The 135,878-nt window shown below is 35.3% G+C and overlaps 4 protein-coding genes across 7 annotated transcripts; 1 reads left to right on the forward strand and 3 right to left on the reverse strand.

Annotated features, from left to right (window-relative positions):
• Nucleotides 1-28,734: 28,734 nt before the first annotated feature.
• On the forward strand, nucleotides 28,735-86,587 carry LOC127881458 (histone H4 transcription factor-like). The gene is made up of 10 exons (XM_052429349.1): nucleotides 28,735-28,842; nucleotides 32,426-32,648; nucleotides 34,650-34,870; nucleotides 36,860-36,965; nucleotides 39,725-39,880; nucleotides 78,683-78,760; nucleotides 79,975-80,095; nucleotides 80,669-80,807; nucleotides 82,026-82,147; nucleotides 84,448-86,587. The coding sequence occupies exons 2-10, from the start codon at nucleotides 32,468-32,470 to the stop codon at nucleotides 85,370-85,372; spliced, it is 2,049 nt and encodes a 682-aa protein (XP_052285309.1). The 5' UTR covers nucleotides 28,735-28,842; nucleotides 32,426-32,467; the 3' UTR covers nucleotides 85,373-86,587.
• Nucleotides 42,313-62,901, reverse strand: LOC127881459 (11-beta-hydroxysteroid dehydrogenase type 2-like). 3 transcript variants are annotated; one of them, XM_052429352.1, is made up of 6 exons: nucleotides 62,740-62,901; nucleotides 46,449-47,193; nucleotides 45,545-45,757; nucleotides 45,032-45,178; nucleotides 44,567-44,704; nucleotides 42,313-44,305 (listed from the first exon to the last, which is right to left on the reverse strand). In XM_052429352.1, the coding sequence occupies exons 2-6, from the start codon at nucleotides 46,765-46,767 to the stop codon at nucleotides 43,938-43,940; spliced, it is 1,185 nt and encodes a 394-aa protein (XP_052285312.1). In that variant the 5' UTR covers nucleotides 46,768-47,193; nucleotides 62,740-62,901; the 3' UTR covers nucleotides 42,313-43,937. The 3 variants fall into 3 exon arrangements, with proteins under 3 accessions (XP_052285312.1, XP_052285310.1, XP_052285311.1); XM_052429350.1 differs by having other exon boundaries at nucleotides 44,996-45,178; XM_052429351.1 differs by lacking the exon at nucleotides 62,740-62,901 and adding an exon at nucleotides 62,497-62,638 and having other exon boundaries at nucleotides 44,996-45,178.
• An 8,307-nt stretch (nucleotides 86,588-94,894) lies between the features above and the next one.
• On the reverse strand, nucleotides 94,895-116,656 carry LOC127881006 (protein adenylyltransferase SelO, mitochondrial-like). Its single transcript, XM_052428581.1, has 14 exons — nucleotides 116,348-116,656; nucleotides 114,594-114,832; nucleotides 113,729-113,867; nucleotides 111,357-111,502; nucleotides 110,598-110,721; nucleotides 107,363-107,478; nucleotides 106,605-106,708; nucleotides 104,309-104,481; nucleotides 103,082-103,113; nucleotides 100,757-100,957; nucleotides 100,235-100,355; nucleotides 99,843-100,000; nucleotides 97,888-98,066; nucleotides 94,895-96,980 (listed from the first exon to the last, which is right to left on the reverse strand). Exons 1-14 carry the CDS (start codon nucleotides 116,483-116,485, stop codon nucleotides 96,883-96,885), a joined length of 1,968 nt encoding a protein of 655 aa, XP_052284541.1. The 5' UTR covers nucleotides 116,486-116,656; the 3' UTR covers nucleotides 94,895-96,882.
• LOC127881007 (uncharacterized) lies at nucleotides 104,488-106,483 on the reverse strand. 2 transcript variants are annotated; one of them, XM_052428582.1, is made up of 3 exons: nucleotides 106,377-106,483; nucleotides 106,092-106,205; nucleotides 104,488-105,863 (listed from the first exon to the last, which is right to left on the reverse strand). In XM_052428582.1, exons 1-3 carry the CDS (start codon nucleotides 106,440-106,442, stop codon nucleotides 105,759-105,761), a joined length of 285 nt encoding a protein of 94 aa, XP_052284542.1. In that variant the 5' UTR covers nucleotides 106,443-106,483; the 3' UTR covers nucleotides 104,488-105,758. The 2 variants fall into 2 exon arrangements, 1 of the variants encoding a protein (XP_052284542.1); XR_008049857.1 differs by lacking the exon at nucleotides 106,377-106,483 and having other exon boundaries at nucleotides 105,978-106,106.
• Nucleotides 116,657-135,878: the final 19,222 nt, after the last annotated feature.

A 135,878-nucleotide genomic window follows, 5' to 3' on the forward strand; every position in this document is an offset into this window, starting at 1 on the left:
GTAACATATATTCTCCATGTGTTCTTTGCTACATAGATGCAATTACACAAATTAACATATCAGTCCATTGGTCAACGGTTGCATGCATTTAAATAAAACTTGCTTATAATCACTGGACATTTAACAATATCCTTAAATATAGATTTTCAAAATATAGAAACATTTAAAAGTTGCGTACATTTTAAAATATTGAAAAAAAACGACAGTAGATTCTTTTAAAATAATTTTGTTTTATGCACTTAATATTTTGTGAAATATTGTGAACCGTACTCGATTATTTTAATTGTACAATTCATCTATGTGTCCTTCAAATTGAACCTTATGTATTAATATTTATATTTTGGCAATAATATTTTGGCAATATCTCTGATCTTTTTATCTACTTAGATGCACGAAAGCTTAAAAAAATGAATATAGCTGCAATTTGTGGATATTTAATTGTAATGAACATTTTTAAACGTTTAGGTAGTATTGTTCTGGTGAGGGGGGGGGGGGGTCGGGGCGGAGTACCCGGAGGAAACCGCTCTCCTGGTATTATGACCTCTAACAAAACTCACATGCGCCAGGAGTGTGAATTGAAACCGGGTCGCCGGATATTTTGTTGACTTTACGAAGTAAGATTGACTTAAACAGGCGAAATAACGCTCTTGGCTAAGAAAAAAATATTTCTTCATTAATGGATACTCATCATTCGAAATCGGTAGAATAATAAATCTTTTGTAACGCTTTTCCTCGATAGTTTGCAAAATACGAGTTTTACTAACATAGCGTTTATAATCCGCCATATATAACAGCGTGCTTGGCTCAGTGATAACCATCCTGCTTTTGCTTTCAGAGGACCCGGGTTCGAATCCCGTGGAAATATTATAGATTTGTTTGAAAACATATTAAATGACATTTTTCTAACCTACGAAAATCTGTAAATAATTCCATTAAAATGATTTCAAAGATTTACGACACATGAAAATGACGTGCAAATCTTAGAAATTATTTAACTGCGTAAAGTCAACAAAATATCCAATGACGACTCCAAAGTGCGCAGCTGTGTAAATAATTAACGTTCTGTGTGACTGAAACGCAAAGGCGGATGTACGAAAGAACTGGCAATCAAACGTTTTAACCATACATCGATTTGCTTGGGCACACGCAGCTAGTCTGCTTCTGGCGTTTTACTGACTCGCAAAGACAGGGCTTTTTCGACAAAAATAGATCGTGGTTTTATAGTACAAAAAATAACTTGTTGAGTGATCCCGATATTTCTGGTTCTCCGCTTTATATGAATTTCATATTACAAATTGTCATTTCACATTTGATTAACTTCATGTTTCGTCATGCCTTGCTACATGCTTAGTGCATATTGCTTTCCTCTTGTTGAATTGCTAGTGTAATTACTAGTGTAATTGCTAGCGCAATTACTATTGTGAAGTCGGAATGTACAAACAGTATGTTGGTAAGGAATAGCACAATACAAAAAGCATTTTTCATATACCAAAATGAAATTGTTATATGTCATCATGGAGTTTTCGTTAAGGTTCATGTTACGTGCCAAAATGACCCCACATAGAAGAAAATGAAAAATATAAAAATGATCAGTAATACCCAAAATAAATAAATTAAATTTACATATGGTTTCAATAATTACATATTTATATTTCCATATATGTATACAGTTAAAGAAAACACTCACAAATCTTAGTAATAATGTCATTATTAGCAAAAATATTCCTATGTATGGAAAATTCTCAAATTCATAAAAAAAACACATAAAACCACCAACAGTATAGGCCAGTTATATTTAAGGTACTACTACCATTGAATTGCGTCAATAAAGCCTCACAACGACACTATGCGTATTTCAAATGAACATGTTTATCCCATGAGTCGCTATTTATAGTTTTGGGAAAAAGTCTAAGTTTCCACTTGCATAGCATGCGATCAAGAGGAGTTATGATGTTATAAAATATATTACATGAAAATATACCATTTTCAGATTATCTCAATAACAATGAAAGTCACACTTACGTGATATGCACTAATTCAATAGAATCTTGATACAGGTGAGTCTCCTCCCGATTTTATTTCATCAGTCGTCCATCTTGGTCAGCAATTTGTATATATCCGCATATACCAATTTTTTAAATATTGCTTACATACGATATTTATTCGATTACATACCTTTAAATTACCATGCAATACCTCATAAACAAATTATAAATATTGAAGAAAAAATGGATCGGTAATAATGCATAAATGATCGAATTTCAAAAGAAATATTTCCCGAATATACTTCCGGCAAATAACGCCTAACTGAACAAGTGAACATGACATGACAATAACAAATGCATTTTTGAACGATGACAAGGTTTTTATAGAAAGGTAAGTGTTCATTCGTTTGCCCAACATTTCAATTCATTGTTCCGATCCCACAAACATTATGCCTAGATCGTTCATTGAAATAGTGTTATGTCGACTTCCTTGAAACCGGATGTTTTTATGCCCCACAATTGTATCGAAAACATGGTGTATGGTGTTCGAGCAGTGACATACACATGGTCGTAATTTGTTTTAAGGTAGCCAATTAGTCGTCTTCCGAGTCCTATATATTTCAATTGAACATTCTAAGTGTTTGTCTAGCCTCGGGGTACCAATTCTAGAACGGAACCAAATCTCGAACGATTTTTATAAATTATAAAATTAACTCGTATGGAAGCATATTTGTGCCACTACTTACCAGATGTAATAACGTGAAAATAATGGCGGATTTCGCGAAAAAAAAATGTTTTTCTCGATAACAGATAAATGTTCACGAAAAGAAAATAAATTATGTTAACACGAATTTATCCCTGTTAGTGCTCTAAACTGCCACCACATAAAGATAAATTAAAGTTTTTACGAAAATAAATCACTTATCTCGAAAACATATAACTTTTCATGAAACCTTACTTTTCGTGAAAACTTTTCACGAAACCTTAAAAAATTCGCGAAAATTGCCAGGTCTAAAAATAGATGCACTTCAGAGCCTTTAACGTGAATACCTAACGTGGTGTTCTACGCGTGGTCTGTTAGTATGTTTTAATTAACTTATACAAAGTAGATATATTAATTGTATAAAATAGTGATATTAATTGTTACTAAAAATGTTTGAAATGTGTTTGTTCTACACTTCTTTTATAAATATAATTTGGGAAGGCACGTATTCATAAAAATCAATGTTTTCATTGGTAAACTTATTTATTTTTTGTTACAGCTGTCCCAGAGCTTTTTTTTTACTTTTTGCTGTGTCTGAGGCACTTTATAAAACCCTGTAAGACCTAAATTATTTAACATGAAGTGTTAAAAGTGTTAGTATGGTCTTTTGTGAGTGTTTTTGTTTTTTTCTTTTCAGAGTATTACCTATCCTAGAATTCCAACATGCCAGATTTTCAGAGATAGATATTGCGATACCTTTTTAGACTGTGAGCACATGCTGTGCTACGTTTGCAGCTGCAAAGAAAGGGGTTCGATATGCCCGATTTGTCAGTTCAACATGTCAAAAAACGGTTTTACTTAATAAAACTATATTTCTTGGACTGATTTATGGCGAGGGAGTAGTTGGGTACGATTGATTAACCAATGAAAACCCAGATTTTTTTTTATACAGCAGTAACCAAGCTCATACTATGTACTATGTAGTTTTAATCAATATTTAATGAAAAGTATTAAGAAATACCCAAGGAGGGTGACACTCATGATATTATGATGTTTTTTCATTATTTTGGAAATTAGGTTTTACACACTTGAGCACAAAGTATTTCTTCTTTTGATTTTCTTGCTGTCCTGTTGGTAAATAGTTTTACATAGACTTATTTAGCGCCATCTTGGCCTTGTATATTTGACTTGAGGGTTTTAAACATGAGATGCCAGCATATATGTTCATGTATACTTGTGTACTGTTGGATTGTGTTTTATAATTGCTATGTTTTTACAATTCTTATAGAGCACTTATTAAACCAGGGTATCTTAAGTGTGGATATTAATTTGTTCAAATTTGGATATTGATTTCAAATTTCTAAATGTCAGATTGACATTACATTGGTAAATATTTGGATATTTTTATATATAACATAGTTTGTTGAAATTTTTCCAGATTTCATTTTTTACACAATGAAAGTGTATATTTTAGCAATAGTGTCAAATGAACAAATTTATGACAATGGAAGTCATTTTTGATAAGGCTGAAAATAATGAATATTGTAAAATTAACTATAAAATACATTTTCAATTCATCCAAACATTGCTTGATAGCTGGTAGAAATATTCCTTCTAATGAAAAGGAAACTGTGTCCCTTTATGTAAAACGGTAATTTTTTTAGAATTTTATTCTTGAGAACAAAGTTAAAACTTAATTTTTCTGATAAAAAATGTATTCTTTTAGTAACATTTAATACAATGTTAATGTATACTTTAAGTAACATTTTAATAAAAAAAAAGCAAATACCAATGAACATAAATGTTATACATTGTCATCTTTGAGATTATTAAATAAAGCTTACTCAGTTTAAAAGGCCTGTCTGTGAAGAGTTTGAAATAGTTCTGTATTACACAAATTTTCAAGTATTTTTCGCATTTTATATCCTTCAGTTTAAGTTGTTATCCCCCCTGATAGGTCGGAGGGGGATATTGGAATCGCGATCGTCCGTCCCTCTGTGTGTCCGTCCCTTTTTTGTCCGGATCATAACTCTGCCATTTATCACTAATCAAATTTCACTCATCCTGCAACGAAGGCTCCCTACTATTAGACGATGTGTCTCGCCGTAAATTAAGATTGCTACCCCCAAGATCAATGTCACACTTATAGGTCAAATGTCCATATATGACAATATGATAGTGTTTCGCGTCCAGAGTATAATTTCGTCATTTATCAAGCAAATTTCTTTTAACTTGGCAAAAGTGATCCCCATCATAAGACGATATGTCGCGCTTTACAAACCAGGGTCCCTACCTCAAAGGTCAAGGTTACTCTTATAGGTCAAATATCTATTAATGACAATATGATACAGTTTTTGGTGTCCGAAGCATAACTTTGTCATTTATCAAGCAAATTTTAATTAACTTGGCTCAAATGTTCCCCATTATTTGATGATGAGTGGCACATAACAACCATGTCCCATTCTTCAAAGTCAAGGTCACACTAATAGGTCAAATATCTATATATGACTATATGATATAATGTTTTGTGTCCGAAACATAACATCTTCATTTATCAAGCAAATTTCATCTAACTTGGCACAAATGTTCCCCATCATTTGCCTATTTGTCGCGCTTAACACCCAGGTTCCTACCCCCAATTTCAAGGTCACACTTATAGGTCAACTGTCCATATATGACAATATGATAGTGTTTCGCGTCCAGAGCATAATTTCGTCATTTATCAAGCAAATTTCTTTTAACTTGGCAAAAGTGATCCCTTCATAAGACGATATGTCGCGCTTTACAAACCAGGGTCCCTACCTCCAAGGTCATGGTCACTCTTATAGGTCAAATATCTATTTATGACAATATGATACAGTTTTTGGTGTCCGAAGCATAACTTTGTCATTTATCAAGCAAATTTTAATTAACTTGGCTCAAATGTTCCCCATTATTTGATGATGAGTGGCACATAACAACCATGTCCCATTCTTCAAAGTCAAGGTCACACTAATAGGTCAAATGTCTATATATGACTATATGATATAATGTTTTGTGTCCGAAACAGAACATCTTCATTTATCAAGCAAATTTCATCTAACTTGGCACAAATGTTCCCCATCATTTGCCTATTTGTCGCGCTTAACACCAAGGTTCCTACCCCTAATTTCAAGGTCACACTTATAGGTCAACTGTCCATATATGACAATATGATATAGTGTTTCGTATCCGGGGCATAACTTCGTCATTTATCAAGCGAATTTCATTTAGCTTGGCACAAATGTCCCCCATAATTAAACGATGTGTCACGTTCAACACCCAGGTCATAACCTCCAAGACCAAGGTCACACTTATAGGTCAAATGCCTATATATGACAATATGATACAATTTTTTGTGTCCAAAGCATAACTTCGTCATTTATTAAGCGAATTTTAATTAACGTGGCACATATGTTACCCATCATTTGAAGATAAGTAACGCTTAACACCTAGGTCCGTACCTCCAAGGTCAAAGTCACACTTATAGGTCAAATGTCTATATATGACAATATGATACAAGCTTTTGTGTCCTGAGCCTAACTTCGTCATTTATCAAGCAAATTTCATTTAACTTGGCACAAATGTTTCCCATCATTAGATTATATGTTGCTTTTAACACCCAGGTCCCTACCTCCAAGATCAAGGTCACTCTTATAGGTCAAATGTCCATATATGATTATATGGTACAATGTTTCGTGTCTGGAGCATAACTTCGTCATTTATTAAGCGCATTTCATTTAACTTGGTTCTAATTTTTTTCCCCATCATTAGACTATGTGTCGCTCTTAAGACCCAGGTCCCTACCTCCAAGGTCAAGGTCACTCTTATAGGTCAAATGTCCATATATGATTATATGGTACAATGTTTCGTGTCCGGAGCATAACTTTGTAATTTATTAAGCGCATTTCATTTAACTTGGTACTATTGTTCCCCATCATTAGACAATGTGTCGCGTTAAACACCCAGGTACCTACCTTTAATGTCAAGGTCACACTTATAGGTCAAATCTCCATATATGATACAGTTTCATGTTTCATTCGTGTCTGGAGAATAACTTCGTCATCTTTCAAGTGAATTTTATTTAACTCGGCACAAGGTTCATCATGATTGTCCAGTGTGTCATGCTTAACAGCCAGGTCCCTACCCACAAGGTCAAGGTCACACTAAGACTTATAGGTAAAATCTCTATTTATGGTACAATGTTTCATGTCCTGCCTGCGTCCGTAGCACAATTTCGTCCGCGAAGTTCTTGTTTTTTTTCTTCTTATTTTCTTACCTTTTTGATAACATTGATTTCACATTGATTGCTATGCTGTGATATGACAAAAAGTCTGTCTTATTTTATATAAAAAAATTCTAAAATAAACAGTGTCATTATTAATTTTATTTGCCCTTGCTTAAATTAATCATGTTTATGTGTTTTAGCTCTACTTTTCGACGCATGTTGAGTTATTGTTGTCAGACCATTGTAGTTGAGGACATCAGTCTTGTTTAAGTCTGTGACTGGTGTCCATTTTTTAAAGGTTTTCACTTCTAACTTTGAACACTTGCAGCCAGTTGTGTAAACTTTGATAAAAGTTATCATTGGTTATCTTTTTCAATATCTCTGGTGTTTGGATAATTTAATTTGGATTCCAGTTGTATAAAAAGATTCACGAGACCATTACATGCTTTGGATATTGTTTTGTTGTTGTTAAAGTTAACCAAGGTCTTAACCAATTTGGACAAATTTAAGCAGTGCGCAAAGATAACCGGCGGATAAGATATCCAAGTTTTATACAATGGGCTGTTGTTAACTATCAAAAGGAGAACACCAACTTGCAAGACAGATAATCCAAGAAATATTTTGGCAGAATTATACCCCATTTTCAACGTATATTTGTTCACTTAGATTTTCATTTTATAATAATAATCTAGCACTGCCCTGAGAAAAGTCGAGTGTTTGGATGTCGAACGGTTCTTGTTTAAATATCAGCTTGATTACCATCAAACAAATTCAACTAATACAGCCACCTCTGACTTACCTTTGCACTTTCGCATACTCTGTGTAGTTGTACCTTAACAAATAGTTAGTTGTACATAACTATTGATGTATTTATCCATGTTTACTGGTGTGTTTGAGGTATGTTACTCAAAGGTCAAGGTCACATGTAGACTACTGCATAATAAAAATTAGTTTGGATATGAAACACTCTTATTGTATGGCATAAAACTGCTATTCTCACCCCACATTGGCGGAACAATGCAAGACGAGAAGTGCCTTATGACAACCCCTGCATTCAAGGGAACACGAGAAAATGACACCTGACAGCCCTCTGACACGACTGCAAGAAACAATGATATCAAATTTGACAGTCGTAATGAGTCAGTTTCTCTCGTTTATCTTTAGTCTTTACAGAACCGTCTCAAGGCTCACCTTGTGTTGCATTGTTCATACCGTATGCCCAAAAAATTTATAACTATTTGACAGTATAAGGGCGATTACCACACATGGGCAGAACAGAAGCATTCCATCGTTCATATGACATTTGAAAGTGTTACGCAACAGTGCAGTGATCCAGAAATTATATTTCCAGACACTCTACCCTTCGTGTAACAGTACTTCCCCCGTGACGGTATTGATTCCATATACACCGTAACCTGGTTTGTGTTTTATTTTTATTTCAGGGTGTTCATAACAAATAAAGCTAGCATTTTGGCCACATATTAAAATGATATTTTAAAGCGAAACTGACAAAACATGTATTGTTTTATTGACACACAATCATACATGGCAATGACAACGCATACAAAGCCAACAGCTTGTTTAAAACTAGTACTTGCTCTGCTTTCAGACACAACTATATATATTAATTGACATTTTGTCAACCAATGCACAAGTTAGCCAGCTTGTAAGGAAGTATCATTAAGTTCATTTTTGTTTCATTTCCGTGTTAAACGAGGCGTTCAATGTACATGATTATTGCAGCAAAAAGCTCTGTTCCTTCTTCTCTGTTTCTAGGTGGGTATTGAAGATTCAAATCTCCGACAGCTGCTCTTGCAATTGTCAGGAACTCTTGTGATACACCAAGTTCTGGAGGGCGTTCAGAATACTCCCGTTCCACATCATTTAATTCCCTTTGGTCAACCAGTGATATTTTACAATCTCTTGCGCCATGTACTTCTGGCTGAAAGAACAACACCTCAGGTTTTCCTGCAGGACATGAAATTCGGTTATTTCGACGAACACAATGAGTATTCCAAATATTGCAAACTTCATTGAGGTCTTTACTAATGACAAGAAGAAAACAATATCTAATGCATTCTAAGTGCACACTATCAGATGTGTCCAGTAATCCGAAATCACTCATATCTTTAAAATGGTTCATCCAGACATTTCCACACATTTCTCTAAGATTTCGCCAAAACCTCTCAATTCAGACATTTCTGTTAGATGAAACATAGACGAAGCTTTGCATCCCCTGGTACTGATCTGCGTCTGTCCATCGTAATGCCATTTGCACATCACGGACAATAGAATTTTCTATACCGCGTCACCGTAAACCCGAACTGGAATGCCATCAATTTCCCTAATGTAATCTAAATAAAAGCTAGATATGTACATCGGCAGCACCTTGTGAATCAATGAGTCCTAAAATAAGACGAACCATCTCAAATGTAGCTGCAAGTCCATGATTAATCAGGAATCTTTGACGCATTTGCCGGTAACCAGCATTTTCACCGGAAGCTGATAACTCAAGCAATATTTCTTGAATAATTTCGTCGAGACTGTGCTGACTTTGGCCTCTAGTCAGGCGGTAACGTCTCAAGACTCGGAAAATTGATCGTTCGCTTGTTATTGTTCCATGTCGTATGGCCATAACTCCAAGAATTTCACGTATAGAATAACCTCTCTGACGATACAAAACAATAAGCTGTGATGATGACATACCCCGAAGATCGGCGTCCTGAATATCGTATGCGGGCATGATCTGGAATTATCATAAAGAAAATTAGAGATCTATTATTCAAATAAAAAATCCAATGGTCTAACAGGTGGCTTTCCAAAGGGGGAAATTGGTACTGTACCGTTTTCGACCTTTGAACTCTAAATGTGACATTAAAGACTGTTGCATTAATGAATACAGAAAAATCGCACATCCATTTCTCACCCAGTAATTCCATTTTTGTGTCTGAAAATAAATATGTAAAAACAGCTTCATGTATTTTCGTCAACAAAGATGCATTTACATAAAAAATAAAACAATAAAAGGAAACTTACTACTTGCTATAGTATGCATGTACACTCCAGTTCTTGGTCTGTAGGATAAAGACAATGTTCACCAATTGAAGAGCATCTATTTTTATATAACTGGCATCTTTCGCGAATTAATATTCATAATTTCATGAAGTTATCTGATTTCGAGAAAAGTTATTTGTTTTGCGAAATCTTCCATTATTTTCATGAACATTTTATCTGTATGTGTTGGCAGTTTAGAGCACTAACATGCATAAATTCGTGTTAACAAAATATATTTATTTACGTGAAAATTTATCTGTTTTCGCGAAAAGAATTTCTTTTTCGCGAAATCCTCCATTATTTTCATGTTATTTTAAGTTGTTAAGTGGTGGCACAAATATGCTTCCATAAACTCGCGTTGGAATCGTTGAATTTAAAATCGGGTCCTATTTTAAGTAAGTCCAATATGAATTCATTTAATTGGCAAACTTCCAACTTGACAGCCTCTTTCTCGTAAACGTAACTGCAGACGAAGATTCATTGAACCAAGTAAAATGTTAATATTTGACCAGGTAAATGTGTGATTAATTCAGTTTGACCATTATAGGTCATCAAAATGTTTTGTTTTATAAGATTCTAACAATATCAGCGATGTTTTCATTCACCTTTAAGGCTTTTTACTACCTTTCACTTTGTTTACAACTGACAAAATAAGCGATAACATTCTTGACCTTGCCCTGTTTTGTTTTATTTTAATCGATTAGGTTGCAAACATCTAAGTTGTTTTATGGTCAATTCGTACTGAAGCCAACTCGTAATTCGGTAACATTAAACCACATTTATTGAGAATAATTTTATTCATAAATATAATACATCTATTTAGATTTTATTTTTCTTTCTTTTAGAAAAATGACACGAAAATAATCAAATAAATACTCAGTCTGTGCTCTACAAGCAGCAGCTAGAGAAGTCAAAAAAGGAAAATGTTTGTCCAAAGTATCAAAAATGTTTGGAAAACCAAAGTCCACACTGCACGATCACAGTCGAGGAAAGTTAGAAGGGGTAAAACAATCAGGGATTGATCCTTCATTAAATGTAGCCGAAGAGCAGGCCCTTACTAACTATATGAAGTACATGGCCTCTAGGGGAATGCCTATCACCCTATCATGAGATTTTTTGCTCGTGCCATAGTCAAACGTGCTGTGGTAGTATAGTTTATTTTTTGTCATTGTGTCATTTTGTGACTATACTGAGTACTGTATTAATTGCGAGTTACTCAGTAAATTTGAAAATGAAGGTTCACTGGAAAGTTAGTAAGCGTTTTGGGCTGGCTGCTGGAAGACATTGTAGGGAGAGGAAAATGCGGAATCGTTCTGTACATGTATGTCGCCAGATATCTACTTTGAAATTGAAATTATCAAGAAAACGTAAATATTCAAAATCCTTCAAAACGAAATTGCCTAGTTTATTACCAGTAATAAATACTCAGTATCGATGCAAGAAATTGGATACGTTGAAGCTTGTATTGCGTCGTATACGTCACATCAATATAAATGGATATAGACTAATGAATCTAGGATGTATAGAGACACACTTGAATGACGTAATGAAACATGTTGTATTGTGTGAGGTAGCTAAACAACTTGTTATTTAAGACTAACCAGTGGTACAAATTATTTCTGAACTAAGGACACAGGGTTTAGCGTCTGTCCTGTCTGTTTGTTGCTGTGGATGCAAAAATACTTTTAAATTGGAAACAAGCCCAAGGCTGAATAACATGGACACAAGTACAGCTAATTATGACATCAATGTATCAATGTTCGAGCTGTGTGGGGATCTTTTGTCACCCAAACAATAAAAAAACAATACTAAAATTAATACTGATATATATTACAAAGAAACTGATTCTAAATAATATCTTAATTATACCTCGTGTCATAATAAACACACAAAAATAAATATTCCTTTCACTTTAGCGAAACGGATTTGTACCATCGTTTCGAATGATACACTTAAACTCAAACGTTTAAAAGAACTTGAGCATTCACTTATACAAAGAAAATATCTCAAATCTATTATAAATACAGGTATTAAAAAAGCACTATCCATCCCTAAACATGAATGACTTTCGAAATCAACACAAAAGGACAAGAGTAATATAATTCCATTTATTTCAACACAAAATCCAAAATATAAAGAACTGTTTGGCGTATTAAAAAACAACATTGACATTTTAAAAACGGACCCGGTTATGAATAAAATAACTTCAAATCAGAAGATAATAAAATGTAAGCGACAGCCACCTAATTTAAAACGTCTGTTAACCAAATCTTACTTTTCATCTCAAGAACCAAGAGTATCAAAATGTAATGACCCTAGATGCGCCCTTTGTGGTTATATTATTGAAGGGAATTCTTTTGATTTTAATGGCAAAGTGTTCAAAATAATAACTAATATGTCATGTGATATACAAAATGTTATTTATGTATTAGTATGCAATGGGTGCCAAAAATATTATATAGGCCAAACTGGCGATAAACTTAGAAATAGACGATCTGTCCATGAACAACAAATGCGAGACCCCTCACCAACAAGACAGAAGCCTTTAAGTAAACATTTAGATGAATGTTCACATTATGAACCAATATATATATATATATATATATATGATTATAGAATACATACCATAAATTACTTTGCATCATAATTTATTTTAGCTCGATTGCTACGTTTCCTGGTCTCCTAGTTCTGAGCGTGGTGGGTATGGGTGCGATTCGAACATACGACCCGACACTGAGCTAGTAATCCTATGGTCGCTAGTCTGACGTCGTTAACATTGGGCCACACATGCCATAAATTATTCAGCTATAGTTTGACTTTCAATTGCTATTTAAATTGGAGAGGAATATGCAATACAAAACTTTACCATGTGAGGTACTTTAAGAGTTGAAATTATTTATGCAAGACATTTTGTGAACACAGAAAGTATTTTAATTCTTAATACATAAAAGTCTTAATAATTATCTGCTGCCATTCATATATATTACTGCAATACAACATAACTTACCGCATACACAGAGCATAAGCATTTAGGTTATCCTAGTACCATATTAATTTAATAATTGATTTAACATAAAATTAAATTTGATTCTTTGTTAAAAATCATATTGGCAACTACTGGGGGTTCTTGTTCTTGTCCATACCATTTAATCAGAAATTTAATGTGTAGAAAACTATTATAAATTACAGGCGCTTACCAAAGAAGGCTGGTCATAGAAAACAACTGTTTCCACCAAGGTGTTCCTGCTATAACAATGGTAGCAGATGGAGGTTGGAGCAAGAGAACACATACACACTCATATAATGGTTTAGGTAATACTATCTTTTTTGTATGTGTAATAACTTGATAGGTTGTTTTATTTCTAAATCCATTACAATGCGTTAATAGATAATTTATTCTCAATGCCAATTTAGTGTCAATTTTTATTTAAGTATATAAACAATTTTTAGCAATATCTGATCTTTCAAGTAATATATGTTAAAATCCATTCACTTATATGTTTCTGTGATTAAACCTTTGTGAGAATTAACAATCTAATGTCAAACAATACATTACCCCAAGGACCACCTGGAAATTACTTTTTTCCCTAACACTTTTTGTGCTTTATTTTCGATATATAATTTTGGTTGATTGGTTGGTTAGAAATGTTCATACAGCTGACCCGCTTAGCTCAGTCGGTAGAGCACAAGACTGGTGATCTCGAGGCTGGAGGTTTTATCCCCAGGGTCGGCCTCTAATATTTAAGAACAGTCTTTCAGATTAGACTTTAATATTTAGCAGGGATAAATGAAATAAAATAAGAATATATATTTCGAACATGTTGTTGAATAATGAATGTTTCATTTGTATAATAATTCCGGTTCATCTGAAACTTTCTAGTTAAATATATTTTATCTATTTTAGGTGGTGTTGCCATTATTATTGGGCAAAGAACTGGCAAAAGTTTGTTCATTGGTATAAGAAACAAGTACTGTTACATATGCTCACATGCTGAAAATAATCATCAACCAGTACCACATCACCAATGCTTCAAGAACTGGATCTACAATTATCAAGCCATGGAAGCTGATATCGTCCTTGAGGGATTCAGTGTGGCAGAGAAAATGCATGGATTACGGTATATGTGGTTAGTTGATGATGGTGATTCTTCAGTGTATGCCAAAATACATGAAGAAATTCCAGTTTGGGGAAGTCGTGTTCAGAAATTACAAGGTTCAAATCATGTTTGTAAATGTCTTCGTTCCAATTTGGAAAAAAACTAGTGGAGGCTAATCCTCATTGCCAAGGTAGGAACCATCTTACAAAAGAGGTTCGAATTCGATTAGTAAGTGCTGTCAGATGTGCTATTCGGATAAGGTCCAAAGAAGAAAATCTACATCATGCCTCCATCAAGTTAGAAAAAGACATCCGAAACTCAGTTCACCACATGTTTGGAAACCACAACAACAGATTTCTGTAAAGCAAAATCACCCCCACCTATTAACCAAACAATATCCTACCCTAATTATACCACTGAACTAGATGAACCTTCTGACTTATGTATTCAAACGAATTTACTCTTGAAAAAAGAACATCTTTAAAAGATCAGGAGCTTTCAGGATATTCTTCAATACTTTCGTATTCAGATCTTAAATCGGATATGTTGAGTGACATTTCAGTATTGCTTGACAGAGTTGCTAGTAAAAGTAAAAGACTCATCAATAATACAGTGTTGGATGCACATGCGCACCATATTTGACGGAGGCAAAGTATACAACTTGTGTAATAGTGGGTCATGGCATACTAGGTGTTCTGGTTGATGTTTGAGAATGAATGTCGGACCACAGTGGTCTCCCACTGTTTGGAAACAGGTGACAGACTCCTCATCATGATACCACTTTATCACACTGTACGAGGAAAGATAAAAGCAAGTGTCACTTTTTAATAAGTCTAAATCCCAGCCACAAGCACAAGCTTATATACGGAAAAGGAAAGTGTCTGCTGCTTACGAGAAATCTTACGGAAATGAGGCTATTCAGTGTGAAGATGATGTTGATGCATCTGTTTTGAACACCAAATGTGACCAGTACATGTCTCATCACATTAACATCTCAAGTGATAAAATTAATGCCATTACAACCCTAACTGAAGATAAATCAAATTCTCAAGTTTGGCATCAAGAAAGAAAAAAGGTTAACAACATCAAATGTTGGACTAATTTTGAAAAGTAAGCATCAATATATGTAGGAAAAATTGTGAAACAACTTCTATACAAACATTTTAAAGGGAATGCATTCACAGTTTTTGGATTACAAAAAGAAAGAAATACCATTCATGAATATATTTTTTTAAAGCTGAACAAGGAATTCATGTACTTTTTGTACTTTTTGGGTGGAAGTTCTGATGGAATCGTTGTAATCAACAACAACAGGGTAGGACTTATTGAAGTTAAAAATGTTTTAGAAAAAAAATGAACTTAGTTCAAGCTGCCAATACAAACAGAAATTTCTTTTTAGGTATAGAAAAGAACAATTGATATTAAAACTTTATCACAATTGTTAATCATCGTCGACACGTCCTTTGGAGTGTATTGTCCCCCTAGGTAGTTGTCTGGGTCCATGACTCTACCTGACGTACGCTGGGACACTGTTTGATGTCGATCCTCCATCCATCACAGTCTACGGTTTTGCAGACGACTACACCGCAAACATGCGATTCAAACCTACATCTTTTTCTGTCGAAAGATCTGCCATTTATGAAGTTGAACGTTGCGCACTCGTTATTAACAACTGAATGAACGAGAATAAACTGAGAAAATGCATGGATTACGGTATATGTGGTTAGTTGATGATGGTGATTCTTCAGTGTATGCCAAAATACATGAAGAAATTCCAGTTTGGGGAAGTCGTGTTCAGAAATTACAAGGTTCAAATCATGTTTGTAAATGTCTTCGTTCCAATTTGGAAAAACTAGTGGAGGCTAATCCTCATTGCCAAGGTAGGAACCATCTTACAAAAGAGGTTCGAATTCGATTAGTAAGTGCTGTCAGATGTGCTATCCGGATAAGGTCCAAAGAAGAAAATCTACATCATGCCTCCATCAAGTTAGAAAAAGACATCCGAAACTCAGTTCACCACATGTTTGGAAACCACAACAGATTTCTGTAAAGCAAAATCACCTCCACCTATTTTTGGGGTTTTTTGGGTGCATATTTAGATGAAACACTGAATTTTAAAGAACACATCACAATTAAGTGCCGTACAGCCATGTACAACTACCTTAAAATCAAAAACAGAAGGAAATACTTAACAAAAGAAGCAACAAAAATACTCGTTTTGTCTTTGGTAATATCCCATCTGGATAATTGTAACCTCATCTTGTATGGAACAGCTCAACGCGAAATAAACAAAATGCAACGTATCCAAACCATGTGTGCCAAATTGGTACTCGGCCGACAGAAATATGACAGTTCAAAAGATTCTCTGTTTGAACTACACTGGCTACCAGTAAAGGCCAGGATAACATTCAAATACTGACCTTCATGTATAATTGTTCTGTTGGTCACGCGCCAAAATACCTTATTAAACTTTTAAAGGGGCCTTTTCACGTTTCGGTAAATTGACAAAATTAAAAAAAGTTGTTTCAGATTCGTTTTAGTTATGATATTTGTGAGGAAATAGTAGTACTGAACATTTACCATGCTCTAAAATATCCATTATATGCATCTTTTGACGATTTGAAAACCTGAAAATTATAAAGCGTTGCAACGCGAAACGATTGAGTAATTTGAAAAGTTCTGTTGTTGTCGTTATATTTTGTGAAACTACGAGGAATGCTTATATAAAGTAAAAAATAATCTCTTGAAAGCATGAGCGCCGATAGCCGAGTGGTCTAAGTCGAAGACTTTATAATCCTGGACTCCAGGGGTCAGTGGTTCGAGCCCAGTTGACGGTTACTTTTTTTCTTTTCTTTTTTAAATTGTATTCTAGTTTTTTAAGTGGAGATTTTTTAGGTTCCATGTTTAAATTCATGCCAAAATCTGTGACTTCATTTGGGCAGGACCAAGCAAAATAAAAGCTAGTGTAATTGTTAAGAAATACAATTAAGGTGGGCTTGATATGATAGATAATTTTTCTTATGAAAAATACATGAAACTAACATGGCTTAAAAGATTATTGTCAGGCGAGGGTAATTGTTATCCACTAGTTAAATCGATAATATATTTCAAAACTATGTTTAATACTGGCAAAATGTATTTAGAGAATATATGTTTACACCTTAAAAATATATTTTGGCTTTATGTTCTTAAAAACTATGTCTTGTATATTGAAAAGCTGCCTATAATAAGTTGTAATGATATTCTGAACATGCCTCTATTTTACAATCATAATTTTAAAATTAACAACAGTCATATTTATATTAAAAGTTTATATGAAAGAGGTATTTGTTTTTTGAGAGATATTATGACAGAAAGAAATTGACAGAAAGAAATTGCTTTATTTCCAAGGAATCTTTGGACGAACATGTCGAAACAAACGTAAATTTCTTATTATACCAAGGATTTATTAACAATATAAGTAAATATATAGAACATTTTGAAGATATGTCGAATTTTGACAATAAAATTCAATACCTATATACCAACATATATAAAGAAAATAGTAAGCAGCCCAAAAGAAGATAAACATATTTATAAAATATTAATAAAAAACAATGACATTCCAGCATGTCAAACAAAATGGAATTCAGAATTTTTTTTATATAGACTGGAAAAACACACATGAACTCGTTTTCAACCTAACTAAAGATAACATATATTAGATGGTTCCAGTGCAGAATAGTCCACAGAATCTTAGGAACAAAATCGCTTAGGCCAAAACAAATTGATTAAATGTTCGATGGATTCGCCGCACCTAAAAATCTTAAAACTGAATAAAAATATTTTTATTTTTATTTTGCGCCCGCAGCAAAAAAATTTGCTGCGCACCTATTTATTAAATGATTTAGTTTTATTTAGCCTAAGTATTTTACGACATAGGCCTAGAGTGTTATAAAACTTTGCGTTATTAGATTGGTTTATGGTGAAAACAAATGGCAGCGTTCGTCTGTCTTGTCATGTCGGCAAAAGACACAAATGGAAATGTTAATTTTTCCCCGGGGAAATTGGTCATTGCATCAAAGATGATTTGAGTTATTTTATAATTTCAACCGGATCTACATCAGGATGTGAAATATCGCCGGTATGCGTTCGATTGGTACAAATCTGCAAATAAACTTGTTGGTATTGATTAAGTTAAAATATTAAAAAATAACATGCAAAGGAGTGTTGAACTGGACGAAAAAATGTCGAGTATAATATAAATTGTACGAGCCTATCTACTAGTTCAAACTGTTGATTGCTAAGTGCAAGGTGTACATTATGCCCCTAAAACATGAAACTAACATAAGTAAGAAAGTGAAGAAACTTTTTGGACATAAACAACTTTACTGGCATTCGATTGACTTATTTTATATTAAAATACAAAACTTTAACTACCCATTTCTTATTTTTCTTTCATTAGGAAGTTATTTTTTTTTTACTTTACACAACTTAAACTTCTCATTTCTAATTTCAACAGTGCTAAAATAACGAAAGTAATGCATTTAGTTTTGTATAATACCATAACCTATGATATTTAGAACTAATACAAATTCGAGATATTTCGTATCAGTGTTTTTGCCCCAAATTTCAGACTCGTATAGGCTGTGTCCAAATTGAAAATTGTAATAAAGCTGTTTCTCAAAAAGAAACTTTTTTCTTTTAAAAGTCTCGCCAAAATTTCCAAAAAATAAGTCAATTTTTTAAAATAAACTCAATTGGTTTATTGAGTTTATCATACAGCAGTTTAATGCCCTAGTACTTTATAATATACATTTTAGAAAGCAGTTAAACATGCACTTATTAACAATTGGAATACTGTTATCTATAAAAATAATAATAATGATTCAATATTCTCAATTTCATGGTTTATCGCAAGTTATCCCCAATCAAAAAGGCACATGCTGTAAAATATGACGCGAATAAAAATCACTGCTTATGCTTGATATTTATTGTATTATTTATTGTGTCATGTTTTTAAACCATCATTGACAGAAAACTGAGCTTCTTATATAACTTTGATAATGAAACCTACATGTACAATGTTAAATTTAAGTATTAACTACCTGGTGTGAGTAAGCAGAACAGCTATTAAAGACTGTTTTTATTTATTTTTACAAACATTTGATAAGGGCTTAAACTCAATTATTACTTCTAAATGATCCTGTACTGGTATTTTGCAGATATCATGCATTTGTTTGGCAAACTATATCAATTTTCATTGACAATACATAATGTGTTTTTTATTTTTCGCTTTTCGCTCGCCTGTGATTTAACAAAAAATAGAATAAAAATAAATTTATTTTTATTTCGCTCGCTCGCTCCGTTTTTGGGAATCAAAAATCCGTAGAACAAATCATCAATTTGTTGTGGCCTTATGTTAAAAATGAGAATTGCTGACAATAATCTATGTACTTTTTTAAATAATGAAGTAGAAAATATTGTACACTTGATCTGGTACTGTCCATATTCCCAAGAAATTTTTAAATATGTTGTTGAAACTATTAATAGAGGAATGCCAAGTGAATTAACACTTATGCGACAGCTTCTTGGACGAAGATAAGAGTCTATCCAGTTAAGTGCCGTACCACATGCACCGTATTGTTTTTGCAACACGTCTAGTAGAATGTCATGATCGACTGTATCGAAAGCAGCACTCAGACCAATGGCGATAAGTGCTGTAACCTCTTGTTCCTCCATACCATCGAGTATATCATTGACTAGTCTTAGTAAAGCAGATTGTAGGCTGACTGATATTTTTGGAACATGTATGTTGAGTCTAAAGAGAGCAGCCTTTTCGATCACTTTCGATAGAAATGATATGTTGCTCACTGGTCTATAGTTGGCATAACTCTGGTCTAGTCCAATTTTCTTAAAAAGTGGTCTAACTATTGCCTGTTTAAATTTTGAAGGAAAAACTCCGTGACTCAGAGAGAGGTTAACCAATTTTGTCACGACTGGTAGTAACTTGTTTAAAAATGATTTTAGTACTTTTGTTGGCAATGCATCTAGTTCGCATGATTTTGTTTGCAGATGATTGATGATCTTTTTCACTTCATCTTGGGTGAGCTTCTGGAACATACCGAAACACGGTTCTTCCTTGTGATCGGGTGTAAATTTTTAGAAACGTGCAAGGGCATCTCTAATTTTGTTAATTTTATTCAGGAAGTGATCAGCAAAATGTTCAGTTATCACGGTGTCGCTTTCACCTTCGGGCATATGGTTATCAGTATTCTTTCCTGTTAATTCTGAGACAAACTTGTAGAGTTTTTTTAGAATCTCCTTGAAAATCAATTACTTTTTGACTAAGAGATCGTTGCTTCTCTGAATTCAACTCGAAAGTGTATTTATTTCTGGTATTTTTTTAAAGTTCATACTGGTCTGGTTGTTTGTATTTTGTCCACATGCGTTCTAGTTTGCGTGTTTTGCGTTTAGTTCAAGAATGTTTATATTAAACCATGGTTTTGGTGCACGACACATTTTGTTTTTCTCAATGTATGGAGCGTGTTTATCAAGAATTCTACAGATTTCATCTTCAAATTGCTCTACAAAAATATCTTCTTTGTCTGCTGTAATTGACATTTTATTGAGGTCTTTAATAAATGCTGAGTGGTCTTTGTTTTTTTTTATTTCGAAATGTTACGGTTATACTCTTGATATTTTCTTGTTGTACTTTGGTAACGTATCGGACATAAATATGAAATTATACAACATATATTTTTATGCAATACATATATAGGATTTTACCATATATATATATATATATATATATATATATATATATGAATTTATACAACATATATATGCAATTATACCACACACAAATGGAAATATACAACATATATATGCAATTATACCACACAAAAATGGAAATATACAACATATATATGCAATTATACCACACACAAATAGAAATATACAACATATATGTACAAATATACCACATACATATGAAAACATTGAATTTTGCAACGTTTGACACGCCATAGAATTCAATGCGAGTTGTAATATGTCAAATTGGAGTTGTCAATAAACAATAACAATTGTAATTTAGAAATATACTGGCGGATAAACCCTTCCACAAATTTGCAATTACATAATTTTACTACAACGAAAAGTGCACTTGTTAAAAAGTTCATGCCTAATAAGGTCGACAGGTCATAAAATACATTAAATGAATTTAAATATTACTGAAAAGGGCTTAAATAATACATCAGCCACTCCACAAACCATATTGCAACACTTTTTTTGATACACATACCATGCTATAAAACTATAATGGTGAAGTTCACATATCAACTTTATTACAGATTGGTAGGTATTCCGTGTCAAGCTCTTTACCAAAGGATAGAGCTGTTTGTCATTTGAAGGTCAGGTCCGAAAATGTTCGTAGATGGAAATCAGTTCCAAAAATGGGGGGTTAACCTAATTATTTTGGCAATAAATCAGTTATCAGACAAGGAAACGGCGTCGGAAAAATGAAATAATAATGATTTTAGTTATATTTTACTGTTTACGTGCGTCAATAATGTGCTTTATAAGAGAAAGCTATACATGTATATACAATTCCTCGAACGTCATGTAAGTAGACTACAGATTTTTTGACGGGTTTCCTTCAATTACTTTTTATCCCGATGTCTACAATCTTGAAACAAAAAAACGATGGATGCACAATCACCGTAGAGCCGAAAGGGTGTAATATTTTAAAAGAACTATAAATATAAAGTGGCTAACTGGGTGAAAATATCCGCTACTCCTTCACCAAAAACACGAAAGCGACGCCATCTTGGAAGTAAGTTCCAACAAACCTCACTTAAACCCGGCAAGCTCCCTTATACGCATGCAAAGCCTCTGCTTTGGTTCATTTTAATTCATTTTAGTCAGGAAATTCAAGATCCTTATTCGTTTTGCATATGGAATTTTAAGCCAGTTAAATAAAATATACAGTAAACATGTGACAAAACACATCTATTTAAAATACCTGTATCAAGCTAAAATAAGAAAACAACAAATGTAAAATAAGAAAAGAAACCAATACCTGATTCGACGGCAGTAATTTTGGATACTTCAATTCGGATCATAAACATCCAGCATAGTGCAGCTTTATATTCGTTTTTATTGGCTCATGTTCAATGCACGATTTTTTTTTTTAAATCTAAGACAGTTATAGACGATTTTTTTCTGACCCTTACATTTAGCAACGACTATGGCTGAATACTAGACCTTTTTAAGATATCTCAGTCCGTCTCATACGTACACATGTACGAAGGGATATTATTAAAGGTCAACGCGTTTTCAATACGTCACCATTAAAGCAAGCCTGCACCACAAGCAGTTGTCCATGTGCCTCTATTTTCTATTATAATTAACACACCTGTGTGCATACTCGCTGTGATAGCTTGTATTATTAATATATTTTTAAAGTGCGGGTACACGCTTTCTGGCGCATATAGACCAACGGTACGTACAGCGACTTTTAATCTCGGCACACGATTATTTTCCTAAACTGAGATGACCCCGATGACCTACATGGTAGCGTTAATAAAGCTCATCGGGTCATTGTCGACCGGAAATGGCCCACAAGTCATCCGGGGGTGACTAGAAGCCACAGGGTGACATGAATCGGCTTCTTCTCACCCTCGGGTTACAAGAATCGGCTTCTAGTCACCCGTGTATTTTTTTATCAAACGGCACCGCATCCTGCAGGTATCTAATATAGGCTATTGTGGCTTTTGGATATATTATATACATACATGTATATGATAAAATTCGTTTTAATGATTCTCAAACACAAACCTTCATGACCAAATCATGTATTTTTTGTTGAAAAAATAAAATTGTTGCCGATGCTGACTTTATGCTGATTTCGAGGGTGATTAGAATCGGCTTGAAGTCACCCCCGGGTGACAAGAATCGGCTTCATGTCACCCCGGGTGACTATAACCGGCTTCATGTCACCAGGGGGGTGACTAGCGTCGGCTTGAAGTCACTCTAGGGTGACAAGAATCGGCTTCTAGTCATCCCCGGGTGACTTGTGGGCCATTTCCGGTCGACAATGACCAATTGAGCGTTAATAAAGCCTCCTATGTTCGAACCGAATGCAAATATATCGGACCTTATCATAAAGACGAGACTGCTTCGGAAACAGCGGCCCAGGACCTCTAGTAGACTGGAAAGTTTCGTCGAGATGCCCCTAGAATTTGTTTTTAATATCAAAAATAAACAAACAAAGCGTATACTAGCTGTTATTGAGTGGTTTTATTAAAGAAGATTTTATAATATATCTCCGAAAACGCGATTTCTCGCTTTTGGATGCTAACGGAACACTCGGCGACATTTAAAATTGGTACCACTGGGGGCTGACAAGGTCAAAGCGTAGTCCGTTTCGCTACGACGTCGGGTATATGTTTTACTACGAAAACATTGTGTAAATACACTACTTAATCAGGCGAGTTTCATCTTTTCTGGTGTTTATGGATTAGAGAACGGAACATCCAGTAATGTTAGGCACTTATTTTCAATAACAAACTATTTTCAACTACAAACTAATAACAAATGCGCGTAGTTGCAACCTTTAAGTTTATTTTGAGCTAAAATCGAAATATTTTGATTTGAAGCAATGCATAAGGTGGTTATTCTGTTAAAATTACCAATTACGGTAACTTAAATTAAATAAAACTACATGTTACTTTGATTCAGTGTACATTACACATTTTAAAGTACAAAACAGGTTACGAACATGTGTTTTAATTATTCAAATGCTTTGTTTCAAAAGTAATTACAAGTCGCTTTATGTATAGGTTTCGCACAGAGTATGTATTGGTTGCGCAACGAAGTACAAATATAATGTATAGGTTGCTCAACGAAGTCTCTGTATCCATTTCAGGACATATCACATGCAGTTTGCAGTTACTGCAGACTGCCATTGCCCAGTGCAAAAGATGCCGTGCTTCACTGTGCGCATGAACATCAAAACGAAAAGGTTGATCCCGGTGAAAGCCGGCAGAGCCCCGGTATACCGTCACTACGCCGGCACTCACCGGGGCTATACGGGCATCAGACCCCGACAGAGCTGCGGCAACGCCCCGGTTTAACCGGGGACAACCGGGGCTCCACCGGGAAAGTATTCAAATGTTCAATACCTCTGGAATGAACCAGGAGTGACCGGGAAGGACCGGCAATGACCGGCTTGGCACGGGAAACAACTGGGACTTCACCGGGAACAACCGGGACGGCACCGTCAGAGATCCGGTTTACTTATGCAACGTAGCTATAAAGGGACTCTGCCGGCATTCACCGGGGCTCTACCGGGGCGTTGCCGAAGCTCTGCCGGGCTGTGTTTGGGCCCCGGTGGAGCTCAGGTGCCGTCTCGGTTGTTCCCGGTACAGTCCCGGTTGTTCCCGGTGCCACGCCGGTCGTTACCGGTCCTACCCGGTGACTCTCGCTTCATCCCGGAGGTATTAAACATTTTAATACTTTCCCGGTGGAGCCCCGGTTGTCCCCGGTCGTCCACGGGTCATTCCTGTGGAGCACCGGTTAATCCTGGTAGGGCCCCGGTTCATCCCGGTAGATGCCTGATCACGCACTGGGACTCCGCCGGCATCATATTGAGACTGGGCCTTAACCGCATTGTAACACGAGGTAAATTTACCGGCCGTCATGTTCGCAGTAAACAATAACCTGTGACAGAAACCCACTGCCACACCTTTACAACGATATATTGATTATGCAATTTCGGATTTATGCCATTGGGGTCCTACTTTCCACACCTTACGGCTGTTACAGGTGTGGATTTTACAGGTAAAATCATGTATACGAACATGAAATTCATCTCAAAATTAGTTGACGATAACGGATTTTCAAGAAAATCGCTTTGATATATACAATGTAAAAAATCAAAATCCGTATGAGATAAATAATGATCAAAGTTGGGACATGGGATTTACTTTGACATAAGCAGAGTTTCGAGATAAGCGACTTGGGGATAACGAGAATCGAATGTTTTTTGATAAAAAGTACCGTATGCTGAAAACCTATCGTCGGTCTCTATCAAAATGAACGTATAAGGGATTGTCACAAGGTGAAGATGCGTCTTTTTTATTGAGACCGACGACATTAGGTTCTCGACTCTCAACTGTCATCTTATATATGGATTTTCGATTTTAATCGTTTCCTTTGGCCTAGTCGTGAATTTAATTATATCATAAAGTGCATTACCATGTCGACTGTGCGCTTCGGATCATGTTGTGCCGTTGTTAGTACCTCTTCCTCAAAGGAAACATCCAGCCACTCCATGACATCGTATTAAACAAGAAATATCTTTAAAAAAGATATACGGCGTTGATTGTGGTCGATGTTTATGAACGATCAAAAGTTATCTCTATGAGATAAAAAGTAGCGGATGCCTTTTTTCTGCGCAGTTCTTAGCTACATCACAAGCAAATCAATTACGGGGTGTTGCGCCAGATTTCGTGGCTTATGTTGCTTTATGTGATATAATTACTCAGATATCTATATTTACAGAATAGAAAAACACAAGAAACATGAAAATAAACGAGTGCATATAGGTCAGCCGGCAATACTCGAATCTTATTTAATTGCATAATTATAGTATAGTGAATTATTGTGCTCATGCTTAATAAACTGGTCTAAATGGATAAATATTTCTTATTAATTTTATCAAAATTGGTCCTTATCATGCAAATGTTGAAAACATATTAAAAATCGATGATTGACATACCACAATAATATCGCCGAATATCTTTAGTTAGTATCTTTCTGATCAAAACAGACTTCAAGTGCACAAAGTTTACGAGACGGCGTTTATATAAAGATATCTGCAACTGACCGCAAACTGACCTTGATACCTTGCGGATTGGAATGCAATGCATTAAAGTTAGGTAAAATTCTGCTGCTGAAACGACGGCTTGTTTACGCCAACTGTACACGACCAAGGCAACAGCTGTGCCTAAAATATTGATATATCGACAAAGCGACTAAACGAACTATTTACTCCACCAGACAAAAATAGCATAGATTCCAATTTTTACCTTCAATGAAAAGATCGCAACCCCTTCTGCGAACTCCGGTGATGAACTGTATATAAACTCTGACTTTCACACACTGGCCGCGAATTGACCCGAAACCTCGCGGGTTGAAATGCAATGCAAGTAAGTACTAAATATAAGAATATAGCCTTTAGTATAAACGCTTTTGCGCTGGTAATTCTCTGAAATAAAAGGTGAACGCACAAACTGTATTTATGTCGAAAATTGATTGTAAAACTGTTCTATCTATTTAGCCTTTTCATTAGAGATAAAATTGTTTCATGCAGTAAAACAGTGTTACAAAGACGCGGATATGTTTCCAATGTTCTGGTGTTATACTCAAATCAGCCAATGGAATAAATAAAGTGTATTCATTCGTACCTAGCCGCGGGAAATTGTCTTTGAATATTATTGGACACTTACAAAGGTCAAGTCAGGGTGAAAAGCTGGCTTAATACAGCTTACGCCGAAAAAAAACTTTTCTTTATTTTGCCTTTGAGAGATAACCAATACGTCTTCTGTGAGAAACGCAAACACGCTAAAGCGTTGTCGTAGCGAGGCATATACGTATACTGTCAGAGACATGATCATGCCTAATAATAATATTTAGCCTTTATTTCTGATAACTGGGTCACCCTACACATTTCTAAACACACCAGTGGCTTAACGATACATAGACCAATATGGAAATTGTAAAATTGTGTCACTTAAACACAGTTGTAAACCTTAATTGCATTTTTTTAAAGTGAAACTTTACGTCGGTTTTATAAATCAGCGGTATATTTCATGTTTAACCGCATAAACCAGACACATCTTGGATTATAATTTGATGTAACAGCCCTATGAAATGTCATTGTGCTTAAATTCAGAGTTTTGTTATTAGAAAAGCATAATCTTACATGTTTAAACACAATTTTCGACTAATCCGTTCTCGATGTCATGTGTATTTAAACAATGTTTTCGTAGTAAAACATATACCCGACGTCGTAGCGAAACGGACTACGCTTTGACCTCGTCAGCCCCCAGTGGGTACACGATTAAAGGTCGGGAAGATCAACAAAATAGCGCTGGTCTATTGGGTAGCTTGCCCTATTTTACCGAAATATGTACAATATCTTTGCCCTTGTTCAGTCGCGAAAAAAGGAACTAGGTTATGATTAAAAAATGAAACGAACAAAAATAAATATTGTGTAACCCGATCCTACATTTGATTAATTTTTAGTATGAAAATGACAGTCATTGTTCGATCTGAATAACGAATAAGGAAGAAGAACCTCTTTCTTTTTCAAACCGAATAAGAAACTGGCTTTTCATTAAATAACACTTAGTGGAAAGGTATCGCAATACATATTTTTAATATCAAACCTATACATGCAATAATGTTAATTTACATATGGCATACGTTGGTTCAAGTTTATGTAGTTTTGAGGAAGAAAATGTAAATGTGTTCATTTTTTCTTATTGAGCGACAAAAGGAACTGGGTAATCAGTAAAGAATACTTAGTAAAAGTGTATTTTAATTAATGTGTTTAATATCCGATCTTCTTATACAATGCCTTTATTTGATACAGAACACTCTGATTCATTCTGATCAATTTAGAAATGCAAGTTCCTCATTTGTTTTTAATAAGAAAAAGGAACCGGTTCCCTTTTTCCTTATTCAGCCACGAAAGAGGAACTTGGTTATCATTTTGTAAACAATGACGACAGTTATTGCAATAAAAGCCACTTTACAAATACAATGATTTGTTTTAATATGTGACACACGAACGTTGCTCCGTTTAAACTTATATTTAAAAGAAGAAAACGCTAGTTACTTATTTGGCTTGAAAAATGGTCCCGAAAAAAGAACTGGAGTATAAATATAAACAAATCTGTTGAAATGTAGTAGATTGCATTTGTATATCACCTTGATGTATTTTTTATATGTTTAGTTTTGGTTGATGACTTTGATGCGAAGTTTGTATTTGAAGTAGAAAATGTTGGTTTGGTTTAGAGCAGAAATCCTATAAAAGCGCGAAGAAGAAACATGAATATGTATCGTTATACATAAAGTTAATGTATTGTAGTTAATTTTTTTATTAACGTAAGAATCGAATGCATAATTTATAGAAAAGCTTTTATCAAATATGTTTAACATTAGTAAGAAATAAAGATCGAACTGCATCTGTTCTTTGTTTCCTTATTTGAATTGTAATTGTTCCTTAGTCCTACGGAAAAAAAGAACTTAGAAAGAAGAACGAACGTACTCTCCATGGAAATTGCAGCTATAATCAAAATCTTGTCCCAACTGTCGTGAGTCTGATTAGTTAATCCGGGTACTCATATAATGCAGCTCCAGGTGCGGAAAACTCTTCTTTAAAAAATTCTTTGAAAAAAACCGAGTTGTTTAGGCCTTTCATTCCAAGTTCCAGCCCTGCTTTGGACCCTTTCGAACTAGATTATTTTCTTTAAAATGGAGCTCTACATTCCGCGGTTAAATTATAACTCATTGAAGGATTCGACTCATGACAATTGATTGTCCCACTGTCACATTCTGTGATAATCATGCATGCAGACAAAGGTACGCAGGAGTACAGCATTTAGTTGCACTACTTTTTATGGTACGCTATAATACGGATCATGGGATTTCCAACAGGGCGCTAAAGCGACGAGTAAGGAACAGACCAGAATTTATATTTTATGGCAGGTATGATAATTTCATTTAACAATTTATAGATTTATCTTTACGTCTTTATCAAATTTGAGTTGAAAATTAGAATTTGCCACGCACAATTTCTCTCCGGTTTTGATCCGAAAGTGCGTTCGAAAACGTCCGCGCGCGAGGTAAAAACTAAGTTTGTTTAAAATTATTTTGGTCGTGAGTTTACTGACATGATTGCTCAATAGCGCAAATAATTTTTTTATTCATGCATTGATTGATTTAGTTTGATATCAGCATTAACATGAAATAAATCCAACAAGCGTTGTTAAATTGAGAGCTGTCTTTACCTGGATATATTGAGAACTTTTTTCTTCACGACACATGTCATGTGCAATAGCCTCTACGCCTACGGCTCTATTCCTTTATATTCCGCCATGTCAGAGTTACATTTACGTTTTAGAATTATTGAAAACAGTTTCAACACAAGTGTGACATTTCATTTAAATGTGTATGTATTTGCAACAAAATAAAAGCAACATTATTTACACATCCGATATTTCCCGAGTAACGGGCCAATTCTAACAAGGCACCTTAATTAGCCACCCTGATTTTATCTGTCTTATCAATTTTTTGTGTCGTTGATGTCTAATAAGATACATATAATAATTTCCAAATTATGGATGTTGTAAAATCTTTAGGAATTAATGAAACTTTAGGAAAGAAGGATACTTCAGCGCTCAAGATATGAGCGCTACTTGTTAAAGCGCAGAAAGGCATGTGAAGCATAATTAGCTTTTAATCAAAATACATACCTTGTATTGATATTCCATTTGCACTTAAGGTAACATAAATATTTTAATGATTGCATTTCCATATTTGGATGAATCAACAACTTAAACAAAAACATAATTATATGTGTGTATTATTTGCATGTTAGGCCAAAAAAAAAAATAGTCTTGGTTCAGGGAACCCGACCGACCCTATTTTTTGCCCCCGACCCTAACGATTTTTTGGTCCATGGAAAAAAATCTGATGGCGAAAATGCTAAAATCTCGTAAAATTTCATTGAAAACAGCCACCAATTAAACCTGGATTGGTTTTCTGTATTTTTCTCTTTGTTACAATGAAAGTGTTCGCAATTTGAACAGTGAACAATAACCGGTCTGCACGTGTATACGAGACATCGCTTGACCTTATTGTTATTGAAGTGCGCATGCTAGCTGGCCAATCAACATTGAGCTCGCTTACACATGAAATGACGTTGTTAAATGAAATGTAAAAATGGGTGGAGCTATGGAGTAATATTCGGTCATTCATGCGCAGACACTGTGCACTTTGAATACACAGTTAATATTGTCGTCTGCAAACAAAATAGCGGCCGGTCGCAAATGTCGTATTATTAAAGATTAAAAATGAAAAGAAGCGTGACAATATTTTAATTATTTCCAAGCTGTCTATTGATCTGAATTTAAAAGTGATAATTAAATAATTAGTTCTATGTCGATGATGTTACAACTTTCTGCCAATTTCCGATCGAAATGAAAAGATGATAATTAATTAATGTGTTTGTTTTACTCGCACACTATGCTAACTGACAGCAGCGTATTTTAATCAAATAAAATTGTGAAAAACACGCGCGGTTTAATTTTAATTAACATTTCAAATTTTTAACACATAGGAAGAGTCATTCATCTACACTACTATAAAAATGGAAGTAACCACTTTGTCTCTAAAGTCGCTAACATGGCGTCTTTAACCTTAAAGCGTTGTTGGACGAAAAAGAGTCATAACAAAAAAAAATAATTAAAACACAAAACACTAGAACATTCAAAGAGTCATGGAAACTTGACAACAATTGGCTTCGCTTTGATAATGAATCAAAATCAATGTACTGTGACGCCCTTAGCCTGTACAAACCAATAGCAACATTCAAATTTATGTACACTGCTCACTTCCTGTGCGATCTGCTCAAACCCATTGCCATTTTATCAAAAAATGTACCAGAAGAAAGACTTGTGCTATTCTGAGGTTACCCTCCTTTTGACAGCCACTAGGTATTCAGACTCTTGAGCACCTGTCGGAGACTAGGTCAGGTCTCATGATGAAAAAAATTCTGAAGGTCACACCCCAAACACCAGAGACTGATAAAGATGGCTTGTTCACTTTTGAATATGAAGGTCACACTATCACAGACAGACAAAGAAAAAATGGTTGGCTAAAAGAAATTTTGGGCCAGCGCTAGCCCTGAAGAAGTGCATAAAGAGCTAGGAATATTGAATAATATACAACGACTAAATACCACATGTGCAATATTAATCATTTGGTCAGTGTTTAAACAATCATGGGTGCATTAACTGACCCTTTTTCACCCTGAAATCAGTCGACTGGTAAAAAAAAAAAAAAAAAAAAAAAAAAGAAAAAACCTACCTACCCTCCTACATTTTTCTGGCCATGTTCCCTGAACCAAGACTATTTTTTTTTTTGGCCTTACGATTAACAATAGATTATTTGAACATTCGTCAAGAAAGAACTTACGACAAAATGCGTCATTGATCTTGGTCAGATTGGAATGATTCAATTTAATAATACACAAATTCATCACTAATTGTTTTATGCATTTAACCATAGGTGTAAACAAGAAATAAGGATAGCATGTACATAATTATTCTTTTTCAAAATCATAAAACATTAAATTTTACTATAATTTACAGTGTTTTTTATGGCAATTTCGGGCCGATATTTGGCCCCATTCCCCTCAAAAAATATATACATTTTTCCCCCATTTAAAAAAAAAATCCCCTCCAGAAATAAAAAAAAAAAAATAAATAAAAAATATAATTTTTTTTATAGAAAGAACAGTCTAATAATCATGATAAATATATCTCAAATTAATTTCATAATCAACTAACAAAGTATATAACTATAATTTATATTATTTTGAATTATTAGAATTATTATAAAGAGTTATATTAAATAGTTTTTCCCAAATCAGTGGACTTTTCACATTAATTGCATTTTTCTCCAAAAATGGCAAGGAAAATCGTTCCAATTTGGTCCATTTTATTGATAAAAAATGCTCAAATTTGCCATTTTATCGATTTAAAAGATCCCAATTAGACTCAAAATGGCTAAGAAAACTGAGACTGTGCATGAAGGCTGAACTGTCTGAAACTAATGTTGAAAAAATCATTGATATATATTTTAATTTTAAGAAAAAGGACAGACATTCAGCTGTGAATATTATATTCATACAAACATGTGTATTAATATAATAAATATCATTACATAAAAACAAGTGAATTTTTAATGTTCCCCTTTTCCAAAATAACGACGCATTTTCCCCCTTTGGACGGGCCCCGCCACCATTCCCCTATAAGTGAAAAAAAACACTGATTTAATCATGTGGTTTTCACCACATAGCAACAATGAAATGTTCCAGCTAATATTTATCACTTTGCTTTAATTTTCTCTTTAAATAGTCTAGTCAAAATGAAGCTAAAGGTATGGTAAGTAGCGCTAACTGATATGAGGTGGATGTGTAAGAGAGTTAAAGATCATGTACTTTGGAGTAATGCATTTCATGATTTCAAACTATCATACAATCACAAAAAAATTCTGTTTCTTGTAGCAAGGAATCAGCATGACATTAAAGCTTCTTACCTGAGCAACAATGTCACAAAAAGATCGCAATCTTGCCGTGAAGGTTACTGAAAAGGAATTGACACTTCAGTGTGAATGGGCCGATTGTGAAGATGTTTTCAACTCGATGACTGCCATCACAGAGCATCTAAACACTCATCTCACACAGTACTTCAATCAGATTGGTGATCAAAGTTTGACTGGACAAGAAGGTTTGCAAACACATAATATAGATCCACGGGCATGAGAATAAAACATTTAAGCTACAACTGAGAACCATGATAACTCCTACCTTATCAATATCTTTACACTTTATTTTTACTACAATCTGACTGATAACTTTCCAGAAAAATCTTTTTGGTGAAAAATTAGGAAAAGTGTAATATTCTCATGTCTTTGATGGAAATCAAACAGTCATAGACCAAGTAAGTTGATGATTGATTGATTGATTGATTGATTTTTATTCAGGTTTAAAACACACAATACATGTATACAAGTTATCATTCAAATGTACATAACAATTTTAACTAAAAGTATTTGTGAAATTAAAAGTATTTGTGAGATTGCTGCTGATCTAAACCTATGGTATAAAAGCTGTCATAATATAATATGATTTTAGATTATACAATTAAAATGAACGCAAAAGTGCAATAAGATAAAAAAAAGTCTTCAGAAAGCATATTACCTCAAATTAGATTTGAAGGGAACAGATCAGCAACTGCCTCACACTTAAAATATGATTTGATGATACTCTAATGGTATATAAAATATTGCTTGTTTATCACAGTTAAACATGTCACATATATTTGTTATCACAGATTTTCAGTACAGACTATTAATTTGATATATTATAGAAACAAATTCACAGCTTTAGGAGAACTTTGTATGCAAACTGAAAAAACTTATGCATTATAGTGTAAAAACCTAGGATTGCCCATGAAAGCTCGAAAGCTTACTAGTCCCCTACCGGTTTCACCGGAGGGGACTTATGGTTTGCGCTCTGTGTGTCCGTCAGTCCGTCAGTCTGTCACACTTTTCCAGATCCTGTGATAACTTTAAAAGTTCTTAATATTTTTTCATGAAACTTGGAACATGGATAGATGGCAATATGGAGATTATGCACGTCATTTCATTTTGTTCCTATGTCAAAAATTCTGGTTGCTATGGCAACAAATAGACTAGAAATACTGCTGAAAATGGTGTTTTTTCTGGATCCTGCCATAACTTTAAAAGTTCTTCATATTTTTTCATGAAACTTGAAACATGGATAGATGGCAATATAGATATTATGCACGTCATTTCATTTTGTTCCTACGTCAAAAATTCTGGTTGCTATGGCAACAATTAGGCTAGACATACTGCTGAAAATGGTGTTTTTTCTGGATCCTGCGATAACTTTAAAAGTTCTTCATAGTTTTTCATGAAACTTAAAACGTGGATAGATGGCAATATGGACATTATGCACGTCATTTCATTTTGTTCCTATGTCAAAAATTATGGTTGCTATGGTAACAAATAGACTAGAAATACTGCTGAAAATGGTGGTTTTCTGGATCCTGCGATAACTTGAAAAGTTCTTAATATTTTTTCATGAAACTTGGAATATGGATAGATGGCAATATGGACATTATGCACGTCATTTCATTTTGTTACTACGTCAAAAATATTCTGACAATGGTGGAATTTCTGACAATGGTGGAGCAGGTAGGGGACTTTTATTGCTTGGCAATAGTCTTGTTTACAATGGGGTCCAATTTAGGTTATACTTACTATAGTATAATACACACAATGAACAATAAGTCCTGTTAGATAAACTTGCGTTTATTCACAAACTGCCAAACTTTGTCTTATTACACCATTCTAGATTTTCATACTTGTCTTTCTTTGTGTTTTTGTAGGTCTATGATATCTTTTGCTTTTTAAATAAAGTAAAGTGAAGCCATAATATCAATTGTCCAGCATTCCATATATGTACAGCTATCACATTCAACTAATCAACTTCTAATTTTACTCTCTGATGAATGAGAATAAGTTAATATGAATTTAAGTTTAAATCAAGATTGTTAGCATTTATTTTGTGTTTAAAATATTGAAGAGATTTATTTCATTTTGAGTCAGATATCAATGTTTTTAGAAATATTATGATATATCAATAATGCACATTTTTTATATTTGATTCCCATTTGCATTATGTTTAATGAGTAGTTCTGTAGGTCACCAGTGTCAATGGCGGGAATGCAGTACCCAGGTGGAGGGAGAGCCTACCTGTTTTCTTCGCCACGTCTACTTCCACCTGTTCCACATAAAGATCAAGTGTGTGGGTAAACTGTTGCTGGAGAAGACTGGGAGGCAGCAGTGCTTGTTTGACACACAGAGTCGCAACATGCTGCCTGAACTGCCAGAAAGCTTCCTGTGTGGTTGGGAGGAGTGTCATGTAGGTGGCTTTTAACATGATCCATTAGTCAAAACAAGATATTGATGTACTTTCTTGTACACAAATTGTGAACCATCTTTTACACAAATTTTGTTGAACTAATGTAAGCAAATGTTGGTGTACTATATTGTACAAACATGTTGATGAACTATCTGATACACAAAACAAAAAGTAGCCCAGAAAAAGCTGAGCTTAATAAAATGTAGTAGTTCTTATGTTTATTGCACAATTATCTTTCATATATATATAAGAATACAAATTATTTTCAAATCATCTTTGTTTTTTTGTCTCATTAACCACTCTTAGCCATTCTGGAGCTGGGCTTTTCAATCACTCAAGTCTAATTCATCATTAATTCTTTGGTAGTGGTAATTTAATTTTGTCATACTGGTAATTTAATGCCTTTGTACTGATAGTTTAATTCCTTTAGTACTTGTAGTTTAATTCCTACTTACTGGGAGTTTAATTCCTTAAGTACTTATAGTTTAATTCCTTCGTACTTGTAGTTTAATTCCTTCATACTGATAATTTAATTTCTACTTACTGGGAGTTTAATTCCTCTAGTTCTGGTACTTTAATTCCTTTGTACTGGTAGTTTAATTCCTTTGTTGCTGTAATATTCATCAATGAACAATGATCATTTGACATTTATTTTTATGCCTCCTTTTGAAGAAAAAAGGGTATATAGTTTTCGCACTGTATGTCAGTCTGTCTGTCAGTCTGTCAGTCTGTCACACTTTTCGTGTCCACCTTCTAATTCAAATAGTTTTCATCCGATCTTTACCAAACTTGGTCAGAAGTTGTATCTAGACAATATCTAGGTCAAGTTCGAATATGGGTCATGCCGGGTCAAAAACTAGGTCATGGGGTCACTAAGTGCATTTCAAGGATTTAGCATGGTGTCCGCTCTCTAATTGAAGTAGTTATCATCTGATCTTTACCAAACTTGGTCAGAAGTTGTATCAAGACAATATCTATGTCAGGCTCGAATATGGGTCATGCCGGGTCGAAAACTAGGTCACGGGGTCGCTTAGTGCATTTCAAGGATTTAGTATGGTGTCCGCTCTCTAGTTAATATTAGAGATAGCAACTTGATATTTGGCATGCATGTGTATCTCATGTAGCTGCATGTTTTGTGTGGTGAAAGGCCAAGGTCATCCTTCAAGGTCAAAGGTCAAATTTATGGCTTCAAAGCGGCGCAATAGGGGGCATTACATCTCTTGTTTAAATAAACATTGAAGAACAATAATTTGTACAATTAAATTTTTCGCAATGTATTGATCTTGTTTTGAATACATCTGGACCCTGCCATTCTTAAACTTGCTTGAGTCAAAGTTCTGTTTAAGAAGATGTGAACCAGTGATTTTTTTTGCTTTAATTTGTTACAGCCTGTGCCTTTTGAATTGGGAAAATTAGCGCGATAAACCGTGAAATTGGGAAAAATAGCGCGATAAACAATAAAATTGGGAAAAATGAAGCATTATAAATAGGATTATAAGTTACAGAAGTGATATTGTTTTTAAGTGCATGTTCAGGGAGTTTTCTAGAAAAGGAGTCTGGTCAAATTGGTTTTTTTTTTAATCAATAAAAGTGGCAAGTTTGGGAATGATTTATGGACAAAAATGACTAAATTCAAGTTATATATTTTGTAAGATGTTTAAAAACTAAAAAATAAAGTTGAGACCTAGATTTAAGAAATCATAATTAAGTTATATAAGACTTCTTTCTAAAAAAAAAAAAAAAAAAAAATTTTTTTTTTTTTTTTTTTTTTTTTGGGAAGTTGGGCTTTTTTGGGGAAATTTTGGTCAGAATTTTGGGAAAAAACGTGTATTTTTGCGATTGGGAAGCAGCCGAAATTCGGCTGTAAATTTGAGCAAAAAAAATCACTGTGTGAACGAGTGACTTTTGTAAATGAATAGCTCTCCCCAATGCGCGAGTAGCTTCCACAAAGAACATACTTGTTTATATCAATATGATTTCTGTTTCTAGGTAAGATTTGAAAATGCAGATCTGTACTATAGACATGTTGAAAGTCACACAGACTGTTTTCCAAGTGGTAACTCTGTGAAAGGTGGCTGCAAATGTGCCTGGCAAGGTAAGGTTACTCTGGTTGAAGTCACACTATCTGACTAATTCCTACTTTAAGTGTTATGTAGTAAATATATCATACCAAATGTAAAAAAGTGACTGCAGATGCTGTTATCTTTTCACCACAATAATAACATAATTCTCCAAACAAAATATGAATTGACTGTAAACAAAAAAATCACAATGTAATTGTCTCTCCAAAAAAGTCTTGAAATAGGGCTAAATTAGATGACTCAATATGACTGTCCATCCATTCACCAAAGTAGATAACTATAATTGCCATGCTGTTTTTCTGATGGGGGCTGAACAATGGTGACGTATAATTTCCATGCTGTTTTTCTGATGGGGGCTGTACAATGGTGACATATAATTGCCATGCTGTTGTTGTGACGCAGGCTGTACAATGTTGACATATAATTGCCATGCTGTTTTTCTGACGCAGGCTTTACAATGGTGACATAAAATTGCCATGCTGTTTTTCTGACACAGGCTGTACAATGTTGACATATAATTGCAGTGCTGTTTTCTGACACAGGCTGTACAAAGGTGACATATAATTGTTGTGCTGTTTTTCTGACTCAGGCTGTACAACAGTGATATATAATTGCAGTGCTGTTTTTCTGACGCAGGCTGTACAACAGTGACATATAATTGCCGTGCTGTTTATCTGACGCAGGCTGTACAACAGTGACATATAATTGCCGTGCTGTTTTTCTGACGCAGGCTGTACAACAGTGACTTATAATTGCAGTGCTGTTTTTTTGATGCAGTCTGTACAGCGGTGACTTATAATTGCCTTGATGATTTTCTGACACAGGCTGTACAACGGTGATATATAACTGCCATGCTGTTTTTCTGACGCAGGCTGTACACACTGACATATAATTGCCATGCTGTTTTTCTGACGCAGGCTGTACAATGGTGACATATAATTGCCATGCTGTTTTTCTGATGCAGGCTGTACAACTATGACATATAATTGCCATGTTGTTTTTCTGATGCAGGCTGTACAACGGTGGCATATAATTGCCATGCTGTTTTTCTGACTCAGGCTGTACAACGGTGGCATATAATTGACATGCTGTTTTTTTTTTCACAGGTTGTATAATGGTGACATATAATTGCCATGCTGTTTTTTTGACACAGGCTGTACAATGGTGACATATAATTGCCCTGCTGTTTTTCTGACGCAGGCTGTACAACGGTGACATATAATTGCCATGCTGTTTTTCTGACACAGGCTGTACAACGGAGACATATAATTGCCGTGCTGTTATTCTGACACAGGCTGTACAACGGTGACATATAATTGCCATGTTGTTTTTCTGATGCAGGCTGTACAACAGTGACTTATAATTGCCGTGCTGTTTTTTTACGCAGGCTGTACAACGGTGATATATAATTGCCATGCTGTTTTTCTGACACAGGCTGTACAATGGTGACATATAATTGCCATGCTGTTTTTCTGACGCAGGCTGTACAATGTTGACATATAATTGGCATGCTGTTTTTCTGACGCAGGCTTTACAATAGTGACATAAAATTGCCATGCTGTTTTTCTGACACAGGCTGTACAATGTTGACATATAATTGCCGTGCTGTTTTCTGACATAGGCTGTACAATGGTGACATAAAATTGCCCTGCTGTTTTTCTGATGCAGGCTTTACAAAGGTGACATATAAATGCCCTGCTGTTTTTCTGACGTAGGCTGTACAATGGTGACATATAATTACCATGCTGTTTTTCTGATGGGGGCTGTTCAATGGTGACATATAATTGCTGTGCTGTTTTTCTGACTCAGGCTGTACAACAGTGATATATAATTGCCGTGCTGTTTTTCTGACGCAGGCTGTACAACAGTGACATATAATTGCCGTGCTGTTTTTCTGACGCAGGCTGTACAACAGTGACATATAATTGCCGTGCTGTTTTTCTGACGCAGGCTGTACAACAGTGACTTATAATTGCCGTGCTGTTTTTCTGATGCAGTCTGTACAGCGGTGACTTATAATTGCCTTGATGATTTTCTGACACAGGCTGTACAACGGTGATATATAACTGCCATGCTGTTTTTCTGACGCAGGCTGTACAACGGTGACATATAATTGCCATGCTGTTTTTCTGACGCAAGCTGTACAATGGTGACATATAATTGCCATGCTGTTTTTCTGACGCAGGCTGTACAATTGCAGGGTTCCCAGCCAACCTGGAAATCAGGGAAAACCTGGAAAAAGACTTTCACTTTTTTCAGTCAGGGAATTGGGGAAAAGTTCCTGAAATCAGGGAAAAATCAGGGAATTTTGTTTGGTCAGACTTTCCTGACTTGTGTCGCGAAGTCCATACAATTAAAGCAGCTAATCAATTCCTCTGCATGGCTATGGTGGCTTTGTAGTAAACATGTAGCTTAGTTGTGTCTGCAACTGCTATTTATTGGGGGTGTCTAAAACAAAAAATAGGTCGAAATTATGATCCTGGAATTTTAATTTTCCATCAGGGAAAAGTCAGGGAATTTTGTTCATACAAAAAGCTGGGAACCCTGAATGGTGACATATAATTGCCATGTTGTTTTTCTGACGCAGGCTGTTCAACGGTGACATATACTTGCCATGCTGTTTTTCTGACAAGGGCTGTACAACGGTGACGTATAATTGCCATGCTGTTTTTCTGACACAGGCTGTACAATGGTGACATAAATGCCATGCTGTTTTTCTGACACAGGCTGTACAATGGTGACATATAATTGCCATGCTGTTTTATTGACACAGGCTGTACAACTGTTACAAAGTCGCGACACAAGCTGAAGGATCACGTAAAAAGCCACACACAGGAGAAGGTGGTAGCATGTCACACATGTGGGGCCTTGTTTGCATCAAGAACCAAGTTTTTTGATCACCTGACCCGCCAGGCTGGATACACCACAGGTACACAAGTTTGTTTGGCTTAATGCATGTGCGTTTAGTGTTATCCCAGGCTTATCAGGGATGACACTTTCAGTTTTAACTTGATTTTTGCTAAAAAAGTGACCTCCGTTAAACAAAACATTTAATAAAAAGGGAAGGTATTGTCCCTGATAAGCCTGTGCATATTGTACTGGCTAATTTGGGACAACACTTTTGCATCCTCATAAAGCCTGGTTTCCCCAGAGCAAGGCCAATTGCTTTTGTTGCTTCTTCTATCTTTTGAGTTGAGCTCAACACATTTTTTTTATTCTACAGCTAAATGATTTTATAGAACAAATATGACTCATAAAGAAAAGATAAGGTTTTCTCCACAGTTTTTTTTTAGATCAGGTTTCATCCACACTTATTTTTAGAACATTACGTAGGGACTAGTTTTTTTTTGGCCTTCCACCCCTGATTGCGTCATTTAGGTCATTGGGTACGCAGTCGTTTAACGAGTTTACAAGTGTGTGTGTGTTTACAATGGATTACTATAATATTATGAATGTGAAAAACACAGTGATTGGATATAAAACTGGAATGAAACTGGTGAGACTGCATTTTCGATTTAGTTAAAATGTCGAATGTACTCGAATAACGCGATGTTTTGTTGAACAATTGATGGATTAAATTTAAGAAAAGTGTCAGTGAATTGTTCTTTAACTTTTCGAAGGAAATCGATGTCGAATTAAAATGGTAATTTCTTTGATGGTTTAGTCGTTACTTTGTCAGTCGATCAAAGAATGTCTATCCACAAAGAATTGCCTGCTTACATCCAGTGCTTTAAAATGGAAAAGATGGTTGGCGATGAAGAAATTTGTCTAGAATTTTAACTCGTCATGGAAGCAAATTAAAAATTACGAAAATAAACATGGACGTGGTTATTATACAACTTCGGTGAGTAGAACAATAATTTTATGTAAGTAAGAATAAAGTGTGTAAAATGAAGAGTTGTTTAAAGACTAAAATTAACAATATCGGCGGGAATAAATGCTGAATCATGCTTCACGTAGCCACGGTATGTGTCTACACATTTTGTAAATTTCAAAATGGCGGGAGCCATGTTTGTTTTTTGGTTTTTTACAGTGATGAAACAAGAATTGTAGTTTGAACACAACCGTCTGTGTTCTACTTGAGTGTGTTACATTTGGAACGCTGATTAAATTTGAATCGAGGCGTATAGCGATATTTTGTCTCGTTACTTTTCTTTTGCGTGGAATTCTTAAGGACTATTTTGATTTCCGTAAACAGGAAAGATCACAATAAATATTACTACGCGATTTAAATCAGGGAGCATTGAGCAATCTACTTCTATCCACAAATGGGTCCTTAGTCCTTACTAGAACATCCTATCATTTACCAGTATCTGTCAATTTTAAAATGATTTTTTGCAATTCGTCACCATGTGGAAACATAGTGCCACACACAACTGATGTGTTCAAAGCTCAGTCAGAGGTCAAATGTCATGTATAGACATACTTGTTTGTTATTGACTTTTTTATTTTCAAATTAAAATTTGCATGTACATTTTTTTATGCTCCCCCCAAAAAATTTAGGGGGAGCATATAGTTGCCGCTTCTTCTGTCTGTGCACAATTTTTGTCAGGGCTATTTTTCAGCAACTAATGACCGGAATTCAATGAAACTTTATGGGAAGCTTCACTACCAAGAGGAGATGTGCATATTATCAGCGCGTTCTGGTCGGATGATTTTTCACAGAGTTATGGCCCTTTGAAATTTTATATTAACTGTACATATAGTGCAATTCTTGTCCTGGCTATTTCTCAGCAACTAATGACCGGAATTCAATGAAACTTTATGGGAAGCTTCACTACCAAGAGGAGATGTGCATATCATCAGCGGGTTCTGGTCGGATGATTTTTCACAGAGTTATGGCCCTTTGAAATTTTTTATAAAAAAATTCTTGTCCCCCCCAACTACTGTGCCCTCAAGACGTTTCAGTTTATCTGAATATATAGTGCAATATTTTGACAAAAAAAACTTTGGAGAGCACCACCCGTCTCCGACAGTTTCTTGTTTAAATTTTGTGTTGGTGACATGCCTATTGTCTTTGTCTAAGCAAATTATGTGAATATATCCAGAGTTGTGTTTGGTTTGACAGATGAAATACTAAAGAAATACATTCAATTTGGCAACCAGAAGGTGAAAAACAACAAACAATATGTGCAAAAAACAATATTGTAGTGCCTTGAAAAGGAAAGTTTTCCCTGCACCCTTTGTACAATTAGACAAGAGGCATTTCTGATTTATATTTTCTATCTGTGTAATTCAAAATGATTCTTTTAGCTGTTTTGACTTGGAAAAAGGCAAGTGATAGTCAAACTATGAAAGATGTTTGTTGTTGATGTGCATCTCAGCTCAAGATCGCCTTCAGAATAAGTTGTCATACTCACAGCCTTCTTGATGTTTATTTCATAAATAATTTAAATATGTAAGTATTTTTAATAAATACAGCATCAAATAGCAACAACAATACATTTAAGACATATAAATGCCCAAATATTTAACACACATACTAAAATATTCAAAAAATACATTTTTTTAAACAAAAAAACTGATAGCAATACACACATAAAGCATGGGCTAGCATTGCCTGGTTCAGTATATACATATTGACAATATAGCACGGTGTAATTGAAAAACATAAGTGAACTAAACAACATAACTGCTGTTTTGAATTACATTGTCAGATTTAAAATAGTTATATAAACAATAAAATAAGTCAATCTAGCAAGTTGTTCTTAAAGCAGGCTTATTGTTGAGAAATAGTGGCATGAAGATTTCATTGGTCTGATCTACCCAAAATTCAATTGGTATTCTTTTGATTAGACTTTTCATGCAGACATTTTCTCTATTGTTTTCATATTAAGGTATTACTTAATTTTTTTATATGTATATAATTGTACATAATGTTAAAGACCTTGTTTGTTATGTCCTCTTTGTCATGAATCAAAATGCTTATAAAATAAACTTTCTTTAGAATATTGCCTTAATGTTATTGAGGAAATTTGTTGATTTGGGTTGATGAGTCTAATAAAACGCAATTTCATTATTTAGAATTGCCTTTGCGACTCAGTCACTGAATAAACTTAAGCAAAATTAAATCATACATATAACTCATAATAACGTTTTAATTGTGGTTCTTATATTAATATCAAGTGCTCTTAAACACAAATGTGTGCAGGAGTAAGTGGATGAATGAATATGAGCCATGCTCTGTGAGAAGGGGGTTTAATGCACGTGCGTAAAGTGTCGTCCCAGATTAGCCTGTGCAGTCCGCACAGGCTAATCAGGGACGCCATTTTCCATTCTTTTATTTTTGGCTTCAAAAAAGTCTCCCTTAGCAAAAATAAAAAAAGTTGAGGTGGAAAGTGTCGTCCCTGATTAGCCTGTGCATATTGCACAGGCTAATCTGGGACGACACTTTACTCACATTCATTAAACCCCCTTCTCCAAGAACACGGCCCATATGGAAGGATTTGGGGTTATACAAACATGGCAAGGCATCAGTGACAAAACAATCACTGCATACATGCAGCACTTTTTATCAAAATCACAGACAAATTGTATAGATAAATACTGAAACTTTTGTATAAGCAGTAGTATGAATTTGTGGCATTGATACATATCCTGTAATATAGGAGCTGTAGGCATATATGGCATCAATACTATATGTAAGAGAGATTTAATTTCTACAAAATGTTCCACTGTGGCACCATATACTGTTGAAAGTTATTTATAATTATTACTTATTGAGCTGTGTTGTAAAAATAAAACTTGGCTTAATGCATACATGTAAACTATCGTCCCATATTAGCTTGTGCCGTCTGCACAGGCTAATCAGGGAGGACACTTTCCCCTTTATTGGATTTTTCTTTTATATGAGGTCTCTTCTAAATGAAAATCCAGTTAAGGCGGAAAGTGTTGTCCCTGACTAGCCTGTGTTGACTGTACAGGCTAATCTGGGACGACATTTTAGGCACATGCATTAATCCAAGTTTTCCCAGAATGAGGCTCAGTTAATCTGACTCTTTCGCGATGAGACCATTAAGTCGCTCCTTAGGCTCCAGTGCCTTTGGTTTCAACACAAACCACCCGGCGAACACTTTCATGAGGGGCTCTCTCACTACCGGTGGTAGATATGTGTAGATAAAAGGCAGTGTCCTTGCCAGAAAGCCGCTGTAGTAAAACGCCTGAGGCTTGTCTTCTGACACGGCTCGGAGGATAGTGTTAACTATTGTGCTGAGGTCTGGGGTTGTCTTGGATTCGTGATTTGGCATCTTGAATGTTGGGGTGAAGCACTCCCGGCCGTAGTCTTGCTTCACTGTAGGGGAAGCCACTTTCCACCATCTCTCAGCTGTTGATTGCTTGTCGTAGGCCAGGATTCCTAGGAGATGAAATAACTATCATTATATATTGCTCTTTTTTAATAGGTTTTAATTATTTTAGAATGTGTGTTTGGGCTCAAACTTATTAGTATGCAAACCTTATCTATACATTTATTATGTGACTTGTTTGGATTATTTGAGAGTAAATGGATTTGAGTTTGAAGCTCCAACTTATGTCTTGTTCAAATGATGCCAGTGATTATTAAACCTGCTTAGTAGCCCCCTTGGTCAATAGCTACTGATGCCTGTGATATGTGTACCTGTTCTGTAGCCACTTGGTACTATAGTGGAGACATGGACGCCCCAGAGTTTCTGCTCATACCGCAGACTTTCTGTGAGAATGGCCAGGGCTGCCTTGGAGGCACAGTATACGCCCATGTGGGCTACCGGCACAAGTCCTGAAACAGATGGGCTCAATAAGGTCCACCAGCAAGTCTGCTTTGGTCAATTCAACCGAGGCTTCAAAATGAAAATGTCAAAAAGGCGCTTCATAGTAGTAACAAAGTTGTTCTAGAGAAATGTTTGTAGTATTTTTTTGGTGATGGACACATCTAAAAGAGAATTGAAACAAATAATTAATGGTTGATTTTGGATTATTTATAGACCGTCACTTAAGGCAACCTTGCATTAAAATAGTATCTCTTGGAGCCTAATATCCACCCTTTCATGTCTACCTTAAAGCAAGATACCTGCATTGCTGGCCACATTGACAATGCGACCCTGACTTCTGCGTACAAATGGCAGGAAGGTCTTGCACATGTTGAGTGGACCGAAGAAGTTAACCCTCATCTGTCTCTCTATATCCTCCAGGGACATGATCTCTATGTTGCCAATGAGACAGATACCCGCATTGTTGATCACTGCCCATAAATCTGGAAAGGTTGGGTCAACATATGAGCTTCAGTTGTATTTTGAATATTTTACCAACATGTATGTATAAACAAATAATAAATTAAAGAATGTTAACAGTATTGTTGTAAGCAGTCAAAACATTGTTTACTACAACAGTCAAATTAATTGCTTTTGCAGTTATTATCATAAGCAGTTGAAATATTTTTTAATACAATAGTTAAATGTATTGTAGTTATAATGGGTGTAAGTTTCAATAGTTTAAGATACAATGCTACCTCTGAAATCATAATTTCATACACTTTACAAACTATCAATGAAGAAAATAAAAAACTTTGTACCATTAATGTCCATTATACAACAAACGTTTGCAATATTAAACTATTTACTGTCATTTCCGAGGCAGTTCCTCACAGTTTCCGCAGCCTGAGCAATCTGTGCGCTGTCCTGTACATCTAACTGTAGGGTCCTGAGGTTTGGTGAGCAGCTGCCTACGAGCTCCCTTGGCCCTTGTCCGCTCACCTGAAGGCAACCTGCAAACACCCTGTAGCCCTCTCTGTCCATGCACTTGGCAAGCTCATGGCCTATACCCCGGTCACAGCCTGTGTTAGAAGAGGAGAGATCATAGCATATTGGTTTATTTTTGTGTAAGGTTTCCAATCTTATCAAAAGTCACATATTTTAATATACAGACAGTCTTGGCAAAGACTGCCGATGATGTTTTGATTGTGACTCTAAGAATCGGATTAGTCATTGTTATTGAAATGTTAGCTCAGGTGTCTGGTGTTAAAATTTCGTCTGAATCTTGAAATACATGCACACATAATCCATTTCTTGCATTTATTTTGCCCAAATAAAGGATTTCACCTTGTAATTTCCAAAAATGAGATAAAAGAGTCAAGCTGTGTTTTATCGTACTTTCAGGGTGCTTACATTTTAACAAGGGCAGGAAGCATGTTATCAGGGTCAGTGGCTTGACCCGTCAACAATGATAGTATGGACTTGTTCTCATAATTTAAATATTTCTTTCAAACATTCACAAAAAGAAATATATAGGCTGTGCTCTGTGCAAAAGGGGTTTAATGCATGTGCATAAAGTGTGATCCCAGATTAGCCTGTGCAGTCCACACAGGCTAATCAGGGACAAAACCTTCTGCCTAAGCATTATTTTGTTAAGAAGAGACTTTCTTTTAACGAAAAATATCATAAAAGTGGAAAGTGTCTTCCCTGATTAGCATGTGCGGACAAAAACAAAACAAAAACGCACACTTTTATATCAAAGCACACACTCACCAGTAATAAGGACATATTTCCCGTTGACGGGCAGCTGCTGTCTGTGCATGGAACTCCAGTGATACAGGGTACACACTACCATGAAGGCGGCCTGAACCAGGCGATAGTCGATGAAGGCAATCAGACGATGGCTTACCAGTATGGCTGCTAGAAGTGAGCAGGAATATGCACTCAGGATGATTTTCTTGCGTAAATAATATGAAAGAACCACGGTCAGGTAGCCCATCCCAACAATAAGGTTTGGGTCAAAGTCTAGCAATGACATGCTTGGGAAAGTGTTTTTGTCACCAAGCTGGTCAATATGGCTTCTGGTGGTCATACTTCTGCAGGATTCGGAATTGTCGTGTGTTCTTCGTAGGAGATTGTCATTCTAATTTCAATGTGAAAGAAACCGTGTGAAGATATAAGGTGAAAATGGATTATGAAGTAGCATCCATATGTATTGAAGTATCTTCTGCTGTTTTTTCAACTTTAGGATCCTTATCTCTTCTGGATTGCAACTAGACATTGATTTCTTTATAATATTCTTTGTGTTGATGTCTTTTCACAGTATCACTATTTTTCTTGCTGTTGATTTCTTTTTGGCTTGTGATGTTTGTGTATTCTGTTGATTTCTGAGAAGATAATGTTGAGTTGTTGTGATGGATGTAAGCTTGTTGTATTGTTGACCCTGAAAGTTGCGTGCTGTTTATTTCTGAGTGAGATCAGGTCAGTTTCATCACAGATGGTTGGCTGAGCAAGGACACTGAAAACAAACATGAGTATTGATTTTTTAAATTTTATCTTTATGGATTTTGGACTTGTCTGCCATGAAAAAAACAAAACACTTCCAACAAAGGGGATGGCCGAATAAATAATTTGTGCACATTTGTGTAAGAATGATAGTGATTTTAAATCTGAAACATTGTGTTTCATAAAGCTTCTAAATACTCATAACAGCAGCAAATGATAGAGAAATCTTAATATTTGTTTGACAAAGTGATAATGTCCCACTGGCTGCCATTCAGATTTGTTTAATTTTTGTTGAAAGGCATATTTTAATGAAATTTTAATAGAGTTGATGGACATGATGCAAATTGATATTGAACATAGGATTTTCTATGAGAACACTACAAAATAGCTGAAAGGTTGCTGTCTTTATTTTGGTTGACTAGCCATCATCTTTTCTTTCTAAATGATTTGATATGCATGGACTTATTTATCGTCAATGATAGCTCTTGTTTTTAGCTCACTTGAGCACAAATGAGCCGCGTTCTGAGAAAACTGGGCTTAATGCATGTGGGTAAAGTGTCATCCCAGATTAGACTGTGCAGTTCGCACAGGCTAATCAGGGACGACACTTTCCGCTTTTATGGTATTTTTAGTTTGAAGGAAGTTCCTCTTTACCGAAAATCAAGTTTAGGCCCTTGACATATTGCTTTTATATTTTGCATTCTTCTTTACCAACATGACCCCAATCTATAAACAAGAGCAGACAACTGTATCAAGCATTTTGTTAGAATTATGGCCCTTTTTCCACTTAGAATATGCATATTATTGATAAATCTATAATAAAGTTTGTGTACCACCTCAAATATTTTCTGTCCCTTGACATTTTGCTTTTATATTTTGCATACTTCTTTAACAACATGACCCCAATCTTTTAACAAGAGCAGACAACTGTATTAAGCATTTTGTAAGAATTATGGCCCTTTTTCCACTTAGAATATGCATGTTATTGATAAATCTATGTTTAAGATTTCATACCATCTCAAATATTTTCTATGTACCTTGTCATATTGAATTTATATTTTGCATACTTCTTTACCAACATGACCCAATCTATAAACAAGAGCAGACAACTGTATCAAGCATTTTGTAAGAATTATGTTCCCTTTTTATGTCCCCCATCACTATAGTGGGGGACATATTATTTTTGACCTGTCTGTTGGTTTGTTTGTGTTTGTTTGTTTGCGTCAAACTTTAACATTTGCCATAACTTTTGCAATATTAAAGAAAGCAACTTCATATTTGGCATGCATGTGTATCTCATGGAGCTGCACATTTTGAGTGGTGAAAGGTCAAGGTCAGCCTTCAAGGTCAAAGATCGAATATATGGGTCAAATCGCAACTTGATATTTGGCATGCATGTGTATCTCATGGAGCTGCACATTTTGAATGGTGAAAAGGTCAAGGTCATCCTTCAAGGTCAAAGGTAAAATATATGAGGACCAGGGATCATATTTTTTTCGGTTTTGTCGGTCCTAGACCGATTGGGGTCATGAAAGACCGATTGAAAATCCCAAAGAGTCTGTTTGCTAAAATTCCCATGTCATGAAATCGATTACGCAGTGCACATGCTAGCATACCCTAATTACATTCATATCTCGATTAGGTGTGATAAACCATTCACTGCAGTCTCTAAACCGGTGACCAATCTATTGCACGTCAGCCGACTAGTATCAGCGTATGACCCCAAACAACGAAGATTCGCGCGGTTGTGTATTGGTCAAGCGTGAATAACCCAGTGTCAATGTCAATCGATAATTTCACTGGCTTATACCTAGCACACTAATCGGTCCGTAATGTGTGCTCGTCAACGATAAAATCGTTGGCAGTTACTTCAGAGATTAAAACCTCGATGTTATCCACGTGGAAATTGTGCATTTCATGCATGATACAGTCAGTAAACTTTCATGTAAACAAAGAAGAAAATCGGAAATTCTGCAATAATTGTGGGCGGACCTTATACACTGAAAGCATGCGCTGTAACTAAACAAAACATGCCGATACATTTTCCACCAGCGTAATAATCTGGCAATAAATGAATGAAAGTTGCGGTTTGATAGACAGAACAGCCAAAAGTTATTTTTATGGGCGGAACTTCACATAAAATAGTACACAAGAAATATAATATACATTGTATAAATCTTTAATAAAAATCGCGTTAGAATCGAAATAATTCGTGTACTTTATTGTTTTTTGTTGAATAACCCACGACCGGAAGTTAATATGTGTGGTTTTTAATCATTCGTGCTTTGCACTTTTGATTTAATCCCTACGCATCTTAACTATCGGCCGTGGTTTATTCGACAACGAACTATAACATACACGAATTGTTTTTCAACTATTTGGTTTTGTTATTGCCAGTAGCCAACCTACGCACAGACATTTGTTAGATTCAATGCATGTGTGTAAACTATTATCGAGTCGACAATGATTTAAAACATCGGTATAGACTTGCACAGATTAATAATATTGACAACGATGAAAAGTCAGATAAATAAAACCAATTGAGAAAACTCGTATGTTCCGTTTAAAAATGCTTCAGACAATTTAACTTGTACATTATTATACCCTCTTCATGAATGGCAAAATCAATGGTATATATTTTAACGTAGTTTGTCATAATTTCGGATAAAAATTTTCGGACACTTTTTCCCCATTTAAATCCAGACCGATTGATGTTGCTGGAAAATATGATCCCTGATGAGGACATATTGTTTCACAAACACATCTTGTTATACTTAGAAAACTGAAAATTAGGTTAAGTTTTGTGTTTAGGTTCACTTTACTCCTAAAGTATTAAAGCTATTGCTTTCATACTTGCAACACTTACTTACTATCATAAGTGGACTGTGCAGGCAAAATTATGTAACTCTGACTGGCATTTTGACAGAATTATGGCCCCTTTTATTTTAACAGAATTATGGCCATTTTTTATGCCCCCTTTCGAAGAAAAGGGGGTATATAATTTTCGCACTGTCCGTCTGTAAGTCTGTCTGTCAGTCTGTCACACTTTTCTTGTCCGCTCTCTAATTCAAATAGTTTTCATCTTATCTTTACGAAACTTGGCCAGAAGTTGTATATAGACAATATCTATGTCAAGTTCGAATATGGGTCATGCCGGGTCAAAAACTAGGTCACAGGGTCGAAAAAAACAAATCCAAGGGAAGTAATCAGCTTTATATGGACATAATTATCTGACCTACCAAATTAATTATTTTTAACCAGGTTTTTCAAAGAAAAAAAAAAGGTTATTAGATTGGCGAATGTCGGTAGGCGGGCTGGCTGGCGGGCGGGCGGAACAAGCTTGTCCGAACCATAACTCTGTCTTTCATTGTCAGATTTTAAAATCATTTGGCACATTTGTTCACCATCATTAGAAGGTGTGTCGCGCGAAAGAATTACGTCAATTTCTCCAAGGTAAAGGTCACAATTTGAGTTTGAAGGTAAAAAATGGCCATAAATGAGCTTGTCCTGGCCATTTCTTTGTCGTTCATTGTCTGATTTTAAAATCATTTGGCACATTTGTTCAACATCATTAGACGGTGTGTCGCACAAAAGAATTACGTCGATGTCTCCAAGGTCAAGGTCACAATTTGAGTTTGAAGGTCAAAAATGGCCATAAATGAGCTTGTCTGGGCCATTACTTTGTGATTCATTGTTAGATTTTAAAATCATTTGGCACATTAGTTTACCATTATTAGACAGTGTGTCGCGCGAAAGAATCACGTCGATATCTCCAAGGTCAAGGTCACAATTTGAGTTTGAAGGTCAAAAATGGCCATAAATGAGCTTGTCTGGACCATTACTATTTCATTCATTGTGACATTTTAAAATCATTTGGCACATTTGTTCACCATTATTGGACAGTGTGTCGCTCGAAAGAATTACGTCAATATCTCCAAGGTCAAGGTCGCCACAACTAAAAATAGATTGATTTTGAAACAACTATGTAACTATGAACAATCAGTAACAATGCACATTTTGATTTTGAGTTGTCTCCATCAGACTTTTATTTATGCCCCCCTTCTAAGAAGAGGGGGTATATTGTTTTGCACATGTCGGTTGGTCCGTCGGTCGGTCCGTCCACCAGATGGTTTCCGGATGATAACTCAAGAAGGTTAAGGCCTAGGATCATGAAACTTCATAGGTACATTAATCATGACTGGCAGATGACCCCTATTGATTTTCAGGTCACTAGGTCAAAGGTCAAGGTCACAGTGACTTGAAATAGTAAAATGGTTTTCGGATGATAACTCAAGAACGCTTAGGCCTAGGATCATGAAACTTCATAGGTACATTTATCATGACTGGCAGATGACCCCTATTGATTTTCAGGTCACTGGGTCAAAGGTTAAGGTCACAGTGACTCTAAACAGTAAAATGGTTTCAGGATGATAACTCAAGAATGCTTACACCTTGGATCATGAAACTTCATAGGTTCATTGATAATGACTGGCAGATGACCCCTATTGATTTTCAGGTCACTAGGTCAAAGGTCAAGGTCACAGTGACTCGAAACAGTAAATGGTTTCCTGGTGATAACTCAAGAATGCTTACGCCTAGGATCATGAAACTTCATAGGTACATTGATCATGACTGGCAGATGACCCGTATCAATTTTCAGGTTACTAGGTCAAAGGTCAAGGTCACAGTGACTCGAAACAGTTAAATGGTTTTTGGACGATAACTAAAGAATAATTATGCCTAGGATCATGAAACGTTATAGGTACATTGATCATGACTGGCAGATGACCCCTATTGATTTTCAGGTCACAAGGTCAAAGGTCAAGGTCACAGTGACAAAAACGTATTCACACAATGGATTCCACTACAACTGACAGCCCATATGGTGGGCATGCATGTTTTACAAACAGCCCTTGTTTTCTAATTGAAAATGAGGTCAATTTTAAACAAGGGGATTAACAATACACATTTTGCATTGTCTCCCTTTATCAGATTTTTTTCAACTGAAAACCTGGTTTTGTGACAATTTTGTCCCTTGTTGTTAAATAAATCAAAGCGGCGAAGTAGGCGGCATTGTGTTTCTGACAAACACAACGTTGTAAAAGGTCAAGGTCATCCTTCAAGGTCTAAGGTCAAAAATACAAATCCAAGGGAAGGCATGCATGTTTTACAAACAGCCCTTGTTTTCTAATTGAAATCAAGGTCAATTTTACACAAGGGGGTTAACAATACACATTTTGAATTGTCTCCCTTTATCAGATTTTTTCAACTGAAAACCTGGTTTTGTGACAATTTTGTGCCTTGTTAAATAAATCAAAGCGGCGCAGTAGGCGGCATTGTGTTTCTAACAAACACATCGTTGTAAAAGGTCAAGGTAATCCTTCAAGGTCTAAGGTAAAAAATACAAATCCAAGGGAAGTAATAAACTTTAAAGGGATATAATTATTCCATATTGAACATAGCAACTTGATATTTGGCATGCATGTGTATCTCATGGAGCTGCACATTTTGAGTGGTGAATCTACAGTCACGGTAGTGGCTTTTAATTATTTGCTACTAAAAATAGAGATTTGTAAGGGACAATTATTTTCAAGGGAAGTAATTTATATAATTATAAATCTCAGATTATATGTTTTCTTTCTTTGTGAATTTAAAGCCACACACCTTGAAACGAAGTATATGGCGCAGTAAATTTTAGTATAAATCAGAAACATATTTTATCTATGCCAATTAGAATATATCTGGTGGTTAAAAGGTAGAAATCTGTCTTTTTTGCGCTTAAAAACTTAAAAATAATAGCGTATGTCGAAATGGACGTATACGTCTAGAAATCCTACTTTCTGTTTTAAAAGCCGTGCTGTTTGAAAAATTATAAATTACTTGCTAACTATGCTATAGATTTCATTATTTCTATACCAATTCAAATATATCTGATGGTTACAAGGTAGAAATCCTTCTTTTTTGCTCTTTAATACTTAAAAAATAATCCTACTTTCGGTTTTAGAATTTAAAAAAATAATAAATTACTTGCTAACTAGGCTATAGATTTAATGACAATTTTGCACACTTTCAAATTGCATCTACATGTTTTGATTAACATGTATTTCATTTTAAGGTGTGTGGCTTTAAAGGGGCCTTTTCACAGATTTTGGCATTTTTATACGCCCGTATAAAATACGGGACGTATTATGTGAAACCCCTTGGCGGCGGGCGGGCGGGCGGCGGGCGGGCGGGCGGCGGGCGGCGGGCGGAAGGCATCACTTTGTCCGGACTCTAATTCAAATTGTATTCATCCGATCTTCACCAAACTTGGTCAGCAGTTGCATCTAGTTGATATCTAGGCCAAGTTCGAATATGGGTCATGCCGGGTCAAAAACTAGGTCATAGGGTCAATAAGTGCATTTTCAAAGGGGCCACTTTGTCCGGACTCTATTTCAAATTGTATTCATCCGATCTTCACCAAACTTGGTCAGCAGTTGCATCTAGTTGATATATAGGCCAAGTTCGAATATGGGTCATGCCGGGTCAAAAACTAGGTCATAGGGTCAATTAGTGCATTTTCAACGGCGCCACTTTGTCCGGACTCTAATTCAAATTGTATTCATCCGATCTTCACCAAACTTGGTCAGTAGTTGCATCTAGTTGATATCTAGGTCAAGTCCGAATATGGGTCATGCTGGGTCAAAAACTAGGTCAAAGGGTCAATTAGTGCATTTTACTTTGTCCGGACTCTAATTCAAATTGTATAAATCTTATCTTCACCAAACTTGGTCAGTAGTTGCATCTAGTTGATATCTAGGCCAAGTTCGAATATGGGTCATGCCAGGTAAAAAACTAGGTCATAGGGTCAATTAGTCCATTTTCAACAGCGCCACTTTGTCCGGACTCTTATTCAAATTGTATTCATCCGATCTTTACCAAACTTGGTCAGTAGTTGCATCTAGTTGATATCTAGGTCAAGTTCGAATATGGGTCATGTCGGGTCAAGAACTAGGTCATAGGGTCAATTAGTGCATTTTCAACGGCACCACTTTGTCCGGACTCTAATTCAAATTGTATTCATCCGAAACTTTTAAACAACTTTTTATCCTGCGTCAAAGTGGTATGGGGGTATAAGTCACATTCAGTGACAAAGCTCTAGTTGGGATTGGGAACATAGCCGAATTTCGGCTATAAAATCGGGAAAAAAAACCCCTGATATAGCATGATGTCCGCTCTCTAATTGAAGTAGTTTTCGTCTGATCTTCACCGAATTTAGTCAGATGTTACGTCTAAATGATATCTAGGTCAAGTTCAAACATGGGTCATGCCGGGTCAATAACTAGGTCTCGAGGTCACTCAGTGCATTTCAAGCATTGAGCATGGTGTCCAAAACCTTCGAACGGGCGTATCTTGTGACAGTTTGACACTCTTGTTTAACTTATTCATTAAATGCTTTATATCGATAAATGTAAGCATTCTATCGTAACAGCTCCAGTAAAAAATCAAGAATAAAATTTAAAAAAGGAAATGAACATTGCCCGGTCAAGGTTTCGAACCAGTGACCCCTGGAGTCCTGCCAGAGTCCTGAAGTAAAAACGCCTTAACCTACTGAGCTATTCCGCCGAGTACACATACGTGACGTATTTTATACCTTATATAAGCAATCTTCGTAGTTTCACAAAATTTAACGACAAAAACAGAACTCTCCAAATTATTCAATCGTTTCGCGTTGCAACGCTTTATAATTTTTAGGTTTTAAAATCGTCAAAAGATGCATATAATGGCTATATTAGACCATGGTAAATGTTCAGTATTACTGTTTCCTCACAAATATCATAACTAAAACGAAAATTTGCGAATCTGAAACAACTTTTTTCAATTTTGTCAATTTACCAAAGCGTGAAAAGATCCCTTTAAGCTCTTTTCACAGTTACTGTACAGATTTTTTATTTTGATTATTTATAACTCAAATGATTGATTTGTCAAAGTTTTTTTTTAATGATATAATTATCATTTCTTTCCTGTACTAATTTGTGAATGGTAGGGTTCATTGCATACCTGTGGACTTATGTCCATAGATACATGATGAACTCTGGCTATGATCTCTTTGATAAACCACAGGCCTTGGTTGTCAGTGATGTCTGACTTGGTCATTTTTGACTCTACACACCCCCCCCTCCTCCCCGGTTGGATTGGACAAAATCCAAGGGAAGTAATAAGCTTTAAAGGGAGATGATTTATACACCTGCCAAATGATAAATAGAAATTTTATTTCAAAGCGGCGGCAGTAGGGGGCATTGTGTTTCTGACGAACACATCTCTTGTTGACTTTATGTCACTTTGAATATTTTGTTAAATTTTGTGTTTAGATCCACTTAACTTCTAAAGTATCAAGGCTATTGCTTTCAAACTTCAAATACTTTCTTATCATCATGAGGGTACTGTCCCTGGAAAGTTGAATTTGACCTTGACCTTTGAATGACATTTACTCGGAAGGTCAAATTTATAAATTTTGCTTAAATTGCCATAACTTCTTTATTTATGATTAGATGTGATTCATACTTTGACAAAACAACACGTACCTGACAAACCACAATGGACTCCACCCAAACAACCCCCAGAATCCCCCCCCCCCCCCAAAAAAAAATTAAAAAATATTGTGTTTCCTTTTTTTTCCTTATTTATGAAAGATAATCTAAGAAATGACCACCCCTCCACATTATACCCCCTCTCCCAAAAAGATTTTTTTTTTAAACATGGTTAAAAAAAACACAAATATTTATTATCCCCCGCCAGAGGCGGAGGGATATTGTTTTGGCGTTGTCCGTCCGTCCTTCCGTCCGTCTTTCCGTCCGACACTTTTGTGTCCGGTGCCATATCTTGGAAGTGCTTCAGCGGATTTCATTGAAACTTGGTATGAGTATATATATGGATAAGAGGATGATGCACGCCAAATGGCATTGTAAATCATCTGTTAATAACGGAGTTATGGCCCTTTGTATCTTGAAAAAAATGGGTTTTTTGTGTCCAGAGCCATATCTTGGAAGTGCTTTGGCGGATTTCATTGAAACTTGGTATGAGTATATATATGGATAAGAGGATGATGCACGCCAAATGACATTGTACGCCATCGGATAATAACGGAATTATGGCCCTTTCTATCTTGAAAAATGCTTTTTTGAGTGTCAAATTTAACACTTTTGTGTCCAGAAGCATATTGGCGGGGGATATCAATTCAAAGAATTTGCTTGTTTATTTCATTTTACTTCATGATTTATACTTGCCTGACTGAAATGTACATAAGGATATTATTCCCGTATTAATATCAACAATCCGCTAAAAATAGAACCCACGTGATCTAAACCATTATCACGTGGTTAAAAACCTCTTTTATATACCATGTGTAAACCCCATTCGTCAGTTTTATTTCCGGCGACAAACAAATCACATGTATCAACTTTCTGCATCGTTTTGGATATTTTTGTCCAGTTTATTGAGTTTATTGTGTTTAAGAATATTTTATTTGGATTTTTATCGTATTTTGGTGAGTGTTTGCGTGATTATGGCTAATGCAGCACTTTCTTTAAATAATGATTCACTTTCGAGTGAGGAAAATGACGACGTCATTTCAGTCAAGAGTGGCCGGTCAAATTCGACATCTTCAAAATCAAAAAGACATACACCACGGGGGAGTCAAGCAGATTTTGACAATTTACGACGTAATGTAAGTGAACTTGACAAACGGTTTTCGAATGTTGATTCGAAATTAGACCGTTTAATGAATCTTATGGACACTCTAGCTTGGCTAGGCAGAGACCACAGCCGACTGGCATGGACACGGCCGTATTTCACACAGTGACCGGGACGACCGGTGGTGACACTGTTGGAAATAGCAAATCTCTCGAGTGGGATGAGGATGACACGCTATCCATACAACCAGGTCAGCGAGAGAAGTCTCAGCTTTTGGGTGATGATGACTCTGACCATAGCAATTCACATTCATTGATTGGTGACCATTGTCAGGACAGTGACTCTGATGAACGGTTCATGAAATATTCTAGTAAAACACGAGATCTTTTGCGTGACATGTTTGGTCAAGATGCCGTCACTAGACCGGACAAGGGTGATACAGGCATAATTTTAGACAAAGCTCAGCGTGATGTACTCAGTGAGACATGGAGAGCTGAAAAACCTACAAAGGTTTCTGCATTCAAGGACAGTTATTGATCTGTGTTTCCAGTGTCAGCAGAAGCAGAAGAATTTCTGTGTGTACCTAGTTTGGACAATATTATCTTGAACCTGTTGATAAAACATTTCGGTTCAAAAGCTTCTGTTAAGTCGCAACAACTATACTCTCAACCTTTACGGGACTTGGAGAAACTAGCATTTCAAGGACAACATGCGGCAAGGATGGGAATTGTCATCAATGTAGACATGCAACAAGCATTGGGTAATTTGCTCAAAGTGTTGACTGACAAAGACGTAAAAATTGACAATGCAATACAATGTGTAAGAGACATATTTGCAATGAATACCAAGTCGCTCGACCAGTTAGGAAGAACAGGAGAAATACACCACTTGGTAAGAAGGAAAGCTGCAATGGCAGATTGTGGTTTGAATGATTCCAGAGAGGTGCGCAATCAAATATGGAATCTACCCTTGACTCATGAGGGTATTTGTGGTTCAGGACTCGAACAAAAACTGAAAGAACGTGTTGAAATGAATAAACAAATATCAGATCTCTTGCCAGAGGTAGACAGGAAACCTAAACGCAAAAACAGTGCTCCAGTCGATCAACCTTGGAAGCGTCCAAGGTTTACAGAGACTAGACAACAACCATACAGACCATATCATCAGCCATACAATGTGGGGACGGTGAGACCGCAGTTTCATGCGTCAGCTTCTGCAAAGTACCCCAGGTTTCCGAAGAGCAGCACTGCTAAGTCTGCCACGGTAAGTGATTCTTTTCAAAACAAATAAAAAAATTGACTGCCTAATGAAAAATCCGGAGATACCTGTTGGGGGTCGACTCAGATTTTTCATTCAAAATTGGACAAAAATAACACAAGATCAGTGGGTGTTATCTCTGATTCGAGAAGGTTACAAGTTAGAGTTTGAGACCATTCCTCTTTTCAACGGCATAAAAGAAACAAAATTGTCACAAGAAAATATGTCAATTCTGTTACAAGAGGTAGACACCTTATTACAAAAACAAGCTATAGAAAAGGTAAATCAGAATTTCAATCAAGGTTTCTACAGCTCATTTTTCTTGGTCCCAAAGAAAACTGGCGGAATGAGACCAGTTATAAATCTGAAACCCCTAAACATGTATCTTCGGACTCAACATTTCAAAATGGATTCAATGAAAACGGTTCTCAGTCTGGTACAAATAGGGGATTATGCTTTTTCTCTCGATCTGGCAGACACTTACCTTCACCTACCAATTTTTCCAAAGCATCGAAAGTTTCTGAGATTTTGTATAAACAAACAGGTATACCAATTTCGAGTAATGGCTTTTGGCCCCAAAGTTGCTCCTCGGACATTCACAAAATGCACAGCAGTGGTGGCAGCATACTTAAGACAACAAAGTCTGAGATTGTCGGTTTATCTAGACAATTGGTTGGGTTTGAATGCGACCAGAGAAGGTCTTCTTCAAGATCGAGAGAAACTGTTACATCTATTGATAGACCTAGGCTTCAATATCAATCTAAACAAGTCTCAATTAATACCTACTCAGATCATAACCTACATTGGGGGTCAGTTCCATTTAAAAGACGGGTTTGTGCGGCCAAATCAGGAGCGAATAGACAAAATTGCCTTAGCAGTAAAGAAAATTATGCTTCAGAAATGGGCAATGGCCAGCGAGTTTTTACATCTTTTAGGACTTCTAGCATCCTGTGTGGAGATAGTGCAGTTTGCTCGATTACACATGAGACCTATCCAATTATATCTGTTACATTTTTGGAAACCAAGTTCCAGGGATATGTCATACAAGATACCAATACATTCACATTTGCTCATACATCTAAAATGGTGGTTAGTTACAGCAAACATTTCACAGGGCAAACATTTTCAACAGCCATTAACCAATGTAACACTGCAGACAGATGCAAGCATGGTTGCATGGGGGGCATGTCTTGGGAACAAAATAGTTCAGGGAACCTGGTCTCTGCAAGACAGGAAATTACATATAAATTGTCTGGAAATGGAAGCAGTTTACAGAGCACTACTTCATTTTCTTCCTTTAATAAAGAATCAATCTGTTTAGTCCGGTCCGACAATACAACTGTTGTCCAGTACCTGAACAAACAAGGGGGGACACGCTCATCATACCTTTGCATGCAGACATGGAAAATTTGGCAATTGGCAATCAAAGAGAAAATTTGGTTAAAAGCTGCACATATTGCAGGTCGACTCAATGTTCTGCCCGATCAGTTGTCAAGGATTCGTATTCGTCCAACAGAGTGGACGCTGAACAGGTCAATAGTGGAAAGTATATTTCACAAGTGGGGATTTCCAATGATAGATTTATTTGCATCGTATCTGAACAAACAAGCTCTAATTTTTTGCACGTGGATTCCACACCCTGCCGCTCTAGCATTGGATGCATTGACAATTTCATGGGACAGAATGTTTGCATATGCATTTCCTCCGATTTGCCTGGTTTCCCGAGTCTTGCAGTACATGAAACAATTTCAATGCACAATCATGCTGATTGCCCCAATTTGGCCCAAACGCCACTGGTACCCGGAACTATTACAGTTGTCAATAGCAAATCCGATTGTATTACCATTAGTAGACAATCTGTTGAGCCAACCTCAGTCTCAGATTCTACACCCAAACACAAAAATGTTCCAATTAGCGGCATGGTTGCTATTGACAAACACTTATCAACAGAAGGTTTTTCAAAGAGAGCTAGATTTTTACTCAAATCAAGCTGGCGTTCAGGCAAACAGCAAGACTATAATTCAAAATTCAAAAAGTTCCGTAGCTGGTGTGTTACACGGGAAATTGATGTAATTTCAGCAACTATAGCTCAATGGGCTGATTTTTTAGCTGATTTATTCCATGAAGGTTTGCAATATCGAACTATTTCTGGTTATAGATCTATGTTGTCAGCGATCTTGCCGCCAATTAGTGACAAACCAGTAGGTCAACACCCACATATTGTAAGGATTCTGAAAGAGGTTTTTAATAAGAGACCACCAGTGACTAGACTGGTTCCTGAATGGGTTTTTACGGGTTGTACTTACCGCTTTACAGAAATACCCTTTTGAACCGTTATCTAAAACATCCTTAAAATATGTTACTCTTAAAACGTTTTTTCTTACAGCCATCACGACGTTCAGGAGAGTTGGAGACATACAAGCATTGAAGCTGGGGGAAAAATATGTATCAGTTCAGAGCCAAGGGGTCACCTTTTTGAGACAAGGTCTAAGTAAGACTGACCGGCCTAACCACATATCAGCGAAGATTTTTGTTCCATGTTATAAGGAGAACAAGTTACTAGATCCCAAACGAGCTATTACTTGGTATTAAAAAAAGACTGAACCTTTTAGAATTAAAGATGTTGATGAAAATGCTCTTTTCATAAGTTATATTAAACCACATAACAAAGTCTCAAAACAAACTATTAGTTCTTGGCTGGTAAAGGTGATTCAAACAGCTTATGATGATAAGACCAAGAAAGTGAAAGCACACTCTACTAGGTCGATTGGCCCATCATGGGCTTTATTTAATGGTGCATCTATGGAGTCCATTTTGCAGGCAGCAGATTGGTCACGCGAGGGCAATTTACAAAATGTTATTACAGAGATGTTGAAACTGTAGTATTGAAATGAGGTTGACTTTTTGTGAGATATCATTGATAATAATTTGAAAAAAAAAAATTTGTGTATAGAATGGACCAGTATTTTATATTTCATAGCATCTTATGCAATTCATTTCAGCATTTCAATGCTTGAACAAATATCTAAGAACAAACACTTGTTTCTCATGCCCCCCCCCCCCTGAACCCCCTACCAGGGCCATTACCTGGACCTACAACGGGGCCTAGGGGGCCCCCATGACCCCCGGCCGAATCGGTTGCTATTCCAAAATGATCCTTTGTTTACAATCATAATGACAACCCTGGTTGTCATACGGACATATGTTTAGTTTTATAAGGATTTGTTAGTATAAATATGGTTGTCCCTATATATATATATTTGTATGAATAACCACCAGGCGCAATAAACAATACACTGCTTAACCCTGCAGACATTTGTCTAGGTAGTATTTTCATCTTTATCTTCACTACAATATAATGAAAGAGATTAGAATATTGTTAAAATGCACATTTTAACGGTGATAAGATAATAGTGTACTGGTTTAATTACCCTTAGTGAACTTATTGCTTTATCATTGTCAAGGTTTTGTTATGTCTCTGAAACAAAATCAGTTAGTCTTCTATCATAAAATGATAATACACATGTATCATTTGTTTATTTTACAGCTATAATGTTTGTCAGGACCTTTCATAATTTAACTCTTCAGGTTAAAGATATTTTGTTTTAATAATTGATCAACTTTATTGCATAATACGTCTTGTGCATAAGTAAATGCTTTTGCTGCTCAATTATTCCTTTGATTCTACTTGCTTTTGCTACTATTTCAAGTAATACTTTAGCTGCTGCTGCTGTTAATGATCCTGATGATGATGACAATGTTGGTGATGATGTATCCTTCATTGCTATTGCCTCTAAAAAATATTATTCAAATTCTTATTATTTTTAAATGAAGGTGTTAATATCATTATACAATACAATATGTTTTGTGGCTTTATGCAAACCTCTTTTTATGTTGTGAGCAAAATAAATCCTTAGTTAATGCATGGGTTTTGTGTATAGAATGGACCAGTATTTTATATTTCATAGCATCTTATGCAATTCATTTCAGCATTTCAATGCTTGAACAAATATCTAAGAACAAACACTTGTTTCTCGTGGTATTCTATCAGCCTGTAACTGTTCTCCTTATTTAGTCAAAAGTTTATCATTATTTCACATGTAATATTTTATAATATATGTTAGCATTTCAGCATATTAATCTTGAAGAAAAACAAATACCTTAAAATGAAATGTATTAGCCCAATATTGCTCCTGTCCAAAAATGTATTTCAAATTCTTAGCTCTTATTAATGATTCCCAAAAAGGAGTACATTTATGCTTGTTAATGATAATTGAATTATATCAAGCTTAAACGGCTCACCAAATTTTATCCCTATGCTATATGTCATCACATTGTATCTTATGCACTTTATTTCAACTATAAAATAATTAAAAAAGATAAATACCTTATTGTGAGCATTGTATAATCCAAAATCGGTTCAACACTCGTAGTTAATCATGGACCAATATTTCATTTGTCAAATTATTATCAATATCAAAGATTCTAGCCTAGTAAAAAAAAAATTAAAAAACAAACTTATGGTATGATCATATCAGTTCAAAATCATTCACCACAAATGTAAACAAAATTGACCAATATACGATATTAAAAATAATTGCACAACAATGAAAAAAACAAAAACAAATACCTAATGGTGATAGTTGTATAAGCAGATAACCATGAACCTTTCTGTCCGAGTGTTGACCACATTGTGACAAGAGCTGTGCCTTTAAAGGGTGATAAGGCTCAGAAATGAGTAGACCAGCTGATAAAGTTAATCAATAGTAGCCTAGATATATCTTGACACATGCACTCGCTACTAATGAAGATTTAACAGGTCAGCCTAATTGAAAGGACATTTGACAAAATTAAGACTTTATAAATATGTCAATTGAAAGTTTAGACAGGCAGATAAGCAGGCCAGTCGAGGTCGTTTTTCACTACTTGCACCTATTGCTTGTTGAAGTACACAGTGCATTTGTACATTATATTTGGTGCAACAAATTTCAAACTATCAATCTCAAGTATAATTGTAATGTTTAAATATGGTCCAGGACCTTTCATGGATGAATGTCCATTAAGGGTATTTCAGTTGAGTATTTGAATAAATGTGTTTAAAATCTTGGCATACACAAGATCATAATATCATTGACTAATGATAATACTTTCCTTTCCACGGGATTTTAGCTTAGAAGAGACTTTTTTTTAATGAAATATACCATAAAGTGTCATCCCTGGTAGGCCTGTGTGGACTGCACAGGCTAATCTGGTATGACACATTGTACACATGCATTCAGCCCCTTTACAAACTGGTATTGATCTTGAGCAGTCAGTAATGTTTGTAGAGGTGATTCTTACTCCTTCCTTAATATATTTTGGCCGCGATCTTTGCAAAAGCGATTTAATGCATGTGCGTTAAGTGTCATCCCAGATTAGCCTTTGCAGTTTGCACAGGCTAATCACAAACGACGCTTTCCACTTTTACAAGATTTTTGCTAAGAAGAGACTATCTTTTTTAAACTAAAAATACCATAAAAGCGTAGTGTCATCCCTGATTAGCCTGTGCGCACTGTTCAGGCTAATCTGGGATGACACTTGACACACATGCAATGCATAAAACCCTCTTTTCACAGAGCAAGGCCCATTTCTATTTAAATGAAACAGTCTTGTTTCACTTGCATTTCCACTTACGGGATTGGATATAAAAACAAGAGGGCTTGAAAGGCCCAAAGTCGCTCACCTGAGATAACAAGATATTATTGGGACAAATCTTCTGACCAAGTTTCACGAAGATCGGAAAATAAATGTGGCCTCTTGAGTGTAAACAAGATTTTACTATAGCCGCATAAGAAAAAATGCCCCGCCCCCTGGCAGCCATGTTTTTCAACCAACCGGCATCATTTTTGAACTCATCCAAGATATTATTGGAATGAATCTTCTGACAAAGTTTTATGAAGATCGGACAGTAAATGTGGCCTCTAGAGTGTTAACAAGATTTTACTATAGCCATATTAGGAAAAATGCCCCGCCCCTTGGAAGCCATTTTTTTAAAGCAAACATAATTATTTTCGGACTCATCCAAGATATCATTGAGACCAATCTTCTGACCAAGCTTCATGAAGATTGGACTATAAATGTGGCCTCTAGAGTGTTAACAAGGTTTTACTATAGTCATATATAGCCATATAAGGAAAAATGCCCTGCCCCTGGTGGCCAAGTTTTTAAAGGGATCTTTTCACGGTTTGGTAAATTGACAAAATGAAAAAAAGTTGTTTCAGAATCGCAAATTTTCGGTTTAGTTATCATATTTGTGAGGAAACAGTATTACTGAACAATTGAGATGGTCTAATGTAGCCATTATATGCATCTTTTGACGATTTAAAAACCTAAAAATTATTAAGTGTTGCAACGCGAACCGATTGAATGATTTGGAGAGTTCTGTTGTTTTCGTTTAAATTTGTGAAACTACGAAGATTGCTTATATAACGTATAAAATACGCATCTCATGTATGCATGGCATGATAGCTCAGTCGGCTAATAAGTTTTTACTTCAGGATTCCGGGGGTCACTTGTTCGAGCCCTGCTGCAGGCTACTTTTTTTTTACTTTTTAAAATTTTATTATTGATTTTTTACTGGAGCCTTTAAAATTTAATGTTTACATTAATCAATATAAAGCATTTAATGACAAACTTCAAAACATGCCAAAATCTGTGAAAAGGCCCCTTTAAAGCAATTAAAACCATTTTCACACTCATCTAAGATATCATTGGGACAAATCTTCTGACCAAGTTTCATGATGATCGGACAATAAATGTGACCTCTAGAGTGTTAACAAGGTTTTACTATAGCCATATTAGGAAAATAGCCCCGCCCCTGTGGTGGCCATGTTTTTCAACCAACCGGCATCATTTTTTAAATCGTCCAAGATATTATTGGGATGAATCTTCTGACCGAGTTTCATGAAGATCAGACTATGAATGTGGCCTCTAAAGTGTTAACAAGATTTTACTATAGCCATATAAGGAAAATGCCCCGCCCCTTGGCGGCCATGTTATTCAAGCAAACGTAACCATTTTCATACTCATCCAAGATATCATTAAGACAAATCTTCTGACCAAATTTCATCAAGATTGGACAATAAATGTGGTCTCTAGAGTGTTAACAAGGTTTTACTATAGCCATATAAGGAAAAATGCCCCGCCCCCTGGCGGCCATGTTTTTCAACCAACCGGCATCATTTTCGAACTCGTCCAAGATATTATTGGGATGAATCTTCTGACCAAGTTTCATTAAGATTGGACAATAAATGTGGCCTCTACAGTGTTATTAAGATTTTACTATAGCCATATATAGCCATATAAGGAAAAATGCCCCGCCCCTTGGCAGCCATGTTTTTCAAGCAAAGATTACCATTTTTGAACTCATCAAAGATATCAGTGGGACAAATCTTCTGAGCAAGTTTCATGAAGATCGGAAAATAAATGTGGCCTCTAGAGTGTTAACAAGGTTTTACTATAGCCATATAAGGAAAAATGCCCCGCCCCCTGGCGGCCATGTTTTGCAACCAACCGGCATCATTTTCGCACTCGTCCAAGATATTATTGGGATGAATCTTCTGACCAAGTTTCATGAAGATCAGACAATAAATATAGCCTCTAGAGTGTTAACAAGATTTTATTATAGCCATATAAAGCCATATAAGGAAAAATGCCCCGCCCCTTGGCAGCCATGTTTTTCAAGCAAACGTAACCATTTTCGAACTCATCCAAGATATCATTGAAACCAATCTTCTGACCAAATTTTATGAAGATTGGACAATAAATGTGGCCTCTAGAGAGTGAACAAGGCAAATGTTGACGTCGCACAATGGACAACGCACGACACACGAAGGACGACGGACAAAAGGCGATCACAAAAGCTCACCATGAGCACGTTGTGCTTAGGTGAGCTAAAAAGTTAATGATTTTATATTTGTATGTTGTTGTTTTTTCCATTTTATTTGCTCATAAAGAGTCATTGCAATTTTTTTTCAATACTTCAGTTCCGTTAGTTATGTCTTTTTCATGTTCCGAGTGTTGATAAGGCCTCTGCTTTTACAAATCGTGTTTGTTTTCGTTCTTTTTACATTTGTAAGAGTTATAAATAAGCATCATTTATCTTTAAAGATAAGTGCAGCCTTTTCCAACTGTCTATAAATTGTATATGTGTGCTCTAGTTTAGAGTTGTCAATATCAATATTAAGATTTTTGTACAATAATATTGAGTCCATAACAATTATTGAGGAAAAGTTCCTGGCATTGATGTCTTTATAGGGAAAATCAGGGATACTAAGTATACCTTGCTGTATTAACAAGTTATGGGGTAAAGTAAACTTGTCCAGTAGACAGGTCTTGTTGTTGATGTTACAAACATTATTGTTTTTTCATGATACTAGTATGGAGTTGCTATTATGCCATGTCATCTCGGCACATGGTGTTAATGTCACATAGTGCTTAAAAGATATTACTAAGGATAGTTTTAATTTAATTATGTTGGTTTTTCTCAAGGTCAATATCGCGTCTACCTTAATGGATATACCAACAGACACCATTATGTTAACATCAAACTAGATGAGGAGAACGCACCAAGTAATTACCCATTGCTTGTTTCACTAATGTAATTTCTCATGTAAAATGCAGCCCATTAATTGTTGTATAATATCATGTAAATGACAGGCTAACATCCATATACGCCCGTTGCATACCCCATATTACGTCGTTACCTTTGGACACATGATTTTGCACACTTTCCAATCGGAAATTGCACAAGTCACCATTGAGTGTTCCAATCTATAATAATATATTCATTTTCAGTAAAGAAGTCAGTACCACGCACACAGCCGGATATAGACGGCAAATAATTTGTTGTTGTTCTTGGGCAGCCCCGGCCGTAAGGCCACCTTATTCATCTTCTAGTTCAGGATATTTAACGGATATTCAGGAAATATTATTAGTAAATTAACAATTATGTGGACTTGGAAACCTTGTGTAAACAACTAAATGAAGAACAAAGAACAATTATACAAGATATTGTATTTGCATTATGATGCAACATCAACCATGTCAGAGCTATAGCTTTTTGGTCATGGTGCATGGCAGAATTTTCAATTATTTGGCAGAAGTGATAAACAAAGTGAGTCATATGCAAGAACCAGGCCTATAGATTCAAGGGCAAGATCTCTCAGCAGGAACCAGGTCCAAAGGTCAAATGCAAAGGTCATACTTAAAAGTTATGGTGAAAATTAAGAATTTAAGCCATGCACATCTTGCTTTTCTTAATTATACCCTCTTTCTTAGAAGCAGACTTTATAGCTTTGCACCTGTCCATTCATAGATCAGTTGGGCTGTTGACCAGTTTGTTTCTATGCGATATCTAGAGTACGCTTTCACCAACAACCATTCAAATTGGAATGATGGTTTCTTTGGAGGAAAGGAGGAGGCCTATTCATTTTGGGGTCAACATATCAAAGGTTAAAGCGGGTATATACGATCTTGTCAAATATTTATTAATTAATATAAAATGTGTAAAAAACTTATTATACATATATTTCAATATAAACTAAAATAAAAGTTAAGAAGAACATGTGTCGAAAAATGCTGAATAAGCCAGATATTTAATTCTGAAATCGAAAAAGGCTGTACAGCCGAATTCGCCAGCATGTATATCATTCATGTACGATGTGAATCTAAATTTAGTTTAACGGTTCATTTGAAATTTCTGCAGCGATATCGATTCATACGACACACGAACACTTACTAAAAAGACGAATGCATCGGTTATTGTAGGAAAATAATTACGAATTATCTTCGTCACAATCGGCTCGGGGCGCTAATTTGTATTTGCTGTATTTTATGAAATTCGTCTTAAATGTATCATTTTTCTTGCATATTGTGTGTTATTATAACATATTTGTATCAATATTTTACAATTCAGCACATATAAAAATCGTATATACCCGCTTTAAGGGAACAGGTTTTTTTAAAATATTAAATTCATTTTCTAATGATACATTGAAATTAATGCTTTGGCCTGTGATGATGCACATTGGTTAAGTGTTTACCTGGGAAAATCGGAAGATGCCTATTGATTTTGACGGCACCTATCTTAAAATGTCAAGGTCACATGGTGTTGTAACAGGATATCTGTTTTGGCACTTTATTAGCTCGGCTGTTTTCGGAGAAAACCCGAGGTATTGTCAAAGCCAGCTCGTCCTGTCGTCCGCCGGCGTCGTGCTAAAACCTTGACATTTTGTTAACCTTTTGAACATTGGCTCTACAAAGTGCTTCCACCTACAACTTTGAAACTTCATATGTACATGCACCTTGATCAGTTCTACACTTTTCTCATTTTTGGGTCACTAGGTCAAAGGTAAATGTCACTGTGACCTCTAAATAAAAACAACAAAAAAAACAAACATCTGACAATCTTTTATGTATTCAAAACTGCACCCCCAGCCAACTGCACCCGTTATGCGGTGCTCTTGTTAGCTCCACTGGCCAGAGGCCAGCGGGGCTTATGTCATGGTCCTGTGTCTGTCGTGCATGCGTGTGTTAACTTTTTCTTTAAACATCTTCTTCTCCTTAAGTTCTGGTCAAATTCTGATGAAATTTCTCAGGAATGTTCCTTGGGTGAACCTCTTTCAAATTTGTTCAAATTATGCCCCTGGGGTCAAATTTGACCCCACCCTGGGGGTCACAAAATTGAAAATTTGCTTATATAAGGCCTATTTTGTGAAAATTTTCAAAATCTTCTCGTCCATTACCATTGGGCCTTAAGGGTTATCCAATTGGGTATGTGGAGACATCTAATAGTTCTCTACCAAATTTCTTCAAATTATGCCCCTGGGGTCAAATTTGACCCTGCCCCGGGGGTCACAAAAATGAAAATATGCTTAATATATCCGCGGCCTGCGAAATCTCTCCGCATTTTACACTGGTAGATTCTGTCTAAGCAGTTTTAAAACGAGCAATATAATTGGCTTTCGTTTCCCAATCTTCCAATTAAAATCGGTTTCATAAAATGTGTTTGGTATTTCGTATGCAAATGGCACCGTTGTGAAGCAAAAATTAAGATTATTGAAATGACAAATATCAATCTAATTTACGACTGACATCATATAGTTTGATAGGAATAATGAAATGCGTTTGTCAACAAAAAAGACTACGTTTTAGATACAAAAAACACATACTGTAAAACGTGTATAAGGCGCACATTTTTACCCCCAAATATAATTTTAAAAACTTGATGCGCGTTATGCACAACTACAGCCATGCCAAGACATTTTTTCCCTGTCAGTTACCAAGTTACGGTAACTCGCATCATTCTGTTCCCCATTGTTTTAACTGTAACTATGTTAATAATTGTGTTATATTTACGATCTGAATATAGATGGACAAACGTTATAAAGTTAACATTAATATTTTCTCTCTATTTCAGTCACATACTGAGCATTGAAATCAAATCAATTTGAAGAAGAAAATGAAAAACAAGGAAGCCATTTTTATTTAAACTTTATTGTTTTTTCCCACAATATTATACCCTACTGTACTAGGGTTACACAATTTATTTGGGGGCACTTTTCGATTTACAATAGTATGTCGGCAAGATCTTTCCCAATATATTTATTATTATTTTTCTTGCTTTTCAAATGTGTTAATAAAATTGATGTTGTGTTTGTTTACACGTTCTCATACGTCTTGTCAAGATTGGGGTTGTGATTATCGAGCAATTTGCGTCACCTGTCAAGTTTTGTGTAGCTGGGCTATTATCAAAACATGCAAACCGGCAAACAACTTCACACCTCCATTGTTTGTTTAACGCAGAAATGTCAGTAATGGTGTTGAGAAGTTTGAGTCGTTAAAGTCTCCTTTCAATTATAGACGCTCGAAAAGAACGCGTGTGATGGGAAATGTAAACAAAATGTGCGGTTATGAAATAGTCATGTGTGAATAACCTCGTGCCAATACCAATAAAAAATTTCAGTGTCTTAGTTATACCAAGCACACTAATCGGTCCGCAATGTGTTCTCCTCCACGATAAAATCGTGGACAGTTACTTCGGAGACTTATGATGAAAACCTCGATGGTGTCCTCGTGGAAGTTGTACATTTCATGCATAATTCATTTAAATCGAAACATTTACGCGTAATATTATAATTTTAAAAAAAACCACACAAACAAGTTGTATCTTTATCGTTATCGTCTTTAAGATAATTAAGTATTGAAAAATAAAATAACACGTGAGATCGGCAATATGAATAAAACGATTTTCAGTGAGCCTAGGGTACGGAAATTTTGCCTTAATTTTTTTTTTTTGCTTCAAAAACTTTTTTTCCCGATTTTTTTGCTTCAAAAAGTAGATGCGCGTTATACATAAATGCGCGTTATACACAGCGTTTTACGGTATTTTGTTTAGAAATGTGCACAGTGAATTTGTGTCACAGAAACCAGTGTTTCTGTTTGCAAATTGGGAGTTTAGTCTACTTGCGAAGTAAAACAATTTAGAAGAGGATCTTTCGAACATGGAAATAGACAAACATGATTTGATTTATATGATAGTGGATCTGTGTATAATCAGATTCATATGCATATTCTGCTTTATTATGTCTGTCACGCTGTTTAGTTAACTGAAATAGCATTGAACTAAAGATATGAAATGCAAGATATTGATAGGTAAACAAATTATATATATTAATTTAACTCAGTTTAATACATCATTAACACAAGAAGAACACTCAAGTGTGTTTGTTTATATTTAGTCCATTAATCTTGTTTGTATATAACATTTTATAAAAAAAATTGTATTGTTTTTTTTTTCCACCAAATGGTTAGTATTATTCTTTTATGTTAATATTCTAAAAATTCTTGTTTTATTATAGGCCCTATTTAAAAAAAAAAAAATGAATGACATCATTTTATGATTTATAAACAGATTGCAAAAAATATTTGTTCGAGATAAACTTAACAACAAATTGTTACATTGAAATTAATTGATTTTAACATTCAGTAGCAAAAAAGTAAGGAGAATCCAACTTAAAAAAGATGTATCTATTAAAAGTTGTTCTACCAATGCCGTGAACAATCCCCTTGTTTATAACATGACTGCCGCTAAGTCTATTACTAGATACCTAGATTCAGAGAATAGGTCAGATTCCTTATTTCAATATATGGCAATCCTAGTATTTTTCAAATACAAACATGACAGGTAAACAATATCAGATGGAAAAAGTAAAGGAAAGTTAGGTCAAGCTAATTGTGTTTCATGATATCTCTTTAAACCTCATGCCATATGCAAGCAGTGTTGCCATGATAGCAACATCTTGATGAATTATAATTCAATTTTTTGTCTCATAAACATTTACTTTGTTTAACAAACAACCTCTACAAAGTTATCATTCCTACTGCCTTTTGGCACCTCATGAACCTGAAAAACTCGTAACTTTATGTTTCCTCAGGCAAATATCTTCTTTGTACAATAAACAATTTCTTCACCATATTAACACTCCTGCTACACTCACTAATGCCTCAAGAATGAAGTAAAATCAGGTGATCTACGTCATTAGGTATTTTGCATATGTCATGAACTATATAAGTAACAGAAACTTTGAAACCTACAAACACTTTTTGGAATTTTGGAAAAAGATTCATGATTGAATGAAGGAATTTTCATTAATCTTGTAGAACATGCGTAGATTTGATCTTCAGCATCTAAAAATATGTGAAATAGAAAGAATGACAATATCTTTTGGAGAGATAAATGTACCTACATTATAAGCAATGGACCTGTGCGACAATTCCCGGACTTTTTAGTCTGTTTAGTTTACACCGTAGTAACATTTTCCATAAATAAAAAATGCTCATCCTTTCGAACTTTAAGCGCCCAGTGGGACGAGAAACAGAAAGAAAAAGTCACATGCTTGAGTACATTTCAACCCATGCGCATAGCACGCTTTTTTCGCATAAAAAAACAGTGGAGCGATACAGGGCCACCATGGCCGTCTTGTTTTTAAGAATGCTTTGACATATGATAATTCAAATTAGTAGATTGTTTACACTGGAAGAAAAGGAGACACATTTTCATTTTCAGGGAATAAGGTTAAAGGTAAAGGTCATAATTATGAGCTTGTATGATCCTTGTATCAATAGGTTGGTTTCTGTATGATATGTAGAGATTAATTGTCACCTACTGGTTTGCGCTCTGTGTGTCCGTCTGTCTGTGAGTCTGTCTGTCACACTTTTTTGGATCCTGCGATAACTTTAAAAGTTCTTAATATTTTTTCATGAAGCTTGAAACATGGATAGATGGCAATATGGACATTATGCGCGTCATTTCATTTTGTTCCTACGTCAAAAATTCTGGCTGCTATGGCAACAAATAGACTAGAAATACTGCTGAAAATGGTGGTTTTCTGGATCCTGCGATAACTTTAAAAGTTCTTAATATTTTTTCATGAAACTTGCAACATGGATGGATGGGGATATGGACATTATGCACGTCATTTCATTTCGTTCCTACATCAAAAATTGTGGTAGCTTTGGCAACCCCCCCAAAAAATATTCTGAAAATGGTGGAATTTCTGACAATGGTGGAGCTGGTAGGGGACCATATTGCTTGACAATAGCCTTGTTTGACCTGAGGTCTTCTTAATTGTTTCTATGGTAACTTGGTGGAATATTATGATGCCTAATCATTTTGACATCAATATGTCAATGTCTTAAGGGCTTGTTTCTAGCCAGGGCTTGCATTTGGGACCAGTGGGATAAAGGTCACTGTTACTAAATATTATGTGTCTGCTCAATAACTTTTGTTTCAATGTAATGCACTTAATTTTGTTTGTAGGTAGATTTCATGCATGCAGAGGGTGGGATTGCATTTAGGGTGAGTTTTGTCAAGGGCGTTCTTTATGATAGGGTTAAATACAACCAATTATAAGCATTTTATTGGAAATTTTAGGTGGAACATGTGTTATGGTTGAGTGATTTTCTAAACCTTTGATATATAAGTTGTGCATGTTAATAAAATATGCAAACCCATTTTATTAGTTTTTCTGATAAATATAAAAATAATGTAGTTCATGCCATTCATGTTTTATTCTTCACTTCCTTCATAACATTAAATTCTTATGAATCTATTAAGATGGTCATTCATTCACTGATAAGGTCATATTCAAAATATTTTAAATCAATACATTGTATTTCTTTAAATCATTAAAGCTTATTGCATTGTTAACATTTTAATATATACTGCATTTTCAACTTAAATTATCATGCAGGTCAGATATTTGTTAGTTTTGTTACACTCAAAGACAAATTTACATGTATTGTAAATGATGAAACACAAATCAGGCAATCATGATATATATTATTATTAGAAACAAATTGTACAGGCGCAGTTAAAAGCATAGAAAACTAAAATGAAATATAAAAAGAATTTGAATTTAAAATGAAAAGCCATATTTAAGACTGAGCTTGTAGCTGCTGCATCTGCTATACAGTTCTATTTAACTTGAGATGTTTTGCTCAAAACCCACAACATTTAATTTAATGTATTGTAATTATAAATTCAGAAGCATTGATACTTAACAATAGCTGATATTACAAAATCAGGAGTTTTATATAATAAAAAAAATGCAGTTGCAAACAGAATAAGTAATTTTGATCTTGCTGTTTTGGACAGCTTTTGTGCTTAATTTACAAACTGTGATAATTCTTTTTAAATAACATAGGGATCACAAAATCCTTAAATTATTGTTCTTGTCCAACATAAATAGTTGATCCTGAACAAAGCATTGTACTTGCTGTATCCGGGTAATGTTGACATAGTTCTTCAATGCTTGTGGATTGTGTTTGTTTGATTGTTTAATAGTATGCTCCCAGAAATCATTCCTAATGGCATATGGCTAGCAGTTGGGACTTGTTAGCCTTTGACTTGCTTTGGAGTGTCTTAATTTTCAGAAATTTTGCTGTGAGTCTGTGTAGTATATGAAATGGACCGTACTCTGTGAAAAAAGGGTTTAAATGCATGTGTGTAAAGTGTCGTCCGAGATTAGCCTGTGCTGTCTGCAGTACAAGCTAATCAGGTACGACACTTTCCGCCTAAACTTGATTTTTTTCTAAGAAGAGACTTCCTTGAAAAGAAAAATATCATAAAAGCGGAAAATGTCATCCCTGATGAGCCTGTGCAGACACTTTACACACATGCATTAAACCCCTTTTTCACAGAGCACAGCCCATATGAACTGAATTGTTGCAATGTTAGCACTATTTTGTATGATTTTTAACAAGCTTAAATGGTAGATTAGGGCTCATACCATAAAGCATAAGTGTAATACCCATATATGGAATCAGAATAGCAAGCTAGATTTCAGTGAATATCCTATCAAGTGAACATATTGGTCATGTTTTGAAGTCTACAGTTAGCAAACTATTTTTATGCCCCCGTATCAAATGATCGGGGGTATATTGTTTTTGGCCTGTCTGTCTGTCAATTCTGTGGAAAACTAACTTTTGCAATATTGAAGATAGCAAGTTGATACTCGACATGCATGTGTATCTCATGGAGCTGCACATTTTGAGTGGTGAAAGATCATGATTATCCTTCAAGGTCAAGGTAAAAAAACAAATTCAAGGGAAGTAACAAGCTTTAAAGGGAGATAATTTTTATTTATCATTTAGCAGGTACAGATCATTTTTACAAAGGAAGTAATATTTTTATGCCCTGGGATCGAAAGATCGGGGGTATATTGTTTTTGGCCTGTCTGTCATTGTATGAGTGTGTGTGTCCCAAAACTTTTACCAAAACTTTAACCTTGGTCATAACTTTTGCAATATTGAAGATAGCAACTTGATACTTGGCATGCATGTGTATCTCATGGAGCTGCACATTTTGAGTGGTGAAAGTTCAAGGTCATCCTTCAAGGTCAAAGGTCAAAAAAACAAATTCAAAAACTTTAACCAAAACTTTAACCTTCTTCATAACTTTTGCAATATTGAACATTGCAACTTGATATTTGGCATGCATGTGTATCTCATGGAGCTGCACATTTTGAGTGGTGAAAGGTCAAGGTCATCCTTCAAGGTCACAGGTAAAAAAAATCATTCTAAGCGGCGCATAAGGGGGCATTGTGTTTCTGACAAACACATCTATTGTTTAAAGGGATATAATAAAAAAACAAAAATAAATAAATCAAAGCGGCGCAGTAGGGGGCATTTTGTTTTTAAACCTTGTTATGGGAAAACTGGGCTTAATTCATGTGCATAAAGTGTAGTCCCAGATTAGCGTTTGCAGTCGGCACACACTTTTATGTTATTTTTTATTTTAAGGAGTATGTCTCTTTTCAACGAAGTCCATTTAAGGCGGAAAGTGTCTTTCCTGATTGTTAAAAGAAAGTATCTTTAAACGAAAATCCAGTCAAGGCAGAAAGTGTTGTACCTGAATAGCCTGTGGTGTATGCACAGGCTATTCTGGGATGACACTTTACGCACACGAATTAAGCCCAATTTCCCAAGGCAATGTTCATTGGAAAAAAAAAGGAATTCAAGTTTATCATCATGAATTTTTTACTGACTGAAAAATGTAATATAAGTCAAGTTTAATAAATATGTGTTAAGGGAAAAATCTTTGAGTTTACTACTTCCATCCCAGTAGGTCTTAGTGTACTTAATTTCCCCTTCCCCTCCACCAACAGCTGTCTGCCAGTTGTCAGGTCTTTAATGCAGACACTTTAGTTTGGTGACACATTTCATGGCTTCAGCAATTCTGGTGTGTGACTTGCTCTCATCTCACAGTTTCCTCCATTTGCCAGGAAGTTCATTGTGGTCACATCTCAACATGGTCTGAAAACAAGGAAGCACTAGTTCTGATAATGATGAGGAGAACTGTGCTTAAGACAGATTTGTTTGATCAAAAAGCCACTTTATTTATCTTACTGAAATGTTCTGATTCTACGAAAATATGTGATATCTGAACCAGATGTTTGTGTTGATCTATGTTTGTTTTTTGTTCATCTGTGCTTAACCATAAACACAGCAGATTGCATGTTTACTGTGGTTCAATTAAGGATTGGTTTAACAGCTTTAAAAGGTCAAACTTAAAAAAAAATATTTTCATCTCATTTGTGCAACACAGATTTGTCATGAAAGGTAACAAATGGCAACTCCCAATTTTATGAGCCAACATAAACAAGAAATATCTTTAAAAAAGATATACGGCGTTGATTGTGGTTGGAGTTTATGGAAGGTAAAGATTTAAATGAATGAGATCAAGGATAGCTAATATCTTTTTCTGTGCAGTTTTTAGCTGCATCAAACGCAGTACGGGATGTTACGCGGAGTTTTCGCGGCTTATTTTACATTATTACATATTGCTGGTCATAAACCTATAGATACAAAAAAGAAAACCAAAGTCAACCGGCCACACGCGAAGTCTCCGTACATATTTTAAATATGTATACGCGCGTTCTTCGAACAAACCTGTTTGAGTGATTTATCGGGAATTGCTACGTGTATTTGATTCGATTATTAACATTATCGAGAATCATCGCGCTCATACTTTATACATTAGTCAATATGCTGCAATAATACATTAGTAAATATGATGGAATAATTCTTGTTAATTAATTAAAAATAATATTTATCATGGTATTGTTGAAAACACATTAAGAATCTATTATTGACATGCCATAAAATAATATCGCTGGATATCTTCATTTCACATCTTTCTGGTGGTAAAGAAAATTCTAGTTCACCTAGTTCACGCTATAGCGTCTTTATTATATAACTATTATATAACTGACCGCGAACTCCGTACAGCACAGAAGGTCTGACCTGTATATAAACTCTGACATTCAAACACACTAACCGCGAACTGACCCCTTATACCTCGCGGGTTGAAATGCAACACATTAAAGTGAGGCATCGCTTTCACTGCTTTTTATACTTTTACATATAACATGTTGACAGGAATATGGAAGTCAGTACTAAATATGAGAACATGGCCTTTAAGTACACAACGTTCTCGCGCTGAAAATCCTCTGAAAATAAAAGATGTACGCACAAACTGTATTGATGTCGAGATTGAGTGTAAAACTGTTCTATCTATAAAGCCATTTTATTAGAGATAAAACTGTTTCATGCTGAACACGCAGTAAAACAGTGTTACAAAGACGCGGACATGTTTCCAATGTTCTAGTGGTATTCTCAAATCAGCCAATGCAGTCAATGAAGTGTATTCATCTGTACTTGGCCGCGGGAAGTTTTATTTGAATTGTATTGGACGCTAACAAAGGTCAGGCTAAGGTGAAAAGCTGGCGTATTCAGCTGACGCCGAAAAAAACACAACAGCAACACGTATTGTCTTGAACTGAAAAAATGTGCTACCAGAAGATAATGATTCAAGTTCATATGCACCTGCAATCATTTTGGGATAGCTTATGACCATAAACAATCAACAATCAATCTTCAAAGAACTGGGGTGGTATTCCAGAACTTGGACTTGATGACCGCAATGTAAATAGGCATCTTCCTTTCCTTACAAATTATCACTGCACCCATTTGCATGATCATAGTTCAAAACATTCTTAACTCATTTATGCGTTGTGGACTCTCCCATCCTTCTTACTTGGATCAATTTATTTCCAAAATTAGGGATGTCTAGTATATTTATTTCTATAATTAGAATATCTCTTACAGAAATTACTTTAGGCAATTAGCGCAGACCCTCATGCGGCGTCATATCTGGGTCTACGCTGTTTGCCAAGGCCTTTTTTCTAGACGCTAGGCATAAATGGATTTCAGTTATCATGTTGAAAAAAAACACCCGGCTAAAAGCCCTTGTGATCTTGACCTTCTAACTGTTGACCTCAAAATCAACATGTGTATTATTTCCTCCCAGATAACAAGCATACCAATTTGGATTAAAATAGGTCAGAGCATTCTCTTGACATAATGAAGACATGAATTTCTGGTTTAAAGCTAATGTGACCTTTGACCTGGTGGACATAACGACCTTATGACTCACAGACCTACCGCCACACTGATGAACAAACTCAAACAAATACACCCCTGGGTTGGTATTCCATAAACATCTTAAGTCATTTCTTTAATAATTTCACTTATGTTCAAAATTACAATATTTTGTATTTTTTACAAAATAAGGAAACACATGTTTTTTGGTATTCCTTAAATAACATTGGCATAATGATATTATTTAAATGTATATCTCGATGCTAATCTATTGCAATATGAAATGAAACACTTAAGAAAATTTCCCAATTTAAGGATAAGAATAAAATTTAACTTAAGATGCTTCTGGAATACAACCGCTGGACTTATTTTCAGGTCCCTAGTCTTGTTACTTTGAAAGGTTGAAGGATTTCCTGACAGGTAACTGGATAAAATAGAAATAGACGGATATAAAAACGATTTCAAATGTGTTTCCAATTTAGAAATCTTGAGTAAAGTTTATTAATGTTGTGTGGTGGGAAAGTTTCCATACATGTACATGTAGACAGACCACAGAAGTTATAACTCCTCTTATTTCTGGTTACTTTTAGGTCAACAGTACCAATGCAGCCATTGTAACAGTACCTTTGGAACTGAACGGTTGCTAAGGGACCACATGCGTTACCATGGTAATAAGTTTCTTTTATATTGAGCATTCAAATGAATCATTGTAATTGATTTCATTTGAAAATGTTTCATTTTGCGTTAATGTAAATTAACAATTGTATTTTAAAGATCAATGTTAACTGATTATTTTTATTTCTACACTCTTATTTTGTGTATGAATAATGCAAGATAGTTATACTCCTGCAATGAAAACTAAGAGAGGGCATATTTATTTCACTTTGTTTGGCATTGTTCAATCAGTTTATCCCTCTATAATGTTTTCAGTTTATTTTTCATAAGATTTTATTGAGTTTTACGTATGTCATCGCCAGAAGGTGACAATTTGAAGCCTACTTTTCTATTTACCAGATTACTTAGTAGTTTTCCCTTGAACATTGCTGACAATGCAGTGCAGTGGTATTGGTCTCATTCATTTTACAACTCATTGTACAACTCTTAATATTTATGCCCCAATTCGAAGAAGAGGGGGTATATTGTTTTGCACATGTCGGTGCGTCCGTCGGTCAGTCCGTCCACCAGATGGTTTCCGGATGATAACTCAAGAACACTTAGGCCTAGGATCATGAAACTTCATAGGTACATTGATCATGACTGGCATATAACCCTTATTGATTTTCAGGTCACTAGGTCAAAGGTCAATGTCAGAGTGACTCGAAATAGTAAAATGGTTTCCGGATGATAACTCAAGAATGCTTACACCTAGGATCATGAAACTTCATAGGAACATTGATCATGACTGGCAGATTACCCCTATTGATTTTCAGGTCACTAGGTCAAAGGTTAAGGTCACAGCGCCTGTTAAGGCGGAAAATGTTGTCCCTGATTATTCTTTGCTGACTGCACCGTGAAATCTGGGATGACACTTTATGCAGATGCTTTTAGTCCAGTTTTCTGAGAAAACTGGGCTTTATGCATGTGCCTTAAGTGTCGTCACAGATTAGCTTGTGCAATCTGCACAGGCTAATCAGGGACAACACTTTCCGCTTTTATGACATTTTTCGTTTAAATGAATAAGTCGCTTCTTAGCAAAAATCCAATTTAGGCGTAAAGTGTCATCCCTGAATAGCCTCGGCGGATTTCACAGGCTAAACCGGGACGACACTTTACGCACATGCTTTATGCCCAGTTTTTTCAGTACGGGGCTCAATTGAGTCAAGATTTCCTAGAAAGCGGCTCAACTCTTCACTTTGTACAACATGTAAGTGTGTGTTCCCAGTGAACCAGTACAAGTGTCCATACTGTGACATGACGTGTCCCTCTCCTTCAAATATGCAGCTGCACATCAGGTACCGCCACTCTGATGATAAACCATTCAAGTGTCCGGAGTGCGAGTACAGGTAACAAGTCTCTTCTCAATGAAAATCCAGATTAGAGGGAAAGTGTCATCCCTGATAAGCCTGTGTGGAATACACACATTAAACAATTACCATGTGAGGATAAAAATCTTTTAAATTTACATGTCATTGAAAAGAAAAAAAAAGATTTTCTTTTAATATACCGGAACATTTACATAAATCTAATTTTAGTTTTGCCAAATAAATAGTGTTTTGCACAATATATATAATTTATGACATGCATGGCATCTGTTTGTCTAATAACATATATAACATAAATGAAAATTCAGAAATGATGCCTGTGTCATCGGGATGTCTGAGATGTAAAGTGATTGTCCGCTGTTCTTCGATTGGTTTCGTTTTTCAGTCCTTGACGGTGCAGTAGACTTTACTGTTGTGCCCAGCTTCAACACTGATAGCTGCAACTCTTTGATACACAATTGTTGCTTATTTCCATTCTTTATCCATTTGTATCAACAACCTCACTCGACTTTAACCTTTGGACCAAAATCCAAACAAACAAACATATAACCATATAAATATAAGTGTTGAATCTTGAAATGTATCCTGTGTTAGGGCCAAGTCTGTGGCAGATTTGAGGTCCCACCAGACTGTTCATGAGACCAGGGAGGAGATACGCTGCCAGGTTCCAGACTGCGACTTCACAACAGACAAGTTCCGCAGTTACCAGAAACACTTCAGGCAACATCACGAGGTGCGTTGACTCAATGTTCATGAACTTTTGTCAGAATGTATCTCCAAAATATATAAGCTTAGTTTGAAACTGGTTCATGTGGGATCATTAAAGAAAGTCACAAGATGAAATTGAAGAAATTTTTAATAACTTACTATCAAAGACCAACATGAGCAGACAATATTTTGTGTGTAAAACTTGTGACCATACCTCAGAGATTTAGGTCATTCTTAGAGGTTTGAGAACAAACATGACCATGAAACAGCTTGTCCAGCAGTCTGCACAAGCTAATCAAGGAAGACACTTGCAGCTGAACTGGATTTTGGCTAAGAACATACTTTCTTTAAACAAAAAAAATCATTAAAGAGGAAAGTGTCGTCCCTGATTAGCTTGTGCAGACTCCATAAAGCCCAGTTTTCCAGGAGGGAGTTTTTTGTCTTCCTTAGCACCTATACTCATTATTATGCCCCCCTTCGAAGAAGTCGATCGGTCTGTCGATCCGTCTGTCAGTCCGTCCACCAGATGGTTTCCAGGTGATAACTCAAGAATGCTTACGCCTAGGATCATGAAACTTCATAGGTACATTGATCATGACTGGCAGATGACCCCTATTGATTTTCAGGTCACTAGGTCAAAGGTCAAGGTCACAGTGACTTGAAATAGTTAAATGGTTTCCGGATGATAACTCAAGAATGCTTACGCCTAGGATCATGAAACTCCATAGGAACATTGATCATGACTGGCAAATGACCCCTATTGATTTTCAGGTCACTAGGTCAAAGGTCAAGGTCACAGTGACTCGAAACAGTAAAATGGTTTCAGGATGATAACTTAAGAGTGCTTACACCTAGGATCATGAAACTTCATAGGAACATTGATCATGACTGGCAGATGACCCCTATTGATTTTCAGGTCACTAGGTCAAAGGTCAAGGTCACCGTGACTCGAAATAGTAAAATGGTTTCCAGATGATAACTCAAGAATGCTTACGTCTAGGATCATGAAACTTCATAGGTACATTTATAATGACTGGCAGATGACCCCTATTAATTTTGAGGTCACTAGGTCAAAGGTCAAGGTCACAGTAACAAAAAACGTATTCACACAATGGCTGCCACTACAACTGACAGCCCATATGGGGGACATGCATGTTTTAAAAATAGCCCTTGTTTCACCATGCGTTTTAGGGTTTAGACTTTTCTCACTGTGAACAATACACTCAGCTTTCATACATTTCAGTCCGGACCGAGTGATTACGAGTGTCATGTTTGTGGTGCTTCCTTCAGCCGTGGTGCATTGCTGTCGAAACATCTAAAAAATAAGCACAAGTTTAACTGGCCTTCTGGGCACTCAAGATTTAGGTATGAAAACAATACGCTAGTTTCTCAAGGTAAACCGTACTGCAGGCTGTTAATTTCCTGCCACAAAGTGGGAGTTGGATTTCAGAAATACAATTTGACCGTCCATTTGTCTACCTTTCTGAAAAAAATTCTTGTTTGCACCATTTTCTGTTAAAACCGTTTGAAAGACTTTCAAGGTCACATTTGAAGGTCAATTGTTTGAACTCTTAATGAATTGTGAAGAATTTTAATGCAATTTAGATCAAATGGTTATTGAGCTGAAGTGCAGAAGGTATTGCCGTTTCACACAACCCAAGGCTAAGGGAACTAAAAAATCAAATGTTATGCCTTAAATTTTGTGTCCAATTTCATGTCTGCTACATATTCCCTGTACTATTTAACTCATTCAGTGCTGGAACCGAATTTTGAAGGCCTTTGCAAACAGTTTGGATCCAGATGAGATGCCACAGAATGTAGCGTCTAATCAGGATCCAAACTGTTTGCTATTCTTATAGTATTCTTTGAAAAAAATGAAGAAAATGCTAATTTTAGAAATTCAGCAGACGACATTTAAGCAGACAAATTTCCCAGCATGCAAAGGGTTAAAGGATTTTCATAAAATTTGGCTCGAATGTGTTCCTCAGGGTGCAGAAGGAATAAGCCTGTCACTCTAACTGAAGGTCAAGCTAATTGTGCTTGAAGGTTGAATGTTCCCGAGTGTATTTTTATGTCCATTCTATATCACCTATGTCATTTTAAAGGGTTTTCATGAAACTATCTCCAAAGTCTATAGCAAAGGGGCATGTGGTGATTTCATGAGGCAGACTTGCAAAGGTAAATGCTGCCACTTGATGGTTTAAGAATTATGCAACCGACGTAACTGTCCTTTTGAATGCCTTGTTTAAGCGTTTTTTAAGTTATTAATTGTTGTGGTGTAATGATTTGCCATTATGTTTGTTGAAATGCAAGTTATTTGTGTGTCATTTTGACATTGAAATCTGTAAATATCATTTTCATATAACAACATTCTTTTAAGCAGTATATAACATATTGGTTCTGATGGATGGCATAGACTGTAAACTGTACAATACTGTGAAAAAAGCTCATATAATAAATCACTACTAAAATTAGACTTGTGTTCAAATTAATATTGTTTTTCGGCGTTAGCTGAATAAGCCAGCTTTTCACCCTGACTTGACCTTTGTAAGTGTCCAATAATACTCAAATAAAATTTCCCGCGGCTAGGTACGAATGAATACACTTCATTTATTCCATTGGCTGATTTGAGTATAACACCATAACATTGGAAACATATCCGCGTCTTTGTAACACTGTTTTACTGCATGAAACAATTTTATCTCTAATGAAAAGGCTCAATAGATAGAACAGTTTTACAATCAATTTTCGACATAAATACAGTTTGTGCGTTCACCTTTTATTTTCAGAGAATTACCAGCGCAAAAGCGTTTATACTAGTAGCTATGTTGTCATATTTAGTACTTACTTGCATTGCATTTCAACCCGCGAGGTTTCGGGTCAACTCCCGGCCATTTGTGAAAGTCAGAGTTTATATACAGTTCATCACCGGAGTTCGCAGAAGGGGTTGCGATCATTGTGTTACACCGGTCTTACTGACAATAACGTACTGACTGTAATGCATTGCATTCCAATCCGCAAGGTATCAAGGTCAGTTTGCGGTCAGTTGCAGAAATCTTTATATAAACGCCGTCTCGTAAACTTTGTGCACTTGAAGTCTGTTTTGATCAGAAAGATACTAAATAAAGATATTCGGCGATATTATTGTGGTATGTCAATCATCGATTTTTAATATGGTTTTAACATTTGCATGATAAGGACCAATTTTGATAAAAATAATTAGAAATATTTATCCATTTAGACCAGTTTATTAAGCATGAGCACAATAATTCACTATACTATAATTATGCAATTAAATAAGATTCGAGTATTGCCGGCTGACCTATATGCAATCGTTTATTTTCATGTTTCTTGTGTTTTTCTATCCTGTAAATATAGATATCTGAGTAATAATATCACATAAAGCAAAATAAGCCACGAAATCTGGCGCAACACCCCGTAATTGATTTGCTTATGATGTAGCTAAGAACTGCGCAGAAAAAAGGCATCCGCTACTTTTTATCTCATAGAGATAACTTTTGATCGTTCATAAACATCGACCACAATCAACGCCGTATATCTTTTTAAAAGATATTTCTTGTTTACAAGATTGGATAGAAATGCAAATGTCTAAAATGTGGACATAAACATATGTTTAGTGATTATAAAGATATTTCTTTTCACAGATATAAGAGGCATCTGGATGGCAAGTGGCGTCTGCAGACTGTGCGCTATGAGAGCATAGAATTGCAGACGCATGAAGAACCAGTCAGTGGCGCGGTAACATCCTCTAGCCAGACACAAGTAGCCCAGTCTGTGTCTGACAAGTTACACCACATGCCTTACCTCGCTGCCTCCAGCACAGAAGTTAGTGGTATGCAACCTTCAGTCCAGGTGGACAATCAAGGTGGCAGTCGCAGAAGCATACAAGTTGTTACTGTGCAGCAAAGGTCAGAGTGTGATGATTTTGTTGAAACGGAAACGGGAAGTGAACTTGATGATGATTATGGCGATGATTATGATGATTATGGTGAAGAGGTGGAGGAAGGTGTTGATGAGTCTATTGACTTTGATTTTAATAATTCTCAGAATGATATATCTATCCAATATGGTCCAAATGACACCATTGACGAGGAAACCAATGATGATTCTAAGGAAAATAATGGGCAAAATGATTTCTACATCCAGGAAAGTCATGACGGTAATAATATAGACATTGTACTTTACAACACTGGCAATAGCAATAACAATGCTGTTGAAGCTGAAACACAAGGAGGCAAAAGTGTTGTCAACAAAAAACGGAAAAGGAACAAATATGAACAACAGGGCGAAGATAATAGCAAACCCTGCCAAGGAGTTATACAATCAGCTAAAAAGAAAATTATTGGCAAGTCACATGCCAACAAAATTGAACCTGAAAGTGACGAAAGTGAGGAGGCAATTGAAATTACGATTATGACCAATAACAAGGGAGAATACGTGATTCAGTCTCAAGGTCGATGCTATAGTCCGGTGGCTGGTAGTGTTGGGGTCTGTCTAGGGGCCGAGGAGACTATGTACAACCTTCAGATGCTGGGAGACGTGGCGCTGCAGAAACACAACCAGAACTGATGCACTTTAGAATATTGAATATTGTCCTGCTTGTGTCAGAGTTCCATTGTGAAGTATTCTTTGTAAATTGTGTCTTATGTGCTAGTGCTTAAATATTCCATTTAAAATTGCACCTCAAAAGCCAGTCTCCTATTTTGGAATTTGTATGTAAATTTTCCATTTTTTGTGCCAGTATAATAAAAGAATAATCCATGTAAATTGAAGTTTATGTTTGAAGTGTCTTGTCGAAAAGTCCTTGAAAATGCTAGCTTTTGTGGGAGGCTTTCAAATGCTATATTTCAGGAACATAATATTGTGGCACCTATAGCTGGGTTAATATTTAATGGAAATCGTGTCTTTTATGCCAATCTTCATTAACTCGACTTTTCGAAGAAAAATCAGAGCTATACTACCCGCCCCCGAGTCGGCGTTGCCGTTGGTGAAAGTTTAAAATTACTTTAACACTATCAAAGATAATTAACTCAAACTTGGAATACTTCTTTATAGCAACAAGACAATTGTGTATAATAAGTTGCATAACTCTGTCAGCATTTTTTTTAGAGTTATGCCCCTTTTTATACTTAGAAAATTGAAAATTTTGTTAAGTTTTGTGTTTAGGTACACTTTATTCCTAAAGTATCAAAGCTATTGCTTTCATACTTGCAACACTTACTAACTATCATAAGAGGACTGTGCAGGCAAAGTTATGTAACTCTGACTGATATTTTGACAGAATAATGGCCCCTTTTGTACTTAGAATATTGAAAGTTTGGTTTAGTTTTGTGTTTTGGTCCATTTTACTTCTAAAGTATCATAGCTATTGCTTTCAGACTTAGAACACTTGCTAACTATCATAAGGGGACTGTACAGGACAAGTTGCATAACTCTGGTTGGCATTTTTACGGAATTATGGCCCTTTTTAGACTGAGTAACTTTGAATATTTTGTTAAATTTTGTGTTTAGATCCACTTTACTTCTAAAGTATCAAGGCTATTGCTTTCAAACTTCAAATACTTTCTTACTATCATGAGGGTACTGTACCTGGCAATTTGACTTTTACCTTTGAATGACCTTGAATCTCAAGGTCAAATAAATAAATTTTGCTTATATTGCCATAACTTCTTTATTTAGGATCAGATATGATTCATACTTTGACAAAACAACACTTACCTAACATAACACAATGGACTCCACCCAAACCATCCACCACGCCCCATCCCTCCCAGAACCCCCCCCCCCCCCCAAAAAAAAATAAAAAAAATTCCCTTTATGCGCCCAGTAGGGTAGCATATAGCAGTTGAATTGTTTGTCAGTCTGTGTATTGAAGATAACAACTTGATATTTGGCATGCATGTGTTTCTTATGGAGCTGCACATTTTGAGTGGTGAAAGGTCAAGGTTGTCCTTCAAAGTCAAAGGTCAAATATATAGCGTATGTCCGTCTGTCCGAAAACTTAAACATTGGTCATAACTTTTGCAATATTATAGATAGCAACTTGATATTTGGCATGCATGTGTATCTCATGGAGCTGCACATTTTGAGTGGTGAAAGGTCAAGGTCATCCTTCAAGGTCAAAGGTCAAATTGTGCAATATTGAAGATAGCAACTTGATATTTGGCATGCTTGTGTATCTCATGGAGCTGGGCAATTTAAGTGGTAAAAGGTCAAGGTCATCCTTCAAGGTCAAGGGTCAAATTTTACAATACTGAAGATAGCAGCTGGATATTTGGCATGCATGTGTATCTCATGGAGCTGCACATTTTGAGTAGTGAAAGGTCAAAGTCAAGGTTATCTTTCAAGGTCAAATGTCAAATTTTGCAATATTGAAGATAGCAACTCGATATTTGGCATGCATGTGTATCTCATGGAGCTGCACAATTTGAGTGGTAAAAGGTCAAGGTCATCCTTCAAGGTCAAATTATGCAAGGTCAAAGTCAAGGTTATCTTTCAAGGGCAAAGGTCAAATTTTGCAATATTGAAGATAGCAACTTGATATATTGGCATGCATGTGTATCTCATGGAGCTGCACATTTTGAATGGTGAAAGGTCAAGGTCATTCTTTAAGGTGAAGGTCAAGGTCAAATTTTGCAATATTGAGGATAGCAACTCGATATTTGGCATGCTTGCGTATCTCATGGAGCTGCACATTTTGAGTGGTGAAAGGGCAAGGTCATCCTTCATGGTCAAAGGTCAAATTTCGCAATATAAAAGATAGCAACTGCATATTTGGCATGCATGCGTATCTCATGGAGGTGCACATTTTGAGTAGTGAAAGGTCCAGGTCATCCTTCAAGGCGAATGGTCAAATAGATGGCTTCAAAACGGCGCAATAGGGGGCATTGTGTTTCACGAACACAGCTCTTGTTTTTTCTTATTTTTGAAATATCATCTTATAAATTACCACACCCCCACATTATTCCCCCCCCCCCCCCCCACACACACACACAAACACAAAAGAATTTTTTTTTTTTTAAGCATGGTAAAAAAAAATAATATTTATTTGTATTATTTTATGTTTGAAAGACCGTCCAAACATCCCACCCAAGCTATTGCTATCAAACTTGAAATATAGTCTTATTAGTTTGTTTTATGTGTTTACAAATGTTCAATAGATTGTGGAAAATAAACCTGAACTCAGAATCGTCTATAATGTCCCACTTCTCTAAAACATTAGCGATCATTATGTTTCAATTATGGTCCTCTTCCAGTTAGAATATGACTATATTACCTTGACCTTATTGAATATGAACAATTTCCCCATGATAGCTTACATTATACTGTCAAGCACTCGAAAAGTCGAGCGCGCTGTCTTCTGACAGCTCTTGTTAGCTCACCTGAGCTTTTGTGATCGCCTTTTGTCCGTCGTGCGTTGTCCGTTGTGCGACGTCAACATTTGCCTTGTTCACTCTCTAGAGGCCACATTTATTGTCCAATCTTCATGAAATTTGGTCAGAAGATTGGTCTGAATAATATCGTGGATGAGATCAAAAATGGTTACGTTTGCTTGAAAAACATGGCTGCCAAGGGGCCGGGCATTTTTCCTTATATGGCTATAGCAAAATCTTGTTAACACTCTAGAGGCCACATTTATTGTCCGATCCTCATAAAACTTGGTCAGAAGATTCATCCCAATGATATCTTGGACGAGTTTGAAAATGATGTTGGTTGGTTGAAAAACATGGCCGCAAGGGGGCTGGGCATTTTTCCTTATATGGCTATAGTAAAACCTTGTTAACACTCTAGAGGCCACATTTATTTTCCGATCTTCATGAAACTTGCTCAGATGATTTGTCCCAATGATATCTTGGATGAGTTCTAAAATGGTAACCTAGGCTTGAAAAACATGGCTGCCAAGGGGCGGGGCATTTTTCCTTATATGGCTATATACATGTATGGTTATAGTAAAATCTTGTTAACTTTCTAGTTTGCTCAATCTGAAATTTGGTCAGAACATTTGTTTCCTGTGTAGTAAAGTTTGGTTTTATTATGTCAATATTTTGTGACATTAACTGTATAATGTAATTTTTCATAACACAGAATTTTCATTGTTAACATAACTGTTTTAGTCATTAACACTTATGATAAGCCTTTCAACTAAGAGATAACTGAAAGAAAGACATCATGTACATGATTTTGCAGTATTTATGCAGTATTTATCTCCCTTGTTTAACCTGGTTCAGTAATCTATTTTTTTAGTTCTGCTCTGGAATTTGGGAAGATATTAATCATTGATAAATGCACTGTTCTGAGGGAAAATTGACTACTCTGCCATTGATCTCTTCTGAACTGTATAAAATAAGCTGTTTTGGCTGATTTAAACACCTCTTGATGCTTTCTTGAAAAGTTAACAGCTCTTGAAAAAGGTTGGAATTTTGAAATAATTTAACTCTAAATTATTTTTAACACCAGCATCAAGACATTTTGGCATTATTTTCTAAATTATTCTTATTATTTAGATTATTTTTATTTGGCATTTTCTTAATTAGAAAGACGCTATTCTATTTCAATAACTTTAGTAAATTTTTCTTATTTTTACATTTGATTCACTGAAGTTTCCTAATCTCTATAAATATTGTTCTTTAGATTGAATTAGACCTATTTTGTTAACTAGTTTTTTGAAGCACTTTCTAGACTAACAGTAACTTATATTAATATCAGTTTTTTTGACAGATTTTGAACTTCTTTTTACATTCATTAAGGTATTTACTGTATGTTGTTCATTTTTGTAACGATACTTAAATTTTTTAGACTTAACTTGTACCTGATCTTAATGTATATAGTGACAACATGTAAACAGTCTAGAAGACACATTTTTTCCCAATCTTCATGAAATTTGGACATATATTGGAAGAGTTAAAAAATGGTTCAGGTCTGTTTAAAAAAACATGGCCGCCAAGGGGCCATTTGTTGTTCATTCTTCATGATACTTGGTTAGAACTTTTGTTCCATTTATATCTTGGGCTGCAAAGAACAAGTCATTTTTTTATCTCAGGTGAGCGACTTTGGGCCTTTCAGGCCCTCTTGTTTTAAGAATATTCTGAGTATATTTAGCCGTTTGTGTAATACTTACATAATTTCAATTAAGTTACATTATATAATTATTGCCAGTTTTCCATTTCTATTCAATCTAAGCTTAATTATTTGTTAACACAACCTTTAGACCAATGATCATTTCAAAAGCCACTCCATTTGTATCATGTCCTGAAAACCATATATACAATATTTAACACCTGGTTTAGTCAAAAAGAAAAGGATTTGTAGACAGTTGTATAAATGAAATGAATAAAATGCTTACCTACATTTTATAACCTTGTTTTATTCCCTATATTTGAAAATAGTTTGCAACTTGAAACTTATTTTTAGAACACAACCACTATATGTGAAAGCCAGACACATGAAAAGACAAAATACAATAACAAGATGCTGACTTCAATCAAATTATTTGTATAAGCCAAATTTGCATTATGAATTTCTGAATTATGGCCCTTGAATGATCCATAATAGGTCAAAGTAATGTTTTCTGCTCTCTAATTTAAGGTTTATGTTAATAAACTTAAGTTTAGACAGCCAATCTTGATGATACTATATTATAGTTATAGTAAGCTTGAATAGAGACCCAGCTCAGGATCAAATTTGGGGCTACTCAGGTCAAGGTCACTGATACTAAAAATAGGAAATAGGTTTCTGCTCATAACTTGAGTTTGCATAGAGGAATCACACTGAATTTTTCAACGGTTGCCTACATGTACATCTAAATTGGGATAGCATATTAGCCTGTCAGCTAAAGGTCAAGTCACTGATGCTTAAAAGAACGCTCAATAACTTTATTTTGGATGGAGATAATATTCTTAAATAGATAGCAAACATGTATGGCAAGCTTTTGAGTTCTTTTGAAGGGTTTTATTTGATTTCACTCGTACTATAAATAGAAAACCATTGTTTTTTTACTTAATGAAGGTTATATAGGAAGTATACTGAAATATGTGTCTTTGTTGCTTACAACATGCAGACCTAGCTTGAAATTGCCTTTTTGGTGTAGTCAGTTTGATCAAGGGTAAGGTCATGGTGACTTAACCCTTTTCCACTTAAATACAATCCAGCTCTTAGTCGGTATTCATTTTCCGCAGTGTCACCGCGAACTTGTTTTTGTAAGAAATCACCGCGGACGTCTGAGTCTCACCGGTCCGCAATGATTGTCGTGTCAGGCCACCGCGAACATAATTTACTTCGGCAAAAAACACAGCAGGCATTTGTCCACCGTGGTTCGCGGCGTTACCCTGTGACCATAACTTTTTAATCTCAAAGAAGATTTTAAATATGCAAACATGTATTTATCTTTCAAGTATATAGATATCATACCGCATGTAATTATTGTCCCCTCCCGGTTTGCACTCTGTCTGTCTGTCTGTCAGTCAGTCAGTCAGTCAGTCACACTTTTCTGGATCCTGCGATAACTTTTAAAGTTCTTAATATTTTTTTCATGAAACTTTAAACATGGATAGAGGGCAATATGGGCATTATGCACATCATTTCATTTTGTTCCTACGTCAAAAATTCTGGTTGCTATGGAAACAAATAGACTAGAAATACTGCTGAAAATGGGGATTTTCTGGATCCTGCGATGACTTTAAGTTATAAATATTTTTTCATGAAACTTGAAACATAGATAGATGGCAATATGGGCATTATGCACGTCATTTCATTTTGTTCCCACGTCAAAAATTCTGGTTGCTATGGCAACAAATATAAAAAAATCTGACAATGGTGGATTTTCTGAAAATGGTGGAGCCAGTTGGGTACAATATTGCTACGCAATAGTCTTGTTTTTATTATTATTTTCATTATTATTAATAATAATTTCGAACCTGCCATTTGTAAACGTTGTAGCGACTATGGTATATTAACAGCATAATAGCCGTATGACATCTGTGAAACTCGCTCTTATGCGTGCTTTCTCATTTTGCATATTTAATAAACTTTTCAAACAGAAATTACAGAACCACATAAGTGCACATACTATGTTTGATAATTCATTCGTTTGTTGGATATTGTTCGCTGTTTTAAACACATATTAGGTCATATCGCAGAGATTTAGTTAACCTTACCATGGATCAAGTTCCCCACGGGTACTACTTCCCCGTACCCAATTTTTTTCGTACCCAATTTTTTTTCGTACCCAAATTTTTGCTCGTACCCAAAAAATTTTTCCTACCCTAATTTTTTTTCGTAACCAAATCTGTTTTCGTACCCATTTTTTTGCATAATTTTTTTACCCAAAATTTTCGTACCCATTTTTTTTCTTACCCAAAATTTTCGTACGCACATACACAATTGTGGTGATGTAACTAAACTTAAATAGATGCTTTTATATCAATCCTTTTCAAAAGCATCGTCACACCAGTACTGTCAGTACTTTGATTAATCTATGAGATGATACTCGAAATTTTGTGAGAGCTATTTTATAATTTGGAATTTTAATAATATCTAGATATGTTGTAAACCCCAATTGTCTATAAAGTGGTAGTATGAGATTTATCTTGGTGAATAATTTATTTTGCTATACCCGTGCGGTTTACAATTTGCCACAGAAGAGGGCAATTTATGCTCTCATAGCATTTAGCATGATGTATACAAACACAATATAATTTTTCACCTGAATTTAATACTTTATTAACAATGCTATTGAGACTGTATTGGTAATGCTACTGAGAATGAGGATGCAGTCAATTGTACTTTTTCCTTTCTTGTAACCAAATTGAAATTTTGAAACTTTTGTTATCGTCGCACCATTTAATGAGTCTATAATAAAACTTCAGAGTATATTGTTTAGGGTTATACCCTGTTAATTGTTGGCACGATTGTATATATAGAATCGCCACCTAAAAGTTCATGCTTTATTTTGGTTTTCTTATTTCATGGTGTTCAGCTTACATATGGGCATCTATTTTTGCTAATCAGGTGTTAAATTAGCCCGTGGCAATGTGTGTCGTTAAGGTCATTGTCTAGATGGTAACATGATAGTTGTTACAACAGAGACCCTACACCACAGCACAAACTCTATATGACCTATATATCAATATACGCTCCGTGACCACAGGTCACTAAACTAAACTGAACTACTTTTTAAAAAACCAAGTATGGTGGATAATCAGGTCACCATTCTATTTCAAGGGCTTAACAATTTTGCTATAACCAAATGGAAAATTTTAAACCATCTCAAATTGAAAGAAATTGCAGTCGACATATACAATTGTAAATAAATAGAAAAGAAATATGTTTGGCTGGGTAGAAATCATTGTGATAAAAGGAGATATTGCTCATCAATAACAAGACTATGAGTTTTGTGCAGACGACTCTAGAAATCATAGTTTTACATAGAAATACACAGCTAGGTATCATGGTTTTTTTTTCCTTCCTTCCTGAACAACTACTGTCCTTGTACCGTTTTGAATAATTGTATATCGATTCATTCTACCCATTTTGAAAGCATGACACTCGCTTTGCTCCCTAGAAAAAAAACGTGCATTACAAATCGGTCTTAATCACGTGAAGTAGTAAGAAAACCTGGTATGTGTATACACATACCTGAGAAAACACATCATTATTTTGACAGTTGGTCGCGACTAGTAAAACAACTGTTAACATTAATCAGGAAGAGGTCGCGCTTAATAACAGAAATGATCACACAGAGATATAATCACTTACCCCATTTCAAATATTTTCCAGCTGAAAAGATTCCCCCCACACGTCTTTTTTTAGTGTATTTGTATTGTTTTTCTGGAGCCGAAGTGCATACAATATCACACAATATCCATCCGACTTCCGTTGTTTTCACCTTCGTTATTAAAAACTCGTTTAAAAGAATTATTTTTACATTTAGGTTGTTGAAGCGAATAATTGTTATATATTATCAATAAAATAGTATATCGTGATGAATTGAACGGAGTTTCGTATCGATCTTTCTGTCAGTCTGTAAGCGTAGTATTTTGTGCGCAATAATACAAGTACATGTGATTCGACAACAATTGTAAATGCGTCTTACAAAGTTGTTTTTTTTTTGAGTGTTTATGAGGTCAGATCATATGCAGTTTGCACACATCAACGGAAAGATAACAATCCAATGCATTTGTCATCATCAACCGTTTGGAATGTCAATTAGGCGATGAGTGTGTTTTTAGCATGTTTCTTTCAATTTTATTAATTTAAAAATGGCTTCCCCCATCGTCATGCAATGACATGTGTTCGAGTTTTGATATTTCTAGATATGTAAAAAAATATTACTATTTAAGCGTAACTTGCCCTCATTAATGTCGATATTATTAACTAGTTATATAATTTTCCGCAGAAATACGTTGAATAAACATCATTCAGATTTTTGAAAATAATGTTTATTTTTGTGTTAAAGTCGCTTTGTATTTTGATTGATTTTGTCGATGGTATGAGACTTTGCTGCACAAAATTGGTAGCAGTTTGAAGGAAAACCATCCTTTTAAGCAAATATGTAAACATTTTCAATGTGGCAGTCTTCGTTTAGTCACATTTGAGTTCAATGCTAGGGGTCCCACATTTTTCAAACTGAAGCCTCTACATGAACCTTAAAGTGTTCATATATGGTAAAAATAAGCCAGAATAAGATGGAATTGGGGCGCATTTTTGTAGTGGTATTAATAATGTTAGTAAAGGTATTATATTATTCGTCTTAGTGAATGGCCTATTAAATTTGGTCCAAACAGGGCGTCAAAAGTAGCAATCTAAATTATACATGTTCATGTTGTACAATGCAACGTACATGCTCAATGTTGAGTTCAAGAATAATGTGAATCGTAGCTTTTACATTAGATTTCATGGCGAATTTTGATGAAGTGATGATAATGATGAACAATAAATTTTTAACAAAATTCAATGTTGATGACATGTTAAAAGCCACATCATCACATTTATGGAGAACTCCTATAATTTTCAGCTTCTTAACACTGTCAGTCCTTACGTGAATTTAAACATACGTTTACCAAAATTCAAGTTCTCGTTCACACGCAAACTGTGTAAGGTTAACATGTTTATTACAGATGACAGTGCATATATTGGTTTTGGAAATAGTAAATAAATTTAAGTCATAAAACAAACAAAGAAGAATGATGTCGCTACTTGTACAATGCATAAACCGAACACGCTATTAGCGAATACAGTTTCTCGTATCAGAATATTAAGTACCTAATAATATCAGTGACAAAAAAACAGAAGACTCATTCTGGTCTCGGCACACTGAGCTAGAATGATTAAGTACTTTGTATTGGGAAAATGTCACATCGAGCAGAGTAGGTGTAGAATACTATTAAAAGGAATATATATATATATATATATATAATACGGGATATTAAGCAGAAAAAAAACACTAAAAATATAAAAAATGGGTGCTTCATATTTTTACCTCAAAATACAGACAGGTAACTTTCAATTGATACCTTGGCCTGCAGTTGGCACGAAAGGCCCATGCATTCTGCATTGAGCTACAATGCTACAACATATTTTATAACGAATATTGCATTTATACACACAAACTTACAGAAAACAATTTGAGGGCTGCACATGAAACTATTTCATCTGAAATCAATACATTATTTAAACACTTAATCATAATCATTCTCTCATTTATACATGAGGCATTATTATTTATGTACAAATTAGTAACATTGATAATTGGACGATCAACAATGTGTTCCCAGAACACAAATTCATAATATGCTTATCATGACAATATCAATAACAATAAAAACAAGTATATATTACACCAAAATCAGGGTAATTCATCAAACTTCACATAAAATATAAATAATAAGATGGCTTATAACCAATGCATATCAGAAATCACAAACTTGAATACAAGTTTCCTGCAATTCCGTCATTCTGACTATGGAGAAACAGTAATGTGTGAAACTGCAGTACTGTTCTCTAAAGTCTGCATAAAGCCACAACCTGTCATTTCTGGACAAAAACAGTTTAATGTATTATCTTGGTTCAAAAGCATAACAAATTGACCAGTTGATAAATAACATTTGTTCTTAACAACTACATCATACAGAGCAATGTTAACAAATTGATTAGAAATATTCATTTATTACAATTGAGCACTAAACTATACACATATACCTAGTATTTATTATACTTACATTTATTAAAACTACAGAACCACTCAGCTTCTTAATACAACAAAACAAACATCAAGCAGAATCAGCATACAAATAGATCCAAAGTATTCTTCAAGTAACAAAGCAATACTTCATTCACTGATTTCGTCCAGAAAAGGCAGATTTTACAAAGCCCCAACAAAATTCAACTAGAGTTCAAGTCATAGGTCAACAGACGTTCCTGCAAAATTTTAACAATTCTCATTTATTTTATTTAAATTACATCTAGCGTAAAATATGGTACGTTTAGCAATAATTACTATTGTATAATACTTGATGTAGAGTTAACATTTATAAACTTATTTAAAACTGTTCATGCTCAAAACTTTCATAATTCATACCCTTGAGAGCCAGTACGGTCTATCAGTATTCTCTAAGACCTATAAAATATTTATAGGTCTTTGGTATTCTCTCTGCATATGCTAATATGACCTTTTAGCTTTCATGGGAAGAATAATTATAATACTGATAAACCTTTATTATCCATAGAAACACTAATTTTTGTGGATTTCGTGGATTGGAACAAATCACAAATTTAGGTATCCAATTAATAATAGTTTGAAATCCACAAAATTTAGGTACCCAAAAAATTGTCATATTTTACAAAACCATGAAGTTTTATGTGTCTTCAAATCTTAATGGTTTTACAGCATACCGGTATGATAATTGCATTTCAAACATAAAACTTGAAAAAATGATGGCTCGTCCTCACATTTAGTTTAAAAAGTTCATTCCAACTGCCATAAAATGCTTCCTTTCCTATATAAACATAAAGTTAGAGCAAGTTTATTAAGTTTGACCCACAGACGACCTCCTAGCTGTCACTTTGTTGAGGATTTACGAAGATCATGTGACTCTCAAGGCCAAGGCCCACTCTGGGGGTCTGCTATCATACGAACAGGAAGCCCTCACATGGCCCGCATCAACATTGAAAGAGGATGCACCTGAAAAAATGAAATAACTTCATCAGGTTATCGAGTGTGGAAGTAGTTAAATGCTTAGAAATATATGAGCCTTGCACTGTGAAAAGGGATTTAATGCATGTACATAAGGTGTTGTCTCAGATTAACCTGTGCAGTCCAAACAGGCTAATCACAGACAACACTTTCCTTGTTTATATAGTTTTTCTCTTCTAAACAAAAATCCAGTTTAGGCTGAAAGTGTTGTCCCTGATTAGCCTTTGTGGACACTTTATGCACATGTATTAAAACCTCTTTTCTCAGAGTGTTTCTTATATGTATTTGTAGTCAAAAATACAAATAAACTTAACAAGCTTGATGCTTTGACATAGATGTACTAGCAGCTTAAATACAAGGAAAACACAATCTCCTGTGTATGCATACTATGTTAGGCTTATAAAAAATGGCACTTTACTCCTAACGTGGATTAATAGTTTGAAGAGATTTCCTTGAAAGACAAGAGATTGCCAAGCAATATGGTCCCCTACCACTAACTCCACCATTGTAAGAATTTTTTTTTTGGTATAGCAACCAGAATTCTTGATGTAGGAACAAAATGAAATGACGTGCATAATCTCCATATTGCCATCTATCCATGTTTAAAGTTTCATGAAAAAATATGAAGAACTTTTAAAGTTATCGCAGGATCCAGAAAAGTGTGACAGACAGATTGACAGACTGACTGACTGACACACAGAGCGCAAACCATAAGTCCCCTTGGGTTTTACCGGTAGGGGACAAAAAATACCATGATATAACATGCCTTCATATAGAATTTGCAGAAAAAAGTCTGATTTGGGTGGGTCAAACTTAACACTGATGCATCAAGCCCAGTTTTCCCTTGACAAATCACGTAACACCAATATGTTTATCTCATCAAGAGATTACTAACCTGACATCTGTTCATCAGCGTCTGTCACTGTTTGAGCATACGAAATACTGAGGTCACTTAGATTGACGGACTCTTCATATGGGTTTTCAAGCAGACGGAGAACTCTACGCACCTCGGAGTAGTCTCCCTTTTCTGCAGTGTCTATAGCATTCTGAGCGATGTAATTACGCAGAATATACCTGGAGAAATGTTTTAAACAATTCAATTGACCTTTATTAATACAAAATAAACCTTTTCATATTTTGTAAGCATTAGAACATACACATTAATAAAAAAAACTGAAATAAAAACATCATGTAATAGTCCATCTTAGTGGCTCTAAATAATCTCATATTTCTTTATAATCGTGTATTTCACACAAAGTACCTTTATACTCAAGGCCAAAAGGATATTGCAGTTTTACAGACATAATTTTCCAATAATACGTATTATGGAACTTGTATATACTTTGTTTGGGCAAACTATTTCGACAAAATTTATACCTTCATTTTGTTCCCAATAAAAATCATAAAAGAAAGTAACACTATGTGAGTACTATGACACTGCAGGACCATTTTCAGAGCACTAAATGGGGCACTAACACTAGGTTTTGAAAAAATCCATCTCAGCTATTTGATAATGGTGAATGAAAGTAAAACAAGAGTGCCAAACTGTCACAATATCAGCCGTTTGAAGGTTTTGGACAACTTGATAACTTTACCATGACCCATATTTTAACTTGACCTACATATCATCTAGACACAACTTCTGACGAAATTTGGTGAAGATCAGATGAAAACTACTTCAATTAGAGAGCGGACACCATGCTAAATGCTTGAAATGCACCAAGTGACCTCGTGATCTAGTTTTTGACCCGGCATGACCCATTTTTCAAATTGACCTAGATATTGTCCAGACACAACTTCTGACCAAATTTGGTGAAGATCGAATGAAAACTACTTCAATTAGAGAGCAAACACCATGCTAAATGCTTGAAATGCACTAAGGGACCCTGTGACCTATTTTTTTACCCGACATAACCCATATTCGAACTTGACCTAGATATTGTCTAGATAAAACTTCTGACCAAGTTTTGTGAAGATCGGATGACAACAAGCAAATTCATTGAATTGATATCCCCCGCCAATATGCTTCTGGACACAAAAGTGTTATATTTGACACTCAAAAAAGCATTTTTTCAAGATACAAAGGGTCATAACTCCGTTACTAACAGATGGTTTACAATGCCATTTGGCGTGCATCATCCTCTTATCCATATATATACTCATACCAAGTTTCAATGAAATCCGCCAAAGCACTTCCAAGATATGGCTCCGGACACAAAAGTGACGGACGGACGGACAGACGGAAAGACGGACGGACGGACAACGCCAAAACAATATCCATCCGCCTCTGGCGGGGGATAATTAGAGAGCGGACACTGCTGTGGACGCCGCCCGCCCGCTGCCAAGGTGAAACTATAATACGTTTTTTTTAAACGGGCGTATAAAAATGAAATTAATTGTGGGCAAAAAATTAATGGTTATATAAACATTGTTTGACCAACATTTAAGCTTCTGGTTTGTGCTTGATTTCCCATTTATTAGACAGGTTTAAGGTGAAAGTAAGGATTGGGTGATTCTGGTGCATATAGAATGCTCATACTCATCAACTTTTTTTAAGCAAACTGCTTGACAAAATGGTCAAATCTATGTAACGTGTCACATATAGATGGTTTTAATTTGACTGGGGTCGAAGTGAGGCTGTGTGAAAAATGGTGGATGTAAGATGGTCAGTAATAAGCAACTGTGTAAGAGTTTTATCAATCCGTCTGATCTGTCATAATAGGAACAAACAGAGGGCCAACAGAAAAACTCAATGCCTCCCATATCAAGATGCTGAAGAAGTAAACAATTGGCATGTGAGGAAAACTTATTTTCCCTTGTTATATAAGATGAAAAAAGTCATGCACTAACTTTGGGTTTGTTTGATTCATGACCTTGACCCTTTCACTGTTGAGCAGGTCAAGGTCACTGCAGCCTTCCTCTTCCAGCCGAAGCCTGTCTGTGTACTTTGTGAACCATTCCTCCCACGATTTTCTGTCATCTGTCAGCTTACTTTCATCTGTTAATGACTGGTAATAAAAGAAGTAACTATCGATCAATGTGACCAAATCTCCCTAAAAGATCAGTAACATAACGTCATGTACGTATGCAAGAAAGTGTTTTATACTTGCTACTAGTATTAAGTAGTCATTTTTTATTATATACCTATAAATAACCTGAAAAAACACTTAAGAATTTTGGGTATAAAATAAAAACAAGAAAACCAAAAATAGCTTAACCACTGGACCACTGTACATACATACCTCCAATAGTTCCATTTTTTCCATTCTTTCAAGTTCCTGAGATATTGCAGCAAACCTGGGTCCAAGTGCAGATACTACGCCTGGGTTGGTTTGCATCAACTGCAGGAACATCTGCAGCTGCCTAGCAACACAGAACAACTAGAGCTGATGAATAATACCTTTGTCAGCTATGTTCAAGGACAAATAACTCTGGAAATGTGTGAATCACTGAAGATGAAACAAACTCTTGAACATCTAAACTTTATATTAATGATATATTTTAAGTGCCAATTTAAGAGTTTTAGACATGTGGATATACTTCAATCTACAAGCTAAAAACATTTCATGTGGACAAAGCGACAGATGAGTTGGCAAACAGAGTTACTCCAATATACTGCCTCTCTGTGGGGTAAACCAACAAGGACTATGAGAAATCCTTTGATTCAAATCTATTGAGCTTGATAATCTATGGCATACACTATTGGGACACTTCTCACTCATTTTCCTGGGTAAAACAAGAGTCTTTGAGACATAAGACCATACCTTGGGTCCATTCTTGGCTTATATTCCTTTTTGAGCTCTTCAGCAGTACAACACTGAGTTAACAAATAGTCCTTCACATCTTCAAATCGTTTCACAAAATCTGAAGAGCTTGGCAAGGGGATGCCACTCAGACATCGGAAGCTGTTGGTGAAATCTGCCCCAGTCTTTTCCATGGTTTGGAAAAAGGACTCCACTAGATCTCTGAATAAAAAACAATGTGTCACTGATAAATATGCCCCAACTTTCGGCACCAACTCTCTGGTGTGTTTTTAAGGCCATTTAAACACATTTCATACCTAAATGATAGGAATCGTGGACGCTACATATGACCGTTTAGCATCAATAAAGAGGCCATATATAACATATATAAAGGCCATAAAGAGGAGAATACCAATAAAGCCGAAAACGCCAACCACCAGAAGTGTGTCTAGGTCCAAATTAGACCAGATCTGGCTGTTAAACCCTGATTCTAGCTCGGTACCTTCCGATGTCCACCATGATTATAGCTCGGTACGTTCCGATGTCCACCATGATTCTAGCTCGGTACCTTCCGATGTCAACCATGATTCTAGCTAGGTACGTTCCGATGTCCACCATGATTCTAGCTAGGTACGTTCCGATGTCCACCATGATTCTAGCTCGGTATGTTCCGATGCCCACCATGATTCTAGCTCGGTACCTTCCAATGTCCACCATGATTCTAGCTCGGTACATTCCGATGTCCACCATGATTTTAGCTAGGTACGTTCCGATGTCCACCATGATTTTAGCTAGGTACGTTCCGATGTCCACCATGATTCTAGCTAGGTACGTTCCGATGTCCACCATGATTCTAGCTAGGTACGTTCCGATGTCCACCATGATTCTAGCTAGGTACGTTCCGATGTCCACCATGATTCTAGCTAGGTACGTTCCGATGTCCACCATGATTCTAGCTAGGTACGTTCCGATGTCCACCATGATTATAGCATCATGTGTACAATGCGACGCTTTGTTTAATATACGGATTTTCCAAATCATTTTGCTTAGCCAGTTTGGCATCAATTCAAGTTATTCAATTGAAATAATTATCTGCCTCAACATGAACCAATTGTACTCAATGATAATATTTCTCTGTGAATATCATAGTGCCTAAAATTCATAAAATTGCCTCAATTTCTTATGAAGATTTTATTCTTTGACATAAATTTTCCTTTTTTTCCTTGTAATCTCAACATTGCTCTGCAAACTTTAGCTGAGGAAACTGCCTCGGTGTGCCTCAGCATGGCTACGACGCTGACAAGATGTATGTAATGTGCAATATAATAAGCATTTTTTCAAATGATGTAGATACAAAACCAGACCTTTAAAGTTTCATCCATGTTAAAGGCTTAAAAATATATACCTGTGAAATATTTTTTAAAGCGACATGTTTCAAAATAAAGGGCATTATGAAAAAGGTCTTTGCAAAACAAGACAATTACTTTGTAATCAACAGTAGACTTTGGAAAACCCCACTTATCCCTCAGTCTAACAATGGCACTTTGGAAAACCCCACTTATCCCTCAGTCTAACAATGGCACTTTGGAAAACCCCACTTATCCCTCAGTCTAACAATGGCACTTTGGAAAACCCCACTTATCCCTCAGTCTAACAATGGCACTTTGGAAAACCCCACTTATCCCTAAGTCTAACAATGGCACTTTGGAAAACCCCACTTATCACTCAGTCTAACAATGGCCCATTTTATCCACCAATGGTAGATACATTCAACTACTAATTGTTGATACATAATGTGGTTTTGATATGGACTATAATGGGGCTAGATTTGTTTGTAAACAAGGCCTGTAAGCATTCTTGAGTTATCATCCGGAAACCATTTTACTATTTCGAGTCACTGTGACCTTGACCTTTGACCAAGTGACCTGAAAATCAATAGGGGTCATCTGCAAGTCATGATCAATGTTCCTATGAAGTTTCATGATCCTAGGCCTTAGCATTCTTGAGTTATCATCAGGAAACCATCTGGTTGACGGACCGACCGACGGACGGACCGACCAATATGAGCAAAACAATATACCCCCTCTTCTTCGAAGGGGGGCATAATTAGTGTTTTTTCTCCAAAAGCTGACTAGTGATTCCTGGATATGTCTATTACATCTTCTTGTCACTGTATTAATTTTGCATCTCTTAGTTTCGAGTTAATGGTGGTATTAACAAATGGTTTATTCCAACATCTGACTTTAAAAAGGTTCTGACGAATAGTTAAACATAGAAAGGTATACACTGTTTAAACACAGTGAAATATAAGAAGCGTAATTAAAATTCAAAAAAAAAAACACCTACTTGTCTTCTGGAATACTCTTCATCAAACCAAACTGTAAAAAAGAATGCCATGCAGTTAATTTAAAATACATAATATGGTATATTGTATGATCTAATGTGGAGTGTAAGTCATCCAAAGATATTTTTATGCCAAGATATTTATAGTGAGTTTCATGTACTTTTCATCATTTCGCATGCACATGACTGTATTCTGCACTTACTCGGTATCCATTTTTAATTTTGCTTTACATAGAGAACACAGTATAATAGATATAATATTTGCATTTCATACTGTAAAACAATATGTGTGCAATAGCTTGAGCAACTTCATTACATTCTGATTTAACATATTTGTTCAAACAAACAAAACATAAAACAAGTCACCCTATAATATGCATAACAGTTTTTAAACATGATTAGAAAACAAGTGACAGCAACATTTGTACTTATTCATTTCCATAAATAATGAAACAAGGCACAAAATACAACAACTAAAAGTTTCATATTATTAATGAATTTGTCTTAAATAATAATGTTTAAAAACAGTGTCACTTAAGTCATGTGCATTCTTTCCTGAAGGGTTTCAGTGCATTATGTCAACCCTCAATAAATACTTTTGCCCATGTCTAAGCATAACAAAACAGCAACTATTAAAAGAGTGTCAAAATGCACCACCCCTGCCAAGAATGCAATGCAAATATTAATGTATTAATACAAATAGTTGAAAATGGAAATAATTTGAATTAACGGTGTTCAAGATAGCGATGTTAATCATTCAGTGCTGGAACCAAAATTTTGAAGGCCTTTGCAAACAGTTTGGATCCAGATGAGACGCCACAGAACGTGGCGTCTCATCAGGATCCAAACTGTTTGCTATTCTGATAGTATTCTTTGAAAAAATTGAAGAAAATGCTAATTTTAGAAATTCAGCAGATAACATTTTTGCAGACGACAAATTTCCCAGCATGCAAAGGGTTAATCTATATAAACGAGCCGCGCTCTGGAAAACCAGGCTTAATCCATGTGAGTAAAGTGAATCTCAGATTAGCCTTTACAGTTGGCACAGGCTAAACAGCGACAACACTTTTCACCTAGACTTCATTTATGTGTAGAAGAAACTCCCGTTAAATGAAAAATACCATCCCTAATTAGCCTGTGTGGACTGCACCAGCTAATCTGGGACAATACTTTTTTCACATACACTAAGTCCCATGTTCCCACAAAGGGGCTAAAATAAATCACCCTTACTTTCATCCTCATTTTGCTCGTATAGCCGTCCTGATAAGCCTCATCGAAGATCTGATGTAGGTTGGGCTCTGTTCGAGCTGCGGGTAGAACCATTCTCATGGCCTCGGCAAGCTTCTTGCAGTTCCACTTGCAGATCTCTGGCTGCTTCTGGTATGTGTAGCGGCCTCCGTCATCTTTTGGAGAGTACAATCACAGCTGTCACTGAGCTATTACAATGTGAGCACTGCTCTGGGAAAATAGGGCTTAATACATGTGCATAAAGTATCGGCCCAAATCAGCCTGTGCAGTCTTTACAGGCTTATCTGGGAAGACACTTTCCTCCTAGAATGGAATTTCGTGAAAAAGGGCCTTTTTAAAAACAAAAATTTCACAAAAGTAGACAAAGTTTCATCCCTGAATTGCCTGTGCCAAAGGTATGAAAACTCATTAAACCCCATTTCCTAGAGCAGGGCTTGTTTATAGCAATTAACTGTTGTCATCAGAGGTCTTTTTTCAGGCTTCAAACAACTAGCATAAGATAAATTACTTTTTTAAATAATAAAATATGAGTGAATATTGATATTCATGAAATATAATGATGCCATTGTTTTGAAACACCACAATGTTTACCTCTCACCCTATTCCATTAAGTTTAAATTGCATTTTTAGCCTTATCACAGATCGAAAATGTACAGGCATGCGACAGCTATGCTAAATATAACATAAAAATATGTATTGCCTAGAGAAAATCTGAAACAAATACTGGGGTATTTAAGGTACATGTATAAAAAACAAACCATCAGAAAGAATTCCCATATTTTTCACTGTGAAATATGAGTCCCTATCAAGAGGCTGGAAAACCAGACTTTTGAATGGCATTATGAATGTACACATCATTATGATGTAATAACGGCATGTCAATATTGGTAAAGTACACTGTTATGTCATTTTAATTTGTCTCATCCTAAGGGGGTATGTAATAAATAGATTATTTTATGGTTCTGGTGTTTTGATAGATTGTAACACACTTTCTGGCTCATAAATACAATGTCAAATCGGCGATACAGCCCAGGGTAACACACAGCTAATGTATTTGAGCAAAGCTCTGGGTAAACGAGGGTGGGAAAAGCATGTGCATAAAGTTTAGACCCAGATTAGCCTATGCACTCTTTCTAGACTTGCTTTTTGCTATGAAGAGACATCTTTTAAAAGAAAACAATACAATAAAAGCGGCAAGTGTTGTCCCTGATTGGCCTGTGCAGACTGAACTCCCAATACTCCCCTCCCAACCGAAGCATTAAAGTCAGGTTGTAACAGGCTTAATTCATGTGCGTAAAGTGCTGTCCCATATAAGCCTGTGCAGTCCACACAGGCCTATCAGGGACGTCTATTTCCCCTTTAATGGTGTTTTTGTTAAAAGAAAGTTTCTTCTCATCCAAAATTCAGTTAAAGCAGAAAGTGTAGTCCCTGATTAGAATGTGCGGACAGCACAAACTAATCTGGGACAACACTTTATGTACATGCATTTAGTCTGGTTTCCCAGAGCAAGGTCAAGCTCCAACTTCCCCTCTCCCACCTGAAGCATTGCATATGAAGTCAGGCTTGTATCAAGCTTCAACTTCCCCTCTCCCACCTGAAGCATTGCATATGAAGTCAGGCTTGTATCAAGCTCCAACTTACCCTCTCCCACCTGAAGCATTGCATATGAAGTCAGGCTTGTATCAAGCTCCAACTTCCCCTCTCCCACCTGAAGCATTGCATATGAAGTCAGGCTTGTATCAAGCTCCAACTTCCCCTCTCCCACCTGAAGCATTGCATATGAAGTCAGGCTTGTATCAAGCTCCAACTTCCCCTCTCCCACCTGAAGCATTGCATATGAAGTCAGGCTTGTATCAAGCTCCAACTTCCCCTCTCCCACCTGAAGCATTGCATATGAAGTCAGGCTTGTATCAAGCTTCAACTTCACCTCTCCCACCTGAAGCATTGCATATGAAGTCAGGCTTGTATCAAGCTCCAACTTCCCCTCTCCCACCTGAAGCATTGCATATGAAGTCAGGCTTATATCAAGCTTCAACTTCCCCTCTCCCACCTGAAGCATTGCATATGAAGTCAGGCTTGTATCAAGCTCCAACTTCCCCTCTCCCACCTGAAGCATTGCATATGAAGTCAGGCTTGTATCAAGCTCCAACTTCCCCTCTCCCACCTGACGCATTGCATATGAAGTCAGGCTTGTATCAAGCTTCAACTTCCCCTCTCCCACCTGAAGCATTGCATATGAAGTCAGGCTTGTATCAAGTTTCAACTTCCCCTCTCCCACCTGAAGCATTGCATATGAAGTCAGGCTTGTATCGGTCCTGGAAACCAAAGGGCCCGTAGTCAATGGTGATTCCCATGATGCTCATGTTATCCGTGTTCAACACCCTGAAACATGGCAAATATTTTGGGAAATTTTTATCAAAAGTGCAGAACTGAGGAAAATTAAATAAACCCTTTTAAGTAAGTTAGGATTTGAAAATTATTTGCATTTATGTTTTTGAAACGCAAAATGTTAAGTTGCGTGCATTGCCATTGGCCAAACATTCATAATTATACACTTAAGACAACTTATTATAATGTCTTTAAATTTCTAATTGAAAAAACACTCAATAACCCAAAAGACAAACATTAATTGCTTGGCCTTATTTTATATGAATAAAGGTGTGTTTCCATGATGGCACTTTCTGCATACCATCACTTGAATGTTGAAATATTAACCCTTGAAACAAAAAATACCGTAACCAGGATTTTTTGAACCATGTGCACATAGATGAGCCTATAAGCCAAGACAAGGTTCAAATGAGCCTGATTTCAGGAAAACTGGGCTTAAAACATGTGCATAAAAGGTCATTATAGATTAGCCTGTGCAGTCTGCTTAAAGTAGATTTTCGTTTAAAAAGACTTCCTTTAAATAAAAAATTCCGTAAAAATGGAAAGTGTCGTCCCTGATTAGCCTTTGTAGTCCTGAAGTTACACTTTATGAAACATAATTGAGCTCAGCTTTCCCAGAACAAGGTTGAAATAAGAATGCATGCTTACCCATGACACCAGCCAACGCACTGCCAGTCTGCAACCAGACGGGCCGTTCTCCGGGTGACCTCACGCCAAAACTCAAAGTACAAGTCCTCCTTGCTGTCCTGGTGGGCTGACCAGATCTGAAAGTCACACAATAACCCAAACATTGGAGTCTTGTTCTGGGAAAACTGGGCTTAATGCATGTCCACAAAGTGTCATCACAGATTAGCCTGTACAGTCTGCACAGGCTAATAAGGGAAGACACTTTCTGCCTTAACTGGATTTTGGTTTATAGGAGACTTCATTTTAACCAAGAACTCCATAAAAGGGGATATTGTTGTCCCTGATTAGCCTGTTCAGACTGCACAGGCTAATCTTTGATGAAAATTTACTCACATTTCTTGGGTTACCGGTTGATATATATGCAAATTAAGACTTAACAATTTCTCAATTTAAATTGTACTAGAAACACTCACCTTAAGTCACTTATGAACTTAACTGTTTAGCATGATGCTTATATTTAAAATATAATGTGAAATGAATCAATAAGTAAATTGGAAAACTAATCTATTGGCATGACAATCACAAACTGTGCTAATTCCGTTTACCAAATTATTAACCAGTTAACTAGAGAAAACTAAGGGAAGCTGATTTTATCGATTCTAGTAAAGCACATAAAGCATTTTTGTCATTCCTCATTGCAGAATGTGTTAAACACAGAGCAAGTGTCAATGAATGACAATGCACTAAATTACCAATACAATTACTTCTTTTAAAATAACAAAAAACCCAAAACAACAATAGCAATTATTCCAAAGAAAAAAGTAAACTTTCTGGTAACACCAGCACAAATAAAGTCCTCTGTTTCATCTTGTCAAGGTACACACAAATTTTTAACTCACAATAAAAATTCTAAATAAAACCCTCAGGATAAAAAATACTTATCTCAGCATAAAAGTTATAAATATTACCTCACAGTAGAGGTTCAAAATAACAACCTCGTGGCAGAAATTCTAAATAATTTTCTAATGACAGAAATGTTCATAATAACCAAAGGAAATATAATCTGATTAATTACCTCAAGACTGAAATGATTAAGACTTACCTGAGGCAAAATATGCTAAATAATTACCTGAGGCTAGATATGCTAAATAATTACCTCAGGATAGATATGCTAAATATTTACCTCATGATAGAAGTTCTTAAGAATTACCTCAGGATAGAAATACCTAAGAATTACCTGAGGATAGATATGATAAATATTTACCTGAGGATATATATGATAAATAATTACCTCATGATAGATATGATAAATAATTACCAAAGGATAGATATGCTAAATAATTACCAAAGGATTGATATGCTTAATTATTATCAAAGGATAGATGTGCTAAATTATTACCTCAGGATATATATGCTAAATAATTACCAAAGGATTGATATGCTAAATTATTATCAAAGGATAGATATTGTAAATAATTACCTCAGGATAGATATGCTCAATAATTACCTCAGGATAAAAATTCTTCAGAATTACCTCAGGATAGATATGCTTAATAATTACCTCAGGATAGAAATTCTTAAAAATTATCTCAGGGTAGATATGATAAATAATAACCTCTGGACAGATATGCTAAATTATTACCTCATGGGTAGATATGCTAAATTATAATCTCATGATAGAAATTCTTAAGAATTACCTCAGGATAGATATGCTAAATAATTACCTCAGTATATAACTAATAAAGAATTACCTCAGGATATATATGCTAAATAATACCTCAGGATAGATATGCTAAATAATTACCTGAGGATAGATATGCTTTATAATACCTCAGGATAGATATTCTAAATTATTATCTCGGGATAGTTATGCTAAATAAATATCTAAGGATAGAAATTATTAAGCATTACCTCAGGATAGACATTCTTAAGAATTACCTCAGGATAGATATGCCAAATAATAAACTGAGGATACAATTCTTAAGAATTACCTGAGGATAGATATGCTAAATATTTACCTGAGGATAGATATGCTTAATACTTACCTGATGATAGATATGCTAAATAATTACCTCAGGATAGATAAGCTAAATAATTACCTCAGGATAACTATGCTAAATAAATACCTCAGGATATATATGCTAAATAATTACCTCAGGATATATATGCTAAATAATTACCTCAGGATAGATATGATAAATAATTACCACAGGATAGATATGCTAAATAATTACACTTCAACACCGTTATTTCGAACACCGATAATCCGAAGTCACCGTTATTTCGAAGTATTTTTCGGGTCCCGATTGTGGTTCTTCTTTGTTCAATGTAAAATTTCATTGTTAATCCGAACTTCGTTAAACCGAAGAAATCGTTAATTCGAAGTGATTATGTCGGTCCCAACACTATAATTCGCACCTTATTATCAATCTTTAATTCGAAGTCAAAACTGCAAAACACTGTGCGTAATTTCACACCTATGTCGTCTGCGCGTTGTGCGTCAAAGCCGATAATTACACCTTTGTCGCCTGCGCGTAGCATGTTAATTTTATAATGTCGTCAAAAGCCGACGACGAGGCCGACAACACATGAATGAACATAATATCTAATCAACGTGTGACCACATGCATCAACGACGTAAGGCAGTCCTGCGAGCAAAACACGGGCGGAAGCCAGTTCTTCAATTTCCTTGACAAGTTGGAGAAATATGTTACACACGTCCAGTTTAGTGCTGCTAACGCCGGTGTTCAGAAAGACATCGCGTCTTATTTAAAAAAATTAGTGAATTCATTTCCGAAAATGTATTCATATGTATTTACATGTATGATGCGCTATGCATTATATTTTATATGTTCTGTAATTAGAGAAAAATAAAAAGAAGAAAAAGAATAGTTTTATTGATCCGTTTGTACTAGTAGAAATCTATTGCTATCTGACTAGTTTACGTTTTTAAGTAAAACAATTATTAAAAGTACAGTGTGACCGAACCATGCGAATTCCACACTGTTGTATTGTTTCAGGATTAAAGAAGTCGTCTGTCAAATGTTTATTTCGAATAATCGTTAATCCGAAGTTTTTTTAACGGTCCCGACGACTTCGAAATAACGGTGTTGAAGTGTACCTCAGGATAGAAATTCTTAAGAATTATATAATGATAGAAATTCTTAAGAATTACCTCGGGATAGATATGCTAAATAATTACCTCAGGATAAATATGATAAATAATAACCTCAGGATAGATATGATAAATAATTACCTCAGGATAGAAATTCTTGATGCAATAGTCCAGCATCTGCCTGAGCAGCTGCTCGTTGCCCTCACTTGGCCCTTTACGTCCCGTGTCGGCAGAGGTTCCACGCACAATCTCAAAGGACCCAAACCTGAAAAAATTATCATACTTAATGACCCAGATATAAAAAACTTAGATTGGAAATGCATTTTAATTTTGTCCACATATTTAAGCAAATTAATTGGATTAAGCAATCAATCGAGATTCATGTTTTCTCTCAAATTTAAGTAACATACTATCATACTCCAAGAATATTGTTAGTTAATATGTATAACATGCATTACCATGTTTCCCATATTATACACATTTGGAAAAAAGCTGTCATCAACGTAAAATTATACCACATCAGTAAACTTTTTGAATTTATCCACCTATTTAAATTTAATAAAACATGTTTTTGTTGTTTAAAAGAAAGTGATAAAAAAGGGGAAACTAATTGTCACTCATTGTCATATTATATTTTGTTAAACTCATCAAAAAAAAATGTAGGTAAGCTTACTTACGGAACTCCTGAACTCTTTGAATAAACATGGTAAGAAATCACAACATACAAATATAATGTTTATTGCTGCGTCATGCCAACATGCCATATGCTAGCTGCATGCATGTAGATACGGACCAGCATGCATAATTATGCAAATTTGGCAAAACTGCAATGCTAAGCTGGCAGTATATTGCTAAAGACACATTTTCGCATGATGAGGGTCATATAATTTAGGCAAATACCTGAAGAATGTTGGTGCTATACGCAGCACCACTGAGCATCTTTCCTGAATAGGATTTCCATTGTAGAAGATATCCCTGACCACTCTGGTATCCGAGGTAACACATGTTCCAGCTCTGGTGGTGGCGATACCTAGGTGGTGCATAGCCTAACAATACAAAACGAGGTATAAAGAACACATCATGAAAATAAATGTTTGTCCAAATCTGCTATGCTTTTTGAACCATGTAGTGGTAAGGAAAGTATAAGAATGATTCGAAGTATGCCTACACCACATTGAAGAGGTAAAAAAAACAAGGGCTGTTTGTAAAACATGCATGCCCCCCATATGGGCTGTCAGTTGTAGTGGCAGCCATTGTGTTCATATGTTTTGTCACTGTGACCTTGACCTTTGACCTAGTGACCTGAAAATCAATAGGGGTCATCTGCCAGTCATGATAAATGTACCTATGAAGTTTCATGATCCTAGGCCGAATTATTCTTGAGTTATCATTAGGAAACCATTTAACTGTTTCGAGTCACTGTGACCTTGACCTTTGACCTAGTGACCTGAAAATTAATAGGGGTCATCTGCCAGTCATGATCAATGTACCTATGAAGTTTCATGATCCTAGGTGTAAGCATTCTTGAGTTATCATCCGGAAACCATTTTACTGTTTCGAGTCACTGTGACCTTGACCTTTGACCTAGTGACCTGAAAATTAATAGGGGTCATCTGCCAGTCATGATCAATGTTCCTATGAAGTTTCATTATCCTAGGCGTAAGCATTCTTGAGTTATCATCCGGAAACCATTTTACTATTTCGAGTCACTGGGACCTTGACCTTTGACCTAGTGACCTGAAAATCAATAGGGGTCATCTGCCAGTCATGATCAATGTACTTATGAAGTTTCATGATCCTAGGCCTAAGCATTCTTGAGTTATCATCCGGAAACCATTTTACTATTTCGAGTCACTGTGACCTTGACCTTTGACCTAGTGACCTGAAAATCAATAGGGTCATCTGACAGTCATGATCAATGTACCTATGAAGTTTCATGATCCTATGCCTAAACGTTCTTGAGTTATCATCCGGAAACCATCTGGTGGACGGACCGACGTACCGACCGACATGTGCAAAACAATATAACCCCTCTTCTTCGAAGGGTGGCATAATAATTTTGAAGATTAACATATGATGGTTTAGTACCGTCTACAGTTTATAAGATGTAATCATGAATGATAGTAATCTTAACAAAACTTGATGTTTAACTTACAAACACAGGTATTAATAAATAACAAAATAACTACATACGCTTGTAAGATTTGAATAAGTAAGGTTATTAAATTATTACATATATGAACATTTACTTTTAATACAATTTCTCTGCAGAGTTAAAACAACAAATTTCCACAAAACAGTGAAAACAGATAAGGATACTTTTATCTTCTTGGTACTGGGCAGGTACATGAAACAGGATACATTTTAATCTCTTTCTTTTTTTATGTTATACCAGTCTCATGAAAAAAATGACCGAATGATGACATTCAATTGACAATGTTTAAAGTCTTAAAACAACTAATGAATATGTTATAAGACCTGTCTTGTACAAATAATCTGAAACCACTATTATTTGCCACACATACAATTTAAAATATTTCATCATTAGACTCATTGACTAATTTAAGATCGTAACAAATAAGAATGCCCAATAAAAAAAAAGGAAAAAAGAATGAATTACTGTAGGCATTAAAAACATTAATATTCAACGTAATAATATGCATTCATCTGGGTCTTTGTTGCATTCTTCATAAATCCAGATATTGCACAAAGCGGAGTAGATTATACTGTGTACTTAACTGACGCTTCACATTTCCTGTAACACACTAATGAGTAAAGCTGTATCGATAGCATTGACTTTGCTTATGTAGGATAGTAAGATTTAGCACTAATTGTTAACAACTTTATTACTTATTGTGTGTTTTGTGTTTTCAGGGATGTTGCAGGTTAAACAGCCAACACGCTGCGCATGAAAGACAATACACACATTTATGAGATGAGGATGTGTGATCAACACTTGGTCATTCAGTTCCACTCATCCGCTATTCATAATTATGGACTGATTAATACGCATGTGATAAACAGGGCCCACCTCCTGCAAACGACCTCCCCCACGCACCCACACAAGTAATCGCCTACAAGCATTACAAACAAATCAGAAAATGGCTGAACCAAATTTATTTCATTTCTTATTTAAATCAAAAATCACAAAATTTAAGTTTCAACAAAATAGTTCTTTTTATAACTATTTACAGTGTAAACAGTATTTAGTGAGCTTAAACATTAGAAGTCGTTGACATATATTCAAAAGTGTATCATCCTTAATGGCTTACCTCACTACACAAGAACTCTCTGATGGTACTGCGGAGGACTTTTCTGCCATCAGACTGCCTGGAATATGGGGTGGGACCTGCCCCCTTCACTTGTATCTCCCACCTGTCACCTGCCTTGTTGACAACCTCCCCTAAATACCTGTCAATGAAATCACAAGGACACACAATAGTAATGAGGCAGCTTATGGAACTTTATGTCTTTATTTTATTTTATTTAAGAATTTAAGATGTTTAAAACAAAACAACTTTAATTTTTTGTCCCATATATTTTGGAATGCCATGGAACTCATATACTCATAGTCAAGGCTTACTTTTTTGCTGAATACACAGTTGTACACAATATCCATTTATTTCCAAAAAGTCGTTGTTTACTGAGTTTGTGCATTTGACCTAACATGACCAGACATCATCTAGACCAAACAAAACATGCTTCTCTGTATAAATAATTAAAAAATTCATACTTTAAATGATTAACAGAAGTAAGTTGTTACAATAGCATCAATGTCATTCAAAGGCTTACAAATGTACAAATAAAATACTTATTTTTTTAAATAAGGCACAGAAAATAACAAAATACATGTATTTACCCTTTGCCACTCAGAAGCAAAGTGAAAATGGTTATGTGCAAACAGCATAAAACGAGAACAGCCTGCGAGCAACTCGCAGTCTGTTCAGGTTTGATGCTGTTTTCTGCTCATCAGTATCTAAGGGTTGGAAATAAAGCCTTTCAAATTTGAATCTAGTAAGACATGTCTTTAATTAAATTTAACTTTCTAAGGGACTACAAACGCGTCAACATACTTATCTAAGTAGTAAAGGGTTAATGCTAGTCTTCCAAAAAAAAACATTAAAAATGAACCAGTACATTGCAGCTCCATCGCCAAGCTGTCCAGAAAAATAACCAAATTGATGACCACAGTAACAATGAGCAGCAGGCTTAGATCCAGGTAGGAGTTTGTTGCCACCAAAATATTCTGCTGCGTCTTCCCTCCTCATCTGGGAATCATCCAGGTCTAATAGCCGCATTGCACTTGGAGAATAAGCCACCATTTTGGGGTTCTCAACTTTCTCGGGCATGACGAGAGAAAAGCATGCCCCCGGTACCTGGAGATGACATGTTGAGTAAACATTGTTCAAAAAAGACAAACATGTAAAAATATTTATTATTTGGAGAAATTTTCAATGATTCATAACAAAAGATTTATAAGGAGGCTATTTTAATTACAACTACTGATCATCTGTTGCAAATGAACAGTATTACAGAATTCCATTCATTGCAATCAATGTTATTAAATATTGAAACTCATTAGCAGATATGCAGCAAATGATCGTTTAACACTATGAATTCATATGCTTAAATAGGATTTCTATGCATTTGCTATTATCAGATTAGCTAAGTGACAATTTGACAATATTTTTGGTGGTTACATATATATTTTGCATAGAATTCTTATTCGTTGAATACTTAATTTAGTACTGCGTTCATTTTAAATGTCTTTGGCTGTTGCTTTTTTTTTTTTTTTTTTTTTATGGTGTGAAAAACTTTGGTTTATTATTCTCTTATACAAAATGAGAGCGAATAATTAAGACTAAAAGGCTGCTTCTGACTTAAGGAACAAATGGTTGTATACATTTTCAATGATGTCTCTTTGTTGCCACGTTATGTTTGTTTAAGGGGGCAATAATCACACCAGTTAGTGATTCCTACTTTGTCAGTAACTGAGACTCATTACATGTAAGCATCGCCATGCAAGCCATGGAGTCATGACTAAAAAAGTCAGTTAGTGAAAGAGAGAGTTTATAAAAGTCTTATCTATTTAGGTTAACCATACTACTGTCACCAGGTATGTTTCATTAACTATTATAGCGTTTATTTGATGTTTCTACCATTATGTTTTTTTTGGCAAAGTTGACACTGCATTCCTATCAAATTATTAGTCCAACCATTATTGTTCAATAACGATTATTTATAAATTGAAGAGTAAACACAAAAGAAGATGTGGATATATTTGTAGTTCTGGTTTCGTGCGCATGTCAGAACACAAACAAGTCCTTTGAATGAGGGTATTCCATATGTGGATACACAAAAAATTAACACTCCTGATATTGTTTTTGAAGTTTTTTCCCAAAATATATTACTTGTTTCAGTCGCAGTAAGGACACAATTTCTTGTTTGAAGGAGTTATGATGAAATCCGGTATTTGAAAGATCGTTAAAATATACTGCACTATTAACCCATTTATTTCATAGCAAAACAAGATGTGTTCATGATCTTCCAAGTAAATTTACCATCTGGTACTTTAAAAGAACTTAAGAGAAAGATTTAAACTAAATCAAAAATGGACTTTATGTTTGGAGATTGTCATCACACTGATGAAAACTTCTTTCTATGATGCTGTCCATTAACAAATTCATACAAGTTTCTGTGACAATTATCAAACTGCTGCCAAGAAATAAATAATTATAAAACTGATCGACCAATTTCATATCTAGAATATTAATGCTTAAGTAAATTGTTAGCCCCAATTATTCTATTGGTATTACTAATCTGCTAGATTTCGGATATGACAAACTGTAAAAATATTAACTATGCCATTGCGTCATTGGATATAAATGTACCTGGCGAGCAAAATTGTCTTTTTCTGGATCAATTGGCAGCAATTTTAACGCAAGGTTGTCAAATGATAACGCTTCAAACGTAGACATTGTTCTTGTATTTTGAGTGAAAATGCAATAAAGTCTACGGAAAAATAACATGGATATCGTTCTATGATATAGAATATTAAACTACGAAAAGCTTAATAAATTATTCCAAGCTGTCATCAAATTTTCATCCTGATAGGACTCGAAAGTAATATGATTATTCAGAACACAAATATTGTGACAGATCTGCGTCGGAAAACGCCTTTTTCTCAGCAGAGTTGTCTTTCCATGCTCCCGTGCACTTTATTCTGGATCAGCAGACGATTTAGGGACACAGGTGTTTGGCGCGTGGCCAATTCACTGAAACACTATCAATATAAAACAACATTTTTCATCACTTTGACAAAAATTCTGATATAATATATATGAACACAGTAGGTATCTCTTGACACAGGAAAATCACCCTCATCAACAGTTTGCAAATCTATTTAACACAAAATGGTAATCACTTGAAATACGACCAACTTATTATAATATGATTACAGGTGCTACCTAATTTACGGGCAAAAGCTTTTTAAGTTTTTTGGATAACCATGTATTTTTAATAAATATATGGACAAGATTGTGTTCAAAATATTATAATTGTTGCCAGAATTAAGTAACGCATCAAAAAAAAAAAATCAATCTTAAAACGAGTTACATGTTCTTAGCTTAAAGATCTAGCATCTTAATTTTTTTGTTTTCTAGCCACAGGAATTTATAGCTGATTCGGTGGCTGTGGTATAGTGGATAGGGTGTCTGCTAACTGGCTTAGTCAGTGGGAGGTCTCTGTATTGATCCCTTAAGTGGGGGCATTCTTAAGATAACCCTAAAAACATACTATGGCGTACCATTTTGGTTGAAAGTCAAGAAGACCTATAAGGTAAAAAGAGAAATGTACGTCGAAGTACAATAATTGAACGTCGACATACAAATATAAAATACACTTCGAAGTATATATTTGTACGTCATAGTACAATTTGTACTTCGACATACATGTTTGTACTACGACGTACACATTTTCTGAACAGCCAGTCAAAACATTTGTCTCTTGAGCCGCTTTTCCTTCAGATTTATTCATAATACATGTTTAAAATCTCTTTTTAATTGATGACAAAATGAATAAAAATTTCAGAATGGCATAAAAAAAACACATAAAAGTTTCAAGTATTTAATGCATTGAAATAGATTATACAAATTTGAAGAAGATTCAATTGTTACCTTTTTAAAATTAAAATTATTCAGCATATATGGTTAGGATTACCATATAAGGCAAAGACGGTCAGGGACCAGAGTCCGTCTGGTAGTTATTGATCATGCGGGGCGGAGTATCACGACCGTCCAGCGCATTACTGTGTAGGAAATTCCCAACGGTAACCAAACAGATCCAAACATTAACGGGATAAATAATGTATAATAACCTCCCCGTAGGTCGTATTTTGTGATAACCATAACTTGCATAAGTCAGGGGTTAATTCCGCCACGCCAGGTCAATAAATACACACAATATCTATGAGTTAGCGGTCGATAGTCGCATAATTTGGTATAAATTATAATAATAATAATGTTTAATAAATACGCACAATATCTATGAGTAAGCGGTCGATAGTCGCATAATTTGGTATAAATAATAACAATAATAATGTTCAATGTCAAATATCTCTAAAAGCAACAGATGTAAGGGGTCTTCTGATTGGCTAACACTCAAGGGTCTGTGATAATTGTACGTCGAAGTACATTTCTCGTTCTACCTAATAGGTCTTGTAGACTTTTGACGTCATGGTACGTAATATAGACACTTAGTACTGGTCCTACCCAAGAAACAGTTTGTTTCATCAAATGTCTCAATTCAACTTGACAGCTTGCTAAAGCAGTTTCATTTAGCATACACTACACTGATTTAACATAATCAAAATCATGTGATGTGTCAAATCAATTTTGATTGACAAATTTGACAGGATTTCTTTTTAAATCCAATAGGTTTTAGACATTAGAAATAACACACACTACGTATTGAAAGCCATACATAGAGCTTTCGTCGGTATACCACTGACTTCATCAGAAGAATGATTTCTAATGTTGGGGAACGTTAACACCGCTAATTGTCTTCTTATTTATTATCAATGTATAATTATGTGTAACAGCATATATGTAACAACATGCTTGTTTGGCAATTAAAATATTTAATAAATACAGGTATCTTGCAGGTTTCTAATTTTCTTTCGCAAACTATTGTTGAATAGTTTAAATTTTGTCGCCACTAAAAAACTAGCCATTTTGTAGCAATTCTTAAATCACAGTCTAAACTGTATACACTTAGCTCTATAGTTACAATTTGAATACAAATATTAGAATGCACAATGTTATATCATCCATATTTTTTTAATTTAAACATTCAAATAACACAGTACATGTATAAAAAGGTATGTGGTATTGTGTGGAGATACAAAACAATTAACATCATTTATTTGCACATAACATAACAGTTACAAAATAAGTAATACTAAAACACTGTCATCAACCTACAGTACAAGAATATTTACGTATATGAAATTACAAAGTGGTGTTATTTTATTACCTTTTACAAAATTAACAATGCTGGTTTTGTACTAGCCATAAAACATTTATCATGGATTAACAAGTAACAACCAATTTATTAATTACACAATAGGAAGGAAATCATATTAATTACATTATGCATTTACTAAACAAGCTATTTGCTTCTGTTTAGAATTACACTATCTTACTAAAAATGATCACAACAGGTACTTAGTGCTTTTACATACTTGTGGTGAGTTTTGTATTACTTGTTTGACATTTATTGGCAGACACTTGTCGATATACAGACTAAATTTGCATGAGAACTTTCATATTTTTTCAGCATAATTGCCTTCAAACTGTTAATTTAACAACCCTTTGACATTGTTTGCACATCTGATCTTATTATACCACAGCTGATTTTTGTTTATAGATAGACAGATATAGACTTTTCAAAGTTCTATAAAAGTGCACACATGTTCCATCCAAGTAAACCAACAGAACCAATAAAGATCACCACAGATAATAACTGTGTGTATAGCTTGGAAATTTTGATAGTTCAGGAATCCCTCCTTTGTTGATTTCTGTTAACAAAAACTGTCGCTTTTGCTGGATAGAATGGCTTGTGTGATGCCCAGCTTTGCCTTGGCAGAACAGCTTCTAAAAACGGAAAACCAACAAATATCTTAGAATTTGATCAATAATGCAGACAATTTCTAAATGTCTTGTTTTTTGTTGATTTTGAATCTGGAAGATTTTTTTAGGTAAGATTGTCGTACGAAAATCCAACGGTATCGGATTTTGTGGTTTTAGGCCTAAACTTATTATAGTGATATGTAACCTTTCGGGATATCGGTAAAGTGCGAGCAGACGAGGTGTAAATACGTTAAAAATTACACTCTCTTACACTGCGGTTCATTGCATATCTTTAAATTTTGTGAATAAATTAGTTTCTGATAGTTAACAACGACAACTTACCAGAATATTGCTCATGATCACACGTAAAACTTCTTTCTGAGAGCGAATGGAAAATGCGTCACGAATTCTGACAAATAAACAGTAGGGTGGAAGAATAGAGATGCCAACCATAATGTTTAAAGCAAATAATTTTTTAACAAGCATTTGTGATTTGTCAGGATAATAATAACAATAAGATATCGAAAAGATCAAAGCAAATAAATTCGACAGAAATCTGAGATTCGGCAATATATTTAAGACGGGTTATGTTCACGTAAATTGTGTTTGGTAAAGACTGTCACTATATGTAGTGAACCAGTCTTCGGCTTATACCCACTGAAGATGAGTATTCAGGGGAGATCATTGAGTAGTGACTTAATTCTGGAACGTTTGCGAAGAAAAACAAATAATGCGAGAATATTTAGTGCGATTCGCTACACAATTATGATGCCATTGATATAATTTTTCCTGAGGTATGTATTTACATGTGATTTAGCATATGTCAAAGTGTTTTTGATTTGTTCAAGGTCATGAATAGCATCTCGAAAATATATGTCACGTGGCAATTTTTTTTAGACGTATCCCTATGTGGTATTCTTATGTAATTTTATGTCTAAATTTCCATATGTATGAACGGTCAACGCCCGTTTCGCGGGCTTTTGCCCGTATTATAATATCACATCTTTGCGGCCGTTAATCACGGGCGCCACCGCTTTTTTGCGACGCATTAATAAATGAGCCAATGCTATTTCCGAGGTGGCGCTAAGGACCGGATGTTGAAATTTCAAGGATAATTCATCAGGGTGAGTAGATATTTTATATGTATTTACAACATATTTCGCAATATTTTAAAAATCGGGTAATGTAGTGCGATTCAGCGAAGATTTATTCATCCACCAATTTACATAAACATACAACCACAACCCATTTGGAAACTTTAGGACTTTTATAAGTTGCGACATGGTGGAGTTTTTCAAAGCAAATCAATTGTGTCTGTAAGACAAGCAAAGTTCCCCCCGATTAATTCGCGAACGGCATCGAACGATTGCGTTCAACATATACTAGTTGCTGCATGCACATACATATTGACATCTTGCAGATCCATTAGATAATTTTGTTTTTTTTTTCCAAAAAAGATGGAGCCAATGCCAAGGAAGCGGAGCTAAGGACATGAGGTGGCGCCAATGCACGATATATGAATATTCAAATTGCTTACATTTGATAGATTATGTTCCTTTTTCATATTTCTTTTTATTTTTCAACGCAAATATTTAGACACAAATCTATAAAGAACATATAAATTTCTATATAAAAAACAATATGTAAATATGTGAATAAATTAGTAACCAACTCAATTAAGAAGTCAATAACCTGAAAAAACATACGATAAAAATACAAAATATGTAATATTCAATAAATCCAATAACTAAATTCTCAACATTCCCAAAATATGTTCTCTTCAACAAATGTGTTAATACGAAAACAAAATTCGCGAAGTAATACAAATATATTACTTCTTCTTGAAACGAGTTTTGTCCCCTATTAAAATTGCTTAATTTACTTAAAGGCAAAGGTCAACGAATCTTAAATAGGCTAACATATGCCATTCGTTCCTACTAATATCTGCAAAAATTAGGATAGCTTCGGCTTCAGTTGGTACCTTTTTGTTTATTATTCGAAAGCTTCTTTCCAGTTTTGTAGTATATTCAATAACAGAAATACAAAAATCTATTTGCAACACATGTTTCTTAATAATAATGTAGACTTTATTTTTTGATTATATTTCATTATGCCCGAATTAAGGAGAATGATCGAACACTCAAACTGGAATACAAAACAAAAAGTCGATGGTCGTCATCGAAAATTAAAAAAGCTTAAATAGTGCATTAGCGCCACCTTCTGTCATTAGCGCCACCTCCTTGCATTGGCTCCATCTCTTTTTTAAAAACACCAAATTATCTATTAGATCGACAAGAAGCCAATGTTTTTGTACATCGGAAAACTTATACATGTTCGAAGCATTTGTTTGATGTTGTTCGTGATTTAATTGGGTGGAAATTTGCTCGTCACACAGGCAAAATACATCGATTTTGTGTTAAAATCTTTACCATTACACAACTGACAACTTAAAAAGGTCATCACGTTTCCAAATGGGTTGTTATTTTATGTTTCTGTACATGTGTGGATGAATAAATCTTCACTGAATCGCACTACATTGCCCGATTTAAACAAATGCGAACTATGTTGAAAAAAACATATGAAACTAACTCACTATTTAGAATTATCCGTGAAATTTAATAACATCCGGTCACCTAAAAGTAGAATTGGCTTATTTATTAATGCATCGCCCGTGATTAACGGCCGTGACAAAGATTTATGCACATCACTGGATGACAGTTTTAAAAATATCCTTTTTATTTTGGCATTGCAAATATTTTATATTTAAAGATTATTCATCATATGTTTTATTAAAACTGTATTTACGGGTACTAGTCAGGTCAATATACACTTGGGCCTCCCAAAAATTGCTAAAAAAGTAATTTTGACTGCCCATGGTAGGGAAGAAGGTACTTTATAACATATCAAAAGTTTACCGAAATCGAACCTCCGGACATTTTTTTTTCAAGATGGCCACCAAAACCTATTTATGATCATAAGTATGTAACTATCCTCTCAAATTTGATGATTTTGGTGTCTATACCTAGGTTTCGGGGGTCAACAAACACTTTAAGATAATCAGAGATAGTGTAAGTTTATAATGTTACACAGAAAGCCAACATGGCGTCCAAAAATAGCCACCGTCCCATTCAGGACTACAAGTTCATAACGTTTTACTCATAGGTGATGATTTTTATGTCAAATGCCTCCATCATTTTGGAGACAAGGAACATATTGATTGAATTGTTGATATCACTAAGTTGGATAATCATCAAAATCAAATTTATGTTATTCAGCTGTCTACAATCACCTGATGCATAATTACCTTTGTCCATAACATTTGTCTCTGAACGTTAAACTTTCCGTGTCGTCCTCCCCATCTTCAGTACAGACCTCTTGTGCATTGTTTGGATTGTCACAGTTTTCAAGTTGGCAAGGGCCACATACAGCAGTGCAGGGGAGTACATAGCGTCTTCAGTTGCATCACGAGGATTTTCATTCTACAGAACAGTTACAATGTATGATTTTCATTATTTCTTAAGGTGCAGTATTGCTTTGGGTCATGATTGGAATTAATTGGTCGTTTTCTTGTTTCCATCCCCATTCAGTGGGTTTCATAGTATTTGCCTTCCCCATCCATACCATGATTTGATAGTGTACGCGTTGGCTATGACATACTGTTGCATGTGATGTTGGGGGTAGTAGCCTCTTTCTTCGTGAAAATATTATGGCGCAGTGAGACTAAGGAATCATTGGACTTGCCTCCAAACAGATCCACCATCACAAATTTGCCAAGATTCAATATTTTCTCTTGAGACTTATTTCGAATAAGGAATGAACTGACACATGACTTAATGATAGGAACATGTTTAATTAATTTCCGAAATATTAACTTTTTACCGATACCGAAAATCCTTAAATTTGAATCTCAGCCTGTGTGGGCGTGAACAAAGAGCATCTCATTACACACTTTGTCTCCTAAAAGTGCTTTCAAAAGTTTAATATTATACACTTTGTGTTGACTGTTTGTTTACATCATTGTTTAAGTCCTCCCTTTTGCATTAGGATTCTGTTTCTTTGGTGAAAATTACAATAGGGTTTACGTTTTTCACTCTTCTCTGGTGTGTGTTGTCTTCGATAAAAATACCGTTTTCGTAACTGTCGAACTTCACTGTCGCTTGTCCATAATGCCTAATAGTGAAATATGCATAAGACTCGGCTCTTGTGTTATATTTGTCACCCCATTTCATGGCAAACGGACGCTAGTGAACCAAATAGCGACCATCTGGCACGTAACAATCTGTTTCAGGAATACATTTCATAACAGCCTTGATGCGTTTTCAACATGATCTCGCATTGTCTGGATGATCTGTGACTTGTCTTCTTTACGAATAATGTTCTTCAAAGAGGGCAGGATAATGTGGGCTCATTTAATAATACCATACGACTTCAAGGGAAATATCTCCAGATTTTGACACTACCAGGAAATGCTGAAAAAGAGGGGCCACTGACCAAGCCGATTTCCCATTGACAATTTTCTTCAGAGTAGGATCAGCTATGTAGGGTGTGAAGGTTGTAATCTTTGCCTGCATTTTCTCGAAATAAGAATCATCTCTTTTGATGCGCGCCTTAGTTGAGTCTTTGTGTTATTGACTTGTAGTACAAGCCGGGTGTGTGAAATCCTGTTACTGGAGCAGATAGGGTCCAAAGGTTTTGCATATCCTCGGTCATCCCACTGCCTCGAGTTAGACCGCATGTGCTCTTAAGAGACCGCATCAATGTTTGCTCAATGACAAGATCACTGCTTAGCCCAGCCCAGCCCAGCACTGATTGCTCATACGAACAATGTAAAAACCATCAACGAATGTTCTATCAACGTTTAGGTGCATTTCCGCTATGCTGCCCATTTGCTGAAGAAAGCAATAATCAGATCGAATGTGCCCAGCTGCTGCAAATAGGGATAGGCAATCGGATACTGTCTGCATCAAAATATCGACCCTCATGTCATAATCTTAAGTGTGGCAGGTCCTAAATACTACCTCATGATAAACATGCTTTTTAACTGGGACTCAAAGATTTTTTGTCTTATTTATAGTGGTAAGGTCTGAGGTATGTTTTCGCGGAATCAGATAGTTCGTCTGTGTTCCAGGGATGAAGCAATGACACCCATCCCATGAAAAGTACCATGAAAAGTCAACATTATCGGCGGAAAAAGAACAAACATCTCCAGCAAATCTATATTACTACCATGGACATACGGTTCCACAAAATCCGCTGCTTTTTTCTCAAATCTCATAACTTTTATATGGGACCAATTTACTGGCATTCTTTACACAACCTTAAAAAACAAGTATGAGGCAGCGTTTAGCACACGCAGGTCTGATATGTGTGTACAATGGTGGTCTGTATTTTGTTGTTGTATTAATATTTTAAACAAAACATGAAAAACTATTTATTACAAATCACGAAAACAATAACACGTATGTGCCAATAGTTATGCACTTTGGGTCATTTTGTAAGCGGTCATTTGGACGCCATGTTCAATTCCTTTATAACGTACTCATATATATATATATATATATATATATATATATATATATATATATATATATATATATATATATATATATATATATATATATATATATATATAATTTTAATGTGTTCTTTGACCCCTTAAACCCAAGTAAGGACACCAAAATAATGAAATTTGAGTGGATAGTCACTTAGGTCATCATAAATAGGTTTTGGCGGCCATCTTGGACGCCACATTGAAAAAATCAACTTTCCGGTGGTCCGATTTTGGTAAACATTTGATGTGTCACAAAGGACATTCTACCCTACCAAGATCAGTTAAAATACCTTTTGTAGAAATTGCGTGGGGGTTGGTGGTATTTTTTCATATAATAACCCGACTATACCATGTGATTATGCCAAGATAGGAAGACACACGTAATACGAGAAGACGGAATTCCTTTACTTAAAGTAAAAAGTATTTTAAAGTATTATTTTAAACTCAATTATATCTAAACCCTTAAAGGGATCTTTTCACGCTTTGGTAAATTGACAAAATTGAAAAAAGTTGTTTCAGATTCGTAAGTTTTCGTTTTAGTTATGATATTTGTGAGGAAACAGTAATACTGAACATTAACCATGCTCTAATATAGCCATTATATGCATCTTTTGACGATTTTAAAACCTAAAAATTATAAAGCGTTGCAACGCGAAACGATTGAATAATTTGGAAAGTTCTGTTTTTGTCGTTAAATTTTGTGAAACTACGAAGATTGCTTATATAAGGGATAAAATACGTCAAGAATGTGTACTCGGCGGAATAGCTCAGTAGGCTAAAGCGTTTTTACTTCAGGACTCTGGCAGGACTCCAGGGGTCACTGGTTCGAAACCTGCTCCGGGCAATGTTCTTTTCCTTTTTTTAATTTTTTTCTTGATTTTTTACTGGAGCTTTTATGATCCAATGTTTACATTTATCAATATAAAGCATTTAATGAATAAGTTTAAAAAAATGCCAAAAACTGTGAAAAGGCCCCTTTAACCCATTTATGCCTAGTGGACACTCCTATCCTTCTCAATTGGATCGATTTATTTCCAAAATTATGGATGTCTAGTATATTTATTTCTATATTTACAAAATTTCTAACCGAAATTCCTTTAAGCAAACAGCGCAGACCATGATGAGACGCCGCATCAAGCGGCGTCTCATCTGGGTCTACGCTGTTTGCAAAGGCCTTTTTTCTAGACGCTAGGCATAAATGGGTTAGTTGGATTGTTCACCATTTTTAACAGTATTTTAGTCATCACGTCTGTAAGTTTACCAGCTCTGGGCTACCAGTACTAAGTGCGCACACGTATGTCAGTCAATGATAATTGCACTAAATCATCATTCGAGGGAGAAGGACCGACAATTTTTTTTTGAAAATCCCCACACAGGATATGTGGTCATCGGATTTGTCGTTCATCGCTGTACCAACTGAGCTAGCCAAGATACGCCTAGATAATATGTAAGTGAATACATATGTGCCTTTCTGTCGACCTGCTCAGGCTATACATACTTTCAATATTTGCTACTTCTATGAGCAATGAATTACTTATTACTGCACCACTTATATTCCGAATACGTTCAGCATATTTCTAAAGAACATTCAAATGAAAAAATATTGAAAAACATGCAGAATATACAGTTTAATATTGTTTAACTGTTTTCGTATCTATAGTGTTTTATGCAAGACTGTCGGAATGATTGTTGTGTCGCCCACCTCGTTTACTATCTCTAACGTTCTTTTGATGTAAATTCACAGGACTCTTTCTCTTAAGTTTAGTTCTTGCATCCTTGTGACTACGTAAAATATCTCCCGTTTATTATAACGTATGATTTCTTGCACCAGATGCATTGGAAAAGTGCAGCAATTCACTGAAAAAATCGCGTTTGCTTTTAGAGCCTGTGGTACATCGACCGATTTTCGAGACACTCTTGAGTCCGTTTCCTGGGAAGAACCAGTAGAAGTTGTTTAGCAATGGTGGCTTTAGAGAAGATATAAAGAATGCTCTCATTATTGGGATCGAACTCGGGTCCTCCTAGCCGCTGATTGAATACCATAGTATTTTTTATTTAAATAAAACAATTAATCGCAATTAATGCTTTTTTTAGGTACATATAGTTATATTATATATCACAAAGTACATAAAAAGGAAAAAAAACAACATCGTTCAGCGTGAAAAGACAAAAAAGAAAGTGTACATTGTAATAACATATGAGAAAGGCACAGAGAAGCAATAATAGTTGCATATAATTATAGTACATAATACATACGTCCTACATTTTATTTGAATAGCGGTACACTTTAAATAGTATTTGTAAACAGTGCTTTAAACTACAACGATCATCAAACTTAAATTCTGAGTTGTGAGAACATAGCATTAAACTGTTCCCACTCACTGTCAAAGGAGTCTAACTTATTTTATGAAATTGATATTTTCTCAAGTTATCATACTCGTACTTAGTGTATATCTTTGCTCCTGTTATGCTTGGAATGCATTTATTCATTTTACACTTAAACAAGTATAACTTAATAAACAGAATAACATTATTTAAGGTTTTAGCAGAATTACTTGAATATCAAAGTAGAAAGATGGTCATGTTAATGAAAGGGAAAGATTGTTCTGGTAACATTTCATCAAAAATTGCTTTAGAAATCTGACACTCCCAGAATAGATGTTCTTAATTTTCATTACTTTGTTTGCAAAATGAACATAATGGGTCATCAGTAATTTTCATTTTATTCAAAAGACTATTTGTTCCCAATATCCGTAAATTAACCTATATTGGAACCACCGAACCTTTACATCACTAGTTATTAAAAAGGGTAGCTCAAATAAACATTGCCATTCTTTTTCATTAATTATAGTATTAGGTTTTGTACACCATTTTGCTTTACTGGTGGTTGTTCATTATTTTTATTTAGAATGGTGTACAGTCTTTTTGCCCCAGGTTCATATTTCAGTACAAGTTGAAATAATGGGGGCAAAAAAGGGTTTAATAATTTGCTGGGTAGAGCAAGATAAACAATATTTTTTTCAGAAATTTATCAATTGCTCTTGTCACTCCTGCGTAATGAATGAAATTTATGTTCAAATTGTACATTCTATTTAATTCACCAAGAGAGATAAAGGTTCCATTTTTTGAATATATCACCTATAAGGCCTAGGATCATGAAACGTCATAGGTACATTGATCATGACTGGCAGATGACCCCTATTTATTTATTATTGTATAACAGTGTGGCATATCAAACACAGTTTTTAGATGTTCGCTTGCGAACAACTAAAGCTAGTACCTCGCGTTTCAAGCCAGTTCTCTCTTAACTACGATAGACCTGAAAACTGCCGCATCTGCCGCATCCACACAAAAAGAGTTGTTTAATTGATGCAAGAGGTTTGAGTTATTTTACTTTATTCACTCACAAAAGAAAATGTAATGTGAATATCGTGTTTTAAGGCTCTAAAAAGGTGACGATCCGTAATTATTTACCGATTTTTAATATTTTTTCCATATTTTATTTATAAAGGTTATCAAAAAACTATATGTATATGCTATTGGACATTACGATAAAATTATGAGCAATACAACTTGATTTGAGCTCAAAATACAGTGTCCTGCAAGTCAATCGTGTTTACAAACTATCAGTTTATTTACATCGCTGTTTACTCGGGAAAGTGAAAGTAACTCAGGTCACCAAACATATATCGTTGATTTTCAACGTTTTCCGGTATCACTCACAAAGTAGGTCTCTTCTTAATGGTTTAAACGTTTGTAGTGATCTTATATGTTACTTTCTGCAGGTATAAAAGTTGTTTAAAATTGAATGTTCTTTCGACTTTTTTTTAAGATACGTCACCGCTTTGGGGCTACACATCACGTTAGTTGCAAAGTTGTAAACATTTCCTCCAATTATGAAAAGGGTATATCTTCCATAATTTTTGACAACGTTGCACTTAAGCTGTGTTATTAGCATTTCTTATGCAAGAGGAACTGAAATCCGGTAAAAATTATACCAATTTATATGAATTTTAATTGGATTTGTCACCTTTATAGGGCCTTAAATGGACTATTTTTGAACGGAATGCATATAGAAAACAGTTAATAAACAATGTTTGTATTATACGTGTTGCAGAAGAGAATGATTATGAATGATTAAAATAGTCCACTATCTGCTGCGTCTTAACGACGTAGTACGTTTGCTCAGCAGAGGTCATTCCTAATCTGAAGCTTGTAGTAGCTACGGGAAAATAAAACTACTGCTGAAAAACAAGGAAAGTGGGATGTTCAATACACTCACGCGACTGTTGCGTATCCACGGTCATAATGCATGCTACTACAGCGGCGTTAAATTTAATATGTCTGGGAAAAGTTCTTTTGTTTTTAATAGATAGCGGCGATCTTTGGTATTCACGGGTGCTAACAACGCAATAGTAGAAGAGTAAGTTTGTTTATATTCGAAGTTCTCAATTTATAAAACGTTGAAATCACCAATAGCTACAGGTATACCGTTACTACTTTAGACTACAACACAAATGCTTGTAATCGCTAAAACCGAATAAAAAAACTACATATCATAAGAAATATCTGTTAAAAAGGTAGTCGGCGTTAACGCTGACTTTGAAATACAGTTTGAAATTTACGCTTCTAAATAATTAAATTAAACACAAACGTTTAACCATTGTGTTTTTCTCTTGTAAGTCGCATTTTTAACCGCACGAAATGTGTGTAATCATTGTCAAACCACGCATAAGTGTAAGTAGATAAAAATACACTACGAGAGTTCATATCATATGTGTCCTCACATGCCTTATTATGAGTGTATTTCTTCGTCATGGAAATATATCGTATGTTAATACTTGATTTACACGCCAGTTTTCTTGCGACGCATTTAAATCACACTTTCATAGCCGCGTCATGTGAAAATGGGTCTAATACGTTCGGCCAGCGTATCTTAAGCCCAACTTGTGCATTTGTGCAGTCTGGTAAGAGGCGATGCCTTTCGCTATAAAATCACTCAATATGTTTTGGTATTGGTATGTATCTCCTGACCAGACTGAGAGAAACGCAAGCTGAGTGGTCTATATATATGATGGGTGCATATGGAATAAGATCCATTTTCGCATGACGAGGGTCATTAAAAATCTCATTGCTAATTGTAAATGGAACATTTCAGCACAATGCTTTTTGATACAAAATTGAATTCAAAATAGTAAAAATGGTAAAAAAGGACAGCCTATCCAAGCGTTCAGGAACGATTTACAGACGTGATGACAGAGTAAGGCAAACATATGTGGTTGGCTAATTTAACGAGTGTCCTCTTTTCGTGACACCATACTATATCGGTAGTGTTGGTTTTTTCATCTTGCAAGCAAAACTGTGTTTTATCGATAGTCAATTATATATTTCCCAGACGATTAAGTGATCGAGTACAAACCCTGAAATTCTGCGAGATGGATGTTAACGCGTAATTGTAACTGGGTCACAATTTGGGTCGTTTGAACGTACAGAGTCCGGAATTCCTTACACTGCTATACTACTTCTTTACGCGTAGTACAGACTCAGTGATGTAGCCACAGTTCAGAGGTTTTTCCCGAATCAGCCTATGAAATATTTGAATATATTCATGCGTGTCTGCTGGCGTAAAAAAAATAAAGTAAAAACCTGGGTAAAACAGTTATGCCGAAACAGCGCATTAGTGCTTCATACTCATGCTTAGGTCAGAGTTGTTGACATTGTGTGAACTGTTAGGGAAACAAGTATTGCATAAACAACAAAGTACCGGTCAACTGGGCTTTCTTTATGACTACCTACTTCGTGGGTAAATAGTAATGCTCGCATATTTATTTTATATTTATTTCGTCGATCATCTTATTGTATATTTTGAAAGTGTATATGGGTGTCAAAATAAAAAAAATGTACGGGGGATTTCCATCATGAAATTGTATTTTAGTGAGAAAGGTATTCGATGTTCCAAAAATTTTCATTTAATATGATGCTGATTGCAAATTTTCTTTATATTCAGTTCTATCATTTTCATCATACTTTCTATACTTCCAGAACGTCAAAAAATGATCATTATGTTGCTATTTTGAATAAGTTATCTCTATAAAATAAATATGATGATAAAAAATGAACACACATCTCGACCCGATGCGTTAAAACACACTCTTTTTAAAATTTGAATGACCTGTGTACATTTCAAATTTGCGATTAATTTTGAAAAATGATTTGCGTCTTAAATTATGCAATAGCGAACAATTTCAGTACCTTCAGCGCTTTGGTTAATAGAAAACTGACAATTGTCGGTATCCTTTTCTGGTTTGCAGGAAAGATTTTCAGACAGACTGACCGCGGACGTCAAACAAGTGTTGCTAGATAATTAAACGATTATCTTTTTATCATGGACACTATACTCTTTCGGTAGTTTGTATAACAATACAAGACAAACGTCATTTACCAATAGAATTTCATTCATTTCTGTCCCTTAATTTCGTGTTATTTGATATCTTGAAAGTAATACTGTGTAATCAACATAAGGCGTTTATTGATTGTGCATTCCGTCGTACCCTAATGAATAACTGCTCTAAAGTAAGCAGTTATTGCGCATGTAATTGTTACAGCTTTGTAATACTTGATTCAATGGAGATGATCGGACTGTTGTTGTTTCCCTTAGGACTGATGCGTATTGTAGACCGATTTCCTCTCCAAACTATTGTGTCACGGTGTACTGCACAACCCGATAAACATCGTCAAAGGATAGTGCGTGTCGAAGTCCACCTCAAATAACTGTCTGCATACGGGACAACATGACAGTGGCGTAGCCAGGCTAAAATTTAGCCGAGGCAGTATCTTAGGTCAAATTATCGGAATCGTGGACGCTACATATGGCCGTTTTATATCAATAAAGTATGGAAAGCCAAGGGGACCCCCGCTAAAATACATATACTTATATAGTAAATATCGGGATTGTCTTTTTCGCGGAACTTTTCACTTTCCGCGAAAAACCAATGCCAGCATGGCCATAAAACACTACATACAAATCGAAATCTAAAAAGCGCGGAACTTTCATATATTTTCCGTCGGAGCAATTATTTTTCAACCCTGTAGAAAAGCGGGCTCAATTAATCGCGCGGAACGTTTATTTATCTACTCTGTACAAATAGTAGTGTTTAAAATCGCGCGGAGATTGTAGAATGCTTTTTAAGAAGTCTATTAAAGAGAGAAAATCCAGTAAATACCAGATCCAAAAGCGCGGAACACAAATATCGTCCGCGAAAATTAAGCATTGAATTACTGTACAAATCTCGGGTTGTTAGGTGTTAGAATCCCTAGTTACCCGAAAATTTGATTGGATCCGATACTTAGAAATAACCAATCAGATACTTTGTAACAAATGCAACAAATCAGTGCGTTCAGTAAGTATAACGTTTCAAGATGGCGGAGCGAATTGCATGGTTATTGTTTCTACTCGATGGATTCGCAGATATTCGGAAATAGATCAGATTGGGATCAATAACTGTATTGCATGCATACGACATTTACATGTTTACCAGGTTTGTATTTGTACTTTTTTAATATTGTGTAAAACTATCCGATAATATGCATACTGTTGACAATTGTTAATTAAATGAGCCGCGTTCTGAGAAAACTGGGCTTAATGCATGTGCGTAAAGTGTCATCGCAGATTAGCCTGTGCAGTCCGCACATGCTAATCAGGGATTACACTTTCCGCTTTTATGGTATTTTTTATTTCAAGAAGTCCCTCCTTACCGAAAATTAGTGTTTATGCGGAAAGTGTCGTCCCTGATTAGCCTGTGCGGACTGCACAGGCTTACGCTAATCTGCCCGATTATCTGGGATGACACTTTACGCACATGCACTAAGCCCAGTTTTCTCCGAATGCGACTGAAATAATAACTTATTGTAATGTAATGTACTTGTGTCTTGTATTCGTTCAGTTGAACGTCAATATATTAATACATTTATTTTTGTTTTCAACCTATTAATTAAAATAAGGTATTGTTTTTAATCCGTTTTTAGTTTCGTTATAGCTGACCTAGATTTAAACATTTCGTCATAAATTAATAAATAAAATTATTAATAAATTTATGTTTTAATATAATTTATATATACATTTTGTAGGTGTTGTTTGCCAGTAATGGTTGAAGAATGCCAAACAAATTGTGCCTCTCTATACAGACAGATTTCAGGTCTCAATTTCGACTTCAAAGGTCAACATATCACTGATATCAGGTTTGTCAGCTATTGGTTTGTATTATTCTTATCCACATTGCAGCAAGAATAACTGGATAACTTAACTTTTCAATAGCTATTACATGTAGATCTAATTTAAATTAATCATGTTTCTAACTAAATCATCCACTAAATGCGGCTAATTCTCCACTTGTGGAAGTTTTTTTGTGATAAAAACTTGGAGTAGATTTATTTTACTCCCAAACTTCCTTAAGAAAGCCCAACAGCTGTAGAGTGATGGAAAATCTACTTCTTTAAAGTATTTATAAGTGAATAGACCCTTTTCCACAATAAGCCAATATAGCAGGTAGTCAAATGATTGCAGAATTCCAGAATGAGGCTGAACGTGTAGAGATTTCTAATAGTGCATCGCAATATCGCTCTGCTTTTGATCATTTAGCTAGATCTACTTAATGATATTGCCAACACAAGTTGACTTCGTCAGAAATAGCCATTAATTACTTAGTATATACTTTCCATTTTAAGTGCCAATATAGGAAATACATTTTCTTGATTAAAGTACTTGTTTGTATTCTTGTTTGTATTCTTTTTTTTTTGCACAAACTCTGACACTCCAAGTATGGCTTTCAATTCTTAGTGTGTGTAAATTGACAGTCTTAAACTTATTTGATTATCTGACACTCTGTTTGCGCATTATTTGGGCGATTAATCAATTATTTTATTTATTGATAGATCTTGTGTTTAAATTCCCCTGTATTCAGCACAAACCCACAACCTCTTTATGATCAGATACTGTGCACAGACAAATACTAAATAACAACGTGATGTCATAACCACACATTTTGTAGATATCTGGTCATCTGGTCATTTAACACAATTAATGACACCTCCATGTGACCATGGCGTCTCATGATTGTAGCATTGCGTAGCCGTTTCTTGGAATAATTTAACGCCAAATACTCAATTGTTGCTTTTACTGAACATAAAAGATATTGTCAACATTGAAAGTCATCTGTCCAAAAAGATTGTCAGAAACTAAATACTGTATCATATTAGCCAGTTTATCATAATTATAAAGTGCTTTATACCTATATATTTTTAATATTTCAAAAATTTAATGCTAAACATTTGTGTCATATTCTTCTATTTGATAGGACTTTGTCTGATGCTTGATTCAACTCTTACACGTTTCTATAATTCATGAAATTGTACACATCCTACCTTTAAAAATTGTAGTCTTACAATACTTAGTATTGTATACTGCTAATTTATGACTTCGATTTGTGCAATAATCGATGTTTAGTCTTCAGACCACATTTACTCTGATGCTTATGGGTAACTGGAATTGTATGCCCCTGGAAGGGGGCATATAGCAGTTGAACTGTCCGTCAGTCAGTCAGGATGTCAGTCTGTCCGTCTGTCCGAAAAAAAATAACGTTGGCCATTACTTTTGCAACATTAAGATAGCAACTTGATATTTGGCATGCATGTGTATCTCATGAAGCTGCACATTTTGAGTGGTGGAAGTTCAAGGTCAAGGTCGTCCTTCAAGGTCAAAGGTTAAAAAAATATATGTATAATTAAAGCGGCGCAGTAGTGGCATTGTGTTTCTGATGAACACATCTATTGTTATATAAAAGATTAAATATAATTCATTAATATACACTAATAGTACATAACTTATGTCCTTGAATCTTATTTAGGTGTTATAAATTTTATATTTGAATTACTTATCAATTTTTTTACTTAACACAGCATGACATGTGATGGTTGTCTGTATGCATATGTTTGACTTAATTATAACCAGTGTCAAGTGCGCATTATAATCTTGATATTCAACGCAATTTGCATAGCAAAAGAAAATGCAGTTCCACGTTCAGCCTTGTTCTGCAATTCAACGCGTCAGGTGATATGATTGATATCTAAAAATAGTATTGTGTTCATATTGTGAAACTGGTCTATTATTCGATACTGATTAATTTGATGAATCAAGAATTAATTTTTGTTAAATATCTGTTAAATATTTATGCCCCCCTCCGAAGAAGAGCAGGTTTATGTTTTGCACATGTCGGTCCGAATGTCCATATGTCTGTCCACCAGATGGTTTCCGGATGATAACCCAAGAACGATTTGCCTAGGATCATGAAACTTCATAGGTACATTTGATCATGACTCGAAGATGACCCCTATTGATTTTCAGGTCACTAGGTCAAGGTCACAGTGACCCTAAATAGTAAAATGGTTTTCCCGATGATAACTCAAGAACGCTTATGCCTAGGATCTGAAACTTCATAGGTACATTGATCATGACTCGCAGATGACCCCTATTGATTTTGAGGTCACTAAGTCGAAGGTCAAGTCACGGTGACCCAAATAGTAAAATAGTTTCCGAATGATAACTCAGAACTTATGCCTAGGATCATGAAACTTCATAGGTACATAGATAATGACTCTCAGATGACCCCTATTGACTTTCAGGTCACTAGGTCAAAGGTCAAGGTCACAGTGCCAAAAAACGTATTCACACAATGGCTGCCACAACAA

This window comes from Dreissena polymorpha, chromosome 5, assembly GCF_020536995.1.
Source record: "Dreissena polymorpha isolate Duluth1 chromosome 5, UMN_Dpol_1.0, whole genome shotgun sequence".
Lineage (NCBI taxonomy): Eukaryota > Metazoa > Mollusca > Bivalvia > Myida > Dreissenidae > Dreissena > Dreissena polymorpha.

Coding starts and splice junctions, on each gene's coding strand:
- LOC127881007 (XM_052428582.1), bottom strand. CDS start 106,442: ATGCTTCAGGTGGGAGAGGGGAAGTTGGAGCTTGATACAAGCCTGACT. Junction 106,206..106,376: donor CTTCATATGCAATGCTTCAG/GTGGGAGAGGGG, acceptor GCAATGCTTCAG/GTGGGAGAGGGGAAGTTGGA. Junction 105,864..106,091: donor CTTCATATGCAATGCTTCAG/GTGGGAGAGGGG, acceptor GCAATGCTTCAG/GTGGGAGAGGGGAAGTTGGA.
- LOC127881458 (XM_052429349.1), top strand. CDS start 32,468: ATGTCACAAAAAGATCGCAATCTTGCCGTGAAGGTTACTGAAAAGGAA. Junction 39,881..78,682: donor CCAGGCTGGATACACCACAG/GTACACAAGTTT, acceptor GGTTACTTTTAG/GTCAACAGTACCAATGCAGC. Junction 80,096..80,668: donor TGTCCGGAGTGCGAGTACAG/GTAACAAGTCTC, acceptor ATCCTGTGTTAG/GGCCAAGTCTGTGGCAGATT.
- LOC127881459 (XM_052429350.1), bottom strand. CDS start 46,767: ATGACCACCAGAAGCCATATTGACCAGCTTGGTGACAAAAACACTTTC. Junction 45,179..45,544: donor GAACTGCCTCGGAAATGACA/GTAAATAGTTTA, acceptor CAACCTTTCCAG/ATTTATGGGCAGTGATCAAC. Junction 44,306..44,566: donor ACCAAGTGGCTACAGAACAG/GTACACATATCA, acceptor TTCATCTCCTAG/GAATCCTGGCCTACGACAAG.
- LOC127881006 (XM_052428581.1), bottom strand. CDS start 116,485: ATGTTATTTTTCCGTAGACTTTATTGCATTTTCACTCAAAATACAAGA. Junction 106,709..107,362: donor TGCGTTGGCTGGTGTCATGG/GTAAGCATGCAT, acceptor GCCATGTTTCAG/GGTGTTGAACACGGATAACA. Junction 96,981..97,887: donor CGCTGATGAACAGATGTCAG/GTTAGTAATCTC, acceptor TCATTTTTTCAG/GTGCATCCTCTTTCAATGTT.